Here is a 144,179-nt window from a genome sequence, read left to right as displayed (position 1 = left end):
AATCTGGCATTCACATATTTCTGACAGTTTTAGCATACGAGTCCAGGCCAGCGGCCTTCCGGTGGCGTCCAAGTCGACCCCTTCTTTGTTCGGTCTTCTGTGGATCCTTGTGATGAGTGTTCTGGTTCATCGGTGGAATCATTGGGATTACTCCTGGCATCTTGAAAGAATTGCTGTAGTCTTATCGTCTGATGAATTCCTCCATGTCAGTTGCTAGGCTCATCGGGTCCATCTTCGTGGTTGGGCAGGAACTGGGCCCCTCCAATAAGAACTTCGATCCCTTCTAGTTGAAGTGTTTGGTCCAATAAGTTAATGATCGATTTCCCCGTGGTGATAACAGTTTCAACCGTGATGCCAGGGGTCCTTGGCTACTGCTGGTTGTAATACCAAGTTTCTCCAGTTTCTTGTTGTGCATGTACGTAGTGTATTTCGCTGGTCAGCAATTCCATCAGCGACAGCTAAGCCCAATTGCCCATCTAAGCATGGACCCATTGTATTCTGAGGTGATCTTCTTCGCTTTCCACTGCATCACTAAGTTTGGTGTTACCTGCATCACAGTCAAAACCTCAGAATTGTGCCTTTGCATGTGCATTTTGCATCAGTCCGGGGAGTGGGGCTGGGTGGGGGCATGCGTGTGGGCGGCGGCCAGAGGACGAAGAACGTGTGAATAAAATTTGGACTGAGTTTAACACTGCATACCTGCTCGGATTAATGCCTGTCATAGAGTCATGGAGTCATACAGGACGGTTCGATCAGAGAGGTAAAGGCATTGTTTTTACGAGACAACTTACTAATTCAAAGTATCAGCGCACTTCTTTTGTTTGATTTAACTTGCATTATTTGTATATTTCGCTCTGTGCACTTCAAGTTCCTCTCTACTTCAATGTATTGAAAATGTTCTGGCCTCCAAATTTCGAGAAATCAGTCCCAAGAAAGACATATTTTGCATCCATCCAAAGAGAATTCTCCCTTTGGCCAGTCAGTTGAGAACTATTAACAAGTTCAGAAAATGACATGCTTCCCAACGTGACATTGATCCTTTGTATTACTTTCCACATAGGCCCGAAGGAATGCTTAAACACTTGCTAACTCATGCGAACATTCTGCCCCTTTTGTAGCCTGCACATTATCATGTTCATCATTCACACACGCAGTCAAATGATTCCATTAGTACTATTTCTATAATTGGTTGTAAGATCTGAAATGTCTTCCATAGATCTCCATGAGTTTCTTCCTTCACTGTTCGGATGATCCTTGTTAAGACTCTCTGTAAACAACTGTTTCTTGTGCTCTCCTCAATATCTCTTCTTGGGCCTTTATCTACAATATGGCTACAAATATTTCCTGAGGTAAGCGTTTCAATGATTCAGTTGAACACAATGATTACAGAGATGTGTGTTTAATGTTATCATCTCTCCAGTAGCTTCCCGTTCACTCTTTTTAATTCCAACTCCTACACGACAAAACAAAACATTTTGAACTCAGTTTATATTTGGTCCCAAAGATTTCAATATTGGTTTATGGGGAATATTGATCAGTGATTAATTGTATTCATTGAACATTGTCAAACAAGTATATCCAATTACTTACATTTTCTGTTATGCATTTTCCTTTGAATATCCGTTTTCAGATAATGCAGTAATGACTTCTAGAGTCAAGGTTGGGTCTGCTGATGGACAATGAAAGGTCCTCATTCCCTCCTTGAATGAGAGATACTTCAACAAGGCATATGTTAGAATGGTTGTTGTGACAAAGAATGTATGAAAAGGTTAATTCAGCGGACAATGGGATCTTGTTGGACCAGTGGGCTGAGGAGTAGCATATGGAAATGATTTTCGATAAAGTGAGGTGCTGCATTTTGAATAGCAAATCGGACCAGGACTTATACACTTAGTGGTAAATCCTTCGGGACTATTGCTGAACGTTAGAGTTCAGGTTCACAGTTCCTGGAAAGTAGTGTCTCAGGGAGGTAGGACAGTGATGAAGGCGTTTGGTGTGCTTTATTTTATTGGTCATAGCATTGGATACAGGAGTTGTGATGACATGCTGCAGCAGTACAAGGCATTAGTTAAGACATCTTTGGTATTTTGAAATCAATTCTGGTCACCTTCCTATTGGAAAGATGTTGTGCAACTTGAGAGGGTTCAGAAAAGATTTAAAAGATGTTTCCAAGTTTGGAAGATTTAAGCTATGTGGAGAGGCTGCGTGTGCTGGGACTCTTTTTCTTGGAGAATCAGAGGCCGAGGACTGACCTTATAGAGGTTTCGAAAGTCATGAGGGGCTTGGATCGGATAAATGGGCAAAGTATTAGCGCTTTGGTGGGGGACCCCAGAAATAAAGGGCATAGGTTCAGGGTGAGAAGAGAAAGATATTAAAGAGATATAAAGAGCAACGTTTTCATGCAGATTGTGGTGGATGTATGATATGAGCTGCCAGAGAAAGTGGTAGCGACTGGTAGAATTACAACATTTAAAAGGAATCTGCATGGTCTATGAATAGGAAGGGTTTAGAGAGATATCGGCCAAGTGCTTGCAAATGGGAATTGATTAGATTAGGATATCTGGTCCTGTCCTGAAACAGGTTGTTCCTTAGTTCCCTTTCAATTCTTTCCCCCTCACTGTAAAATTACGTCTTCTAGTTTTGTCCTCCCTTATCCCACGATAAAGACCTGAACCCTATTTGCAAAAGCTGACTTTTTGCCATCCTTATTTCCCTCTTAAATGTACTCCTACTGCCTTTATATTCTTCTAAAGATTTACGAAATCTCTGTTGCCTATACTTGCCATATGTTTCCTTATTTTCCTTCACGAAAACCTATTTTGTTCTAGTCATTTAGCATTCCTTGCACCTAACAGCCTCGCCTCAGCCCCGACATATTGTTTTTGTGTTGTCATTATCTCTTTTTTGAAGGCTTTGCATTTTCCTGCAATCCGTTTGCCTGTGAACATTTGCCCCCAATTAACTTTAGAATGTTTTACAACAAATCCTTACCGTGCAGAAACAGGCCACTTAGTCCAACAAGTGCACACGACCCTCTGAAGAGTACTCCACCCAGACCCATTGCCCCACCTATTACTCTGCATTTCTCTGACTAATGCACCTAACCTGCGTGTCCCTGAACACTGGGCAATTTAGCACAGCCAATTCACCTAACCTGCACATCTTTGGACTGTGGAAGGAAACCCACACAGACACGGAGAGAAAAAGCAAACTCCTAACAGGAAGTCAGCCGATGCTGGAATGTAACCTTGGTCATTGGCACTGTGAGGCAGCAGAGCTCAGTACTGAACCAACACGCCACTCCATTCTGGCTTAATGCTGTCAAAATTGCCCTGCCCCCGATTTAGAAATTCAAATTTTAGATTTGTTCTATCTTTTTCAATCATTATTTCAAAACTAATAAAATTATGATCGCTGGCCCCAAAATGGTACCCTCCTGACACCTGAGTCACCTGTCTGCCTTATTTCCCAAAAGGGGCTCACGTTTTAGGAGAAAGTGAGGAGGACTGAAGATGCTGGAGATCAGAGCTTAAATTTGTGTTGCTGGAAAAGCGCAGCTGGTCAGGCAGCATCAAAGGAGCAGGGTAATCGACGCTTCTGCCCGAAACGTCGATTCTCATGCTCCTTTGGTGCTGCCTGACCTGCTGCGCTTTTCCAGCAACATATTTTTGTGCTCGTGTTTTGCACCTTCTCTAGTAGATACATCCAAATACTGAATCAGTAAATGTTCTTGGACACATTGAACAACGTTCTCTCCATCTACAGCCTTAACAGTATGGCAGTCACAGTCTATGATTGGAAATTTCACGTCACCTAATGTCACCATCCCATTACTCTCACAGATAGCTGATAGCTCATTTCAAATTTATTTTTCAAATTTCTGATGACTTTTAGGGTGTCTATCATACAATTCAACTGAGATGATCATTCATTTCTCATTTCTCGGTTCGACCATAATAGATTCCCCCAGGAATACTCTCCCTAAATACAGCCATAATGCTATCCTTTATGAAAAACGCCACTCCCGCTCCTCTCCTGCCCCTCCCCCTTTCTATCATTCTTATTGCATTTGTTTAGTGGAATACTAAGCTGCCAGTGCTGTCCATTCCTGAGCCACATCTCTCTAATTGCTATGATTTCCCAATCCCATGTTCCTAACCATGCCCTGAGTTCTTCTACCTTCGCTGTTACGACTTTTGCATTAAAGTAAATGCAGTTCAATTCGTCAGTCCGACTGCACTCTCTGCTTCATTCTTTGCTTGCCTGTCTGTTGGACTAGCTTCTTTTTTTTCCAATTGTACCAGTCTCAGTTTGGTTTCTTTCTTATTTATCTCCCTGGCTCCCACTATCCCCCCACCTCAATATTACTATCTCCCGAGAAGCACCAGTCAATCTTTCTGTCAGTATATTCATACCCTTCCAACACATGTGTAATGTGTCCTTCTGTACAGGTAATCTCTACCCAAAATGAGATTCCAATGATCCAAACATGTGAAGCCTTCTTCCAGGCACCAGCTTCTCAGCCACGCATTCGTCTGCTTTGCCTTCCTATTCTGACCATCACTAGCTCATAGAACCGAGCGTAATGCAGATATTACTACACTTTTTGACCGTATTTTAAAATTCCTCCTGACTTTCTGTATTATCCCTTCAAAATCGCATTTTTTCCCTTCCAAAGTAATCAATTCTAATTTGTAGAATGAATTCTTGCGAGTCCCTTTTCTCTTTAAAACATTCTGCACAGTTCCAAGATATTCTTGATTCGGGCAACAAGGAGGCAACACACTATTCTGATTTCTCACTGCTGGCTGAAGAATTGTCTGTGCCTCTGACTACAGTGTCCCCTATCACAATCGATCCTTCGGATACTGACATGCCCATCTTTACATTAGAGCCATTCTCGGTACCAGAAACTTGGCTGTTCATGGTACATTCCCATGAGATTTCATCAACCCCTATGTTTTCCAAAACAACTTATTTGTTTGCGATGGGGACAGCCACAGGAGACTCCTGTACTACCTGCATCCCTCTCCCACCTTTCCTAGAGTTAATCCTTCGAGCTGACTGCATCTGCGACTTTTGTCCCTTAATTTAACTTCCATCCATCAAACCCGTAGGCCCTGTAACTACTTTCCTGCCACTAACTGCTGCTCCAACCGATCCGTGCGATCTAGTACGTTATGCAGCCAAATACAATTCATGCTGATGTAATAATTAATAACATGGAAACTTCTGACAGGAGAGGAGGTCACACTATTGATGTCCATCTTTGCTCCTGCACAATCAATAGACCGCTCTTACTGCTCTAAAACTATAGCTTCAGACCAAATTAGTACTTATGGTTCATATTTTTAAAATTTAATCGTAAGACAGATCTCAATGAAACATAAAATCAAGAAAAGAAAGCCACTCCAAACAGTATTGTTGATTTACAGCAAGACTACACACAAACTATGCAATTATCTGATCCTCTGCTGTGAGCTCTACTACACAGTTTCCTCCTAGGTCAGCTGTAAATCTTGCTGTTTGTTAATTATTCATAGATGCACTCCAATGTCCACGGATACTTGGACTCAAACAGCAAATGTAGCAGCTATTCAGATTCACAGCTGTATCAGGAAACATTGTAGTCTTCTGTCCCTGATTATATAGCAACTGCCTTTGCCTGTCTTCCTCCTTTATAAAAAGCTCTTGGCTTTGAGCTTTTATTTTCCCCAAAGTTCGAAAACGATGCAACAGTATATGAAACAGTAACTGCTGCTCCTGAAATTAGAGGAAACGAACTCCAACACATAAAATAACTGATAAAGGAGCGCCTCTTACAGCCCCATTTTTCCCGTCCTCTGTGTTGGATTACCCAGAATCTTAAGGATTACATGAGAGCAGGCATGAATGGATTGATCGGTAGAGCAGACACGAGGGGCTGAATGGACAAATCCTGCTACTAGTTGTTGTCAGCAGTGGTGACATTCAAAGCCCATCTCCCCAGAGAATTAGACCAGAGTGGGGATTTCTTCATCTGGAGACATTTCCATCTTCAATGTCTTTTGCTCAAAGCCCTGGAAGTCCCTCCCTCACCAACACGGTTGGGGGTCTACCCTCCACCAAATAAACTACAGTAGTTTGGAAAAGCAACTTCTCGAAGGGTTATAAACTCCAACTCATCCGTGTAGTCGACATACTTTGAATGAATTTTCAAAACACTGGAGCATCCCTGAAGACGTTTGTCAACGCCCTCCTGGCCCTTTCCAATGCATGTATTCGATACAGTGGCAATCTCCTCATAGAACGGAAATGCACATGTGGTCGACTGGCAGCTTCGCTGATTTGACAGAAAGGCGTATGCAGCTAACCAGCATACTCACTAATCCGGCTCATGTGTGCATGTAGGACATTGGCATTCTCGCTGATCCAGTAGAAGTGTGTATGCACGACACGTACAGGCTCAATGATCCATTAGATGTGCACGTGCGATTTACCAGCAGACATGAATCTAATAGCAGTGAGCATGTTGTCGACCATCACACCCTGATCTCACGGTAGTGCACATGTGGAGCAGATCATTTGTTCCTGCCTTTTCTGATCGTCAGTTGAGAAAAAATAAAAAAAAACACGAGAAAAAAAGAATAGAGAGGAGTGAGAAAAGTGATAGTGAGGGTTGGTGGTGGTTATCAAAACTTGACGATGACAACTTAAAGAGGGCAATTGTTTTACTGCCTGGTTTGTAGTCGAAACACCCTGATTGAATATAGACCTGACAGGCATGGATTGTATTTGTGTAACAGTTCAGAATGGAATATAGCTAAATGAAACAGATATTTTGTCATTAAAAATCTCCTTGGTTGTCATCCCGCTCATGGGGAGAAAAAATATAAATTTAATTAAAATTGCCTCCCTCAACGTTTGTGGGTCACGTATAGCACATGGATTCCAAGATTCAAGAAGACGTTTCACAAACACGTTCACAAGCCAGGACAGTGATGTCCATGTTCCATGAATTATTTAACAAAACAAAATGAACGTGATTGAATGTGAAGAGTGATAATGGTTATTCTCCATGTCAACAGATAGCCATTGTTATGTAGATCTGAGTGTATCTTTAAGAGAGTTAAAATCAGAAAAATAACGAAGAGCACTAAGTGTTCTCAAAAAGGGAACAAGTATATAACAGTGGGTTGAACAACTGGAGTAGTTTGCTCCCTGGAGAAAACAGCAAATTCGAATCCAGCCAATCAGCTTAAATTATATCATGATAAAAATATCATTTTGCAATCAAGTTTTAATTGAGCATATTGACAATCTTAAAATCCAATGACACATACTGATTATCTGGAGTAAAAGTGCGGGGGAGAATGCAACAGTTGGGAGGAGAACTGCCACGGCCCAGAACAGAAACAGACTGCTTCAAAATAGCTGTCTCTGAGAAATACCTTTTAGTTCAGTAACTTGTGACGCAGAAAATCCTAACAGGAGAAAAGCAAACAGGAAGATCCGAAGACGAGAATTTAGAGCTGCCTGGTTTTGTGATAAGAAGTGTTGTTTTGTAAATTTAATTGGGAGTTATTTCAGACTAGTATTATAGAAGGCAAGCTAAAAAGATAGTTTGAAAAAAGAAATTTTAAATAGTGGTTCGTTAATTATTTTGTGTTATACTTCAAGAAACATTTTAAAATGTTATATAGTTCTTAGCCACTCGATGTTTACAGATTAATGCACGCGATAAATCTTTTATCTGTGTTGATGGTTTTAAATTAAGCAGGAGAGCTTACCCCGTGTCGTAACAGTTCGGGAGCTCTGGTCGGTGATTTGAACTGATTTAAACAGATTTGAATAGATTTGGCAGTACGAAGCATCTCAGCAGGTATAAACAGATTTAGGTTAGTGCCCTAGATCATTAAATAAAACGCTGTTTTGACAATTTGTTTTACTTTGGAGAATTGAGGTTGATTAAATTGAAAGTGAGAGAAATGGCTCTTAAAATTGCAGAAGAGCTTCTGGGATTTGAAGATGATCCTCAAATTTCCCAAAAAAGTTTCGAAGGAATGAAAAACAAAACTTTTAGAATTAGCAAATAAGTTGGATTTGGGTTTAACCATGTACAACAGTAAAAATGAAATTGTAAACGGTTTACCGAAGCATTTAGATGTATCCGAAAAACAGACAAGTACAGAGAGCTAGAAAAATGTCAATTGCAATTGATGGAATTGGAGGTGAACATGAACAGAAAGAGCAGAAAGAGAGAGATGGTAGAGACATAGAAGGAAGGTAGAGAGAAAGAGAGACAGAAGAAACCGCAAAAGAAAAAGATAGGAGAAATAGTGAGAGAAAGAGAGAGAAGAGAGAGAGAAACAGAGAGAGAATTTGAATTTGAGAAGATGTGACTTGGTCAGTAAAGTCAAGTTAACAAGATGGAGATTAAAAGAGCAGGTGCTGATATTTCTAAGTATGTGAAACCCGCTACCACATTTTGATGAGAATGATGTTGAATGCTTTGTTTCACTCGAAATGTTGGCTTGGCAGATGCAGTGGTCCCAGGATTTATGGGTAATGCTCGTTCGGAATAAATTAGTAGACAGAGCTAGTGAGGTATATTTGGCATTGTCAGATGAGGTATCAAGAGACTATGAAGAGGTTAAACAGGATATGTTAAGTGCTTATGAATCGGTTCCAGAAGCATCTAGGCAGTGGTTCAGAAGCACAAAGAAGGAACCAGGTCAGATTAAGTTGAGTTTGAAAGAAGTAAACATTGTCAATTTGATTGATGGGTGCGTGCTTTGAAAATAGATAGGGTATTTGAGGCTCTCAGAGAGATTATTCTGTTGGAGGCGTTTAAAAATTCATTTCCAGAGATGGTTAGAATTTACATAGAGGAACGGAAAGTTCAGGAAGTGAGAAGGGCAGTAGAATTAGCAGACGAGTACATGTTTGTGCATACGATAAGCTTCTGGCCAGAATTCCGTCCTGTGAGGGATAGCAGTTACGAGAAGAGGAGATCCTACATTACTCAACCAAGAGTCAAGCACACTGGTAAGAAATTACGCAGAATAAAAAAAGATGTCGAAGAGGGTGGAAAGGAGGTGAAATACCTCAGATGTTTCCACAGTGGTAAAGTGGGAAAATTCAAAGACACCGTGGTGGTCGTTAAAGAAAGGCGCATTGGAAATAGAAACTTAGAAAGTGGCAAAAGTGAAGGTAGTAAAGGAGATACCAAGAAAACCTGAGGAGCTACAGGAGACTGCATAGCCTAGGCAGGGGGTATGAATGGAATTAGTACCTGATCGCTACCATGTATTCGCCTCTGTGGGTAAAGGTTACTCAGAAAGAACGGGGGAGAAGTACAAGAAGTTTTAATTTTGAGAGGTACAGGATCTAAGCCGTCTCTGATAGTAAGGGACGAACGATTATGCAGACTTTCTGATCTGTTTTACTGAGAGAATGGTAATTTATGTTATAGATGGATCAAAATTCAACATTCACTTTTGCAAGATTAGGATGGAGTGCCAAGTTAGGACTGGAAAAGTTGCAACAGGAGTTATTGACAGAATGCCAGTTCCAAGAATTCAAATCGTTCTTACGAGTGATTTGGCTGTATCTAAGATGGGGGTGACACCCTTGCTGTGGAGAAGACCGAGGAAGAGCAAGAAACTGACGAGTTAAAACAGAAATATCCTGGTATATTTCCACACAATGTGGTAACCAGATCCCACCATCATAAGTCACTACACGAATTGAAAAGTAAAGAGAAAGATGAAGGAGCTGAGGTTCAGTTCGCAGATACCCTGTTTGACATAATGGTGCAGGAAAAACCTGAACAGAGAGACGGTCAGACAGAAGTATTTAGTCCTGAAAGCCTAAGAGACTTGTAACAACAAGCCGATACATACTGCGAAAAGGACGTAGAGAATATTCCAGAGCGTTATTATCTGAAAGATATAATCCTAAAACGGAAATGGAGAGTCTGGTAGTATAGTGTACAGAAGAAATGGGCCTAAGTGCATCAGATTGTGCTGCCAGGAGCACACAAACAGGAAGTGTCATGGCTAGCACATGGACTATCTGTAGGAGGTTTCCTAGGGGTAGGAAAGACTCAGGCTAATGTACAACACATGTTTGGCCTAGAAGGCACAAGGATTTAGTTAACTTCTGCCGTATGTGGTATACATGCCAAATAGTCGGTAAGCCATAGGCAATACTAAGTCCAGCACATTTGTTGCCTATTCTCGCTTTGAAGAAACTTTCATGCGGGTTATAACTGATTGTGTAGGTCCTCTCCCGCGAACTAAAATTGGGAATCAGTACTTTATTAACCATAATGCATGTGCCGACCTGATTTCAGGTGGCAATTCCATTACCGAGTATCAAGGCAAAAACGGTGGTAGAGTAGTTAATAACTTTCTTCACAGGGTATGGCCTACCAGAGAGATGCAGTCCTGCTAAGAGTCAACTTTTACTGTTAGATTGTTGAAGGAGGTTATCGACAGCTCAAGTAGACAGCACTTTAGATCCAGTTCATATCATCTGAATCTCAGGGAAATTTAGAAAGGAGGCATCAGACTTTGAAAAATATTTTGATGGCATACTTTCAGGATTACCTGAATGATTGGGATAAAGGTATCCCATTCGCATTTTTAGCAATTAGAGATGCCCCAAACGAATCTACCCAGTTCAGTCTCTCTCAGTTAATATTTGGCCTTGTAGTGAGAGGCCTTTTGAAATTAATTAAAGAAAAATTGACAGGACAAAAGTGGTGATCTCGCAATTCGATTATGTATTGTACGTTAGGGACAGATTAAATCGAGTTGGTGAGTTAGCTAAACAGAACCTCTCGAGGGCTTAGTGCATAATGAAGCAGATAGCAGATCAAAACTCTGACACTGAGACGTTTTCCCAAGGGAATGACTTGTTAGTTCTGTTACCAATGATAGGAGCTCCCTGCAAAGCCAGGTTTAATTGTCCCTATAAAATTAAGATAAAGTTGAGTCAGGTGAACTAGTTGATAAAGATGCCATAAAGAAAAAAAGAACAGTATCGGGTATGTCATGTGAACATTTTGAAACTGTATTACACTAGAGAGAAAGAACTGGAGAAACATGTGTTATTTACTGCTGCGCAGAGTGAGGAATCAAATCCAGAGGATATGAGTTTTGAGGTGCGTCAAAACAGATTTAAAAATAAAGGAGTGGGATAGATTAGTAAGCTATCTGTCTCAGGAGCACAGAACAGAGTTTAAAAATTTGTTTCGACGGTACATGTACATATGTAAGATTCAGATGGGGAGGACCATTGCTGTTGTACATTAAATAGATGTAGGGGATACTGCTCCGATAAAACAACACCTGTATCGGCTTAAGGAAGACAGATCCAGATGGAAGTGGAGGCTCTGCTCGAGGGGGAAATCATTGAACCAAGCCAGAGTGAGTGGAGTTCGCCGATCATCTTAGTGCCCAAAATGGACGGGACTCAACGATTCTGCATGGATTATCAGAATGTCAACACCGTTGCAAAATCGGACTTTCAACAATTTCACAGATTGGAGGGCTGCATGGAGAATCTCAGACTAGCCAGTTACATCGCCAAGTCGGACTTAATGCATGGTTACTGTCAGGTACGTTGATCAGAGATCGTGAAAGATATTCCTGTGTGTGTGTAACGGCAAATGGGCTAAATCAATTTAAAGTAATGCCATTTGGAATGAAGAACGCACGTGCTACTTTTCAAAGACAGATGAAGAGAGTTGTGGATGGGTTAACAAACTTTTCAGTTAGATGGTGTAGTGATCTTCAGTACGTTCTGTAAAGATTACCTGGTACAGTTGCCAGAACTCTTTGAATGACTATGAGAAGCAAACAGCTGCTAAACTTAACTTAAACAGAAGTCGTGAAAGCTGAGGTGACTTTTTGGGATATTACATCGGTCATGGAAGATTGACTTTACGGAACGCAAAGATGAAGAATATTAGGAATTTCCACGACCAACCTGTAAGAATGAAGTTCGTCGATTCTTAGGACTCAAAGGATTCTAGTGGGTTTATTCAGCAGTATAGTGGTACTGTTAACCGATTTCTGAAGAAGAGAACAACATTTCGGTTGACAGAACCATGTCAGGAGGCATTCGATCATTTGAAATCCAAATTAAACACCAAACCAGTTTAACTACACTAAGTATTTCAAAACCTTAAAAAGTCACCATCCATGCTAGTGACATTGGAGTTGGAGCTGTACTCCTCCAGGAAAATGAGGTTGAAATCAAACTGCCAGCTGGTTACTTTTCGAAGAAGATCAAAATCGATAAGAGGAAATGCTCCAGAATCGAAAAGGAACTACTGAGTTTGGTAATGGCCTGACAACATTTTAATAAGTATGTCACGACCAATGTGTTGGAGACGATTGTGAACACTGACCGCAATCCGATTACATTCTTAAAACGTTTTAAACATAAGATTGTGGGACGATTTCTTTGGAATCTTATGTGCAGACTTTTAATATAAAAATAATGTATATTCTGGGTCAGAAGAACGTAATTGCAGACGCGTTTTTGCGGATTTAACTGATAAAGTTTAGATGAGATTTGTCTTTATTTCATGCCTTATGCTTTTATATGCACAGGTATATGGGAACAAGTTCAGGTGGAATTATATTGAAGTTATCTGCATGTTAGGGTAAAGTATTTAGAAAGTAGAGGAAAAATGAAGCCATCATTTTATTGTGATAGGTCTTTTATCTGAAGGGGAGAAGTATTAAGAAGATGTGAGTGCACCTGTAAGAGAGTTAAAAACAGCAGAACTACCGAACAACACTAAGTGTTCTCAATAAGGCAACAATGCTTATAACACTGGATTTACCAACTCGAGTAGTTTCCCAGCTGGAGACAAAACATATTTGAAACCGGCTAATACATTAAATTATATTTAAATTATGCCACGATAAAAATACTAATTTCCAATCAAGTTTGAATTGAGAATATTGAAATCACAAAAGCTAATGTTATATTCCAATAGTTTGCGGTTTAAGTATGGTGTAAAATCGAACAGTTGAGAGGAGAGCTGCCATGGCCCAGCAGTTAAACAGGCTGCTTGAAAATCACACTCTCTTACAAGTACCTTTTCGATCAGAAAACTTTCATGCAGAAATTCCTAACAAGAAAACAGAAAACACAGGAAGATCGAAGACAAGAACTGGGAATTTTATCAGACGAGTATTATAGAAGGGAAGCTAAAAGCTAGGTTAGAGAACGAAATTGTAAATGCGGTTAATTAATTATTTTCTGTTATACTTTAAGAAACAAAGTATTTTTTAAAACTTAAACAGTTCTCGTCCATTCGATTTTCGCAGATTACTGCACAGGAAAAAAGAATCAGTATTGCTGATTTTGAATTAAGCAGGAGGGTGTACCCCGTGTCTTTACGCCATGGAGGTACGAGTTGTGATGAACAGGCTACGTGGTAAGTTACTGTACCCTAGAATTTTCTCAGAAAATTATTTCCAGTGTTTTTGACAACAATTACCCTGTGAGCATATAAGTGCTTCGATGATTTCTTTTCAGATGGGCTCGAGTTTTTGTTGAAGACATTTGTTGAAGAATGCAGATCTGGTGAGGGAAAATATGCCATTACCAAGAAAGATTCGTTTGTCTCACTTGTCTGTTTTTAGAAAGTTTTCATTCATCACAGTGTTATTTGAGAAATCTTGCTCTGCAGAAATTGGATATTATGTTGACCACATGACAAAAGTAATTGCATATTGAAAAAGGGCAGACTTGGTTTTACATCTCCTCTGACAGTGAAACAATTAACACTGTAGCTCATACCTATCTCTGAAAACCGGTAATTCGATTAGCACAAATTTGCAAAGTTTGCTGTCTTAGAAGTTACGTCCAGACAATGCAACATTCACTCTGTACAGCCTTCCTGACAGCGCAGTACTCCCTCTCTACAGGCCCGTGATTATGCAAAATTTGCTCTGTAAAGCCTCCCTGATGATGCAGCCTTCCTCATTCATTCTATGCTGTATCCAGAGATGATGCACACTATCGACACTGCAACCCAACTAAAGGGATGGGGGCTGAATAGGTTCCTTGTTTGGAAGATTCATGGTTGCGTATCTAGCAAATCTTTGAATGCAGACAGTATAATGGTAATTTCCCAGCTTACCAGGTAACCACACGACGCTAGCTGTGCCAAGTAGTTGACTCAGACATTCACACACTATTGCATTCTGAGTTTTCTGTCAGGCAATTCATTCCAGTGTATTTGGCAACAGTGATACTGCTAGCATGCAAACGCTTTCTTCATTTTCTATTCAGAAAGGAAACAAGTCAGGAATTTCAAAGCTGTGGTGAGGGAGAAAATGCTTTATCAAGACAGAATTGCCATCCTCACACAGCTGTTTTCTGAAAACGATCCTTGATCTGAATGTTATTTGAAATATTTGTCTTTGCAGAAGTTAAACATGATGTTTCCCACATAACAAAAGTGACTGCACACTGAAGCAGAACCATAGTTTAACAACTCGCCTGGACTGACACTATCAGCACTGCAGCCTCTCTATCATGTCTCTGAAAATTTTGTAATGCTATCAATACAGATTTCGGGAATTTCTTATCCGACTGCTGACTCGCAAATGTGCAATACCTGCTCAGGAATTTCTGATGAAGGGTTGATGTCCAAAATATAAACTCGCCTGCTCCTCGGATGCTGCCTGACGTAATGTGCTTTGCCAGTGCCACAATCTTTCACCTTGTTCAGAATCTGTCTTAGTGTTAACTCAGCCTTGCTCTATCCTAAAAGCAGGAATTTATAAAATATCACACTTTTCTCTGTGACTTCAAATTTTGTATTATCAAAATAAAACAAGTGGATCTGCAATTCAACAATCCTCCTTGACCCATGGATATATGCGTCATCAAGTCATACAGAAGGATGCAGATGCTTCAGTCCAACTCGGCCATGCCTATCATAATCCAAAATTAAACTCGTCCCAAGTGCCAGCATGTGTTCAATATCACTCCAAACACATTTTATTCATATGCTGACGCAAATGTCTTCGAAACATTGCAACTTCATCTGCACCTACTACTTCCACTGACAGTTCATTCCACACATGAATCACTCTCTGTGTTAACATTTTGTTCCTCATGTCTTTTTAACTATTTACCCTCTCACCTAAAAATTATGCCACCATTCTTGAAATTCGCCACACTAAGGAAAAAAAAACTTTCCATTCAGCTTATCTGTACCTTTCATGATTTCTTTCACCTTTATAATGTTAACCCTCAAACTCTTATGCTCCAGTGAAAAATGTCTCAGCCTGAGGTAACTGTCGTATTCACGTCTCGAACCAATCTTTGTTTAAAACATCAGACCTTACCAAAGCCTCCGTGTGCATTTTTTTTCACATCAGGAATATGTTCTTACAAAGTTGAGGTGCATCGTCCTGAAGAGAAACATATAAACTGAGGAAGTACCAGAGGTTTTTTTTTCAGAATGCAGTAATCAGTTCAAAGGCAGTGACGTATAACATCAATAAAGTTCCATCAATTCATGGAAAAATAAATTTAGACGTTGTCTGGTGTCTGATTGCATGCATCGCATCTTCTGAACTATATATTTTCACGGTGTGAAAAATGCGCTGTAAACAGTAAGCTCGATGATCTATCACTACGGTTATATGGTGTGTCATCTCAGTTGCTCATGAGACTTACATTCCTTCTAGTTTTCAAAACACATTATGACCCCTTGATCCATCTTTGGTGACTGACTTCTGTATCTTTTATATCAGCTCTCAGTTTTAGTACTACTAAGCCATTACTTCCTCTCATGACCACGACTGCAGCAGCTCTAATGATCATCATCACGTTCATTATACTGCGACAATCTGTTATTATTATTTGTCACAGTCTTTCGTGAAGATCAATTCTGTGTGCAGTGTTGATCGATCCTGATGTCTACATTCACAGACAATTCTTAGTGAGTTTTGAAAAGATTTGTAGCTCAAGTTGAAATTTTGAATGTAGGTTTTCTCGCTGAGCTGAAAGATTCATTTCCAGATGTTTCATTACCTTATTAGGTAAGATCTTCAGTGGACTTTATGCAAACCAATGCTGAAATTTCATGCTTTCTATTTATATGTTTGGGTTTCTTTGGGTTGGTGATGTCTTTTCCTTTGGTGATGTTATTTCCTGTGGTGAAGTCACTTCCTGTTCCTTTTCTCAGGGGGTGGTAGTTCGGGTCTAACTCGATGTGTTTGTTGATAGAGTTCAGATTGGAATGCCATGTTTTTCGGAATTCTCGTGCATGTCTTTGTTTGGCTTGTCCTAGGCTGGATGTATTAACCGAATCGAAGTGGTTTCCTTCCTCATCCGTACGTGAGGATACGAGTGAGAGAGGGTCATGTCTTTTTGTGGCTAATTGGTGTTCATGTACCCTGGTAGCTAGTTTTCTGCCTGTTTGTCCAATGTATTGTTTGTTACAGTCCTTGAACGGCATTTTGTTCATTACGATAGTTTTCTCATTGTCTGTATAGGGTCTTTCATGCTGCTGTTTTTTGTGTGTTGGTGGGTTTGGGGGCTACGGTGATGCCAAGGGGTCTGAGTAGTCTGGCAATCATTTCCGAGATGTCTTTGATGTAGGCGAGAGTGGCTATGCTTTCTGGGCGTGTTTTGTCTGCTTGTTTGGGTTTGTTGCTGACAAATCGGTGGACTGTGTTCATTGTGTACCCTTAATTTCCGAACACACGGTATAGATAATTTTCCTCTGCTCTGTGGAGTTCCTTTGTGCTGCAGTGTGTGTTGGCTCGTTGAAATTATTTTCTGAAGTACAATTGTTTCTGGGTGCATCAGAACATGATTTCTACGAGCCAAGTCACAGTGCAGCACAAAGAACTAGGAAGAGCAGAGAAACATCGCCTACACAGTGTGTTCAAATGAATGGGTACCCAATGAATCCAGTCCGTCGATATCTCATCAACAAACTCAAACAAGTAGACAAAACACGCCCAGAAGCCCGAGCCACTCTCCCCCACATCAAAGACATCTCGGATATGACTGCCAGACTACTCAGACACATTTGGCACCATGGTAGCCCACAAACCCACTAACAAACTAAAATAGCACGTAATGAACTTGTAAGACCCTATACAGACAATGAGCAAAACTAATGTTATTTACAAAATACCGTTCAAGGACTGTAACAAACAATACATTAGACAAACAGGCAGAAAACTAGTCACCAGGAGACATGAACACGAACTCGCCACAAGAAGACATGGTCCTCTCTCACTAGTATCCTCACATACGGATGAGGAGTGACACCACTTCGACTGGGGCAATACATCCATTCTTGGACAAGCCAAACAAACACATGCACGAGAATTCCTAGAAGCATGGCATTCCAACCTGAACTCTATCAACGAACACATCGTGTTAGACCCCCAACTACCATCCCCTGAGAAAAGGAACAGGTAGTGATTTCACTACAGGAAAAAAAAACATCACCAAAGGAAATTACTTCACTATCCCAACGAAACCCAAGCTTATAAATAGAAATCTGGAAGTTTCAGTGTTGCATTGCATAAGTCCACTGAAGATGTTACCTAGTAAGGCAATGAAACGTCTGGAAATGAACCACCCAGCTCAGCGAGCAAATCTACATTAAATGCAGACAATTCTGCCTGCTTCATCATCCCTTTCTCCTTTGACTGATTTATGGCCACTTGTTTCCAGAAGCTGAAAACAAAATGGCAGCAGTGCTTCAAGCAGCAACCTGTATCCTGCTTCATTTAAAGAACATGTTGTCCTACTTTGTATCTGAGCCTTGTGATGGACGTTATTTATCTGGGCTTTAGGAATGCATTTGACAAGGATCTATCTGTAAGACTAGTTCGCATGGTTAGATCGTATGGAAATAATGCAGAGCTAGCGATTTGAATACGAACTTGGCTTGAAGGTAATGGACAGAGGATGGTGATGGAGGGCTGCTTTCTTTTGGACTGGAGGCTTGTGACCAACGGTGTGCTGCAAGGATTAGTGCTGCAAGGATTAGGATTAATGACCTGACTGTGAATACAGGATGCATGCTTAATAAGGTTGCAGATGACATGAAGATTGGTGATGTAGTGGACAATAACGAAGATTGCCTGAGAGTACAATGGGACTTGACCAGGTGGGTAAATGGTCCGAGGAGATGCAGATGAATTAACTTACATGAAAGTGAGTTGCAGCATATTTGTAAGGCAAATCAGGGCATGACTTATACATTTAACAGTGAGGTCCTGGGGACTGTTTTTGAACAAGGAGGCCTTGGAGTGCAGGTTCATAATTCCTGGAAAGAGGAATCACAGGAGACATGTGATGAAGAAGGCGTTTGGTACGCTTGAATTTATTGGCCAGTGTATTGAGTATCGGAATTGGGAGAGCACGTTGCGTGTGTATAGAACATGAATTCAGCGACTTTTAGGGTACAGCGTTCAATTCTGGCCTCCCTGCTGCAGTAAAGATGTCGTAAAACTTGAAATTATTCAGAAAAGATTTTAATGGATGCTGCCAGGTTTGAACGGTTTGCGCTAAAGGGAGAGGCTGGGTTTGTGTTCCCTTCAGTTTTGGAAACTAATGGGTGATCGTATAGAGGTTTATAAAATCTTGAGTAGCATAGACATGATCTGTTTAGAGTTTGGAAAAGGCAAACGTTTAAGTTGAGAGAGGAGAGATTTAGAAAAGAACTACGGAGCAAACGTTTTATGAAGAGGACTGTGCCCAGTGACTGGCAGTCATTCCAGCCAGTCAGATAACTCTACAAATGACTGTCAATAATGTCAGCCAGTCATGGACAGCAGATAATCATTACTTCATGTCTGATTGAAAACTGCCTTGCCCAATCATAGATCATAAGCCACGCTGGAATTTGTGTGGCAATTGTTAAAAACAAAAACAAAAGTGCAGATGCTGGAGTCCAGGGTAATCAAGCAGGCGGTTGGAAGAACTGGACAAGCCAGGTAATATCAGGAGGTGGAGAAGTCAACTTTTCGTGTATAACCATTCTCAGGACTCCCCCCCCACCCCCGTCTCTCTCTCACTCTCTTCCTCCATCCCTCCTTTCTCCCTCTCTCCCTTGCACTCACCGTTTGCATCCCCGTGCCCAGAGTACCCACCCCAATTCTTTCTATCTTTCCAGCTCTTTTGTTTTCCTTCCCCTCTTTTTACTCCATCTCTTATGAGGACTGAAGAAGGCTTACGCCCAAAATAATAAATTCTTCACCTCCCGATGCTGCCTGGCTGGCTCGGGTCTTCCAGACTTCTGCTGTCTATCTGGATGACAATGTGCAAGACTTTTCATTCGTAGAATTTATCGAATCCCAAATGAATGTAAACAACGATTTAGCACAACACGTCCACACAGAGATTCTGAAGTGCATTCCAGTCACACTCAGTACAACCCAACATCCCATCCCTGTATTCGTGCATCACTACCAGACCACACATCTATGAATATTAGGCAAGTTAGCATTGCCAATCCATCCTAACCTGCACATCGTCGTCGGAACCAGAAGAGAAGACTAGTAGGCAGTGATGTGGAAACCAGAGAATGTAAGGAACATGATCATGCAGTTAGAATTACCACGAGAAAGAGTAGGCATAGAGCAGATGAATGCATAGGAACTGATGATCTGAACTGCATCTCCTTTACTGCAAGCAGTATAGTGTTTAAGGCAGATGAACTTAATGCTTAGATTTGTGCCTGGGAATACGACGTCATTGAGCCCACTGAAACATCGTTGAAGGAAGGGTATGATTGGTAAGTAAATTGTCCAGGAAATAGATGCGTCAGACAGGTCAGACAGGGTAGTAAAATGTGGGGGGGGGGGGGGAGGAGTTGCATTGCTGGTTAGGTATGACATCACGGCAGTGCTAATGGAGGACACTATGGAGGGATTGAACAACGAGACATTTTGGGGAGAACTGAGGAATAAGAGGGATGAAGTCATGTTGTTGGAGCAGCACTACAGGCCTCCCAAGAGTAAGCATGAGGTAGAATAACAAATAGGTAAACAGATTCTGGAAAGATATTGAGGCAGAAGCGTGGTGGTGATTGGAGATTTCATTTTCCCAACATTGACTGGGTTACACTTTATGTCTGAGGTTTGGATAGGGAAGAATTTGTAAGGTGCATGCTGGAAAGACTTTTAGAGCAGTATGTCAATAGTCCAACGAGGGAAGGAGTCATATTGGAGATGGTGTTGTGGAATGAACCAGGCCAGGCGGTGGAACGTGCAGTGGGGAATTTCTTTGGAATTAGTTACTACAATTCTGGAAGTTTGAGAATACTCAGACAAAGATGAGACTGGTCCTAAGGCAAGAGTACTAAATGGGCCAAGGCCAATTATATCAAAATTTGGCAGGTGCTGGGAAATGTGGATTGTGGACATCTGTTTGAAGGGAAGTTCACATTTGATCTGTGGAAAGCTTTCAAAGATAAGTTGAAGATAGTGCAGGATAGGCACACATCTTTGAAAACAATGGATAGGAAAGGCAAGATTCGTGAACCGCGGATGACAGGAGAAATTGTGTGACTAGACAAGAGGAAAAGGGAAACGTACATAAGGTTCAGGCAGCTAAGGTAAGATCAAACATTGGAGGAATATCACAAGAGTGCGACCAAATTTAAATGACGAATCGAGCGGGCTAAAAACCGTCATGAAATAACTTTAGCAAGCAGAATTATGCTAGGTTGCTGAAGGACGCAAGAGTGTAAATAGCTTGGGTCCTGGCGGATACCTTTATATCATCCTTAAACACAGCTGAGGTGCTGGAGGACTGGAGAGTTGCTAATATTATCTCTTTATTCAAGAATGATAATAGTGATATTTCATTTAACCAATGCCTGGCATCATTCGTGCGTACTTTCCAGGAGAAGGTACTGAATGATGGGATCCATTTATATTTGGAAGAGAATGGTCTTATTAGTGATCGTCAACATGCTTTTTGTAGGGGATGTCGTGCCATAAAAAAACGTAATAGAGTTGTTTGAGAAAGTGGCCAAGTTGTTAGACGAAGGAAGTGATCTAGATATCATATACGTGGACTTTAATACGGCGTTTGATAAGGTTCCCCATGATAATCTAATGTAAAAAGTGAAGTCTTATGGTGGTCAAGGTGTTCTAGCTAGGTGGATAGCGAACTTTGTGAGCAACAGGGGACAGAGAGTGGTAGCTGAATGGAGTTTTTCGAAATGGAGAAAGGTGACCAGTGGTATTCCACAGGGATCAGTGCTGAGGCCATTGTGTTTGTGATAGGCGTTAGTGATCGGAAAGAGGGCACTATTGGTCTGATCAGCAAGTTGGCAGATGACACGACGATTCGTGGAGTAGCAGAATCATAAGGGACAGTCAACGAATACAGGAGAATATAGAAAGACTGAAGAGTTGGGCGGAGAATTGACAGATGTAATTCAATCCAGGCATTAGTGAGTTGACTTTGGAAGGTCTAATTCTAGAGCGAACCTCGCTGTAAACGGAAGAGCCCTGGGAAAAGTTGATGAGCAGAGAGATCTGGGAGTTCAGGTCCATTACCCACTGAAGGTGGCTGTACAGGTGGATGGAGGGGTCAAGAAGGTAGTTGGTTTGCTTGCATTCATCAGAGGAAGTATTGAGTATAAGAGCTGGCAGATCATGTTAAAACTGCATACGACATTGGTTCAGCCACATTTAGAATACTGTCAACAGTTTTGACCGCCACATTATCTACACGGTGTGGATGCTTTGGAGAGGGTGCAGAGAAGGCTGACGGGGATGTTGCATGGTATGGAAGGTGCTGGCTAGGAAGAGAGGTTGAGTAGTATGGAACACTTGCCATTAGTCAAAAAGGACATTGAGGGGGGAGGCCTGATTGAGGTCTACAAAATCATGCTGGGTATAGAGACACGTTTTTTTCCGAGGATGAGGGACTCAACAACGAGAGGTCACACGTTCAAGGTGAGAGGAGAAAAGCTTAAGGGGAATACACTCGGGAACGTACTTTACAGAGAGGGTGGTACGTGCCTGGAACGCATTGCCTGCAGAGGTAGTGACGGAAGATTCATGTAATGTGCATCTAGAGAGATGCATAAGTGGGTGCAGTGCAGATGGATGCAGATCCTTAGGAATTGGGCGATTGGTTTGGACAGTGAATTTGGATCCGCACCGGCTTGAAGGGCCAACAGGCCTGTTAAATTTGCTTACTCTTTGGACAGTATGAGGAAATCCACACAGACAGGGAGAGAATGGACAAATTCCACACAAACAGTCGCACGAGACTGAAATTAAACCTGGGTCCCTGATGCTGTGAAGTAGGTGTGTTAATCACTGAACTACGATGTCTGACCTTCTGTGCAGCACTGGAGTGAGCACACTGTTATTAGTCCTTACTTCAGTCATCATTGTGAACCTGTGGAGCTGGTGGACCAATAATATGTAGTTGTTCTTTATTCATATGCTTCGTGATCGATTTCTGTGTGTCTGTGTGGGAAGGTGCGAGTTTGAAATAGTTTGTGTGTGAAATAATGTGTGAAAGTGTCCGTCGGAGATAGCGAGTGCTCACAAATGTAAGTCAGTGGATGTGTGAATGTGAAAAGTTTCATTTATAAATGTGAGTGTGAGAATGTGAATGAACGTGACTGTGAAACAAGGACAGTGAAGTTGAGAGTGTGGAAGCGTGTGCGTCCTGTTATCTGCATGAATAATTATGAGTGAGTATATGTGAAAAACTGTTTGCATCAACGTGACGTCAAGAGTGATGTCAGTGATGTTTCCATTGTTGGAAATCCTTTCTTGTTTACTGAGACCCCTTCCCTTAGAAACGGCGGAATGTTCTCCTCACTTGGTCCTTCCTGTGACTCCAGATCCTGGGAACTTAGTCATGGGAAATAAATGCTGACCTCGGCAGCAATTCACACAATAAATGTGTGCAAAGAATCACATTTCAATCAGAGAATAAGATGTTCTTGTTTAAAGATGACAGTGCATAGACGCGTATGGATCCCAGCTATGCCTGCCTCTTCATCGGATATGTGGAACAGTCCATCTTCAGCAGCTACACTGGCACCACCCCCCCCCCCCCCCACCTTTTCCTCCACTACATCGATGACTGTATTGGCGCTGCCTCGTGCTCTCCATTTGTATCTCGGGCGACCGACTCAACGCGGACACTTATTATTAACCGACCGACTCCCACAGCTACCTAGATTATACCTCCTCCCATCCTGCCCCCTGTAAAATCGCCATCCCATCTGCCCAATTCCTTCACCTTTGCTGTATCTGCTCCCAGCAGGACCAATTCCAATACTGAACAACCCAGATGGCCTCCTTCTTCAAAGACCGCAATTACCCCTCAGACGTGGTTGATGATGCTCTCCACCACATCTCCTCCACTTCCCGCTCCTCCACCCTTGTGCCCCGTCCCTCCAACCCCCACAGGACAGAGTCCCACTGGTCCTCACCTACCACCCCACCAAACTCCAGATACATTGTATCATCCTTCGTCATTTCCGCCGCCTCCACCTAGGATATATTTCCCTCCACTCCCCTACCAGCATTCTGGAAAGACCACTCCTTCCACGACTCCCTCATCAGATCCACACACCCCCACCAACCCAACCTCCATTCCCAGCACCTTCCCCTCCAAATGCAAGAAATGCAAAACTTGCAGCCACACCTCTGCTCTCACGTCCCTCCAAGGCCCCAACGGATCCTTCCATATCTGTCACAAATTCACCTGTATCTCCACACACATCATTTACTGCATATGCTGCACCCGCTGTGGCCTCCTCTACATTGAGGAGGCAGGCCGCCTACTTATGGAACGTTTCAGAGAACACCTCTGGGACACTCTCACCAACCAACACAACCATTCTGTGGCTGAACACGTTATTTCCCCCTCCCACTCCAAAGACATGCAGGTCCTTGGCCTCCTCCATCGCCAGACCATGACAACACAGCGACTGGAGGAAGTGCGCCTCATCTTCCGCCTAGGAACCCTCCAACAATAAGGGATGAATGCAGATTTCTCCAGCTTCCTCATTTACCCACCGCCCACCTTATCTCATTCCCAACACTGAAGAAAGGGTTGTGCCCGAAACGTTGATTCTCCTACTCCTTGGATGCTGCCTGACCTGCTGCACTTTTCCAGAAACACATTTTTCAGCTGATAGAATCCCTACAGTGTTCAAACTGGCACCTCGGGCCAAATGTCCACACCGACCCTCCTAAGAGTAACCTACCCATACCCATTACCCTCCCTTACTCTATTATCCTATATTTACCCTTGACTAATGCACCTAACCTGCACATCCATGAAGACTATGGATCATTTCATATAGTCAATTCACCGAACCAATACATGTTTAGGCTATGGCAGAAAACCGGAACACCTAAACAAAATCGACACAGACACAGGGAGAATATGCAAACTCCTCCCAGAGAGTCACACGTTGCTAGAATCTAACCAGGACCTCTAGCGCTGTGAGGCAGCAGCGTTGACAACTGAGCCACTCTGCCACCCCGTGCGTGCAGAAGGTCAGCCCTAGGACATTATTTTACATTTGAAATAAATTGTCTACGTGCAACATCAGTTGAAATAATTTGTCATCTCACGATCGCACTCATGGTGTTTCAGTGTTCAGGATTATTCCTGACATTTTCCAGATTGTTTTTGTTATTTTATTGTGATACAGCGCTCCAATAATTGCGAGTAAATTGATCCTTGTAATTAATTTGTTCATTTAAAGAAATTTGAAAAAACATCAACAAAAACCGAGAAATGTTGTAACCTCAATCTCCCCAAGGAGCTCCCACATAGTATAAGGCAGCATCGCTAAAATGCTTTAGTTCAGAGTTTCAGACAAGGAGTTTGTCAGCTGCCTGAAAGGACAGGTCACCTCTCGCAGAAAAATGCATCGACCAATTGATCACGTGGAGAAAGTGTTCTACACGACCCTTGCTTTTATTAGCATCCCTGGTATGGTATTATGGCAATTGGACTTCTTTTAATCTGCTGCCAATCTGTTCTCTGATTTTATCTGTTGAAAAATCTCATCTCGAGCTTACTGACTGGTCGGCCTAATCCAGACAACGGAACAGTGACAGCAATTCCCTTAGAAGTATTATCGGTACAAGTCCTCACTGACAGAGACTCCAAACTTCACTGTTGCTGCAGTATTTTCTGATCTCAGTGTTCGGTCATCTGTTCTGGTTCCATACCGTTCGATGTTGTGAGGAGAGATCATCCAAGTTAGTTCTGAAGAAGGACCACAGGACCCGAATCTTTAACTCTGCTTTCTTTCTCACAGATGCTAGACATCTGCTGAGCAATTTCCATTTTTGTTATCCAAACGAGGCCTATTTCCGCTGGAATTTAAAATGTTATAGGGTGATCCATTCGATGTCCTACAAGATAGCAACCGCAAAGGCAGGAAAGGATAAATGGTTTCCATTGCTTGGGGCTTCCATAATGAGGGGATATAGTCTGAGAATTAGGGCCAGAACATTTAGATGATTTGATAGAAGCACTTTGACACACAACGTGTGGAAAAGGTTTGGTTTTATATTCTACAAACGGGAGTGGATGCTGGGCCATTTGTGATCTTTAATTCTGAGACAGATTATCTTCGGTTAAGCTAAGGAATTGAGCGATATGCACCCCATGTTGAAGCGGTGAGATCGTTTTATTGACAATCCAATCACCAGCCCACTTATTAAGTGGGAACGTGATTTACAATGGGAATGTGTACCTGCTAGAGTTGGAGCTGAGAACTGTAAGAATCTACTACAGGCAATTAATCTGTTGTTTTACATCTAAACAACATTGCATATTTCCTACTGCTCTCCAAGTCCTGGCTGTAACGTCAGTCCCTGTGCAAACTTCTAATCTCTGGGATGATTGAGCTAGGGAATAATCTGTTTTTGAAAGTCTTAAAATTCAAACTCACTCAAACCCGAACCACTTCCACTGATACAGTATGTTACGATGTGTTGGTAAAATATTATTGTTCTGTAGAACACGCAGGAAGGATTTCTGATCAGTCATTCAAGGTGAATTTTCCCATTTATGTTCCACAGTTAATTTACTGGCTATCGTTATCCTTTCTCGTGGAAAGTGTGGTGTTTCCCCTTGCACAACTCGCTACCTGGTGGTTATGGCAGCTGCCGATCTGATGGTCATTTTTACTGATGTTGTACTGAGAAGCTTTCGCTTTTATTATTACCCATTGTGTTTCCTGGACATCACACCAGTGTGTAGCCTCAACATGGTCCTGTTTCGTGCAACCAGGGACTGCTCAGTTTGGTTCACTGTGGCATTCTCCTTTGATCGGTTTGTAACCATTTGTTGTCAGAAGCTGAGAACAACATATTGCACTGTGAAAACCGCAACTGTCGTTCTCGTAACAATCAGCACCCTTTTCTGTTTGAAAAACATCCCCTTCTATTTTCAATATGAGCCTTGGAAGATAATCAACAACATGCCATTCTACTGCAAAACGAAGTCAAGCTACTATACTGAGGCTTGGTGGGTAGCATTAGATTGGCTTGATACGGTATTGACCCCTTTACTGCCATTCGCTTTAATTCTGTTGCTCAATGCTGTGACAGTCAGACACATTTTAGTAACCAGTCGTGTCCGAAAGAGGCTGAAGAGTGAGAACAAAGGAGATAATTGCAGAGACCGAGAGATGGAGTGCAGAAGGAAATCAGTGATTTTGCTCTTCACCATATCTGGGAGCTACATTCTCCTTTGCTTAATTGTTGTTTTAGATTTCTGAGATTATGTCATGCAAGGAATCCAACCTGATGATTATTCGCCTTTTCTGTACCACTTCAGTATTGTTGGTTTCATGCTGCAGAGGTTAAATTGTTGCACAAACACATTTATTTTCGCAGCAACATTGTCCAGGTTCAGAGCGAAGATTAGTAACACAATAAAATATCTGGTCAAAGGAATTGCTTACATTATGAATAAATAAAACTCCTCCCTTAATGTCACAGGATGATACTATTGAAAGGAGTTTCTTTTTTATTCGCTCATAAGACGTCGGCATCACTTGTTTGGTCAGCATTTATTACCCGCCCCTAGTTGCCCCTAGGGAAGATGCCTTCTTTAACCATTGCAGTCGATGTGTGCAGGAAGACCAACAATAGTTTTAGGGATGGAATTTCAGGATTTTGATCAAACAACACTGAAGTAATGATGATATATTTTCAAATCAGGATGTTGAATTAATTGGAGGGGAATTTGCAGGGTGTGGTGGTCCCATGTATCTGATCGCCCTGTCCTTTCAGATGGAAATGTTCATGGGTTAGAAAGATGTTGAATAAGGATGGTTGCTGATTTCTGCAGTACATCTTGGAGATGGTACACATTGCTGCGACTGAGCGTCTGTGGTGGAGGAAGTGGATGTTTGTGGATGTGGTGCCAGTCAAGTGGGCTTCTTTTTCCGGGACGGTTTTGAGCTTCTTGAGCGTTAGTGGGATGAACACTCTTGCAGGCAAGTGGGAAATATTCAATCACATTCCTGACAGAGAGCCGTCACCACAGTTAAATGAGAGAGTTGAGTGGGAGCCTGCAAATTCCCCATCATAGCTCAATCCAAAGGAATTGACAAGAGAAGTAGAATTTGCTGCTGAGTAATTACTCTCAGCTGGATCCTCTGTAAGTCTCAATAAACATCAAATACTACAGTGAATTCTGATGAAATTAAATAGAATGTGGGCGGCAATGTGGCACAGTGGTTAGCACTGCTGCCTCACTGCGCCAGAGACCCGGGTTCATTTCTCACCTCAGACGAATCTCTGTGTTGAATTTGCACATTCTCCCAATGGCTGCGTGGGTTTCCTCCGGGTGCTCCGGTTTCTTCCCACAATCCAAAAATGTGCAGATTATGTGAATTGACCATGCTAAATTGTCTGTTGTGTGAGGTGAAGGGGTAAATACAGCGTGATGGGTTGCACTTCGGTGGGTCGGTGTGGACTTGTTGGGCTGAATGGCTTGTTTCCACACTGTAAGTAATCTAATCTAATCAATATTTGATCAGACAATATTTGACGATTAAATGTATGGTCTCTCTCATCAGCAATGATTCACCAGACCAATACTAATGTCCAAAACAGTCATTAATGAGCTGTTTCGATGAAAGAAATTGGAGCAGGTGATTTACTGATATTATTCGAACCAACAAACATTTATTTCTGTCGCGACATTGTCTACTTTCAGAGCAATGTTCAGCAGCGTAGTTCAGAACCATGTTCCATGCATTCCTTATTTTATGAATAAAAGAACGTATGTGTGCTAAAAAAAAAGCTGGGGCCACTATTTTTCAGCACGAAGCTTGCCCTTTGCAATGAGATATTGCTCCAATGCAGTCTCAAATCCAAATATCTTGTCATGGGGTGAAAAGTTACAATAGTGCAATATCACACCCATTCACTGAACGTGATGCAATACCACCCTCTGCTGCACTACCCACGCCGCTACAGAGAGGGTCGTGGTCTGGCTGCATTTAGTTAAAAAATTGGAAGCACACTGTCATTCGGAGCGACGCTCTGAAAGCGAGTGTGCTTCCAAATAAACCTGTTGGACTATAACCTGGTTTTGTGTATTTTTTAACTTTGTACACTCCAGTCCAACACTGGCATTTCTAAATCATGGATGCATTTTTGCAGAGACAAGGAGAGAAACGGAGTTCACGTTTCCAATCCGCTCTGATTGCGGCAAATATATGAGCAGTATTTCTCTCATACACCTTTGGGCTTTCTGCAGAATTCTCCGTGCTAGACATCCTTTCCTCCACCATCACCAAGGGTCCCTGTTTCCATCAGCAGTGATGGGCTCTGCAAGCGTCAGTGACATAAGCAGCAAAGTCAGTGCATGGTCCAACATATGTTGATTAGCGTCCAGCCACAGTGAGAGGTGTAGGAGCGCCGCAGCACGTTACGTGAACAAAAAGATAGTTTAATAGTTAATCATTGTATAGGTACAGTGGGTATTATCTCCACCTTCAATGTGCTAAAGGGTCAGGCCACGAACTCTGCCCGTTGTGAATTGGGCGGTGTGGTGCAAGCTTGTTACAGTCCTCCACCGAGATGTTTGTAGACATTGCTGCACACATCCGTGGCTGTTGTTGGCAGGGGTGGGAATTAAGCCTGTGAATTCTGGCTTGGGATACCTGTTCCATTGATTTTTTGGATCGCTTGGAACAGAAGAGACATGCTGCCAACTCACGCTCCGAGGGTGCAGGCAACAACTATAGCTCAGGCTCAGAAGTCTGCAATATGGATTTCAGGTTCTGCCTCATTGCTTCAGTTCAAACCTGAGTGTAGTCTATCTCTCAGCCATTGACAGACTCTACCGGATCCAGATTTCCAAATGGGAAGTGCAATGCTTTGCAGACCTCTTGCGAAGCTGCTCAAAGCACTGTCCCAAGCCCAGACTATCCTTCATGGATTCAGTAAAGATCTGAATTGGACCTTGTGCCACTGACAACTGTTCTGCAGGAACCGTATTAAACATTGTTCAGGTCACAGCAAGAGTATTGTCTACACACTGAAATCCATAAGATGGGAGGGATGTCATAGCATTGAAGATAGGTTCAAAGGCGATTGGTCTGCATGTTGCCTGAGCGGAAGAGATTCAGTTATGAAGAGAGATCGGGCAGATTAGAGTTGTTTTCCTCAGAATAAAGAAGATTTAGAGAGAACAGGATTGCCATTTGTTAATAATGAGAGGGACAAAAGGAATAGACACGAATACACTATTCTTGTTAATGAAGGTATCACTCTGCAGAGGACATGGATTTACAGAAAGTGGTAGAGGATTTAGACTGAATGATGATTTTTATTTTGTTCATCATCATGTCGCTGTCAAACCCAGGATTGAACCCAAGTCCAAAAATGACATTTGGGTCTCTAAAATAACACTCCACCCATATTACCACTTAGCCATCACCTCCGCAGTGATCCGACCCCACTCTAACCCGATTTTCAAACACTTGGCCCTTAGCCTTGCATGCCTGGGCTCGCAGATGCACACTGAGAAGATAGAACAGCACAGCACAAGAACAGGCCATTTGACATACCATACCTGTGCCAACAAAACTACCAGGAGAAAGTGAGGACAGCAGATGCTGAAGTTCAGAGCTTAAAAATGTGTTGCTGGAAAAGTGCAGCAGGTTCAGGCAGCATCATAGGAGCAAGAGAATCGACGTTTCGGGCATAAGCCCTTCTTCAGGAATGGGGAGGGTGTGCCAAGCAGGCTAAGATTAAAGGTAGGGAGGAGGTACTTGGGGGAGGGGCGTTGGGAATACGATAGGTGGAAGCAAGTTAAGATGAAGGAGATAGGCCGGAGAGGGGGTGGGTGCGAGAGGTCGGGAAGAAGATTGCAGGTCAAGAAGGCGGTGCTACGTCTGAGGGTTGGGACTGAGAAAAGGTGGGGGGAAGGAAAATGAGAAAGCTGGAGAATTCTGCATTCATCCCTTGTGGTTGGAGAGTTCCTAGGCGGAAGCTGAGGCGCTCTTTCTCCTGGGGTCGTGTTGCTATGGTCTGGCGATGGAGGAGGTCAACGACCTGCATGTGCTTGGCTGAGTGGGAGGGGGAGTTAAAGTGTTCAGCCACGGGGCGCTTGGGTTGGTTGGTGCGGGTGTCCCAGAAGTGTTTTCTGTGTCCTGCGCCGATCTCCGCCCCCACGCCTTACCCTGCCCCCACTCCCAGCTCCAGTCCTACACCAGGTCCTAGCTCACAGCTCTGGCGTATTTTCACCATCCCTCCAGACCTCCCTCTTTCTGAGGATGAAAGATCAGTTCTCAGCAGAGGCCTCACCTTCATCCCCCTACGCTCCCGGATTAACAAATTCAACACGCGGTGAAACATTGAGCATTTCTTCTGCCGCCTTTGCCTCCGCACCTACTACTTCAACCAGGACTCCCGCCCACCCTCTGACGACCTCTTCTCCCAGCTCCAACACAACCCATACACCTGGACACCTGGCGTTATGACATTGACCACCTCAAACTGTCCACCCCCTCACCAACTCCAACTTCTCACCGTCGCAACGTGCAGCACTCCACTCCCTCCGCACCAACCCCATCATCACCAATAAACTGGCAGACAAGGGAGGCGCGGTGGTAGCTTGGCGCACCAATCTTTATAATGCTGACGCCAAACGCCAGCCCTCGACACCGCCTCCAACAGCCCGGTTGACCACGACATCACGTCCCACCAGCAAACCAGCATCTCCCAGATCATCCATAAACTCATCACCTCAGGGGATCTCCCATCCACCATCTCCAACCTCATAGTCCCACAGCCCCACACCACCCGTTGCTACCTCCTGCCCAAAATCAACAAACCTGACTGGCCTGGCCGACCCATTTTCTCAGCCTGCACCTGCCCCACCGAACTCATTTCTGCATACCTTGACACGGTCCTGTGCCCCTTTGTCCAAAAACTCCTCACCTACGTTTGGGACAGCACCCACGCCCTCCACGTGCTCCATGATTTTCGCTTCCCTGGTCCCCAAAGCCTTATCTTCACCATGTACATCCAGTCCCTATGCACCTCCATCCCCCATCACGAAGGACTCAATGCCCTCCTCTTCTTCCTATCCCGCCCAACCAACCAGTACCCTTCCACTGACACCCTCCTTCGACTGACTGAACTTCTCCTCACTCTGAGCAACTTCTCTTTCCAATCCTTCCACTTCCTCCAAACCAAAGGAGTAGCCATGGGCAGCCGCATGGGCCCCAGCTATGCCTGCCTCTTCGTAGGATATGTTGAACAGTCCATCTTCCGCAGCTACACTGGCACTACCCCCCACCTTTTCCTCCACTACATCGATGACTGTGCTCCCACGAGGCGGTTGAACAGTTCATCCACATTACTAACACCTTACACCCCGACCTCAAATTCATGTGGACCGTCGCAGACTCCTCCCTCCCCTTCCTAGACCTCTCCATTTATATCTCAGACGAACGACTCAACACGGACATTTACTATAAACCGACTGACTCCCATAGCTACCTAAATTACACCTCCACCCACCCTGCCCCCGGTAAAAACGCCATCCCATATTCCCAATTCGTTCGCCTTGGCAGCATCTGCTCCCAGGAGGACCAATTCCAATACTGAACAACCCAGATGGCCATCTTCTTCAAAGACTGCAATTTCCCCTCAGACGTCAATGACGATGCTCTCCACCGCATCTCCTCCTCTTCCTGCTCCTCTGCCATTGAACCCCGCCCCTCCAATCGCCACCAGGACAGAACCCCACTGGTCCTCACCTATCAACCCACCAACCTCCAGATACATCGTATCATCCTCCGTCATTTCCGCGACCTCCAATCAGACCGCACCACCAAGGATATATTTCCTTCCCCACCACTATCAGGGTTCCAGATAGACCACTCCCTCCATGACTCCCTCGTCAGATCCACACCCCACACCAACACAACCTCCACTCCCAGCACCTTCCCCTGCAACCGCACGAAATTCAAAACTTGCGCCCATACCTCCCCTCTCACTTCCCTCCAAGGCCCCAAGGGATCCTTCCATATCCGACAGAATTTCACCTGCACCTCCACACACTTACTGCATCCGCTGCACCCGATGTAGCTCCTGTACATTGGGGAGACAGGCCGTCGACTGGCGGAACGATTCAGAGAACAACTCTGGAACACCTGCCCCAACCAACTCAATCGCCCCGTGGCTGAAAACTTTTACTTCCCCTCCCAATCTGCCAAGGACATGCAGGTCTTTGGCCTCCTCCATCGCCAGATCATAGCAACACCTCATCTTCAACCTCAGAACCCTCCCACCAGAAAGGATGAATGCAGATTTCTCCAAATTTCTCATTTCCCCTCCCCCCACCTTTTCTCAGTCCCAACCCTCAGACTCAGCACGGACTTCTTGACCTGCAATCTTCTTCCTGACCTCTCCACCCCCACTCTCTCTCTGGCCTATCACCCTCACCTTAACTTCCTTCCACCGATCGTATTCCTACGCCCCTCCCCCAAGTCCCTCCTCCCTACCTTTTATCTTAGTTTGCTTGGCACACCCTCCTCATTCCTGAAGAAGGGCTTATGCCCAAAACGTCGATTCTCCTGCTCCTTTGATTCTGCCTGACCTGCTTCTCTTTTCCAGCAACACATTTTAAACCAAAAATAATACCATTTTAACCATTCTATTTTAATCCCATCTGCCATCTCATTGTCTATATCCCTCTATTGATTGCCCATTCATGTGTGCGGTGATGGGAACGAGGATATTGTTGACTACGTAACTGGGATTATTTAGCTGTGTTTATCAGGAACCTCTGGCTGAACAATGTTTACAAGAGATTTATAATCTCTCAGTTCAGTGGACTAACTCCAAGATGTAATGTGTACACTTAAGTAAAGTGTGCGTTGCTGATGGGATACTGGATTCTGCGCAGTTATTTCAATGTAGCAGTATAAATGCTTCTAAAACAGTGCGAACATATCTGTTTTGACTGCTTCCTCTTACACCGTCTTCTAAGCACTAACCACCCTCTTTGTAAAAAATACATTCCTCGAATGTCATCTGAAAACCTTTCCCCTCACCTTATAACTACGCCTCCTAGTATTTGACATTAGTGCACTGGGATAAAGGTTCCAACTGGACTCACCATCTATGCCTCTCATGATGTTCTATACTTGTATCTGGTTGCCCCTCTGCCTCCTGCCATCTCATGAAAATAATCCAAACTCTCCTTATAGCTAATACAGTTCAATCCAGGCAACATTCTGGTAAACCACTGTTGCACCCTTTCTGAAGCATGCACAACCTTCTCTTAGTATGGTGAACATTACCGCACATAGTACACCTAATGTGTCCTCACCAAGCTTTATACAGCTGCAACATGACGTGCTGACTCTTTGTCCTGATCAATGAAGGTGAACATGCCAAAAGCTCTATTTACCACGATATCCACTTGCTTTGAGACTTACAAGCTGAAGTGGACTGGGAGCCGAAGATTTCTCTGTACACTTCCCTCTAAATACCTCTTCACTGTGATGAGAGTTTCTGCATCCACCACCCTTGTAGGCAATGTTTTCCACAGTCCCAGCGACTGGATGATGAACAAAACAAAAATCCTAATTCAGTCTAAATCCTCTACCACTTTCTGTTAATCCATGTACTCTGCGCAGATACCTCCATCAAGAGGAATAGTGTATTCATGTCTACTCTGTTTGTCCCTCTCATTATTGACAAATCGCAATAATGTTCTCTCTCAATCTTCTCTGTTCAGAGGAAAACAATTCCAATCTGCCCAATCTCTCTTCCTAACTGAATCTCTTCCGCTCAGGCAACATGCAGGACAATCTCCTTTGTCCCCACCTTCAATGCTATGACATCCCTCCCATCGTATGGATTTAAGCGTGTAAACAATACACTTGCGGTGACCTGAACAACGTTTAATACGGTTCCTGCAGAACAGTTCTCAGTGGCACCACGTCCAATTCAGATCTTTACTGAATCCATGAATGATAGTCTGGGATGGAACAGTGCTCTGAGAAGCTTAGCAAGACGTCTGCAAAGCATTGCACTTTCCATTTGGAAATCTGGATGCGGTAGAGTCTGTCAATGGCTAAGAGATGGACTACACTCAGGACTTCTCCTATGACCCTGAGGTCAATTGCCCATCTTGCTTATCCCAGGTAGGAGGGACTATGTTATGAAGAGAGGTTGTTTTGGTTGGCTCGGCATTCATTGGAGTTCAGAAAAATGTGTGGCAAATTTATTGAAATATATCAGATTCTAAGGGGACATGACAGGCAAGATATGGAAAGATTGTTTCCCTTGTAGAAGTGTCTAGGACAAAAGGACATTATCACAAAATAAGGAGTCAACTGTTTAAGTCAGCTATGAGCAGGATTTTTTTTCTGTTAGCAGATAGTGAATCTGTGCACTTGGGAGGGACTTGCACACGGAACACAGAAAGCTAACACAGGGGAAGAGGTAATTGGAAAGATTAATGGAATATCAGCCATTATTTCAAAAGAGTTGGACTATAAGAGTAAGCACAATTTGGTCAGACTGAACAAGCTTCTGGCGAGACAACAACTGGAGGGCTGTGAGCAGTTATGATCCCCGTATGTATGGAAAGACAAGATTTTATTGGTAGAAGTTCAGAAAAGGTTCACTCCGATGACTCCTGGTACAGAAGGATTGCCTTGTGAACAATGGCTAATGTGGTTGGGACCCTACTCACTGGATGTTAGAGAATGAGACATGATCTCACATGAAATCATTCCCGAGGGGCTGGTCCAAAGTAAATACTGAAAGAATATTTCCCTTTATCGGGGAGACATGAACCAGAGAGTGAGAATTAAGAAACGCCAACTTAAGAGAAAGATGATTTGGAATTTCTGAGGTAGTGATGCTGTAAAAGACATAAATACAGTTTGAATCCAAAGATGTCTGCATTAATGATGATGAAGTAATGGTGGAGAACAGCAGAATGGTTGTGAGGACTGATTTGTTCACGATAACAGGAGAGAATAGATGGCTTTGGAGTCATAGAGTGGTAGAGACATTTAAAGCATGTAGAGAGGACTATTAGCCTATCAGCCCTGAGAATTTTGTATAATATTGCAGAAGGGAATGACGATAAAGAATATTGTGAGACCACAAGTGGTTGCAGTATTAGGGTGTGAATTGGTTCGAAGAAAATCAGAGGTTGAAATGTTTGTGAGTCTGGAATTAGTCGCAGGAATAGTGAGGGATTGCAGCTGGAGAAGGTTGGTGCGAGAGTGAGATCTGTGAGTAAGAAGGTGCTTACAGTAATAGTGATGCAGAAGGGCAGAGGTAGGGACAGATGCTGAAACAGTGCAGTTTAATAAAAATAATAAACAGCGTGAGACTGGGGGACGTTACAAAGATATGGAGGATTATTGCGTTGCAAGCATGGTGAAAATTTGTATTTGTCTGGACAGTATCACAGGGGAATTGAGTCATTGCAAGTTGTAAGTTATGACACAGTCAGTAATGGGTGTTGTGTTAGGGAAGGATTACTGAAACTGAAAACATTTCCAGGCTGGAGATATTTACAGAGGTAGTGATCTTACAGGGAAATGTTGGGTGAACGTTTTGACTGATTTGAAAAATAACAACACTTTGACATATAAATGTTGCTGAAGAAAAGCAATAAAGTCTGGGTCTGAAATTTCCAGTAATAATGTTAAAAGGTGGTGTGATGGAAAACTTAAATAGCATATGAGCTGTTGCAGCAATTAAAATTAAGTGGAAAGAATGGGCAATGATGCTGAGCCCTGGTTCGAATTTGCTTAACACCTCAGATTTAAAACTGCGATTCGAAATTTCTGAATTTTTGAGAACGAATGGAGTGTACGATCAGTTGTCACACTGGCTCCTGTGCCAAATGTAGACTGAGTGCCTTCAACCAGCTTTCACCAGCATTCCTCCCTAGTCCCTTCTGGTGGATATTTGAAGAAACATATCCCTGCTTACCCACTGCCAGACTCCTTGGACGAAGATCCTGAATTATAGTAATCACCACATCATATTAACAGATGCAATCTGACCAGATGACACCACGTCACCCCATCTCTATACAGCCCACAAACCCCCCACCCCACCCCATTCAAATCACCTGAGCACTTTTTCTCTTGTCAGAAATTAAATACCTCCATTATCAGCTTCTGGTGTGAGAATTAGAAATATATGAATACTTGGAACCATTGTTATTGACACAGGGAATAGTCCGCCATCTGCATTGCTTCACATTTTGAAAAATGTTTTTTTTTTCTCCAGGATGAAAGGAACTGGAAATCGAATGAACAGAACTGGAAACGACACTTTGGATAACACTTGTCTTTCTGTGGTTAAGACGGAAGCTGAGACATGCTCCTGCCACTTTCTTTGCAGTCGTTTTGGGTACATATTACGTCATCCCTTTGCCCCACTAAACTTTGGTCTGTGCATTGCCTAGGCGAAAGTGAGGACGGCAGAAGCTGAGGATCGAATCGAGAGTGTGATGCTGGAAAAAAAAACACCACGTCAGGCAGCATCAGAGGAGCAGGAGAATCGACTTTTCAAGCATACTCCCTTCATCAGGAATTCATCTGTGCATTAGCTGCAGTTCATTTGCACTGGTGCCCCAAAGGTCAAACAAAACAAAAACAAGGAATTGCTGCAAAGAGTTAATAGGTTTGACAGCATCTGTGAAGAGAAGTCAGAGTTAATATCTTGGATACAGTGACCAACCTTCAGAACAGAAATAACACTTTTTCTCCTTGAATTGTCAAACCTGTGTACTTATTTTCATCTTCCTTTGGTTCTCTTGATGTCTGACAGAATTTCTCTCTGACAGACTTGCAGCTCTCGAATGGTTGCCTTTGGCCCCAAATGGACATTTCTTGTACCTTGCGCACTGAATGTTAAGATTTGTCAGACTTATGCAGTGATTAGTTCAATAATTCTGCAAACTGTAAAGTCCATCGCTCTTTTGAACTGATGTCGGAACTTGGACAGAGTTGCCATATAAATAAATGTGCTTGTGCAGCAACGTACATTGTGCAGCATGTATCCAACTTGTTCAAAGGTTTCATATTCATCATCTTTTAAGGACGTATAAAACATAGAGCAGCCAGAGAAGCATGAAGTTTCCGGATATCGTGAAGACTAAAATCCCTGCCGTAATTCCATTGTTCATCTCTGGGTCATTCTGTTTCTCAACATTATTCTGACCCCTCAGTCCCTTATGGACTTGACTTGTAAATAAAATGAGTGTGACTATCAGAACATTAAGGAACACAGTGAAAAAGAATTGCACAATTGGGGTTAGACCCACAGGAAATGAGTGGAATATAATCCAACGAGTGTCATTAAAGTAGCTATTGCTTATTCTTGCAGGAAAATGGTATGTTCATGATTATCATTATCAAAATCTAAAACTCCAGGGAAGGGTGAACTTGAATTATATGTCGCCTGCGATTCTTTCAAGAACAGTCGACACAACGAGATAATATTTTGTGAGAATTGGACAACACTACAAGACAGGAAACCTTTCTTTCAATTCATTCATGGGGTTTGGCATCGCTGGCCAGATCAGCATTTATTTCTACCCAGGGGATAATTAAGGTTCAGTTATATTGTTGTGGGTCTGCAATCACGTATAGGTCATCTCCTACCTTCCCTAAAGATAGGTAACTCTCCACAGTGAGTCATATCACTAACGTGTCAGCAGGAAAATAAGTCCCTATGGCACCAAAATATCAAAAGCGAGCAGAGATAAATCAACTACAATGTCAAAGAAAAGTTGTAAAGGAAGAGGTATGTTTTTTTTAATGTTTGGTTTGAGGGCAGATGTATATCAATTACAAAGGGATGATGTTCTCAGACAGTGATATTACATTTTGTTGAAAGGTTGTTTCCATGTCGGGTGCAAATGCTTCATATACGAGAACAGTGAAAGATGAGGTCGTTAGGACCATGTTAAATCTTGTTAAACAGCGAATCTCAGTCACCTGAAAATATGGTGGAGGATGAGGGGCAGATCCTGTTGCTTGGATGCGCGGAAAACAAGGTAACGCACATAAAATGTCAGACTGCACTAACTGCAAGCCCCGTGCTTTAATTATCAACACGTAGCATTCAAGAAGGACAGTGAATGTGCATTGAATACTACACTTTGGATTCTTGCAAATTTTGGCAAAGTAGCAATATGTTGTTGATTGCACAGTTTAAAATGTAAAAGCCTATGATACATATACAAAGGTGGAATGTCCTAACAATTGGAGTTGAGAAACTTACAGTCGGGATCGTTGTGGGTTGTCAATGGTTCTTCCAGAAATACTAGTCAGAAAGATGATAGGCCATATATGAGTTGGAGAAGTCATGAAACCAAAGAGGTTATAGCACAGAGATAAAAAAAATGGGCATTATTCTATAGATTCTGCGCTGATCAAAAACAATTACCTAATTATTCGCACCTACTTTTCCAGCATTAGTGCCAAAGCATTACAAATGCACATCGAAAGACTTCAATGTTATGAGGACTGTTTATAGGCGCTGAGTTCCAAACTGTAGTTGGAAAAATAAAGCATCACATCCCCTCTAAACCCCATGCATCTTTGAATCTATGACAATGGTCATTGTCCCATCCACAAAAATTATTTCCTTACTACGCTCTCTATACCTCTTATAATTTTAAACATGTGAATAATGTGTCCCATCAATCTCCCCTCTTCATAATTAAAACTCTCCATCCTTGGAATCAGCGTGGCGATCGCTGCACACTCTCCAAGCAAATCACAACACTCCAAAACTGTCGATTCTAGAACTGTACACAGTACCCTAGCTGTGGATAAGCCAACAATTCCAGCATACCTTCCCTAATCTTTAAGTCTGTGTTCTGGCTTGGAAGAACAAATGTTCTTTCTGCATTCTTAAGCATTTTCATAGACCTATCCTGCTCCTTACGGCATTCATGTGCACGTAGGTCTCTCTGATTCTCAGTACTTCCCAGATTTCTACCATCTGTCATGCATTCTCTTGTCTTGTGTGTCCTGCCCAAGTGCATCAACTCACACTTAACCAGTTAAATTACATTTACCACTATTCAACCCATCTAACCAAGTCGTCCATACCATCCTGTACTGTAAGACTGTCCTCTTATCTATTTACCACTTCACCTTTTTTTATCATCTGTTAACTCAACCTGTACATCTCCTGATATGCAGGGTTTAGAGTGATTGCATATACCACTCTTTGTTTTTGCGCAACACGTTGGCACTGTAATTCCCCTGTTTCCATTTTGAATGTGTCACACTGCCCTGACGAGGATTTAAGTAATATTTTCTGATCTCTGTCTAAATCACACCTGATCTTGTCAAAAATCGACTTTGTTGCCCAGAATAGAGCTTTGAATTAAGGCCAATCATTATCTTTTTCAATATCAATCTTGAGTTACGATCAATATCTGCAAAATGCTCCCAAATGATACCTCAGCCACTTGCCCAGCTTCATTGCCTGAAAATTAATCCATGATCGCCATCGAAGCATGTGAAGGCAAAGAAAGTTTCTGGGATTGGCCAGGTGAAGCTATGCAACGTGTTAAATGAGAATGAAGTAGCCTGCAGCTTATCTAGCAGACAGCAATGGAAGGAAAAGGCGTTAAATGAGCTGTAAATGTTCTCCACTCAGATGTGAAGCAGGAACACCCGGAAAAGTCCAGATTGAAGGAGAACAGTTCCAATCGGAATGGTGAGTGAATGCAAACAAATACATATCATCAGCCAGTACCTTTGGAGGGAAGCTGTGGGAAATGGTCGAGGGGCATTTCACAGAAAATGACTTGCTGTCACTAAGAACGGGTCATGGGTTTAAGGAGTGTTATGGTTTATTTTATGTCTCTGAGATGATTGGATGGTCACTATCAGAAAGGAAAATCAACCTCACTGTGCAGATCTGGACTCATGCCGAAACGAACCATTTGCATTGTGGGATGGGGAAGCCAAACAAGTGAGATCATGAAAATTCTGATGTTAAGAAAGTAGAGGGAATTGGCGATTATTTCTCAGTTCTGATTGAAACCTGCATTCGATATCCAATATTGCACATACACATGTTTCTCCTCATATGGACACACTCGATCAGCATACGTCAGACACTAGTGCAGATTACAACTTTAAATCAAGACAAGCTGCCAGAGAAACTGATGGGGAGGGGAAATCTTAACATTTAAACCGCATCTGGAAGTGTACATAAATACGAAATATTTAGAGAGATATGGGCCAACTGCTAGCAAATGGAACTAGCTCACATTTTGGATGGCTGGTTGGCTGGGAAGAGTTAGACTGAGGGCCTGTGTCGATGCTGTATGACTCTACAAGACGAAAATGGTTCTTCAAATCTTCATCATTCCATTATTTTGAAAAGCCAATAGGTTCACCTCAATAGTTACCCAGGCCAACAGCGTCATTCTTAACATTCGGCTGTCATACCAAGCACAAACCTGAACACCATACTGTAATGTGGATTAATGAGCGCAAAACTCATTTTGTGTACTTTTCTCTAAATTAGGAAGAAGTTAATGTGTTTTTTTTCAAGGCAACTGTGCAAATATAGATACTTAGAAGCATGTGAGAGCACTGTGCTTTGGAGACGCACTGTAGCGTGTGTCCAAAATCTATTATAGTTTTATAGTTACTGACATTTCCGATTATTCATTCCCTGATTGTAGCCTTGGTCTGAGGCCGATTTAACAGTCCATGATATTTGACTGATGCTATCACATTACAGAGTAGTAAATCTGTTGAATCAGTTCAGGTAATGCAACAATGCCATATGAAATTGTTTGAAATCATGTGGAACATGGATAGAGTAAACAGACAAGGTATTTTCCCTGGTGTGGGGAAGTCTAGTACGAGAGGGCATAGATTTAGGGTGAGAGAGGAAAGAATTAAAAGAGAGCAATGTTTTCATGCAGTGAGTGGTGCATGTGTGGAATGAGTTGCCAGCGGAAGTGGTGGAGGCTGGAGCAATTAAAATATTTTGAGTTAAATATTCATAGAGATGTACAGCATGGAAACAATTCCATCAGTTCAAATCGTTCATGCCGAACAGATGTCCTGAACTAATCTCGCCTTATTTTCCAGCATTTGGCCCATATCTCTCTAAAACCGTCCCATTCATATAAGCAACCAGATGTCTCTAAGATATTGTCATTGTATTACCTGGTCAGCATGGATGGGTTGGACCAAAGGGTATGTTTCCATGCTGTAATCTCAATGACTCTATGACTTCTTATGGCATCATATTCCATACAGATACCATGCTCTGCGTGTGGAAGCTGCTCCTGAGTGGCAATTTGAAAATATTTTATGAACCCGTTCAAGTTTCACAACATCTTTCAGAACAGAGAGAGACCAGAATTGAACACGATATTCCAAGAGTGCCCTAATCAATGTCTATTTGAGCCGCAAAATGACCTCTCAACTCCTATACGCAATGCTCTGACCAAATTAAAACATATCTGGATGGGTGTATGGATAGGAAGTGTTTAGAGGGATATGAACCCAGTGTTGGCAAATAGGACTGGATTACTATAGACATATGTTTGGCATAGACGAGTTGGACAGAAGTGTCTGTGTCTGTTGTTCCTACTGCTATAATTCTGTGTATAATTTTACTGTATGACATTGCGAGTCCGAATTGGATATAAGACTGAACACAATATTAGAATTCAAAGCTCTTAATTAACAAAGAAAAACAGGGAGATCTCATCCACAAATTGTCGTTAACTAGAGAGACTTACCAGGAACACCAACAATGGCTCGGATCATGAAAAGAAACCTGGCTGTTTGAACTGGCAGGTGCATTTTCAGTGTAGAGTAGTTATTCTTCCTTGTTGCAGATAATATGCAAGCATTAAATTTTATGTTCTGCAGGATCACAATGAGAGATTAATGTGACAACAATGTGCAAGTTGCTTAACCTTCCTTAAAAGGTTGAACTAATTGATGACGACAACTTTATCTTTACCAGCCGATGGAAGATGTTTACAACTGAAATTGAATTGTATATCGATCAGTGTGCTCTCATTGAGAAAAGGATAAAATTGAAAGCTGTGTTAACTGTTGTTGGACGCGTTCCTGCAGGTATTTGTCTATTCTCTGTCGATTTTATTTTGAAATCAAACTGTTCAAAGATGTAATAACACACGCCTGGAATAGTTATAACTTTAATCCACGGCCAAGGTCACTAAGCTGGGAACGCTATCACTGCGCGAGTTCATCCATTGCATCTCATGGAGCCCTGCAACAGTACAGATTTCATGCCGAGTTTCTGTAATTGCAGGGACTTATGGACCATATCTCATTAGAAAAACTCGTACTTATCAGCACTCTATGAGCAAACAGGCAGTCTGCTGTTGTACTAATGCTTCCCTACCTTGCATTGCTTTCTGGTGCATGTGTGTTTGTTGTTTTGTTTGCTGCATCAACATTGCTTTCTACTTCCTCAGATCACTAATTAGATTAGACCAGATGCTCTACCGTGTAGAAGCAGGCCCTTCGGCCCAGCAAGTCCACACTGACACTCGGGAGCGTAACCCATTCCGACCCACTCCCTACATTTACCCATGGCTAATGCACCGAACACTATGAGCGATTTAGCATGGCCAATTCACCTGGTCTGCACGTCTCTTGGATTATGGGAGAAAAGTGGACCACCCGTGCAGACATAGAGAGAATGTGGAAACTCCACATAGACAGTCACTTGAGGCAGAATTTGAACCTGGATCCCTGGTGCTGTGTGGCAATAGTGCTAAACACGAAACCACCGTGGCACCCAAGACTTAATTCTGAACATGCATTATATTTAGTGTTTGATATCTGTCCAGCAATCTGATTTTGTTGGAATCTCCTTAACATTATATAATTGATGTCAGTAATTACCAATTATTATAGTTATTTCTACCATTAACGAGCTGTCTTTAGCATGCTCTACCACAGGCATTTATTACCTATGCCTCGAAGAATTCCCATCTTCTGAGTTTAATTCCAGTAAAATGTCCATCCCATTCATTGTAGGGATCCTCTGTGGGCGTTTCCCGGAAAAAAAAACAAGTGTTCTGTTTTGGATACTGCCTGTGAGGAGGGGGGTGGTCGGGGGGGGGACGTGGGGATGGTGGTGGGGGTGGAAGTATGAGAGGCATGCAGTGGGAAGCATGTCTGTGGCACAAAGTCTGTCCATGTTGCACAGAAGGGAAGGATGGAAAGGAGAAGAGTCTTAGTCATTGAGGACTGTAGGCCAGATAGAAGGAATGACGAGACTCACTTTTGGTGTGTTGCCTCCCAGATGCCAGAGTCCATGATGACTGGGTTCATATATTTGGTGTCCTGAAGGGCGAGAGTGACCATCCCCAAGTCGTGGTCCACGTATGAATGAACGACACAGGTAGAAAAAGGGATAGAATGAAAGGCAGGATTTCAGGGAGCAATGGTGGAAGTTGACAGCCATAAGAAACAGAGTTGTTATCTTTGGATTGTTACTCGTGCCACGTGATATCGAGGGAAGGAATGGAGAGAGATATTAGCTGAACGCGTGGCTTCAGGGATGGTGCATGAGGGAGGGTTTCTGGTACATGGATAATTGGGGCTCATTTTGGGGAAGTTGAGACCTCTATAAACAGGACGGTCTCCATTTGAACCAGAAGAGTATTAATATCCTGGGTGGGATATTTGCTAGCTCTTCGGGTAGGTTTTAACTAGCTCAGCAGGGTGTTGGGAACCTGAGGTGTAGTTCCAGTACAAAGTAGGATGAGAGTAGGGAGGACTTGGACAGGATTTCTCTGTCGCAGTAATGTGCTGGCAGACACATTACTGGTTTGACGTGTGTCTACTTCAACGCCAGAAATATCTTAAGTGAGCTTGCAGAGTGGTTAAGTACCTAGAAGTTTGATGTTGTGGCCATTTTGAACACTTGGATGGAGCAGGGTCAGGAATGGATATTTCAGGGTGCAGGGTTTAGATATTTCATTCCGAACACGGAAGGTGGTAAAAGGTGCTCGGTGTGGTCTTGTTATTCAAGGACAACATAATGGTGACTGAAAGAACTTTTGATGAGGACTGATCTTCTGAGTTACTTTGGACTGATGGTAGATCCAGGGGAGGAGATGGCACACTGCTGTGAGTTTGTTTTATTCGTAATCGCAGACTTCCAGTGATGTGGAGGAGAAAATCGGTGAAACAATTTTAGGTAGGAGCGGAAGAAGCAGGGTGTCCATTATGGGGACATTAGCTTCCCCAACATTGGCTGGAAATGATATAACTCTAGTATGTCGGATGGATCAGTCTTTGTCCAGTGTGTGTAGGAGGGTTTTCTGACACAGCATGTCGATGGGCCGACAAGATGAGATGCAACACTGCATCTGGTACTTGGTAATGAACCAGGTCTGATGTTTGATTTAACGGTAGGTAAGCACGTTAGTGTGCATAACAATAATTTTGTTACGTTTGCTTTAGCGATATAAAGGGATAGCTGCGTGCCACAGGGCAAGAGTCATTTGAGGGGTAAGGGCAATTATAATGCGATTAGACAAGACTTAGGATGCATATAATGGGGTAGCAAAATGCAGGTGATGGGGACAATCGAAATGTAGAGCTTGTTTAAAGAACAGGTATTGGTTGTCCTTGATAGTTATGTCCCTGCCAGACAGGGAGGAAGTAATAAGGTAAGCGAACCGTGGTTTATTACAGACATTGCATCTCTTGTTCAGCAGAAGAAAGAGGCTTATGTGACCATGAGACGAAATGGTTCAGATGAGGTGTTGGAAATTTGCAGATTAGCTAGAAACGATTTAAAGATTAAAGTCAGAAGTAGTATGTTCTGTGGAGATCAGAGAGTTGCTAAAGAATATTGCTCATCTCTTTTCACTCAGGGAAAGGAGAATATTGTAGAAGAGAAGAATGAGATGCACGATATTAGAGTAGATAGAAACGAGGTTGGGAAAGAAGAGGTGTTATCGATTCTAGATGTAGTGAAAGTAGACAAGTCGTTTGGGCCTGATGGGATTTATTCGAGAATTCTCAGGGAAGCAGGAGAAGGTTCTGGAGACTTTGCCTTTAATCTTTAAGTCGTCATTGTGCACAGGTTTAGTACCGCAGGAGTGGAGGATTGCACATGTTGTCCCTTTGTTCAAAAAGGGCAGTGGAGAGGCCCAAGGTAATTATAAACCAGTGACCCTTACGTCTGTTCTGGGAAAGGTTTTGGAAAGTATTATAAGAGATAGAATTTATAATCATCTAGCAAGCAACAATTTAATTGCCAATAGTCAACATAGTTTCGTCAATGGCAGGTCATGTCTCACAAACCACATGGAGTTGTTTGAGAAGGTGACCAAGCTGTGGGTAGGCAGTTGGTGGAGTGTGCATGGACGTCAGCAAAGCCTTTGATAAAGTTCCACATGCTGAAAATGTGTTGCAGGAATGGCGGAGCAGGTCAGGCAGCATCTAAGGAACAGGAGAACCGACGTTTCGGGCATAAGCCCTTCATCAGGAATAGGCATCTGCAGCATCTCCAGCATCTGCAGTCCTCACATTCTCCTTAAAGTTCCACATGGTAGGCTGCTGGAGAAAATGCAGAGACATGGAATTGAAGGAGAATTAGCAGTTGGCTTCGAAGCTGTCTTTCTGCAAGAAGGGAGCGAGAGGTGGCTGATGGAAAGTCTACAGCCTGGAGTCGGTTCCTGTTGGTGTGCCACAACAGTCGGTTTGGGAACCACTGCTGCTTGTCACTTTTATAAAGTACTTGGATGTAGTAATAGGTGGATGGGTTAGTAAGTTTGCAGATTACATGAAAGTCGGTGGAGTAGTAGAAAGTGTGGAAAACTTGCAGGTTGCAAGGGGACTTTGATAAACTGCAGAATTGGGCTGACACTTGGCAAATGGAGTTCAGTGCAGATAAAAGTGTGGTGATTCACTTTGGAAAGAATAACAAGAATGCAGAATATTGGGTCAATGCAAAGATTCTTGGCTGTGTGGGATTGCAGAGGGATCTTGGAATCCATGTGCATAGATCCCCTGAAAGTTGCCACCCGGGTTGATAGTGCTCTTAAGATGGTACATGATGTGTTAGGTTTGTTTTGTTCATAGAGGGATTGAGATCCAGAGCTATAATGTCATGATTCAACTATACAAAATGCTAGTCCGGCCGCATTTGGAATTTTGTTTACAGTTCTGGTCACCCCATTTCACGAAGGATGGGGAAACATTGGAATTGGTCGAGGAACAGTCTTATGAGGAAAGGCTGAAAGACTTGGGTCGGTTCTAAGTGCAAAGAAGAATGTTGCAAGGGGATTTGATAGTGACATACAAGATGATCAGAGGATTAGATATGGTAGAGTGTGATAGTCTTTTTCTAGAATGATGACGTCAGCTTGTAAAAGGGAGTATAGCTACAAATTTATGGGGTGATTTCAGACACATGTCTGAGGCAGGTTCTTTACTCAGAGATTGGTAAGGACATGGAATGTCCTGCCTGCCAATGTCGTTAACTCAGCCACAGTAGGAAGATTCAAACAATCCTTGGATAAACCCATGGATTATAATAGGATAGTGTGGCTAGATGGGTTTAGAGTAGTTCATACTCCACTGAGATCAATCTGAGCACGGTGACCTGCTGGAGGGTCCACTCATATATTTTCAGGGGAGGGAGAGTCGGGATGAAACAAAAATATATCCAGATTCTCGCACAAACACTGAAACACACCCAAACACACAAATACAGTCACGTTGAGACGTAGGAACATACTGATAAACCTAAACAGGAACATATCCCATCCTCGACCCCAACACCCAAACACATACAGAAACAGAGTCAAACGGAAATGTGGGAAATCAACTACACACGGAACTATAAGCAGATCGTGATGGACATAGAAACACACCCTCAGCCTAACACACACACACAAACACACAAACACGGAGGGATACAATCAGATTGCAGTGTGTGACCACACCGACACAGTGACACATTAACACACCAACACTTCACAAACACATGCACACATAGAAATACCGTAAGACTGAGCGATATAGGAACACACCTGTGTTCAGAGAGAGTGCATACACATACACACGCAAACGTAAGGTCATACTGAGATATAGGAACAGACTAATACAGAGATCCAGAACTTGCCTACACACGATAAAAAGTTTCTTAAATAAAGAAAAACATTTACAGACAGACACTTAATCACACCCACATCCCTAAACATATATATAAATGAAATCATACTGACAGATATTGCACATCAACATGCAAGTAAAGGCAGAAACATTTCTTTACACACTCAAGAACACACTTAAACACAGTTACTCAACCACACAGACAATTAAATATGATGATCGAGTGGCACTCGGAAACAGACAGACAAACATTCACAGAGAGGAACAGACAGATCCTGCTGCGGGCACAGAAATACCTTGACACATAGAGAGACAGCCAAGTACAGTCTGAACAACGCACTCACCTGCTTAATTAGGAACACAGCCCGCACTCCCACAATAATGCACCAAAAGGCAGACACGCACACATATAGAGCCACAGACCCATTGTGACATGCTGGCAGTAACATCCCCCCCGCCTCCCGCGCCCGACCCCCCATCCCAACACATACACTCAGAAGCCAGAAGGCCAACCACACCGTAATAGGAATGTAACATTCTTAAACAGAGAGAGTTATGTACACAGGCACAAATAAAATATATACGCATGTGCAAATCACACACAGACACAGCTCCACATTGGTACAGTAACAAACAGTGACTCAGATATACTCACCATCACAGATACACTCCCACGCAGACCCAATAACATACACAAACGCATAACCATCACAATATGTCGTCACTAAAATACTACCCAACACAGACACACAGAAGGAAACCAACACGCGAAGGCAGAAAAGGACTCACAATGTTTCACACGGACATATTCAAAGACAAAAACGGAGGACAGACTCAGAGAGACATCCCCACACAGGCATTAAACGTGCATGCACACAGAGACACTGAGACCGAAAGTGAAGCACACAAACACAAACACAAACTCCCTTGGTAGGGATAGAGTGATAGACAGTCAAAGTGCAGGGCATAAAGGGACAATGCATTTACAGAGCTGCAATTAATTGTATATCAAGTATTGTTGGCTGCGTCTGTGAATTTTGTATTTTCCAAAATCACCTCTTCGCCTAAAATCAGTGAATGAAGACATGTAAAACTGGTTTGAGTCAATTCACTTGACCAAGTATTAAACTGCAATAACACATGTCTGAGGTGGTCAATGTGAGAAGACAGACCATGAGGCTGAGACAGTGAGACAGACAGAGAGAGAGAGGTAGAAGGAGACACAGACAGGGAGTGACTGGCAGCAAGAAAGTAAGAGATGGGGAAGAGAGATGCAGACATAGTGAAGGAGAGTGAGAGAGTGAGAGAGAGGAAGAGAGGGACAGAGACAAGGACATGCAAAAAAGAGGCAGAGACAGACTGAAGGCAATATCCCTGTGATGGAAGTATGCAGGAGGAGGACTCAAGAAACACTGTCAAAACTGAATGCATGTGCATGGAACATTAACCAATTCAAAGCAGGGGATCACCAGCACGCAGAGACTTTCTCTTGTTATAATAAAGTGTTTCATGCGGACTAACATAGAGTGACTGACAATCACCATGGTGCAGGAGGAACTGTTTTTATCTCTCTCCATCCTCCACACCAGGGGAAACGCAGAGACCATTCCTGCCGGTCTTTAACACTCATCCACAGGACATGTCATGAAGATTCAATGTTCCAGCTGAATCCATCACTCACAGCTGGTCCATCATTTGGAATCACTCCTCCAGCCTCTTTCCATCCTACCCTGCGCCTGATATTTACCCCTTGCTCACTTAACTGCTGTCCGTTTGTCACGTCTTTTGATATTTCTTGAGGTGGAGGTGGAGGGCTTCTTGCTAAGCTTGGGAGGTGGCTGTAATCGTCAGGGACAGATTGAAATGTGGATTACATTTAAGAATTCGATGAGCCACGATTTGCTGGAATATCAGGCGGACCAGATTCGAAGGGAAGAATGGCCTACTGCTCCTCATTGTCTCTATGTTTCCAAATGTGCTAAACCCATCAATCAGTCAGCCAAAGTAGCGTTTTCCTGAGCGTGATGAATGGTGAACCATCCCGTTTACCCTCTTCACAATCCACCACAGGGTGTTAAACTCAATCCATGTGATTGTGCTGATGGAATTCCAGAATATGCACGGTTCAGACGCGACAGGGAGGGAAGGAACTGAGGGGGTGGAATTGAATTGCTGATCAGGGAAGATATTACGGCTGTGCTAAAAGAGGACACTATGGCGGTCTTTGGTAGTGAGGCATTAAGGGTGGAGCTGAGAAATAAGCAGGATGCAGTTACATTGTTGAGGCTGTATGACAAACCTCACAACAGTGAGCGTGTGGTAGAAGAAAAAATAGGTAAACAGACTATGAATAAATAATGGAGGCAATAGGGTAGTGGTGACGGGAGATTTTAATTTTATAAACATTAGCTGGGATACACTCAACATCAGAGGTCTGGATGGAGTAGAATTTGCACGAAGCATCCAGGAGCGTTTTCTAGAGCAGTATGTCAATAGTACGACGAGGGAATGGGCCGAATTGGACATAGTACTGGGGAACGAACCAGGACAAGTGGTAGAAGTTCCGCTCGGGGATTACCTTGGGAACAGTGACCACAATTCTTTAAGTTTTAGAATACACGTAGATAAAGAAGAGAGTGGTCCTAAGTGAAGAGTAATAACCTGTGCCAAGGCTAATTTTATCAATATTAGACAGGTGCAGGGAAATTTGGATTGGACACAGCTATTTAAATGGAGGTGCACATTTGAGATGTGGGAGGATTTTAAAGATAGGTTGACGGTAGTGCAGGGTAGGCATGTCCCTTTGAAGACAATGGATAGGAAGGGCAAGATTCGTGAACCGTGGTGACAGAAGAAATTGTACGACTAGCCAAGAGGAAAAGGCAAGCATACATAAGGTCTAGGCAGCGAAGACCAGAACCGGCCCTGGAGGAATATTGGAAGAGTAGGACAAGTCTTAAACAAACAACCAACCGAGCTAAAAGGCGTCAGGTAATACCTTTAGCGATCAGAATTAAGGAAAATGCAAAAGCATTTTATTCTTATATAAGAAGCAAGCGGGGAACTTGAGAAAGGTATGGTCCACTAAAAGATAATGAAGGAAGGCTGTGTTGCGAACCTGAGAGAATGGGTGAGATTCTGAATGAATACTTTGCATAAGTGTTCACTGAGGAAAGGAACATTATGAATCTTGAGATTATATATAGAAGTTTGATTAGTCTGGATCACGTTGGCAGAAGTAGGGAAAATGTATTGGGTGTACTAGAGGTTGTTAAATGGACAAAGCCCAGGACCGGATGGGATCTATCCCAGGTTCCTGAGCGAGGCGAGAGAGGAAATAGCTGGGGCCCTGACATTAATCTTTGTGGCATCCTTAAATACAGGTGAGGTGCCAGACGACAGGAGGGTTGTTCATGTTGTCCCCCTGTTACAAAAGGGTAATAAGGATATTCCAGATAACTAAAGAGTTGCTGGAGAAGGTACTGAGAGTGGTGGTGGGGAAGTTGCTGGAGAAGGTACTGAGAGATAGGATCTATTTAAATTTAGAAAAGAATTAGGTTATGAGTGACAGGCAACATTGTTTTCTGCGGGGGAGATCGTGCCTTACCAATTTAGTGGAGTTATTTGAGGAAGTGACCAAGTTGTTTGATGAAGGAAGGGCTGTTGATATCATATACATGGACTATAAGGCGTTTGATAAGGTTGTAGACTAATGTAGAAAATGAAGTCACATGGTGTGTCGGGTATTCTAGTCAGCTGGATAAAGAACTGGTTGAGCAAAATGAGACAGAGAGTTGTAGTTGAAGGGAGTGTCTCAAAATGGAGAAAGGTCACCAGTGGTGTTCCACAGGGGTCATAATTGGGGCCATTTTTGTTTGTAATATGCATAAGTGATCTAGAAGAGTGGACTGTTGGCATGATCTGTAAGTTTGAAGATGACACATAGATTGGTGAACTAACAGAAAGCATAAGGGACAGTCAGAAAAAAAACAGGAAGATATAGATAGACTAGAGAGTTGGGCGGAAAAGTGGCAGATGGCTTTCAATCCAGACAAAGGTGAGGTGATGCATTTAGGCAAGTCTAATTCTAGAACGAATTATACAATGAATAGAAGTGCTTTGTGAAAAGTTGATGGGCAGAGACATCTGGGAGGGCAGGTCCATTGTACCTTCAAGGTTGCTGCACAGGTGGATAGAGTGGTCAAGAAGGCATGTTGTATACTTGCCTTCATTGGTCGGGGCATTGAATATATGAGCTGGCAAGTCATGTTAAAATTGTACAATACATTGGTTCGGCCGCATTTAAAATATTTTGTACAGTTCTGGTCGCCACATTACCAAAAGGATGTGGACGCTTTGAGAGGGTGCAGAGAAGGTTTACGAGGATGTTGCCTGGCATGGAAGGTGCTAGATATGAAAAGAGGTTGAGTAGATTACTTTTATTTTCACTGGAATAAGGAGATTGAGGGGGGACGTGATTGAGATGTACAAACTCATGGAGGGTATAGACAGGGTGGATAGATGCAAGCATTTTCCCTGTGTGAAGGATTCAATAACGAGAGGTCATGCTTTCAAGTGGAGAGATGGAAAATTTAAAGGGGGTGCATGCGGCAAGCACTTCATACAGAGTGTGGCGGGCGTTTGGAACGCGTTGCCAGCAGAAGTGGTGGAGGCAGGCACTGTAGATTCATTTATGACGCTTGTGGACAGATGCATGAGTAGGTGGGAAGCAGAGGGATACAAATACTTGGGAATTGACCGACAGGTTTAGACAGTACATTTGGTTCAGCTCAGGCTTGAAGGGCCGAAAGGCCTGTTCCTGGGCTATAAATTTTGTTTGTTCTCTTTGTTCTTGAATTATGGCTGAACACTACAATTACTTCGCTCGGAACACTGCAACTGCCTGGGGCCCCTCTCAGTTCTTTTGCTGATTCGTTAAGTGAAGAATTTATGTAAAAAGTTGTTGCAACGCATTCGTGAACTTAGCTCTGAACTTAGGTAGTGTCACTGCATAAAATAATGTGTTCGTGCTGCAGCTTAAATCCTTCAGCATTTCTGCACAGTACGTAAAATATATTAGAGACCTGTAGTTCCAACGAAATTTTCCTTTAATGCGAAAGTATAAGACGTTCGATCCGTGCACAGCCCACAGAAGTATGAAGCTAATGGATATGGTGAAGAGGGAAATCACCGACTTCCTCTGATTCTCCATATTTGTGCCTTTGTGACTGCCCCCCTTCCTCTGACTCCTGAAGCTCTTGTGTACTCCAGTGGACGCTAAAATGTACCTGATCATCAGAGTATTCATCAACAGAATCAACACGAATGGGATGAAAGGGGTTAAAATCATGTCAAGCCACCTAAATCCCAGCCACCTGGGATCAGTAAAAAAACTTGACTTTTCTCGGCAGTACCATTGAACATTGTTAATTATCCTCATAGGTCCAAAACGAAAATAGAAAGGAATGTTTTTTGAACAGAGCAGAATGCCAATTGCAGCCATAACCACAGCCAAGGCTTTCTCTGTCCAAAATTTTCTCTTCATTTTCAGCCAGCAAATGGCCACAAAACGATCAAAGGAGAAAAGGAGAGTAAACCAGACGGAACAGTCTGTTGCTGTACGAGCCATGACAAAGATTGGACGGCACACAGAGGTGAGATCCAGGAAACACGTTGGCATGCCAAAATATTTGAGTTTCCACAGTATGATGTCAGTGAGAATAAACAATAGATCCGACGTTGCCATAGCCACCAGGCAGCGTGCTGTACAGTTAGAGAGGCCAAACCTTCCCCTTGCGAGAACCAAAATCACCAGGAAATTAACTGAAAGAGACAGAAAATAAAATGCAAATTGAAAAATTATGATAAAACCTCTCCAGGTCAGCAGAGATAGCAATAGAGGATCATAGCACTTAACTGGAGCAGCTGGGAGGGTTCAGATGTTGTGTTTGATCATGACAGCTGCAATGGCATGACCAATTTCGAAGTTGCTCACTCCTGTGCTTGACTAAGTTTGGGCAGGCAATTGTCATTTGGTGGTGCTGGCGGAGGGGGGGGGGGGCTGGAGAATATATTTAAGGTGAAAGCAAAGAAATTTAGGTGGAATCTGAAGACGAGTCTTTCACCCAGAGAGTGGAGGGTGTCTGCTCAGTTAGTGCCTGGCAGGTTACCTGGATGAACGAGTGAAGTGTCATGATATTCGACTCTTTGTATAGTGCTGGAAGCTGGGACGAGGTGTAGATTTTGTATCCCTTTGACAGCACAAACTGGATGGACCGAAAGCCCTCTTCTCTATAGTCTGGTTCTGTGATTCTCAGAATTAATTCTGGGAGGTAGTTTGAGAAGAGAAGCGATTTATTAAAATAAATGAAATTGGTTTGAATGCAGAAAACATGAAACAGAATCAGAAATAACTGGAAAAAACCAACAGTTATGGCAGCATCTGTGGAGAGATAAATAGGGTGAATGGATTCACTCTTCATCAGAACATCTTCATCTGTACATGGGTCACTGAACCCAAAACATCATCTCAGATTTCCCCGCACGCAAAAGCCTATCATTGCAACAAAAGGGCAGGGAGTCATTTCAAAAAAGGAAGTGAGTTTTAAAATGTTGTTATTCATCTACTTTGGAACATTTGTTCAACTGTTCTTAGCGTACTTGTCATGGTTAGACACATGGAGAAGTATAGCATGGAAACGGGCACTTGAGTCCTAATCGTCTTTGTTGAACAGATATCCTAAATTATCCAGTCTCATTTGCCCTCATATCCCTCTCAACCCTTTCTAATTATCTACCCATCCAGATACCTATTAAATTTTGTAAATGCATCAAAAGCCATCACTTCTTCTGGTAAATCATTCTATAGATGCATCATGCTCAAGTGAAATAATTGCCCCGTCAGTTATTATTAAATGTATACCTTCTCACCGTAAACCTACCCCTCTAGTTGTTGACTCCCCCAACCCAGGAAAAAGGCCCTTTCTACTTATCCTATCCATGCCCGTCGTGATTTCATAAATCTCCATAAGGTCACCGATTAACCTCGGACACGCCAGGGAAAACAGCTCAGGTTATTCAGCCTCTCCTTATGCTTCAAAAACTCCAACCCTCGTTACATCTTTTCTAAATCAATCCAAGGTTGACATCATCCTTGGAAGGAGACTAGAAGCGCACACAATAGTCCAAACATGGCCTAACCAATGTCCATTTCAGCAACAACATGATCTCCAAATTTCTATACACAATGCACTGACCAATAAAGGAAAGAATACCGAACATCGTCTTCACCAACCTACCTAACTGACAAATCATTTTCAAGGAACTATGAATGTGCAATCCATGGTCTCTTTCTTCAGCAACAATGCCCAGGACCTTATATTGAACTGTGTATGTCCTTCTCTGATTTGACTTTCAAAATGCAGCATCTTACTTTCATCTAAATTAAACTCAATCTGCCATTCCTCGGATCATTGTCCCACCTGATCAATATTCCGTTGTACACTGAGGTTACCTTCTTTGCTGTCAACTCCAATTTTAATTTTGGAAAATCTGTAAATTTACGAACTGGACCATAATGGCCAATCCAAATCATTTACATAAATGACGTAAAGCTGTGGATTCAGCACCGATCCCAGTTAGACACCACTGGTCCAGTCTAAAAAACGACGCTACACCACTACACTCTGTCTTCTACCTAGAAACCAGTTCTGTATCTAAATGGTTTGGTCTCCCTGAGTTCAATGCTATTTAACCTTGTGAATTCATCTGCCATAAGGAACCTGGTCAAACCCCTTCCTGAAGTCCATATACATCACGTCCACTGTCCTCATCTATCATTTTTGATACTTCTTAAAAAAACTCAATCACGTTGCTGAGGCAAGAGTCCGCACGCACACAGCCATGTTAACAATCTCTAATTAGTCCTTTTCAGGCATCTCACCTCTTCCTTTCAATGATTCAATAATTTCAGCAAGATCCCGAGCAACCATATCCCTAGCTTCCCCCAGACGTCTAGGGGACAGATTATCACGTCCTGTGGATTTATCCAACATTATGATTTTCAGATATCCAGCACCTCTTCTTATCTAATGTGAAAAGTTTAAAAGATTTCACCATCCATTTCCCAATATTCTGTATCTAACATGTCTTACTCCACAGTAAACAAAGATGCAAAATACGAGATTACTATATCTCCCATCTCTTGCACTACCACACATAGGCTGCCTTTAAGATGCTTGAGGAGTCCTATTTTCTCCTTAGTTCCAATGTTGTCTTTAATGTATTTATGTAATCCATTATGTTCATCTTAACCATTTGTTTGCCAAAGCTATCTCATGTCCCCTTTTTGAACTCCTGATTTCCCTCTACAATATAGTCCAGCTGCCTGTATAATCTTCTAGATATTGTCTCGATCTCTGCTGTCTACACGTGACATATGCATCCTTGTTTTTCTTACCGAAACCTCCATTTCCCTTGTCATCCAGCATTCCGACAGATACTAGCCTTGACTTTCACTCGAACGGAACATGTTTTCTCTGGACTCTCGGTTTCTCATCTCTGAAGGTTTCCCAGTATCCAACCGTCCTTTAACAACGAACATTTCCTCTCAGTCAACTTTGAACGTTCTTGCCAGTTACCGTCATTATTGACCTATTTTTAATTTAATAGAATTATAGTCGCTGGCCAGAAAGTACTCCCCCACTGACTCATCAGTCACCTGCCCTTCCTTATTTCCTTAGTGGAGGTCAATGTTTGAGCTTTCACTAGTGCATACATCCAAATATGTTGGTAGAGTTTCAGTTGGAATGCCATGCTTCTAGGAATGCTCTGGCTTTTCCGAGGATGGATATGTTGTCCCAGTCAAAGTGGTATCCTTCCATGTCTGTATATAAAGATACTAGTGAGAGTGGGTCATGTCGTATTGTAGCCAGTTGATGTTCATGTAGCTTGATGGATAGTTTTATGCCTGTTTGTCCAATGTAGCGTGTGTTACATTTCTTGCATGGCATTTTGTAATGAAAATGAAATTTGTAATTTCCAAAACACCATGCAAGAACTGTAGCAAACACTACATTGGACAAACAGACAGAAACGTCTCAAAATGAACCATCCAGCTGTGCAAGCAAATCTACATCCGAGGGTTTCTTCCTTAATTGCAAATTCTACAACTCTCCAACAAATGTTGGATCTCGCATTAATACCATGCTGGGTTGCAAGCATAAAAAAATAACATTCGTGCACAAAGCCATTCAGCCGATCACCAAACTTCACATGCAATATTTAAAACAAATTTCTGCAATTACCCAAATAACTCGGATTTAACTGTAAAGATTAGATGCACAGAAAATGACACTGCTTATTCACTTGAAAAGCAAACCCGAGATCCAAGATGGCGCCGACCCAGGAGGTCTGAGTTTGCAATGGTCTGCCTAAGACGAGGTCAAAGTGGGGTGGCAACCTTCACCTCACTTTTCAAACCACTCAAGATAGCTTTTGCCCAGCACTCATAGTCATTTTAAATCAAACGTTAACAGTTTCGTGCTTATTTCAAAATGACTAAGGGCAAAATCTCCCGCAGCTTGCAATAGGCAGGGACCCATCCCCCGTTCCCTCCCGCAGCAGCAGTGATGTCCGCGGCGGCCTCGGGGCACTTCTCTGTGGAAGTGAGCCTGAAATCCGAAATCGTCAAACTCCAGGAGAAGTTCGATACCTCCATCGAGGAATCCCAGTCCAGGTGGGAGTCGATCATTCTGCAGAAGTCTTTCTTATTTGGAAATTTTCGAAATGTTAAGCCAGATAAAGTCTAGACGGTATATATTGATCAAAGCCCTAATATACGGAGAGGAATAGGGGAGTTTGAATCTTTATTGTCACCCGACACACACTTCTAAATTTGTAACGGAAGCGTTCTCTAAGTTAATGGCTTTCGGGGACTGCCATACAGTTTTGGGGGACATTTTAATTGTTTTATTGGGCAAGAGACGGCTGGGATACCTCGGAGCACTGCGGGCATATTTTTGAGACCTAGGCAACTGACAGATCTGTTAGAGGTGAAGGATCTAGGACTAGTAAAAGTGTGGAGGTGTCTTCATTCCCAGTGTCGAGACTTTACTTTCTATTCTAACCCACACAAGGTCCATACCAGAATTGATAAGTTTTTTGCCCCCTCGACCGTTTTGAATTCCACAATGTCTTGTACAATAGGTCATATAACTATTTCTGATCATGCCACAGTTTACGTCTAAGTCAAGACAAGGGATGATGGCAAAGGCTTCCCACAATGGCGTATGGATCCTTTCTTCTTGAAGGATAGCAAATTTATAAAGTATTTTTCGCAAGAATTCAAAACCTTCTGGGATATAAACTCAGGTACGGCAAGTAACCATTTGATGATGTGGGAGACCACGAAGGCATACGCGTGAGGCTTTGTCATCTCATATTCTGTGACACAGAAAAGACAAAAAGGAGACCACAGCACATGCTCGAGGGTCTCCTGAAAGCAGCTGAAATTGTGTATGTTGGTAGGCCCTCCATTACTAAGCTACAGAGGATCGCACTTACTCAAACAGCAAAAAGGGACATATTATTCGTCAAGCAGAGATTATTTGAATGTGGTGACAAGCTTGGCAGGTATCCAGCGTACCTTGCCAGGAAGTAGAAAAGGCTCCTGAAGCCATTATTTCCATCAGCAAAAGTGCTGGTACCCTGATTTGTGATCGTAAAAAGATCAATACAGCCTTTAGAAAGTTTTATTTTGAATTGCATAAGTCGCAGGACTGTGAAGATAGAAATAGGAAAATAGAGTCTTTCTTTAAAAAATCTGGTCCTTCCAGGCCTACCCTTGAAGCATGTGTCAATCTTGAATACCCCTTGACAACCCAGAAAGTATCGGACGCAGTTAGGCAACTCCCGAGGGGCGAAGTGCCTGGGCTAGATGGATTCCAGGTTGAGTGCCGTGGGCGGCACGGTGGCACAGTGGTTAGCACTGCTGCCTCAAAGCGCCAGAGACCCGGGTTCAATTCCCACCTCAGGCGACTGACTGTGTGGAGTTTGCACATTCTCTCCGTGTCTGCGTGGGTTTCCTCCGTGTGCCCCGGTTTCCTCCCACTGTCCAAAGATGTGCAGGTCAGGTGAATTGGCCATGCTAAATTGCCCGTAGTGTTAGGTAAGGTCAAGGTGGAGATGGAGATGTAGCGGTATGGGTGGGTTACACTTCGGCGGGGCGGTGTGGACTTGTTGGGCCGAAGGGCCTGTTTCCACACTGTAAGTAATCTAATCTCATTCATAAATAATTTATAGGCGAACTGGCCGCGCCACTCATAAATATGTGTAATTACACACACAGTCAGGGCTGCCTACCGCCTTCATTGAGAGAAGCAAATATTTCTCTCATTCATTAGAAGGGAAAGGCCTCAGAGATTGCTCTTCATAGAAACGCATATCCTTAATAAATGTGGATTTTAAAATTCTTTCAATAATGTTATCTTTAAGATTGCAGAGTATTTTACCATTCATTATAAAAGAGGACCGGACGTGGTTTATAAAGGGTCGCAGGTCAACTAATAACATTAGAAGGATGTTAAACATGACACACCCCTCCAACATGGAACAATACCGGGCTTAAATATCTCCCTGGATTCAGAGAAGGTATTTCATTGGGTAGAAAAGCCTTATCATTTTCATACACTGGAACGTTTCGTTGTTGGAGAGGTCTTTACTAAATAGTTTTCAGTATTATGTTATGATCCCAAAGCAACAGCGATCACCAACGGTTTAAGTTTGGATAGCTGTAGCATTGGCAGAGGCTGTCGCTCGGGATGTTCACTCGCACCATGACAATTTACGCTAGTGATTGAACAATTAGTGGAAGCGAAACAAGCTGACCTTAATATAACGACACCAATGGTTGGATCGGGCAAGCATAAAATTACTCTCTATGTGGATGATGTAAATCTATTCAGTGAGTTCTCAGGGTACAAAATCGAGTTTATGGAATTGGAGATCATGCCATTGGGAGGCCTGGCCAGTATATCCCATTTACCGGAGAGATTTGTTTTACTTTTTCAGTGGTCACTAGAAGGTTTTCTATTCTTAGGTAATTTTATTACTCCATTATTTGGTCAGCTATTAAAGCCAATTACATACACTTATGAGAGAAAGTAAGGGAGGACATTCAACGCTGGGGCGATCTCCCAATATCATGGCTTGGCAGAGTATCCTTATTTAAGACGCATATTCGATATGATGATGCCGAGAGACGCGTTGTGTAAGCTTTAGAGTTGGTTCGGCTCCTTTATCTGGCGTCATAGACGGTACCTTATAAAATTAGAAAAGCTGCAGCTAACACAGGCAAGGGGAGTACTGGACTTTCCAGATTTCAGGAGATACCAATTGAGCTCCTTATTATCTTATGTAGCACATTGGGTCTCTTGTGACACACAATCAATCTGGTCAGTTATTGAGACCTCCCAAGCACGATGTCCCCTCATCAATCTAGTGTTTATGGACAAGTTGAGAGTTATTACGGACTCAATTGTGCTAAATACTAAATACAATAAAAGCCTGAAGGATAATGCGACAAGATGAAGGTAACCTGCAAAAACAAAGTCCCCATATACCCCCATAATGGGAAGATCGGGATTTCAGCCAGGGCTGACGGATGCTACACTTAAAACTTGGGAGTCCAGAAGTATTTCCTGTTTGGGAGATCTGTGCGATGGGGAAATTATTTTGCTCTTCAAGCACATGCTCTAGAAGTTTGGACTGCCTAACTTGGACCTCTTTCGGTATTTTCAAATACGAGGCTTAATACAAAAGAAGACCACACTGATAGTCAATCCTTATAAATTGGATAGGGAAAGAAGAGTGCATTGACCAATGGGGCCGCCCTCGGTCGGTACGGTTTATTATTAACTCTACAATGAGGTCTCAAAGGAAATCGAAAGGTTATATAAAAACGGGAATAAAGAATGAGGATAGGAAGTCTCTTTAGAAATGTGGGAGGACGTCTGTGAGAATGCTAGAAAGATCTCTATCTGTAACAGAGCTCAAGTTACTCAATTAAACATACTTCACGTGCTCATATGGCACCTGAACGACCTACAAAGTTCAAGGCAGGAGCATCCCCATTGTATCCTAAATGTAAAATGAAAGTTTGCTTTCTCACGCATTTTCTATGGGCATGCCATAAGATCCGTGGGTATTGGGATACAGTAGCGAATGACTTGACAGAGATTTTTGTATGCAGATTGGATTGGATCCAACGTACCTACTTTTGGGCTCTCCAAATTTTTCCTCCCTGGATGTATACAGGAGGAAATGATTTACTATCCTTTCTTTTTGTGCAAGGAAAAATGTTTTAGTGAATTAGATATCAGAAGCCCCCCCACCCCCCGATCATTCAAACGGGCACAGGTTAATCATGGAATATATCCCCTTGACGTCCTCAAGAATAAAGTGAATCAAAGAACGGAACTATTTTTGAAAACATGTAAGCCCTTTTTGAGCTCCATCGCATCAGACATTTCGGCCATACTGTCCAGGGCTTTTGTTTCGCGTGGTAATGATTCTGGCTGGTTTAGAGGGGGCCCGGGAGGAAGACTCCCGTATAAATACGGGTTCTATTATGGCTTGACGTAATCTATTTGAGCATGTATCTATTTATTTAATTACTTTGTTGCTTACTGATTGTAATGCATGACATTCTATTTAAAGTTCCGCTTCTTTGTAGAATCGATTAGTAGTTAGTTTTTATTTATTTATTTAATTTTATATTGGTGATGTTATCAAACTTAAAAGTGGAATACTATAGTTTGTATTATTTTTGTAATTTTGCAAAACATATTAAACATTTTCTTTTCCAATAAAAAATACGTATAAAAAAGGAACCAACCTCAAGCTAAATAATATTGCACTCTCTGCATAAAATACCACGACTTATATTTTGCCAAAGTGATTACTTGCCTGAATTCCATTCAAATAACCCATAGTCTCCAATTGAAGTGGACATTTCTGGGAGTTTCTCAGAAGAGATGAATAATTTCCCAGGCAATTCCAGAGAAATCGGCAATGATGGGAATTCCGCAGCGTCCCAGTAATCTGAGCATAAATTACTGACCGTCTGCCACTTTGGTCACAGCATGCACATCTGTCGTTGCCAGTGTCAGTGTGAACCCGCAGCCAGTCATCAGACAGATTGACATAAATTCAATTGTGTACAGTACTTACCGGGGATTGTTACAATCGGAAGGGTCATGTAAAATAATGTCCGCACATAATGAAATGAATATGTCATTTTCTGCCCGAACCTCTGTGCGCAGGCAAACACTCTGCACTCAATGCCGAGGTGATACAACGTGAAAGCCTTTCATTTATACCTGCTGACATCACCTAGGGGACTGTGACATTACAATGTGGTTCAATTCATTTGTTTGGTGATTTGAGCAAGCAGGTGTCAGTGGTGAGTTAACTCCCATTGGCCAGAGATTATCCAATCCTGTTTAGTGTAACAACTTTCCTGAGATAGAAAATGATGTAAGTTATTGCTAATTACGTTGTTACAATGAACTGGACAGGGAGTGAAAAGAAGATCTGAAGTCACATGAAAGCTTGCGAAATCAAATAAATCTCTTGAACAATAACCTGATCTCGTGTGACTTCTGACTTTGTTCACCCCAGTTTAATACCGGTCCGTCCACATAATAGCGAAAAGAAGCCAATCAAACCAAAGATGTCCGGCATGCACTCCAGAGAATACCAGAACAATGAAGCAGGAACCGTTAGAATAAAAAGAACAGCCCCAACTCCAGATTGTTGAACTGTAAATGACGATTTTCGACTAGTGAATGGGCAAATAAATGTCAGAACTGCAAGGTTACTCGTGATATGAGAGGGAAGGACTGTTTTTGGAAAGTGAATTATTCATCTCTTTCTTTAATGACAATGAACCAAGTATTATTAGTGTCAAACAGGGTCCAATAAGTAAGCAAGTATATCAGATCATATGTAAACAAAGATTAAAGGCAATATTGTCAATGGCGAAAGAGAAAGGACCAACATATTGATTAATCATTTTGCGTTACCATTTTCCAGGAAAATAAAATCAACAAGTGAAATTTCACTAATATTATTTTGGGAAGAAAATTGCCATCCTCACCTCGTTTGGCCGATATGGGACTTTAGAGCGACAGCAATATGGTTGCCTCTTGACTGCTGTCGGGGTTGGGCAAAAAATGTTATTCTAGCCAGTGATTTCATCAAATTTCACGTCACAGATTTATGCTGCAGTTATAGAAAACACTGGTTAGATCTCACTTGGAGAACTGTAAGCAGATCCAGGTAACACACCCTAAGAAGGATATATTGGCCTTGGAGGGAGTACAGTGTCGATTTTCAAGTATGATGACTGTCGTTTTGTTGTGAGGTGAGACTGTAAAAACTAGGCCTTGTTTCTGTAGAACCTCAAAGAGAGGGTATAAACTTTTCCCAATGTTTGGGGATTCGAACACAAAGGGATATAATCTGTAAAGTATGGCTAGTGTGTTCAGCAGAGATGTTTGGAAACACTTGCACTCAAAAAGTATGGTGGATGTTTGGAAATCTCTTCCACAAGTGTATTATGCTGGATCAGATGTTAATTTTATATCTGAAATCGATTTTACTTTGTTAAGCGGCATTATTAATCGAAAAATACAGCGCAGTCCAAGCCCTTTGGCCCTCGATGTTGCGCCAATCCAAGCCCACCCAACCTCCACGAGACCACTATCCTCCATATGCCTATCCAATGCCCGTTTAAATTCCCATAAGGTGGGAGAGTCCACCACTGCTACTGGCAGGGCATTCCATGAACTCACGACTCGCTGAGTAAAGAATCTACCCCAACATATGTCCTATACCTACCACCCCTTCATTTAAAGCTATGCCCCCTCCTAATATCTGACTCCATACGTGGATAAAGGTTCTCATGGTCAACCCTATCTAAACCCCTAGTAAACCTGTACGTGTCTATCAAGTCACCCCTAAACCTTCTTTTCTCCAATGAAAACAGCCCCAAGTGCCTCAGACTTTCCTTATCCGATCTTCCTGCCATACCAGGCCACATCCTGGTAAACCTCCTCTGCACCTGTTCCAGTGCCTTAACATCCTTCCTATAGTATGGCGACCAAAACTGCACACAGATGCGGCCGTACCAGAGTCTTCTTCAATTGCAACATGGCCTCAGGACTCTGGAACTCAGTTCCTCTACCAATAAAAGCCAGTACGCCATATGCCTTCTTCACAGAACTATTTACCCGGGTGGCAACTTTCAGAGATCTGTGTACATGGATACCAAGATCCCTCTGCTCATCCACACTACCAAGTATCCGACCATTAGCCCAGTACCCCCTCTTTGTGTTACTCATACCAAAGTGGTAAGGGGTAAGGCACAATTGCAGACATACAGTGTGAGGGTACAGATCAAGTATTGAATGGTGTAACAACCTCATGAGATTTGAATGTTCTGTTGCTGTAATCCTATGATTATCAATCTCCTCCCACCGACGAGAATAGTATCCTTGCAGTGTGGAAACTGGCAGTTCATTCCCAGTAAGTCCATTCAGAAATGTAAACCACCCAGACCCATTCACTAACCAATATCTACCCATGACAAATGCACCTAAAATATATATCCCTGAACACCGTGGCACTTCAGCATGGCCATTTCACCTAACCTGCACATCTTTTCGAGTGTGGGAGCAAACTGGATCATCCGGAGAAAACCCATGCAGACACGATGAGAATGTGCTTAAGTCCACAACGGCAGTCGCCCGAGGCTGCAATCAAACCCAGCTCCCTGGCATTGTGAGGCAGCAGTGCTAACCACTGAGTAAATTTAGCATCCGAAAGAAGCCACGGCATTGACATCCTGAAGTGTTCACGAGAGGGCAGAACTCAGTCTTAACCCAATACAAGCCATTCGATTTTGAAGAGTTCAAATCTGGACTGATTGTCCTAACTGTGGTTTAATGGTGAGCTATACAGGTTTAATAACGTTTCTCTTTCCTTTGAATTCAACTCGACTTTGTACCATTTTCTGTTCAAACTTGCACAATTTTCCAGTCATTGTCCAGGGTAGAAGTGTAACCCTCCACGTTTTGATGTTATTATGTCCTTTCCAGAATTGCATGACTTAATTTATGTTATCTCTGTTTAACAAAAACAACGAAGTTTTCTTACTTCCACCTTTACTTGTCATTTCCCTGCCCGCTTCACTGGTTAATGGTATAACATTCACATGATAATATCCAGCTAATTGACGATGCACAACTGCAATATTCAGAACACTGAAAGCAGATTTCATTTGAAATAGGAAGAAAAGATAGGCAGAGACTTGAAATTTTCACTGACATCTTTTAAATTCAATTTAGTTTTCAATGACTGAATGACCCTGTTGTTGGCATAAACATACCCAACAGCATTGGACAAGTTAGAGGCCATTCAGCTCCTTCTTCAGCCTGTTGACAGGAACACGAGGAGACCATTCAATCTCTATGCCTATCTGGTCCATGGGAGCAGGAGGAGGGTATTCAGCTCCTTCTCCAGGCTTTTATACTGGAACAGGAGTCCATTCAGCCCCTTCTCCAGAATGTTACACTGGAAAAGGAAGAGGTCATTCAGCCGCTGTCTGGCCTGTTATACTGAAACAGGATGTCATTCAGCCCCTTTTCCAAACTGTCCCACAGACAAATGAGGTCATTTTGCTTCTCTCCGGCCTATCATCCTGGAAAAGGAGGAAATTGAACTCGGATTTGTCTGCATAGATGCTCTCAGACTTGCTGAACTCTTCCAGGGATTTCTGTTTTATTTCTGATTTAGGCAGTTATTTCCGTTTTTATTCAGCCCCTCCTCCACTGTGTTACAGGAGGCAGGTTTGCGGAGGTGTTGGTGATAGTCTAGTGACATTTTCGCTGGTGTGCAATTCTAGCCAATTGCATTTATTTTGGGAATCTGGCTTCAAATCCCATCGCAGCAGCTGGTGAAATTTGAATTCAATGAATGCCTGAATTTCAGAGTCTAATGATAAACCCAAGTCGGTTCACTCATGCTTTTTAGAGATGGAAAGTGCATCCTTACCTGGTCAATATTACACGTGACTCTCGAACTATAGTAATGAGGTGGACACTTAACAGCCCTCAGGCATTAAGGCATCGGCAATAAAGGCTGGCGCTGGCCAGTCACGCCCAGATCCAGTGCCTGAATTTTAAAGAATGCACCTTTCTTGAGAATGATACAGAGGAAGTGGAGAAGGCATTTTCTCTCATTCTGAGACAGTAAGGAAGAATAGCAGAATGCCATTCATTTCGACTCGTGAGCACACGAATACCAGAAGTGCATTACGTCAATCCACTTTATTTGACATGACAAAAAAAAGACTGGAGGGAAAGGGACGTTATGAGGTGTAGGGATGTACGAGGTATAATGCAAACTGGAATGGGAATGAGGGAGCAGTCGTTGAGGTGGAGGGAGGTGGTCCCTGGAGACAATGCAACATGGAGACAACTGATTGTGGCAATGGACGCAGTGAGAGGCAAGGCTCAATGTGGATTGCTTGAAATTTGAAAGGAGGTGAGTATCCATGACCACCTTCCCATCAAATTGATTAAAGCTGTATATTGTCTCTGTTACTGTGTTTAATTATCGCTCTTGTCTTGTTTGTATTCCACTGTATTTGCCTGTAGTTTAGCATTTATATTTCCCGAGATGCAAAACTCTCCCTGTTAATCTGCACTTACTTGTTCTCTTTTCACTTGTATGTAACCCACACTCTTCCCAGTGTTTAATTCTCACCTGATTACTGTATCTTTTAACTTCTCTCTCTGCATTTAAGACTCTCCCTGTTACACTGTATTTAAGCTTTTATCTGTATTCAGTTCTGTCTATTCCTTGCCTTGTATGTGATCCTCTTCCTGTTAGACTGCAATTAATCCTAACCTATTGTTCTTTACTTATCCATGTCTTTGTCTGTAGTCAATGTTCCATAACTCCCAGTGTTTTAACATCCCTCTCTCGTCCTGCATTCAATCCTATCCCTGTTACTTGTTATTTAATCATGTCCTCATTACTTTATACTTAATTCTCTCACAACTACGCTCCATTGAACCAACTCAATTTAACCCCCACCCATCACAATCTTCAAGCATTTCTGTATTCAGTTTTCTCCCTGTTGCTCTCTAATTTGCGCTTTCACTTCTACTTTCGATTTAATCATCTCCACTCTGCCTTGAACCCTCTCCTTTTCCCATTACTTAATCCTCTCCGTGCACTTCTGTGTTCAATCTCATCTCAATACTCTTGATTTACTTTTCTTTTTCTATTACTCAGCGTTAACTCCCCTTCCTTTCCCCTGTACTTTACTCTCTCCCTGCCACCCCCCTGTATTCCACACTGTCCCTATTATTATCTACTTACTCCTCTCCTGAGTACTGTGTTAAATTCTCTTCTTTCCCACAACAACTGGTAACTCATCACTAACTCACCCGACAGTTACGCGTTCATAGTAAATCACACTGATCAAGCTGGTTCTTGGAGTGACCTAAATTGCTGACACTCTGGCAGCCAGGACTTCTGTTAAGTTAACTGTCCCAATCAGGCAACACATATTCAATGAGATCCATCTCATTACAATTGCGGCAGCTCTCCCTGTGTTCGCCCTCTCCCTGTGCCCCTGTAATCAACAAATTTCCTCTTACTCCCTATATACATATCCCCAATTACTTTATATTAAATTGTGTTTCTGTCTTCAACCATCTCCCGGTTGCATTGCTTCCAATTTCTCTCTATTGTACTCCTTTTCACTTTCTTTTTTCCATTATATTGAAATCTCTTCGCATTATTATTCATTTACACATCTCCCTGCTTTATGATTTTACTTCCTCTCCCTTTCCCTGCAGTTAACCCTACCTCACTCAATTGTAATCAATCTTCTTCCTCTAAAACTCCATTTGCACCTCCACTATTACTTTGCATTAACTCCAACCCTCCTTATCCTCTAATTAGCCCTCTCCCCCTTACTGTCTATTTAACCCTCTCCTTATTAATGTTTATTTAATCCTATCCCCATTACTGTCTGTTGAAGTCTCTGCCTATTACCACCTTTAGCACTCTCTCTCACTCACTGTCTTCCCTGATGCTCTTCAGTATTTCCCCCCCTTCCAGAATATATGTTCCATCCCACAATAACCAGGGACTCGGATGCTGAAATGTCAAAATCTGGAAATGTTTGAGCGGGAGTCATTGTTGTCAACGGGGCCTGTCCTCAAGGGGAAATGGGACTTGGTGTGAGAACTGATGAAGGACGGAAATTGGAGAGCAAGAATACACATGTGAACTTCTGTTGTGAAGTTGATGTTAGTATAACAACACAGATAAACTGCCCTGCTTCATTAAAACCAGCAGCAAAGAAACGATTTATCCGGAACATTAATCTGTGAAAATCCGAGAGGCCAAGTGCTATTTAAAATAAGAATAAGAACTTTATTTCTTAAGGTATAACAGAGAATAGTTAACTAACAATTCCTTAAAACTCCTACCTTTTCAATTATGTTCGAATGCCCTTCTATAACATTATTCCGATAAAATTCCAGAATAAGATTTACCAAACGTCAAATTTCAAAACCAGCCAGCTGTCAAATCTTCTCTTGGTATCTTTGTCTGCAGATGTTCTTCTTAGGGTGTTCTATTTCACAGGTTACGGATTGATAAAGGTAACTGTAAGAGAGCTAATTTTTTCTGCAGTCTACAGATGTTGCAAACTTGGCAGTGGACTCCGCAAACCTTCACTTTTTCCTGGTTTTAAACCCAAAAGCTTCTGATCATTTCTTTTGATGTTTGTGTTGTCAATATACTATTTTAAAACTTTTGTGGAAATTGGTACTTCCGGGAATTATCTAAACTGATTGGACTAATTCAAATTTGGATTTGTCTCCAGGCATCCAGCTAATCTAGCTGCTGGACCCAAAGTTTACATTGTGTCTTGGTGCTGTCGTGTAATTTGACGAACTGTCAACTTCCTTAAAGGTACAGGATACTTCTGCAGCTTCATAACATCTCCACTTCTTAAGAAAAAATGAACCATCACAATAAAAAGGTGGCCTCATCTTTTTTCTAATGTTTACACACATTACTCGAATAGAGAAATATAATACAATTTAACCTTAACGTCTTCCCATATACTGATGTGTGTGTGCGCATGCCTGTGTGTTTGTTTGTGTGTGTGTGGTGTGTGTGTCGGCGTGGGGAGGGGGGGGGCGGATGCACAACTTTAAAAATATACAAAATTTCTTCTAAACTTTATCAGTTAAATCAGCGATAATGACTCTGCGATTGCATTCTTATGACCAGCAACATGTCCGACCTGTATTTTAAAAATCTGTAACATAAGACTCCAATGAAATAGTCTCATATTCTTGTCTTGAAAGGCTTCTAAGAATGTTAGAGAATTGTGATTCATGTACGGCACATTTCTTGTGACATACACATTAAAATTTTGTAAGGTCAGGACCAAACCCAATACTGCTTTTTCGATCTTCTTCGATAAGTAACCCGAACTGGCTGTTCAATCCCATCCTCATTTTCGTGTAGGAGTACAGCTCCAACTCGTATGTCACTATCATCGATCGTGACTTTAAAACGTTTTGAAACATTTGGTTTATCTCAGACTCGTTTTGGTGGTGAATATTGATTTGAAGTGCTCGAATGTTCCCTCACATTGTTCTATCCTCCGAAACATTGTGTTCGTCATCTGCCACTTGTTTAAAGGTGTCACTGCCCTGTGAAATTTGGAACAATCTTCCGATTGAACCCACTAAACAGCTCTTTCATCAACTTTGGTCTTGGAAATTCCTTGATGTCCGTCACCTTTCGTGGCAAAACTTTCCATTACTGATATTATACCCCAATAGGTCCCCTCTGCTTTCGAAAATTCAGAATTATTTCGGTTTATCACCAGTTTTGCTCCTCGTAGTCATTCAAAGAGCTCTCCCAACTGTATCATGTGAACTTTCCAGGACATACTAAAGATCACTACATCATCCCAATGTACTGCACAGCTTGTTAACTCAGCCACAATTCTGTTCACGAATCATTGGAACGTGGCAGGCGCATTCTTCATTCCAAACGGCATTATCTTCAACTGATGTCGCCCACTTGAGGTTACAAATACAAAAACTTTTTTTGCCGTCTCTGATAAATGCAACTGTCAGTTACATCGTATTAAGTCCAACTTGGTGATGTAACTGGCTTGTCAGGATTTATCGATACAGTCCTCCAATCTAGGAATTGGATATGAGTCCGATTTTGTCGCGGCGTGGAACGTCTGAAAATCCAAACAGAATCGTTGAGTCCCGTCAGTTTGGGAACTGAGGCAATTGGTGAACCCCACCTCAATCTGGCTTGGTTCATTGATGTGTGTGCATCGAGCATGGCCTCCAACTTCATTTAGACCTGTCTGGCTTTAACAGGATTAACCCAACACTGTTTTTTTTTAAATCAGTGAACGATTGCCTTCGTCTACTTCATGCACTATGGCAATACTCCTTCCCATCTGATTCTTACATATGTTCTTATACTGCAGTAACAGATAGAGTCATAGAGTCATGGAGAAATACATCATGGAAACAGACCACTCAATCCAACCCGTCCATGCCGAACAGATATACCAACCCAATCTAGTCCCACCTGTACCACCCTTCCCAAATGCCTTCCTATTCATATACCCAATCAAATGCCTCTTACATGTTGCAGTTGTACCACCCTCCAGCACTTCCTCTGGCAGCTCCTTCCATCCACGTCCCAACCGCTGCGAGAAAAAGTTGCCCCTTGGGTCTCTTTTGTGTCTTTCCCATCTCACCCTAAATTTATGCTCTCAAGTTCTGGACACCCCGACTCCAGAGAAAAGACTTTGCCTATTTGCCCTTTCCATACCCCTCACAATTTTGTTAACATCTATAACTCCCCCCCTCAGCCTCCGACGCTCAGGGGAAAACTGTCCCAGTCTGTTCAGCCTCTCCAAACAGCTCAAATCCTCCAACCTTGCATTCATGTAAATCTTTTCTGAACCCTTTCAAGTTTTGCACGATCTTTCCGATAGCAAGAAAATCAGAATTACACGCAATATTCCAACATTGCCCGAACCAATGTCCTGCACAGCCGCAACATGAGCTCCTGACTCCTGTACTCAGTACTCTGACTAATAAAGGAAAACATACCAAATGCTTTCCTCGCTATACTATCGACCTGCGACTCCACTTTCAAGAAGCTATAAACCTGCACTCCAAGGTCTCTTTGTTCAGCAGCATTCCCCAGGAACTTACCGTTAAGTGCATAAGCCCTGCTGAGATTTGTTTTCCCAAAATGCAGCAACTCACATTTATCTTAATTAAACTTCATCTGCCACCTCTCAGCCCATTGGCCCATCTGATTAAGATCCTGTTCTAATCTGAGGTAACCTTCTTTGCTGCTCACTGCATCTCTAATTTTGCTGTCATCTGCAAACTTACTAACTGTACCTCTTATGCTCGCATCCAAATCATTTCTGTAACTGACAACAAGTAGTGGACAGAGCACCGATCCTTGTGGAACTCCACTGGTTACAGGCCTCCAGTCTGAAAAACAACCTTCTACCACCACTCTCTGTCTTCTACCTTTCAGCCAAATCTGTATCCAAATGGCTAGTTGTCCCTGCATTCCATGAATATTACCTTGCGAATCAGTGTCCCATGGGGAGCATTGTCGAACGCCTTACTGAAGTCCATATGGATCACATCTACTGCTCTGGCCTCATGAATCTTCTTTGTTACTTCAAAAAACTCAATCAAGTTTGTGAGATAAGATTTCCCACGCACAAAGCCATGTTGACTATCCCTAATCAGTCCTTGCCTTTCCAAATACATGTACATCGAGTCCCTCAGGATTCTGTCCAACAACTTGACCACCACGCAGGGAAGCCTCACTGTTCTGTCGTTCCTTGTCTTGTCTTACCGCTCTTCTTAAACAGTGGCACCAAGTTAAGCAACCTCCAGTCTTCTGGTACCTCACCAGTAACTTTAAATGATACAAATATGTCAGCAAGAGGCCCAGCAATCACTTCGCTCGCTTCGCTAGCTTGTCACAGCATTCTCGGTTACACTTGATCAGGTCTTGGGGATTTACCCACCTTTACCCATTTCAAGACATCCAGCACTTCCTCCTCTGTAATCTGGATATTTTGCAAAATATCGCCATGTATTTTCCTACAGTCTATATCTTCCATATCCTTTTCCACAGTAAATACTGATTCAACATGCTCATTTCGTATCTCCCCCATTTTCTGAGGCTCCACCAAAAGGCCGCCTTGCTGATCTTTGAGAAGGACTTATTCTCTCCTTAGTTACAATTGTTTTCTGTGTGCATTTGTAAAACACCTTTGGATTCTCCTTAATTCTATTTGCTAAAGCTATCTCATGTTCCCTTTTGCCCGCATGACTTCCCTCTAATTTATACTCCTACTTCCTTTATGCGCTTCTAAGTATTCACTCAATCTGTCCGGTTTTTACCTTAAATATACTTCCTTCTTTTTCTTAACCAAACCCTCCATTTAATTAGTTATCCAGCATTCCCGAGACCTACCAGCCTTTCCTTTTCCCCGACGGGAATATGCGTTTCCTGGAATCTCATTTTGAAGGCTTCCCATTTTCCAGCCGTCCCCTTTACCTGCAAACATCTGCCTCCAATCAGCTTTCGAAAGTTCTTGCCTAATACTATCAAAATTGGCCTTTTTCCAATTTCGAACTTCAACTTTGTGAGCTAGTCTATCCTTTTCCATCACTGTTTTGAAACTAATAGAATGCTGGTCGCTGGCCCCAAAGTGCTCCCCCACTGAAACCTCAGTCACCTGCCCAGCCTTATTTCCAAAGAGTAGATCGATTTTGCACCTTCTCTCGTAAGTATATCCACATACTGAATCAGATAATCTTGTACGCACTTATTAAATTCTTCTGCAACGAAACTTTTAACACTATGGCAGTCCCAGGCTATGTTTGGAAAGGTAAGACCCCTACTATATCCACCCCATTATTCTTACAGAGAGCTGAGATCTCCTTACAAGTTTGTTTCTCAATTTCCCTCTGACTATTAGGAGGTCTATAATACAATCCCAATGAGGTCATCCTCACTTTCTTATTTTTCAGTTTCACCCAAATAACTTCCCTGAATATATGTCCAGGAACATCCTCTCTCGGCACAGCTGTAAAGCTATCCCTTATCAAAAATACCTCTCCCCCTCCTCACTTGCCTACCTGTTCTATCCTTCAACTGTGCTGTATGCTCCTCAGACAGATAGCTTCCTCATCTATCCTACTCTTCAAGGACTTCGTCATTTTGTAATTTATTTTGAGGCACATCAAAATCCACAACAGTTCGATTTGATTCCTCACTCTGCAGGGCAGTAACTAACAATTGTTTCTCCTGTTCTTTCCTTCTAGTGTAATACGGTTTCACATGTTCACATGACATTCCGATACTGTTCTTTCTTTTCTATTTGGCATCTTGAATTGTTCACCTGACTCAACATTTTCTCAATTTTCTGAAGACCACCCAACCTGACTTTGAATGGATCTCCTACCATTGGCAACAGTATTAACACGTTATCACTTCGGGAAAACATCCGAGTCTCAGAGCTTTTATCTGCCACCTTCTTCATTCTACATTGTGCCCTCTTTAGGTGCTGGTTACCTAACTCACCTCCTCGATTTAGTCTCTCCCTCACTTCTGATACCTAAGCTAAGTGTGGGATCTCCAAATTTTGGCCCTGTCAATTTTTATTGAATTAATTTCAAAGGACCTCTCACTTCATGCCCGAATATTAACTTTGAAGGGACCGAACTGAGTAGATTCATTTGGGGCATTTGTAATGGCAAACGTAACGGATGGGATGCCTTTATCCAAATCAATTGATCAATCCTGACAGCAAGCTCTTAGCATGGCCTTCAAGGTCTGATGCCACCATTCGTTAAAGCTCGATGATACACACTCGATCGGCTCAGTGGTTAGCATTGTTACTTCACCGCGCCAGGGACCAGGGATCAATTCCTGCCTCAGGTGACTGTCTTTGTAGAATTTGCACATTCTCCCCGCGTCTGCGTGGGTTTCTTCCCACAGTCCAAACATATGCAGTTTAGGTGAATTGACCATGCTAAATTGCCAGAAGTGTGAGGTACATTAGTCTTCAAAGTTTGGGAGAAGATTTGTAGCTCTGGTGCTAGTTGTTGTGGTTCTGTTCGCCGAGCTGGCAATTTGTCTTGCAAACGTTTCGTCCCCTGTCTAGGTGACATCCTTAGTGCTTGGGAGCCTCCTGTGAAGCGCTTCTGTGCTGTTTCCTCTGGCATTTATAGTGGCCTTTCTCTGCCACTTCCGGTTGTCAGTTCGAGCTGTCCGCTGTAGTGGCCGGTATATTGGGTCCAGGTCGATGTGTTTGTTGATAGAGTCTGTGGATGAGTGCCATGCCTCTAGGAATTCCCTGGCTGTTCTCTGTTTGGCTTGCCCTATAATGGTAGTGTTGGCCCAGTCGAATTCAAGTTGCTTGTCGTCTGTGTGTGTGGCTACTAAGGACAGCTGGTCGTGTCGTTTCGTGTCTAGTTGGTGTTCATGTATACGGATCGTTAACTGTCTTCCTGTTTGTCCGATGTAGTGTTTTGTGCAGTCCTTGCATGGGATTTTGTACACTACATTAGTTTTGCTCATGTTGGGTATCGGGTCCTTTGTTCTGGTGTGTTGTTGTCTGAGCGTGGCTGTTGGTTTGTGTGCTGTTATGAGTCCTCGTGGTCGCAGGCGTCTGGCTGTCAGTTCAGAAATGCTCCTGATGTATGGTAGTGCGGCTAGTCCTTTGGGTTGCGGCATGTCCTGGTTCTGTTGTCTCTCCCTTGGGCATCTGTTGATGAAATTGCGAGGGTATCCGTTTTTGGCGAATACTTTGTATAGGTGTTCGTCTTCCTCTTTTTGTAGTTCTGGTGTGCTGAAGTGTGTTGTAGCCCTTTTGAATAGTGTCCTGATGCCACTTCGTTTGTGTGTGTTGGGGTAGTTGCTTTCATAGTTTATGACTTGGTCTGTGTGTGTGGCTTTCCTGTAAACCTTTGTGGTGCATTCTCCGTTCGGTGTTCTCTCTGCCATCACGTCTAGGAATGGGAGTTGGTTGTCCTTTTCTTCCTCTCCAGTGAATCGGATTCCTGTGAGTGTGGCGTTGATGATCTGGTGTGTGTTCTCTATTTCTGTGTTCTCAATTATTACAAGATGTCATCCACGTATCTGACCCAGAGTTTGGGTTGAATTTGTGGTAAGACTGTTTGTTCTAACCTTTGCATTATTGCTTCTGCTATGAGTCCAGAGATCGGTGAGCCCATGGGTGATCCGTTGATTTGTTCGTATATTTGGTTATTGAATGTAAAGTGTGTTGTGAGGCACAAGTCCAGTAGTTTAAGTATGCTGTATTTTTTGATAGGTTCAACGTCCTGTTGTCTGTTATGTCTGTCCAGCAGGTTGGCTATTGTTTCTTTGGCTAGTGTTTGTCAATGGAGGTGAACATTAGTCTGTCGTAAGTGTCGGGGGTCGGGTCCGGCTAATTTGCTCTTCAGTGGATTGGTGTGGACTTGGAGGGCTAAAGGGCCTGTTTCCGCAGTGTAGGTAATCAAATCTAAAATACTGTATACCTAAGCTATCCACAACCCCCTGAAAAAGCCGAGCAGGAAAATTTGACCCTTGGTCCGACTGCATCTCTCTGGGTATCCAATATCGTGTGAAGATAGCTCCTATCATGTCTATCACGTTTTTTTTTGCCGTGATACCCCAAAATGGAATTGCCTCCAGAAATCTGGTAGACACAGCCATTTTGGTTAGCAAATAATGCTTCTCACTTTTAGTTCTCGGGCGGGGACATGCACAGTTAAGTATAAACCATGTGCAAAGTTACCTCACAGCAAAGATCTTCAAATGCAGAAATCGGCAACACAGGTGCTGGTTTTATTACCGCCTGTGGCTTGCTTCCCATTTTGCATGTATGACATCTGTGGCAAAAGTGACCACATGATTGTGCATTCCAGGCCAATTCTTTTTTTAAGCTTAGCATGAGACTATTTTACCCCGAAGTGACTTCCTACAGGTAGTTCATGTGCTACCCATAACACCTGTCTGTATGCTACCAGCAACATAATCTGATGCACTCCGGTCCATTTTTACTCTGCACTAACCGGCTGTGGTCTCCATTTCCGTCTTTGGTTGCTATCGTTCAAATGATAACCATCTGGAATATTCATTACCTTCTTTTCGGAGTACACATCCACATATAGAACTTTTCTCATTCTTGTCTTGCTGTTGCAAGACTCTGAACCATTCACGACTAAATACTTCTGCCTGACCCTCTTCCTGATCAGGGCTTTCTTGTACCAGTATATCAAACAGGGTATTCACTTATTGAAACTCAACTCCTTCATCTTTCTCTTTACTCTTTGCTTTGTGAAATGACTTAGGATAGTGGGATCTGGTTGCTATACAGACTGGGAAAATACCAGGATATTTTTATTTTAAACTCTCATTTTTTTGTACTACCTTGGGCTTCTCCACAATGAGGCGTATCGCTCCCAGCTTGGATCCTGCCAAATAATTCCCAAGAACAAATTGAATTCCTGGAACTGACACTCTGTCAATCACTCTCACTGCAATTTCTCCAGTCTTGAGTTGGCACTCCAACATAGGGGAATGGTAGATTTCTTTCGATCTATCCCACAAATTACTACACTCTCGGGTAACAGATCAGAAATAGTTCATACTTGCTCATCTGTGATTAGCAGCGACTGGTTAGATCCTGTATCACTCAAGATTATGGCTAATTGCCCTTCTCCTCTTCTTCTTTCTAAATAAACTTTACGAACAGAGTGCAATTCTTTGTCCAGATCAAGTACTAATTCATACCCAGCCCCTGCCTCGGTTGTGCACTCTCCTGCAGCTCCTCGGCTCTTCTTGGGGTCTCACAACGCCTTTCTTGAACGACCAGCACCGTGACTTTACCAGGTGTCCCACTTTACCACTTTGGAAACACCTGAGGCTTTTCACTTCCTTTCCACACTCTTGGCTTCTTTTTTTTCATCCTGTCTTAAATGCTTACCATTTCTCTCTATTCTTGGTTTCCTAGGGTAGGATCTCCCGTTATCCCAACTTGTATCCCTCATAGGACGAAGTTCTGTCCAGAAGCTTGTCTTATGAACCAACCTGTTTTCACTTGCTAATTCTGCTGCCCTTCTCAGTTCATAAACTTCCTGTTGTTCCACAAGAATTCTTATCATCCCTGGAAATGATTTTTCAACCTCCTCTAGCACAATAATTACACTTAGATCCTCATAGGTCTTATCTATCTTTCAGGCTTGCACCCATCTATTAAAATGATTATGCTTAATTCTTTCAAACTCAAGATATGTCCGACCTGGTTCCTTCTTGGTGTTTCATAATCGCTGTGTTTTTGCTTCTGGTACCAATTCATCAGTAAATAAAATATCCTATTTAAAATATCGTTTTCTCTTTAACCCTCATCGAACAGCACGGCAAATAACTCACGAGCTCTGCTTACCTGTTTAGTCTGAACTTGCATTACCCATAAATCCACGGACCACTGCATCTTCCACGCTATTTTTTTCAAATGACATTAAAAAATTCTTCAACTCCTTCCTCACCAAAATGTGGCCGGGTTTCATCATATTGTCGTATATCCCTGCCTTCTCTTTTAATCTCCCTCCTGTTAACTTGACGTAGCTGACTGTGTCGCAACTTCTCAAGTCCAAATTATCTCTCTTATTGCTCAGCTAGGAACCTTATCTCTCTTTCTTCTATCCCTTTGTTTTGTTTCTCTTTGCTTAGCTAAGAGCCTTCTCTCTCTCTCTTTCTTTATTTATCTCCCAACTCCATTTTCCTCAATTGTACTTAATGTTTGTCTACATCTACTGTCCCTGTCTATTTCTCTGGCACACCTAAGTTTTTGAGGAATTCCCTTCCAATTTTAACTTTGCTTTTGACCTTGTTTATACCAAATCCACCTTTTTTGCTAATTTAAAATCATGGTCTTGTTCTTTCCTTCTCAACTTCCATGGCAAATTTGAGAAGAATCTTCAAATTCCACAAACTGCTTCAGGTATTTTCAGAGCCATTTTTCTCACTTTTAATTTAATCAACCACACGTCACCAAAATTAATAAAATTGTCGCACCTATGTTTTATTTAAAGATCAAGGACACTAACCTGCAAGTGTTACTGGACTTTTTTGTACCCCACGTCTATTCTAGTCTGTCTAAACGAGTTCAAATAACATATCTAAGACCCAAACTGTTCAAATCGCGAACAAAAACACCCTGAATTTTTCAACTCCCCACGATGAGCCAACAAATTGTTTTGACACGGGGTAAACCTCGTATTGATTAAAAGGGACATCACAGAAAATATTTACTCCGTGCGATAATCCGAAAATTCAACAAGTCAAGAACAACTTAAAGTTAAAAATTAACAACATTATTTCTTTAAGAAAAACATAGAATTATAACTAATAAACATATGCCCCTCCTTCCTCTAACGTACATTTTACTTTATCTTCTACAATACTAGTGCAACAAAACCCTCAGTTAGATTTATCAAAAGTCAAATTTCTAAACCAGCCAGCTGTCGAATCGTCTCTTAGTATCTTCCTATGTACATTTTCTTCTTCTTATGGAGTTCTGTTTCACAGATCACTGATCTGCAAAGGCACCGTTAAGATGGCTAAATTTCCAGGTAGTCTGCAAATGTTGGAGGCTTGGCAGTTCTCTCCCCAACTGTTAACGTTTTCCCGCAGTTTTTTATCCCAAACCATCGAAACATTTCTTCGTTTTTTAATGTTGTCAAATTTCTAAATTCAACCATGATTGAAGATTGGTATTTTGTGCTAAAATTGAAAATGATTGGACTAATTTGACTTTTTTTCTCTCCAGAAGACGCGCTGTTTTAGCGGCTAGAGAAAACGGTTGCATTGCATTTTTTTTTTAGAAGACTTGTTGCTGTCAGATAATCCTGCTCGCTATTAATTTTCTTAAAAGTACAGTACACTTCTACACCTTTATCACATTAGTGAGAGCCACAAGGACCATTAACCGAGACACAGCCACATATTATCTCTATTGATGATTGAGATTATGGGATCATGTGTTACTTTTGCTGATTACACAATGTTAGGAGCGACAGTAAAACAAAAACAGGACATGGGAACGCTGCGAAGGGGAAGGACTGATTCGATGAGAGAATGAGCACAAAGACGTCTGTGTAATGTAATGTAGAGAAATATGAGGCATTCAGCATATATGCACTCCAATGTCCAGCGATACTTGGTTTCAAACAGCAAAGGTAGCAGCTCTTCAGATTCACTGCTGTATCAGGAAGCATTGTACTTTTCTGTCTCTGAGGATATGATAACTGCCTTTGTCTGTCCTCCTCCTTTGTATAACGTTCTTGCTTTGATCTTTTTATCCGCCAAAGTTTGAAAATAATGCAACAGTATAGGAAACAATAACTGCTGCTCCTGGAATACTAAGAAATCAACTCCAATGCATAAAATAAATGAAAAAGTAACACTTCTTACAGCCCCACTTTTCCCGTCCTCTGTGTTGGATTACCCTGAATCTTGAGGATGAGATGAGACCAGGCATGAACGTATTCAATGGTAGAGCATACACGAGGTGCTGAATGGACAAATCCTGCTACTCGTTGTTGTCAACAGTGGTGACATTCAAAGCCCATGTCCCCAGGACATTAGACCAGAGTTCGGGATTTCTTCATATGGAGCCATTGCGTTCTTCAATGTCTTTTGCTTTAAGCCCTGGAAGTCCATCCCTCACCAACACAGTTGGCGGCCTACCCTCCAACAAATAAAGCAACTTCTCGAAGGGTTATAAATTCCAAGCCATCCATGAAATCGGCAAACTTTGAATGAATTTTCAAAACGTTGGAGCAGCCGTGAAGACCTTTGTCAACGCCCTCCTTAGCCTTTCTAATGCAGCTGACCAGCATATTCACTAATCCGGCTCATGTGTACATGCAGTGTATTGGCACTCTCCCTGATCGAGTAGAAGTGTGCATGTGAGACACATGCAGGCCCAATGATCCATCAGATGTGCACGTGCGATTTACCAGCAGACATGAATCTAACAGCAGGTGATCGACCATCACACCCTGATCTCGTGGTAGTGCACATGTGGAGTAGATAATTTGTTCCCACCTTTTCTGATCGTCAGTTGAGGAAATTGTTTATTAAAAAAGAGAAAGAAAGAAGAGAGGGGAGTGAGAAAAGTGATAGTGTGGGTTGTTGGAGGTAATCAAAACTTGACGATGACAAATTAAAGAGGACAATTGTTTTACTGCCTGGGTTGTAATCGAAACACCTTGATCTCCATACAGACCTGACAGGCACTTATTGTATTTGTGTAAGAGTTCAGAACGGAATATAGCTAAACGAAACAGATGTTTTGTCATTATGACTATCCTTGGCTGTCATCCCGCTCATGGGCAGAATAATTAAAGATTTCATTAGAATTGCCTCCCTCAACGCATTGTGGGTCACGTATAGCACATGGATTCCAAAGGTTCAATAAGACTTTCCACTACCATGTTCACAAGCCAGGACAGTGATGTCCATGTTCCATGAATGAATTAACAAAACAAAATGAACGTTATTGAATGTGAAGAGCGATAATGGTTATTCTCCATGTCAACAGATAGCCATTGTTATGAAGATATGGGTGTACTTTGAAGAGACTTAAAAGCAGCAGAACTACCGAACAGCACTAAGTTTTCTCAATAAGGGAACAATTATGTAACAGTGGTCTGAACAACTGGAGTAGTTTGCTGCCTGGTGACAACAGCAAATTCGAATCTGGCCAATCAGCTTAAATTATACCATGATAAAAATACCATTTTGCAATCAAGTTTTAATTGAGCATGCTGACAATGTTAAAATCCAATGACACATTCCGATTATCTGGGGTACAAGGGCGGGGGAGAATGGAACAGTTGAGAGGAGAACTGTCACGGCCCAGCAGATAAACAGACTGCTTGAAAATAGCTGTTTCTGAGAAGTACCTTTTCGATCAGTAACTTGCGACACAGAAAATCCTTACAGGAGAAAAGCAAACAGGCAAGTCTGAAGACAAGAACTAACATGTGCCTGGTTTTGTAATTAGAAGTGTTGGATTGTAAATTTAGTTGGGAGTTTTATCAGACTAGTATTTATAAGGGAAGCTAAAGAGATAGGTTCGAGAAATAATTTTTAAGTAATGATTAGTTAATTATTTTATGTTATACTTCAAGAAACAATTTTTTTAACGTTAGATGGTTCTTGGCCACACGATGTTTACAGATTAATGCACGCAATAATTCTTTTTTCTGTGTTGATGGCTTTAAATTAAGCAGGATTTAGCAGTAATTAAGCAGTAATTGTCCCATTCAAAAAGAAATATTTCATTACTACGCTGTCTATGCCTCTTATAATTTTAAACATGTGAATAATGTGTCCCATCAATCTCCCTTCTTCATAATAAAAACTCTCCATCCTTGGAATCAGCGTGGCGATCGCTGCACACTCTCCAAGCAAATCACAACACTCCTAAACTGTCGATTCTAGAACTGTACACAGTACCCTCGCTGTGGACGAGCCAACATTTCGAGTATACCTTCCCTAATCTTTAAGCCTCTGTTCTGGCTTGGAAGAACAAATGTTCTTTCTGTATTCTTAAACATTTTCATCGACATATCCTGCTACTTACGGCATTCATGTGCACCTCGGTCCCTCTGATTCCCAGCACAGCCCAGATTTCTACCATCTGTCATGCATTCTCTTGTCTTGTGTGTCCTGACCAAGTGCATCAACTCGCACTTATCCAGTTAAATTCCATTGACCACGAATCAACCCATCTAACCAAGTCGTCCATACCATCCTGTATTGTAAGGCGGTCCTCTTCACTATTTACCACTTCACTTTTTTTATCACCTGTTAACTAAACCTGTACATCTTCTGATATGCAGGGTTTAGAGTAATTTCTTATACCACCATTTGTTTTTGCGCAACATGTTGGCACTGTATTCCCCCTGTTTTTTTTTTGAATGTGTCACACTGCCCGGAGGAGGATTTAAGTAAAAGTCTCTGATCTCTCACTAAATCATACCGGATCTTGTTAAAAATCGACCTTGCCGCCCAGAATATAGCTTTGAATTAAGGCCAATCCTTATCTTTTTCAATATTAATCTTGAGTTACGATCAATGTCTGCAAAATATTCCCAAATGATACCTCAGTCGCTTGCCCAGATTCATTGCCTAAAAATTAATCCATGATTGCAATTGGAGCATGTGAAGGCAAAGAAATTTTCTGGAATTGGCCAGGTGAAGCTATGCAATGTGGTAAACGAGAATGAAGTACCCTGCAGCTTATCTAACAGACAGCAATGGAAGGAAATGGCGTTTAAAAACTATAAATGTTCTCCACTCAGATGTCAAGCAGGAACACCCGGAAAAGTCCAGATTGAAGGAGAACAGTTCCAATCTGAATGGTGAGTGAATGCAAACAAATACATATCATCAGCCAGTACCTTTGGAGGGAAGCTGTGGGAAATGGTCGAGGGGCATTTCACAGAAAATGACTTGCTGTCATTAAGAACTGGTCATGGGTTTAAGGAGCGTTCTGGTTTATTTTATGTCTCTGAGATGATTGGATGGTCACTATCAGAAAGGAAAATCGACCTTACTGTGCAGATCTGGACTCATGCCGAAATGAGCCAATTGCATTGTGGGATGGGGAAGCCAAACAAGTGAGATCATGAAAATTATGATGTTAAGAAAGTAGAGGGAATTGGCGATTATTTCTCAGTTCTGATTGAAACCTGCATTTGAAATCCAATAATGCACAAACACATGTTTCTCCTCATAGGGACACACTCCATCAGCAAACGGCAGACACTACTGCAGATTACAACTTTAAATCATGACGAGCTGCCAGAGAAACTGATGGGGATGGGATATTATAACATTTAAAACGCATCTGGAAGTGTACATAAATACGAAATATTTAGAGAGATATGGGCCAAATGCTGACAAATGTAACTAGGTCTGATTTTGGATGTCTGGTTGGCAGGGAAGAGATAGACTGAAGGGCCTGTGTCTACGCTGTATGACTCTACAAGACGAAAATGGTTCTTCAAATCTTCACCATTCCCATATTTTGAAAAGACAATAGGCTCACCTCAATAGTTACCCAGGCCAAAAGCGTCATTCTTAACATTCAGGTGTCATACCAAGCACAAACCTGAACACCATACTGTAATGTAGATTAATGAGTGCGAAACCCATTTTGTGTACTTTTCTGTAAATTAGGAAGAAGTTAATGTTATTTTTTCAATGCAACGGTGCAATTTTAGATACTTAGAAGCATGTGAGAGCACTTTGTTTTGGAGATGCACTGTAGCGTGTGTCCAAAATCTATTATAGTTTTATAGTTACTGACATTTCCTATTATTCATTCCCTCAAAGTAGCCTTGGTCTGAGGCTGATTTGACAGTCCATGGTATTTGACTGATATAATCACATTACAAAGTAGTAAATCTGTTGAATCAGTTCAGGTAATGCCGCAATGCCGTATGAAATTCTTTGAAATCTTCGGGAGCATGGATAGAGTAAATAGACAAGGTGTTTTCCCTGGCGTGGGGGAGTGAGGTACTAGAGGGCATAGCATTAGGGTAAGAAATAAAAGAGACCTGACGAGCAATGTTTTCATGCAGTGGGTGATGCATGTGTGGAATGAGCGGCCTGCAGAAGTGGTGGAGGCTGGAGCAATTAAAATATTTAGAGTTAAATGTTCATCGAGATGTACAGCATGGAAACAAATCCTTCAGTTCAAATAGACCATGCCGAACAGATGTCCTAAACTAATCTCTCCTTCTTTTCCAGCATTTGGCCCATATCTCTCTAAACCCTTCCCAGAAATATAAGCCACTAAATGGCTCGAAGATATTGTCATTGCATTACCTGGTCGGCATGGATGGGTTGGACCAAAGGGTATGTTTCCATGCTGTACATCTCAATGACTCTATGACTTCTTGTGGCATCATATTACATACAGATACCATGCTCTGAGTGTGGAAGCTGATCCAGAGGGGGAACTTAAAATATTTTATGAACCCGTTCAAGTTTCACAACATCTTTCGGATCAGAGGGAGACCAGAATTGCACACGATACTCCAAGAGTGGCCTAACCAATGTCCTGTCGAGCCATAAAATGACCTCTCAACTCCTCTCCTCAATGCTCTGACCACATTAAAACGGATATGGGTGGGTGTATGGATAGGAAGTGTTTGGAGGGATATGGACCCAGTGTTGGCAAATAGGACTGGATTACTTTAGACATATAGTTGGCATAGACGAGTAGGACCGAAATGTCAGTTTCTGTTGTGCCTACTGCTATAATTCTGTATCTAAGTTAACTGTATGACATTGCGATTCCGAAATGGATAGAAGACTGAACACAATATTAGAATTCAAAGCTCTTAATTAACAAAGAAAAACAGGGGAGAGCTCATCCACAAATTGCCGTTAGTGTATAGAGACTTACCAGCAACACCAACGATGGCAATGATCATGTAAAGAAACCCGGCTGTTTGAACTGACAGGTGCATTTTCAGTGTAGTTTGGTTTTTCTTGCTTGTTGCAGATATTATGCAAGCGTTAAATTTTATGTTCTGTCGGATCACCATGAGAGATTAATGTTGCAACAATGTGCAAGTTGTTTAACCTTCCTTAAAAGTTTGAACTAATTAATTACGACAACTTTATCTTTACCAGTCGATAGAAGATGTTTACCACTGAAATTGAATTGTATCTCGATCAGTCTGCTCTATTTGAGAAAAGAATAAAATTGAAAGCTGTGTTAACTGTTTTCGGACGCGTTCCTGCAGGTATCTCTGTATTCACTGTCGATTTTTTTTTGGAAATCAAACTGTTGAAAGATGTAATAACACACGCCTGGAATAGTTATAACTTGAATCCACGGCCAAGGTCACTAAGCTGGGAACGCGATCACTACGCGAGTTCATCCATTGCATCTCATGGAGTACTGCAACAGTACAGATTTCAAACCGAGTTTCTGTAATTGCAGGGACTTATGGACCATATCTCATTTGAAAAACTCGTACTTATCAGCACTCTATAGCAACAGCCAGTCTGCTGTTGTGCTAATGCTTCCCAAAGATAAGTACCCTGCATTGCTTTCTGGTGCATGTGTGTTTGTTGTTTTGTTTGCTGCATCAACATTGTTTTCTACTTCCTTAAATAACTCCTTAGATGAAATCATATTCCCTACCGTGTAGAAGCAGGCCCTTCTGCCCAGCAAGTCCACACTGACATTCTGGAGTGTAACCCATTCCGACCCATTTCCTATATTTACCCCTGACTAATGCACCTTACACAATGAGCGATTTAGCATGGCCAATTCATCTGGTCTGCACGTCTCTTAGATTATGGGAGGAAAGTGGACCACCCGTGCAGACATAGAGAGAATGTGGAAACTCCAAATACACAGTTACCTGAGGCAGGAATTGAACCTGGATCCCTGGTGCTGTGTGGCAATAGTGCTAAACACGAAACCACCGTGCCACCCAAGACTTAATTCTGAACATGCATTATAATTAGTATTTGATATTTATCCAGTAATCTGATGTTGATGGAATCTCCTTAACATTATATAATTGATGTCAGTAATGGCCAATTATTATAGATATTTCCAACATTAACGAGCCGTCTTGAGCATGCTCTACCACAGGCATTTATTACCTATGCCTCGAAGAATTCTCATCTTCTGAGTTTAATTCCAGTAAAATGTCCATCCCATTCATTGTAGGTAACCTCTGTGGACGTTTCCCGAAAAAAACAGTGTACTGTTTTGGATACTGCCTGTGGGGGTTTGGGGGGTGGGGGTTGGTGTGGAAGTGCCAGAAGCATGCAGTGGGGTGCAGGTCAATGGCACAGAGTCTGTCCATGTTGCACGGTATGGAATGATGGAAGGTAAAAGGTATGACGAGACTCAATGTTTGGAGTTTTGCCTTCCTGGTGAGTCCATGATGTCTCGGTTCATATATTTGGGGTCCTGAAGGGCGAGAGTGACCAGCCCCAAGTCGTGGTCCACGTAAGAACGAACGACATAGCTAGAAAAAGGGCTAGGAATGAAAGGCAGGATTTCAGGGAGCAAGGGTGGAAGTTGTCAGCGAGAACAAACAGAGTTGTTATCTTTGGATTATTACCCGTGCCACGTGATATCGAGGGAAGGAATGGGGAGAGATATTAGCTGAACACGTGGCTTCAGGGATGTTGCAGGAGAGAGGGGTTCTGGTACATGGATAATTGGGTCTCATTTTGGGGAAGTTGAGACTCTATAAACAGGACGGTCTCCATTTGAACCAGAAGAGAATTAATACCCTGGGTGGGATATTTGCTAGCTCTTCGGGTAGGTTTTAACTCGCTCAGCAGGGTGATGGGAACCTGAGGTGTAGTTCCAGTGCACAGGAGTATGAGAGTAGTGATGACTTGGACAGGATTTCTCTGTCGCAGCAATGTGCTGGCAGACACATTACTGGTTTGAAGTGTGTCTTCTTCAACGCCAGAAAAATCTTAAGTGAGCTTGCAGAGTGGTTAAGTAATTAGAACTTTGATGTTGTGGCCATTTTGAACACTTGGATGGAGCAGGGTCAGGAATGGATATTACAGGTTGCAGGGTTGAGATATTTCATTCAGAACACAGAAGGCGGTAAAAGGTGCTAGGTGTGGTCTTGTTATTCAAGGACAACATAATGGTGACTGAAAGAACTTTTGATGAGGACTCGTCTACTGAGGGACTATGGACTGATGGTAGGTCCAGGGGAGGAGTGGGCACACTGCTGTGAGTTTATTTTATTGGTAACCGCAGACTTCCAGGGATGTAGAGGAGAAAATCGGTTAAACAATCTTAGGTAGGAGCGAAAGAAGCAGGGTGTCCATTATGGGGACATTAGCTTCCCCAACATTGGCTGGAAATGATATGACTCTAGTATGTCGGATGGATCAGTCTTTGTCCAGTGTGTGTCGGTGGGTTTTCTGACACAGTATGTCGATGGGCCGACAAGAGGAGATGCAACACTGCATCTGGTGCTTGGTAATGACCCGGGTCTGGTGTTTGATTTAACGGTAGGAAAGCACTTTCGTGTGCATAACCATAATTTGGTTACGATTGCTTTTGCGATATAAGGAGATAGCTGCGTGCCACAGGGCAAGAGTCATTTAAGGGGTAAGGACAATTATAATGCGATTAGGCAAGAGTTAGGATGCATAGAATGGGGTAGCAAAATGCAGGCGATGGGGACAATCGAAATGAAGAGCTTGTTTAAAGAACAGGTATTGCTTGTCCTTGATAGGTATGTCCCTGCCAGACAGGGAGGAAGTAATAAGGTAAGCGAACCGTGGTTTATTAAAGACATTGCATCTGTTGTTCAGCAGAAGAAAGAGGCTTATGTGACCATGAGACGAGATGGTTCAGATGAGGTGATGGAAATTTGCAGATTCGCTCGAAACGATTTAAAGGTTAAAGTTAGAAGTAGGATGTTCTTGGAGATCAGAGAGGTGCTAAGGAATATTGCTCATCTCTTTTCACTCAGGGAAAGGAGAATATTGTAGATGAGAAGAATGAGATACAAGATATTAGAGTAGATAGAATCGAGGTTGGGAAAGAAGAGGTGTTATCGAATCTAGATGTAGTGAAAGTAGACAAGTCACTTGGGCCTGATGGGATTTATCTGAGAATTCTCAGGGAAGCCAGAGAGAAGGTTCTGGATCCTTTGGCTTTGATCGTTGAGTCGTCATGGTGCACAGGTTTAGTACCGCAGGAGTGGAGGATTGCACATGTGTGCCTTTGTTCAAAAAGGGCAGTGGAGACGCCCCAGGTAATTATAAACCAGTGAGCCATACGTCTGTTCTGGGAAATGTTTTGGAAAGGATTATAAGAGATAGAATTTATAATCATCTAGCAAGCAACAATTTGATTGCAAATAGTCAACATAGTTTCGTCAAGGGCAGGTCTTGTCTCACAAACCACATGGAGTGGTTTGAGAAGGTGACCAAGCTGAGGGTCGGCAGTTGGCGGAATGTGCATGGACGTCAGCAAAGCCTTTGGTAAAGTTCCACATGCTAAAAATGTGTTGCTGGAAAAGCACAGCAGGTCAGGCAGCATCGAAGGAACAGGAGAACCGACGTTTTGGGCATAAGCCCTTCATCAGGAATTGGCATCTGCAGCATCTCCAGCGTCTGCAGTCCTCACTTTCTCCTTTAAGTTCCACATGGTAGGCTGCTGGAGAAAATGCATAGACATGGAATTGAAGGTGAATTAGCGGTTTGGCTTAGATGTTGGCTTTCTGCAAGAAGGGAGCGAGTGGTGGCTGATGGAAAGTCTACAGCCTGGAGTCGGTTACTGTTGGTGTGCCACAACAGTCGGTTTGGGAACCACTGCTGCTTGTCACATTTTTAAAGTACTTGGATGCAGTAATAGGTGGATGGGTTAGTAAGTTTGCAGATGACATTAAAGTCGGTGGAGTAGTAGAAAGTGTGGAAAACTTTTGCAGGTTGCAAGGGTTCTTTAATAAACTGCAGAATTGGGCTGACAGATTAGCTTACTTACAGTGTGGAAACAGGCCCTTCGGCCCAAAGTCCACACCGCCCTGCCAAAGCGCAACGCACCCATACATCTACATCTACATCTACATCTTCACCTTACCTAACACTAAGGGCAATTTAGCATGGCCAATTCACCTGGCCTGCACATCTTTGGACTGTGGGAGGAAACCGGAGCACTCGGAGAAAACCAACGCAGACACGGGGAGAACGTGTAAATTCCACACAGTTCGTCGCCTGAGGCGGGAATTGAACCCGGGTCTCTGGCGCTGTGAGGCAACAGTGCTTACCACTGTGCCACCGTGCCGCCGAACGACAGGTGACAAATGGAGTTCAATGCAGGTAAAAGTGTGGTGATTCACTTTGGGAAGAATAACAGGAATGCAGAATATTGGGTCAATGCAAAGATTCTTGGCTGTGTGGAATTGCAGAGGGATCTTGGAATCCATGTGCATAGATCCCCTGAAAGTTGCCTCCCGGATTGATAGTGCTGTTAAGATAGTATATGATGTGTTAGGCTTGTTTTCTTCATAGAGGGATTGAGATCTGGAGCTATAATGTCATGATTCAACGAGACAAAATGCTAGTCCGGGCGCATTTGGAATTTTGTTTACAGTTCTGGTCACCCCATTTCAGGAAGAATGGGGAAACATTGGAATTGGTCGAGGAACAGTCTTATGAGGAAAGGCTGAAAGACTTGCGTCTGTTCTCAGTGCAAAGAAGAAGGGTGCAAGGGGATTTGATAGTGACATACAAGATGATCAGAGGATAAGATAGGGTAGGGAGTGATAGTCTTTTCCCAGAATGATGACGTCAGCTTGTAAGAGGGAGTATAGCTACAAATTTATGGGGAGATTTAAGACAGATGTCTGAGGCAGGTTCTTTACTCAGAGACTGGTAAGGACATGGGATGACCTGCCTGCCAATGTCGTTATCTCAGCCACATTAGGAAGATTCAAACAATCCTTGGATAAGCCCATGGATTATAATAGGATAGTGTGGACAGATGAGTTTAGAGTAGTTCACAGGTCGGCGCACCATTGAGGGCTGAAGGGCCTGTTCTGCGCTGTATTGTTCTATGATCTATGTTGCATTTCTCTCAGGTTCGCCTCATTGTCACTCCCCTGTCTTTGCATTGATTGTGTTTTTCTCACAGCTGAAACAATAGTATTAGGATAGAATACAGTTACAAGACAGTCTCGGATAGTTCATTTTGGATCCTCACAATGAATTCTTTGTTCCTTTATAAATCATCTAATTCTACAAGTTATTATTTTTGACAACAACTTAAGTGGCCGTTGTCGGTCCTTCGGGTGACCATCCTCCAAAGTGGACTTTGGGACAGGCAGCAGAAAAAAGTGGACTTGCAGAGGCTGATAGCCAAATTCAGTACCCATAGGTAGGGGCTTAAACTGGAACTTGGGTTCATGCCACATTACAGGTGATCACCATTGCACTACACGCACACACAGATATTTCTACACACACATACTCTCACATACACACGGACACAGGTACACACAGACGCGCACACAGACACCCAAAAACACCCTTATTGATACACACACTCCCACACTCACAAATGCACCAGCTCACAGACGTGACACACACTACACACTCACACACACACACACACTTTCTCAAACTCACAACCCCCACCCCAGACAGACGCACACACACAGACAAGCAAAGACCAACACGCACACATCTATTTTGTGGGGTGAATTTGTCCTTGCAGGGTTACATTGTACTTTGCTCAAAAACTGCTTGCATTCATGTAGAACTCGGAGCACAAAAACTGCATGAATTTATGTAAAACACTGTTCTCTCACTTTTTAAATTAGAATCAATCTAAACATCTTGGCATAGACAGAGAACACAGGGGGACCAACACCTTCAACATATTGTCTAGCTTTCACCATTGTTAACAGTTAGCCCGAGAATGCAAATTTAAAAGAAAGGTTTTGTGATTTACACATGAAAGAAGTGAAACTATCGCTGTTTTCTAACAGATGAAAGGTTGAACAGACAATCAATTTTTCAATGTATGATTTCAGACACATCACACTGTCAATTTTTGCTATACATTCTGTGCTATGATCGAGCCCACCACTATCACCTGATGAAGGAGCATCACTCCGAATGATTGCGTGCTTCCAATAAACCTGTTGGACTATAACCTGGTGTTGTGTGATTTTAAATTTTAATCTGTATTTGATCTTCTCTATTTCCCTGAAGTTAACCATCTCACATCCTTTGTATTTAATCCTCTCCCTATTACTCTCTCTTTAATCCTGTCCCTCACACTTTACATTAAATCTTCTCACGATTGCTCTCCATTGCACCTACTCTATTTTAAACTGCACACTTGGCAATTATTAACCTTCAGAATGTATTCAGTTTTTTACCGATTCCTCTCTGATTATCCCTCTCGCTATTGTTCTTCAGCTAATCCCCGCCACTCTGCTCATAACCTTCTCCTTTCCCCGTATTTAGCCTTCTCCCTGTTGTCCTTTATTCAACCCTCTCCTCATTAATCCCTTCATTACTCTATTTCGTTATATTTCTACTATTCTGTACTAACTCCTCTCTTTTCTCCTTAACTGAATGCTCATGTTACTCTTCTGTATTCAATGCTATCCTTATTTCGCTGCATTATATCCTCTCGATTTCCAAACAGGCTGGTGACCCATCGTCAAGTCACTCTGCATTTGTACTTGCATAGTAAATGGCACTGTCTCAGCTCGCATAAAGCTGTTTCCTCGAATAGACAGAACCTGTGACACTGCAGTTTCTTTAAAAAATAGATTTAACGGGGGATCTCTTATTTATGCACCTTTCTACTGCGGAGACTCTGATCTATCTCGTCGTCACATTTTTCTCTTTTTTCATTTTTCCTCCTATTTCCCCAACACTACCACCTAACAGTAGTACTTATGTTTTCCCCAGCAAACATTTTACGTCTGTGCATGTGCGAGACACAGTGAAAGACAGATAGTGTACAAATCTTTATTCAGTTCCCAGCACCAGGAAGAAAGAAAAAACCAGGGTGTCCGGAATTGCAGCTTATATCTGTCAGCCTGGCGTTCCTGATTTAAACATGTTAACCGCCCCAATTTATCGAAGTCATATTCAATGAGATACTTCTGTCCGACCACATCACAATGCCTGCAGGTTCCCCTGTATTAACCATCTCTCTGTGTCCCTATAATCAGGATCTGCCTGTTATTCCATATATATTTCTCCCCCATATCCAGTGGTAGGGAAATCTTTGCCACTAAAGACCATGTAAGGAGTGAAGTATGATGATCAAGTTGCTGAACAGAATCGATTCCATCCCAGTATGCTTTCAAATTATCCAAAGTGTTTCAAGGTAGGTAAGTCGATGCTTGCCTTGAAGTTATTGCGAAAAAATGTTGCATGGTATGCTGGCGAGAAAGACTCTCTTTCTAATATTTGAATTAGTAATTAGCATTGTTTTCTAGGAACAAAAAGTATGAGTCACTACTGCAACATAGAGTATTCTTTGGCTACTCATCAATAATGTGTTCGGTGCAATTTGCCTTAATGGAATTGGTGAATGTTGGAGGATACTGTGGATTGGTAACAAATAAACTTGGCAGCCATTTTCAAATGAATCTTGGTAGAACTTTTGATGTTTTGGAGACATTATTTAGAACACTATAAATTATTAGACTCGGCCCAAGGATGTTTTTGTACAGAACACAATGAACTAAAAACCTTTATTTGTGATAACAGGCGTCACTGGAACTTAATTTGTAATATGCCTTTGGGTTGTGCTACATAAGGGGGAAATAGGTATTGTTATACATCATTGAGGATAGAAGCAATGAATTTTAATGTGGATTAACTTCACATTTGACATTTCACAATAATGTCGACCAAAAAAACTAATTAGATAAATGACCATGTTAGCAGATTCTGTGTTGTTGACAGCGACGTTTGATTAGGACATGGAGAAAACATCCTTCACTGTCCTTTGAGTAGAACCATGGGATATTTATGTCACGTGAGAAAGGCCTGAGTGGAACATCTTGCATGGAACATGACATTTCTGATAATACTGCAGCCCTGCCAAATTGCTTTGCATTGTCAAACGACATTCTGCTCAAGGTGCTAAAGAGTTTTGAATGTGTAAGTGTTGAATTGTTAGTGATATAATGTTTTTCTTTTAAAGACTTACAATAATCCACAAGTAAGGTTTATGTTATCTTGGCTAATCAGACTGGTATAGCAATTAAAGAAACATGCAACATGTTATCTATATTACCAAAAGGGAGAATAGGTCTGTGGAGGAATTGCTTCATCCACTTCCGCCTCCGCACGCAGGAGGAAAATGTTCATGCTGGTCGTGGAGTCAATTCCATTTCTAGAGACTTGAGCAAAGAAGGCTGACAAGTCTGTGCCGCACTGCAGTAGAGCTGCATTGTCAGAGATCAGTGTTTAAGGGGTTAAATCAAGGTGTAATCTATCACTTCAGAAAGCCAAAAAAGATTCTAATTGAAGAGAATGTCATTAACAAACAAACCAAACAGATTCTAAGATCATTATCTGAGCACTATTTACTGGATGTTGCTGTTTGCAAATACGTTGCTGTATTTCCTTTCATTTCAAAGATGACAATGCTTCGAACATATTTCAGTGATTCTTGAAGTTGTCATTAAAAAAAACAACTTTCTTTTGCTTTTCGCCTTTCTTTATCTTTCACATCACACCCCCCAGAAGTGGTTTTGTGTCAATGGGTGACAAGCATTGCCAAGAAATGTTGGGTGGCATAATGGCTAACCCTGTTGCCTCATGTGCCAGTAGAGCCGGGTTCGAAAAGTCGCCTTGGACAGACTGTCTGTGCAGACTTTGTATGTTTTCCCTAGCATCTATAAAGCGGGTTTTCCAGGAAAGAATCAGCTGGTCAAACCACACAGTTTTTAGCAAAATAGAATTTATTTACAAGATTATTGAATGAAAACATAGAACAGAAAATAGATGACCGAATAACCTAGCCTATCCGAAAACCCAACAGACAATCCGTGCTTAATAATGTTGTTGCAGACCCTGCAACAATCCCCATAAATACCTCTTGACACAAATCAAACAGGTTCTTACCAGATAGCGGTCAGAGAGAGTATCAGCTCATACCTGCTTCTGTGGGTTCACCTGCCTCTCTACACTTCACTGCCTAAGAAACAAACAAAACAATTCGTGAGATGGGAGAACTGGCCATTCCTCTTTCATTGCGCAAGTGTTTTGTAAAATTTGAAAGCCTTCTACCTGAGCCAGAATTAGTTCCCGATTATAAAATTGGCACTAAAATCTTCAACCTTCAGTTTTTTAGAGCCTGTTTCGTTTACGGTCTCTCTGAAAAAAAAAACAGGACTGCATAACCTTGTTCAAGGTGCAGATTCGTCACATCTCCACACTTATAAAAAAAGGAATCATGAATATCTAAAGATGGCTTCCTTTCAAAACCCCTTAAAAATTGTTAAAGCTCTAAAACACTGATATACATCACACTTACAAAAAGAAACATGCACAACAACATACCGTTTCACTCTGTGGGACTCCTGCCACCGAATGTCTCCATTTCTCTTTCGAGTCCAGACAATGCATCGGCAATCACGTTTTCGCATCCTGCCACATTTTCATTTTTCAAATTGAATGTCTGTAACAAGAAACTCATTCTTAACAGTCTGGCATTTTTGTCTTTATATTTCTCCACAAACTTCAATGGGTTATGATCAGTATAGATGATTGTCTCTGATATGTTGTAATTCCAACAGCAAACTCAAAGTCTCCTTCTCAACTGTCACATATTTTTGCTGATGTTTGTTCAACTCTCTGGACACATACCCAATAGGTTTTTCTCTCCTCTCGTCATCTTGCAAGGATACTTCTCCGACACACACAGCTTGCATCAACAGCCATTTTGAATCGTTTTGCGTCATGAAGTGTCACCAAAACTGGGGTAATAGTTAACGCTTTCAGGTTGTGAAATTCATTCTGACAGGTTGTGAAATCCATTTAATCCCATGAACGATTGTACTGTTCTTTTCATCGCTGGTATGGGAATCTGTTCAATTACCTGGTCCTTAGCATCCCGTGGATCTATTTGTTCAAGAACGTGGTCCAGAAAGGTGACTTGGGCTTTGGCAAGTTCATGCACTGTGTGGTTTATCATCAAACATGCCTTCTAAAGTCTTTCAAACAAATCTGATAACTGTTGTAAATGTTTCTTCCATGTGTAACGAAAGATTATCAGGTCTTAATTATAAACGAAACAGCCGGGTAATCCGCCAACCTTATTAGTTAGTCTCCGAAACGTGGCTGGTGCATTTTTCATTCCAAGTGGCATGAGTTTAAACAGAAAAAAGTCCAGTCCTCGTTACGAAACCTGAAATTGCCTTTGATCTTTCTGTCAAAAATACCTGCCAGTATCATCTGAGCAGGTCCAACTTAAAAATGTAGGTTGCTTGACCCTCCTTCTCAACATAGTCATTGCAACTCATATCGATTATGTTGTCTCAGAGCAAGCAATCAGTGTCGGGTTTAAACTCTGCCAACTTTAGAGGGTTATACTTATAAGGGTGTTGCTTTATTGGAACAGAATCTCCTCTATCTACATCATGCATAATTAGATTAGTGCTTCCCGGCTTTTCTACACTTAACTCCCCATATGATAGTAATAACTCTTCCGGGTCATTTCGATTTTCTTCTGAAAGTTAATTCAAATATTTGTCTCAATTTATGACAACGTCCTCAATGTCAAATTTAATTTGAGGAATTCCAAATTCAGAATCCTCTGAACTTGGTTCCTCCCGCTGTGTTGTAATCAATACCACACTCTCCCCATACTGTCCTTCTCTGTCAAAATACCTTCTGAGAATATTTACATGGCACACTCTGCGAGATTTATTTCTGCCTGGAGGCCCTATTAAGGAATTCACCTGACTCAATTTACTTGCAACTTGGTAAGGTCCACTAAACCTTGCTTTTAAAGATTCAACTATCAGTTGAAGTAACTCCAATATCTTGTTGCCGATAATAAAACTGTGAACTTATGATTTCTAAACTGCTCCGTGTTTCACTGCACATTGCAATAGTTTAAAATGCTATTTAGCCAATTGCCCAGTTCTACTTAATTTTGCCTTAAAACTTGACACACGGTCCAAATATGCAGTTTCTGAATTCTGACTTACTAATTTCTCCTTCATCACTTTTAACTGTTCTTTCATTTTTAGGCCCAAAATCTAATTCAAATATACTGAATTTGGTTGATTCATTTATTGTATCTCTAATCTCAAAAAGCACAAACCGAATTCTCTTATTCCAATCATCTGGATAGTCTTGACTATATGCGCTCACCATGGTCTTTAATGTCTGATGCCACCTTTCTACCGCAAGCAGCAATTATGGATGGTAGGCAATAGATTTGATTTATTTTATACCAATGCTTTCTCTAACTTTCTTGAATTATTTTTAGATGAAGTTTGATCCTTAATCCAATTACAGCTCTGTCAGTAATCTGTATGTTGTGAAAAAAAATGAGTATTTCCTCCATAACCCTTTTAGCTGTGATGTTATGTAATGAGATAGCCTTTGGAAATCGTGCGAGCACAGACATTATAGTTGACATATACTGATTTCACATTTTGTTTGAGATAGGATATCTAAACAACCAATTAAGACTCTTATAATAGGTTCACCAAATGCAGGAAGAGGTTTTCAAGGTGCAGGTTGCATTACCACCTTTGGTTTTCGAATTACCTTACCGGTATGACATTCTGGCATAATTCAAGTGCATACTTGTGCAATCCAGGCAGCTAAACCGTTTCTGTCATTTTCTTTGGGTGTTATTACTCCTAAATTAAACCTTATGGAGTTAATGCACTACATGCACTTCTACGATCCACTGGCATTACGACTTAATGAACTTGCGCCCATTTCTCATCTGCCTGAAAGTATGATGTTAAAAATCACACAACACCAGGTTATAGTCCAACAGGTTGAATTATTTGCACACTAGCTTTTGGAGCAATGCTCCTTCATCACGCCTATCGCCTGATGAAGGAGCGTCGCTCCGAAATCTAGTGTGCTTCCAATTCAACCTGTTGGACTATAAACTGGAGTTGTGTGATTTTTAACTTTGTACACCCCAGTCCAACAGCGGAATCTCCAAATCATGAAGGCATGATGTTCTCCATCTCCTCATTAAGACATAATTTTAAGGTAATCTCACCCCGGGCTACATATATATTATTCATCGACGGTAATATTTTCATACTTTCTGTTTGGTTTCTTATCATTCTGATGTAATTCAGTTAATTTCTCTGAAATAAAGATGTCAGCTTTGTCATCTATGTGCTCCTCTGTTGTGTCAACCAGTTGACCAACCAAGATCTCTGCTAATTCCACTGCAATTTTTACATCTGTACTCTTTAATCTCTCCTGTTTCAACTGGTGACTTTGTGACCTCGTTATCACACATTCAGGAAAGTTCTTATTTTATGTGTACTCCAAAGCTTAGTTGCCTGAATTTCCACTGGCTTTTTAACTCCAGCATCAGCACTCCTACTTGTGAACCGCTATTGCTTTAGTCAGGTCAAATTGTACTGCTGAAGCTAAGGGTTTGTCCCATACGTCTCCCACAACCTCTCCACTCTTTACTCTAACTACACTTTGCATAACTGATCGTTTTTTGTCTCACCGTGAATTCCTAATACTCGCATATTTTCTGTAATAGCCCTTCAGAGGCACATTTCCTCATCTTTCAGCAGCAAAGATTGGAGGATTCTCTAACGCTTAAAATTCTAACCTCTTTACGAAACATCTCGGACTGTATCTTTGGGGTCCTGAAGGAAGAGTGTGTCCAGCCTCAACTCGTAGTCTATGTAGGTACCAACGACATAGGTAGAAAGAGGGATATGGAAATAAGGTAGCATTCCAGCGAACTTGGCGGGGGCGGGGGGGGAAAGCTGAGGGCGAGAACAAACATTGTTCATATCTCTGGTGTGTTCCCCCTGCCATGAGAAAACGATGCAAGGAATAGGGAAAGATAAGAAGCAGACACCTTTTTGGGTGTTTACTATCGGCCCCCCAACAGCAGCAGAGATGTGGAGAAAAGATTGGGAAACAGATTTTGGAAAGGCGCAGAAGCCACAGGGTAGTAGTCATGGGCGATTTAAACTTCCCAAATATTGATTGGAAGCTCTTTAGATCAATTAGATTGGACGGGGCGGTGTTTGTGCAGTGTGTCCAGGAAGCCTTTCTAACTCAGTATGTCGATTGACTGACCAGAGGGGAGGCCATATTGTATTTCGTTCTTGGTAATGAACCGGGACAAGTGATGGGCTTGTTAGTGGGTGAGCATTTTGGTGATGGTGACCACAAGTCTGTGACTTTCACCTTGGTTATGGAGAGAGATAGGTGCGTGCAATAGGGGAGGTTTTAAATTTGGGGGAAGGGTAAATACGATGCTGCAAGACAGGATCGAAGGAGCATAAGTTGGCAGCATAGCCTGTCAGGGTAGGATGTCGTTGAAATATGGATCATTTTCAAGAAACAGATACGACGTGTCCTTGATATCTATGTACCTATCAGGCAGGAAAGAGATGGTCGTGTGAGGGAACCTTGGTTGACGAGGGAGGTTGAATGTCTAGCAAAGATGAAGAAGGAGGCTGATGCAAGGTTGAGGAAACAACATTCAGACAGAGCTTTGGAGAGATAGCTGAAGAAAGGGATCAGGAGAGCTAAGAGAGGGCATGAAAAATCTTTGGCGGGTAGGTCCAAGGATAACCCCAAGGCCTTTTATGCACAGGTGAAATACATGAGAATGATGAGAACGAGGGTAGGTCCGGTCAAGGACAGTAGTGGAAGACTGTGTATTGAGTCGAAAGAGACAGGAGAGGGCTTGAATTAGTACTTTTCTTCAGTATTAACAAATGAGAGGGACCGTATTGTTGAAGAAGAGAGTATGAAACGGACTGGTAAGCCAGAGGAGATACTTGTCAGGAAGGAAGATGTGTTGGGCATTTTGAAAAACTTCACGATAGACAAGTCCCCCTGGCCTGACGGGATATATCCTAGGATTATGTGGGAAGCAAGAGAGGAAACCGCAGAGCCGTTGGCAATGATCTTTTCGTCTTCACTGTCAACAAGGGTGGTGCCAGGGGACTGGAGAGTGGCGAATATTGTGCCCCTGTTCAAAAAAGGGAATAGGGATAACCCCGGGAATTACAGGCCAGTTAGTCTTACTTCGGTGGTAGGCAAAGTAATGGAAAGAGTACTGAGGGATAGGATTTATGAGTATCTGGAAAGACACTGCTTGATTAGGGACAGCCAGCATGGGATTGTGAGGGGTAGATCTTGCCTTACAAGTCTTATTGAATTCTTTGAGGAGGTGACCAAGCATGTGGATGAGGTTAGAGCAGTGGATGTAGTGTACATGGATTTTAGTAAGGCGTTTGATAAGTTTCCCCATGGTCGGCTTATGCTGTAAGTCAGGAGGCATGGGATAGTGGGAAAGTTGGCCAGTTGGATAGAGGACTGGCTAACCGGTCCAAGTAGGAGAGTGGTGGTAGATGGGAAATATTCAGCCTGGAGCCCAGTTACAAGTGGAGTTCAGCAGGGATCAGTTCTGGGTCCTCTGCTGTTTGTAATGATTATGAATGACTTGGAAGAGGGTGTCGAAGGGTGGGTCAGTAAATTTGTAGACGATACGAAGATTGGTGGAGTTGTCGATAGTGAGGAGGGCTGTTGTCGGCTGCAAAGGGACTTAGATATGATGCAGAGCTTGGCTGAGGAGAGGCAGATCGAGTTCAACCCTGTCGAGTGTGAGGTTGTCCATTTTGGAAGGAAAAATAAGAATGTGGAATACACTGTTAACGGTAGGGTTCTTAGTAAGGTGGAGGAGCAGAGGGATCTTGGAGTCTATGTTCATAGGTCTTTGAAAGATGCTACTCAGGTGGATAGAGCTTGTAAGAAGGCCTATGGTGTGTTCGCATTCATTAGCAGAGGGATTGAATTCAAGAGTCGTGAGGTGATGTTGCAGCTATACAGGATCTTAGTCAGGCCGCATTTGGAGTACTGTGTGCAGTTCTGATTGCCTCATTTTAGGACAGATGTGGAAGCATTGGAGAGGGTGCATAGGAGGCTTACCAGGATGTTGCATGGAATAGAGAATAGGTAGTACGAAGATAGGTTGAGAGTGCTAGGCCTTTTCTCATTGGAACAGCGATGGATAAGGTGTGACTTGATAAAGGTTTATAAAATAATCAGGTGAATATATGGAGTAGACAGTCAGAGACTTTTTCTCCGGGTACAACAGAGTGTTACAAGGGTACATAAATTTAAAGTCAAAGATGGAATGTATGGGGTAGGTTCTTTACCCAGAGAGTGGTGGGGGCATGAAATGTCCTGCCTGTGGGAGTGGCAGAGTTTGAATAATTGGTTACCTTAAAGCTGCAATTGGATAGGTACATGGATAGGTTCTTAAGCTCAGACAAATGTTTGGCACAACATCGTGGGCCGAAGGGCCTGTTCTGTGCTGTATTGTTCGATGTTTTATTTCAGTTGAACACGTGGCTGCAAGAATGGTGCAGAAGGGAGGGTTTTTGCTTCTCGCATAATTGGGGCTCATTCTGGGGAAAGTGGGACCACTACAAACAGGGCGGTCTTCACTTGTGCCAGTGGGGTACTCATATCTTGGGTTGGAAATTTTCCGGTGCTATTCTTTTGGGTTTACACTACCTTAGCAGGGGGATGGGAACATGAGGTTCAGTTGAAGTGCAAAGGGGGATGAGAGTAGGAAGGACACGGACAGGATTTCTGGTTCAAAGGAATGTGCTGGCAGACACCAAGCTGGTATGAATTGTGTCTATTTCAACGCTAGAAGTATCCGGAATAAGTGAGGTGAGCTTGCAGCATGCAAAATTACCTGGGACCTCGATGTTGCAGCCAATTCTGAGACATGAATCGAGCAGGGTGAGGAATGGATGTTGCAGGTTCAAGTGAAGAGATATTTCATTAAGAACATGGAAGATGGAAAAAGAGGGGGAGGAATGAACGTGTTAATCAAGGATAATATAACAGCGGCTGAAAGAACTTTTGACGAGGACTCATCTACTGTGGTATTTTGGGCTGAGATTAGAAACAGGTGAGGAGGGGTCACACTGCTTGGAGTTTGTCATAGGCCTTCCCTGCGTTACAGGGAGGTGGAAGAGAGGATTGGCAAAAGTGTTCTGGACAGGAGTGAAAGGAACAGTGTGGTCATTATGAGGGCCTTTAACTTCCCCAATATTGGCTGGAAAAGCTATAACTCTCGTACATCGGATGGATCGGTTTTTGTCCAATGTGTACAGGAGGGTTTCCTGACACAGTATGTCGAAGGGCTGTCAAGAGGCGATGCCACACTGGGTCTGGTGCTTGGTAATAAACTAGGCAAGGAGTTTGATTTAGTCGCAGCTGAGTAACTTGGAGAGGGTGACCTTAGCTAAGTTACGTTTAGTTTAGTAATGGAAAGGGATAGGTACAGAACACAGGTCAAGAGTTACCGATGGGGCAAGGGCAATTATAATGCGATTTGGCAAGAATTCGGATGCACAGAATGGGGTAGCAAAATGCGGGAGATGCAGACAATGGAAATGTGGAGCTGGTTTAAGCAACAGATATTGTGTGTCCTTGAGAGGTATGTCTCTGTCAGGCAGAGAAGTAGCGATAGCATACGGGAACTATGGATTACTACAGAAATTGCATTTCTTGTCAAGTAGACGATGGAGACTTATTTCTTGATGAGGCAAGATGGTTCAGATGAGGCGATGGAGATATACAGATCAGCTAGGAAGGATTTAAAGAGAGATAGTTAAGAAGAACAAAGAGAGTACTTGAGCAGTCTTTAGAAAATGGAATAAAGAAGAACCTTAAAGTTTCCTGTAGGAATGCGAGGAATAAGAGCATTACGACTGCAGGTACAGGGCCAGTCAATGGAAGGAATGGGAATTTGAAGGTGGACCCTGTGAAGGTGCTAAACGAACATTTCTTATCGGTTTTCACCCAGGAAAAGGAGAATATTGTAGAGGAGAATAATGAGGTACGAGATATCAGACGAGAAAGGATTGAGGCTAGTTAGGAACAGGTGTTATCAATTCGAGAAGGAGTGAAAGTAGATAAGACCCCTGGGCCGCGTGGTATTTATCCGAGGATTCTCTGAGAAGCTAGAGAGGCGATGTTGAAGACTTTGGCTTTGAGCTTTTTGTTGTCATTGTCCACCGATTTAGTACCGCAGAACTGGAGGTTTGCAAATGTTGTTCCATTGTTCAAGAAGTGCAGTAGAGATGACCCAGGTAATTATAAACAAGCGAGCCTTACCTCTGCTCTGGAAAGGCTTTGGAAAGGATTCTAGAGCTGACATTTATAATCAACTCGTAAGTAACAAATTGATTTCAGACAGTCAACTTGGTTGCGTCAAGGACAGAGCGTTTCTCACAAACCTCATTGAGATTTTTGAGAATGTTACCAAGCATGTGGATGGAGGTAGGGCAGTTAACGTAGTATACATTGACTTAAATGAAGCCTTTGATAAGGTTCCACGTGGTAGGCTGTTCGTTAAAATGCAGAGGAATGGTATTGAGGGTAATTTAGCGGTTTGGATTAGAAACTGGCTCTCTGAAAGAAAGCAGCGAGTGGTGGTTCTTGGAAAATATTCCGCGTGCAGTCCAGTTACTTGTGGTGTTGCACAAGGATCTGTTTTGGGACCACTACTGTTTGTCATTTTTATTAATGACTTAGACGTATACATAGATGGATGGATTAGTATATTTGCAGATGGCGCTAAAGTCGGTGAAGTAGTGGACAGTTTAGAAGAATATTACAGATTGCAGGGGACTTATATAAGCTGCAGCGTTGGGCTGAGAGGTGGCAAATGGAGTTCAATGCAACTAAATGTGAGGTGATGTACTTTGGGAGGAATAACAGGAAGGCAGAGTACTGGGTAAATGGAAAGATTCTTGATAGTGTGGATGTGCAGAGGGATCTTGAGTTCATGTAAATAGATCCCTGAAAGTTGCCACCCAGGTGGGTAGTGCTGTGAAAAAGGCATACAGTTTGTTATGTATCATTCGGAGAGCAATTGAGTTCCGGAGCCGCAATATATCTGGAGGCTTCTGTCACAAGCTCATAAGCGTGGAAGTTGGCTTTATACACTGCATCACATGCCCCAGACAGACGGAAAACACTTGCACTTCCTTCTCATCAAATTTAAGCAAAGCGTAAATATGTTTAACCGGGTTTTCACCAGTCCTTTACTTAACATGGATTTGGTTATCCTCACTCGCTTCCTGACTAAGCTTACCTTCAAACTTCATCTCCATGCTTTAAGTCTAATTTCCTATCTACTTGTCAATTTCAAAAGTTTAAACTCCAGCTCTTTCTTCTTTTCTTCTCTCTCTATCTTTCTCTCTCTTGCTGTGTCTTCTTTCTCTCTCTTGCTGTGTCTTCTTTCTCTCTTTCTCGCTCCCTGTCTTTTTGCTCTGCTATATAGATTTGTTATTTTGGAATTTTCTCTGTTTTTAATAGAAATTCTACGAGTTTCATTGCTTTTGTCCTTTCTTTTGCATTTGCCGTTGACTTGAACAGCTCATTTCCAGTTGAATTGTAGCAATCTCTCACGATTCTGATTGCGTTGCCAGCAAATTTCTAATCCTGAGCTATTAATGTAATTACCTCCCCTTTCTTCATGGAAGGAGATAGGTATAACTTCAAATGACTACCAATTGCATCAGCTTTTCATTGTTCACCTTTTCTAAATCCATTACAGTCAACTGCTTCCACCTCCATAAAACTAATCATGACTGATTGAGCCATTGTTTTCCAACACACCGTTTAAACTAGACGGAATCAACACCTAGAGGTAGCAACTTCCACTCGCTGCCTTCGAGTCCAGCAACCCCAAACCAAAGTCATAAATATACAACAAAGCTCGGAGTAACTCCCTGTTTGTTATGGACCAGGACAGGCACTCCCCAAAATATTTCAAGAATGCAGCCAAGTGTTTTCTAGTTTACTAGTTGTTTTGAAATTGTATAAAGTGGATAATCCAGGAGTGATATGGCTGGTTAAATCCATTAGGTTATAAACAAATTAGAACGTATTTAGAGATTACCGAATGAAACACAGAAGAGAGCAGATGACAGAATAACTTAATCTTGACGAAAACTCAACAGATTATTCCCAGTTTAAAGATGCTGTTCCAAATTCCTGCAATAATCCCCATAAACACCCCTTGGCACAAAACCTAAAAACAAATATAGGGTCTTACTGAAGAGATGTCTGAGTTGGATTCAGAATGGAACACCTTCTTCCATGTAGACGTTACTTTTCCAACAGCCAAACAAATATGACTGCTTGCTAATACGAAACTCAACCAAACTAGACCAGTGGAAAAGCTGAGCTGGGAGAGCTGGCTCCTCTATTTCTATTGAATAAGATTTTTTTTGTAAAATTGAAAGCCTTTTTTCTGAGGCAGTGTTTGTTACCCATCATGAAATTGGCCTGAAAACACAGAGACAGGCGGGTACGGTTGCATTTTCAATCACTCCAAAATAAAAATAAACATTGTCAACAAAAGTTTGTTAGACGAGCGTCATCATCACACAGACAATGTCCTGGCCTCCACAGCCCTTTGCATTAAACAGTTTCATAGAATAACCACCGTTTGGATGAAACATTTTATTATCACCTCAGTTCCAAAGACAGTCCATTCTCTCAGACTCTGTACCCTCAGTTCTTAGTCACTCCTTCATTGGAAACAGCTTTCAAGCATAAGTTAAAATATGAGGAACCTTCATGAAATGTAGTATAAGGCTAAGAATGACAGTCTTCAGGATTTCAAAATGTGTTGCTGGAAAAGCTCAGCAGGTCAGGCAGGATCAATGGAGAAGGAGAATCTGGACTCTGTTCAATCCTCAGTGGAAAACCTGAATGAGTGCACTATGGCTGTCAAGGACTTCATTACCAAACGCATGCAGGACTGCGTAAGAAAGAACTCAATCCAAGTGTTCCCTAACTGTAGACCTTGGGTGAACCAGGGAATCAACTCCAAATTGAGGACCAGATTGAGACCATTCAAATCTGAAGATTTGGACCTCTGCAGGGAATGCAGGTATAACCTCTGCAAATCCATCACTGATGCTAAGAAGCATAACCAGACCACATGAGAGTGTCTTTACCACAAAATTGGTCCCACCGTATATGGCAAGAACTGAACACCATTAGAGAATGCAAAATGAAGCAGAGCAAGCTAACGGACAGAGACGCTTCTCTACCTTACATGTTCAATACCATCCATGCTCGGTTTGATCAGAATACCAGTGGAGCAGTGACTCTGCCCCAATATCCCTTGATACACCTGTTCACTCGGTTACCACTGCAAACGTGAGAGCAGTTTTTGTTAGAGTCAATCTTTCGAAAGCGATGGGCTCGGATGGAGACCCTGGCCAAGCACTTAGATCCTGTGTGGAACAACTGGCAGAAGTATTCATCGAATTCCTCCAACAAGCTGCCTCCAACAAGCTGAAGTACACATCTGGTATATGAATACCACAACCATCCCTGTACTGAAGAAAACACATTTAATGTGCCAACTTTCATTTCCACATATTTTTGTGAAATCTGCAAATTTCGCACATTCACTTTCTTCGACCAATTCGTTCATATACACATGAATTTATGTTTTATATACATAATAAACGTTATGTATTTTTATATTTGGAGCTATTTATGCCTATACAAAGTGTTGTTGTATTGGAGATGACTGTGTTTATATGTAACACTATTGTGCATTCGAATTGAGTGTTGTTAACTTAAATATTAGAATTCCTACATGTTGAAAATAAACCCTTCAGCCCAACAAGTGCAGACCGACTCCTGCAAAGCAGCACATATAGACCTCTAACTTAATAACGTACATCATGGGCGGAAATCCAACAGAAATGGGGAGAAAGCGCAAACTCTGGGCAGACATTCGCCCGAGGTTAGGATAGAACTCAGATCCCTGGCGCTGTGAGCCACTGTGCCACCCCTTCTGAATTGGAGATGTTCGAATGTGTGTGTGTATATATATATATATATATATATATATATATATAAAATTGTGCACTTTTTCTTCCATCAGTAATACTGTGTCTGACAGTGTGGGTCTGCTATTGAGCTCCGCCAGCACTTTGGGATGGATCTACAGTGCCAGCGTCGACCAGAGAGGCTACAACACAAAGCAGCAGCGGTCACGTGTTAGCGGTAGTGGGGAATGATTTGGCAAGGACGCCGCATCTCTCGTTATTGCAGAGCTTAAGCACATATTATGGTGTGCAGGGGTGTTGGTGCGCATACTTAAACAGCACTGGGAAAACAAAGGGTTACATAAACATAGACAGAGAGTTAATGATTATAATCGGAAGTGAATTCAACAGAGAATAATGGGGAGAAGATTAAATAGACAAAAGGAGAAGATTTAGTGGTGAGTTATTAGGAGAGAGCTGAATTAAAATAAAGGGGGAGGTTAAAGACAGAAAAGGGTGAGGATTTAATATAGTCTCAGAGTCAAAAAGTAATAGAGATTTTTATAACAGAAACAGGCCTAACTTTTCCATGCCGACAAGATATCCTAACCTAATATAATCCCATTTGCACACTGCCCATATGCCTCCAAACTCTTCTTATTCATACACTCACACAGATGCCTTTTAAATGTTGCAATTGTACCAGCCTCCACCACTTTCTCTGGCAGCTCATTCCATGTATGCACAATACTCCGTGTGCAAATGTTGCCCTTTAGGACCCTTTTAAATTTTTACTCTCTCGCCTGAACCTCTGCCCTATCGTTTTTGAATCCTCCACCCAACGGAAATGACTTTGTCTCCTTATCCTATCTATGCCCCTCATGAATTTATAAACCTCTGTATGGTCACCCCTCAGCCTCCGACGCTCCAGTGGAAACAGTGCCAGCCTATTCAGCCTCTCACTCTAGCTCAGATCCTTCAACTCTAACAACATCCTTGTAAATCTTTTCTGAGCCCTTTCAACTTTCACAAAATCCTTCTGATAGGAAGGAGACCAGACTTGCCTGCAATATGCCAAAAGTGGCCTAACCGACATCCTGTGCAACTGCAACATGAACTACCAACTCCTACACACAATACGCTGACCAATAAAGAAAAGCATCCCATATGCTGTCTTCGCTATCTTATCTACTCACGACTGTACTTTCAAGGAATTATAAACCTGCAATTCAAGGTTTTGCTTTCTCAGCAGCACTCCCTCGGAACTCACCATTAATTGATCTTACTAAAACTGAACAAAAATCAAAAGTTAACCGTTCCCTCTCCGTCGACTTCACCCTATGTTCTGCCAGTCGATGCCAACGAACATATTCCCAGAATCCTGGCAATGTACTTCTTTTCGCCACCACTAGCGCCATTGCTTCCATATCTATTGCCTCCGAGCTCGACACATTCCCGCTGCGCAGTCTCACATCTCCTCAGATGCTGGGCATTTCCTGACGGTCTCCCAGCTCAAGTTCCAATGCCACCATAAAGATGGAGCAGAGATGGAAAGACACAGTGATTCATCCACCCGCGGGAGGCGGCCCCACTGTAACCAAAACAAAATAAAGTTACTGAACTGGAAAGATAATGAAGAAGCAGTGTGGATGCAGTAGCACCCACTGTATGTGCCATGAGTGAACGAGACGTACACTCATGAGCCAAACATCGCCAACCCCACTGTTGCCATCTTTGAAGATCGAGCTTTGTACATGACTTCCATGTTGAGCCTGCAAAATCTCAGATAATGAGGGAGCCGTCGTTCGCAGTAATGACTCATGAATCTCTGACAGACTGCTTCACATAACATCATATCTCCCAGGAACAAATTGATAATGTTAAACAAATGATTTCCTGTGACACCATAATGTTGGAATATTCAATTTTTAAATTTGCAAGTTTACATAACCAGAAAGAAATACTTGCATTTACATAGTATTCAGGGAACACCAGCGTTCATACAGTGCTTTACAAGGCTTACTTTTCTTCCCAATATAGTCACTGTTGCAATAAAGGAAATGTAGTAACAAATTTGCGCACACCTAACATCCTCAGGCGACAGTGTTAGAAGAATCAGGTCATCTTCTTTTTATAATGTTGAGTGGGCATAATAAGTAGCTGGACAGAAAGGGTAACTCCTCTGTTCCTCTTCAAATTGCACTTTTAGAAGGGGGTTTTCTTTTAATACCTAATCCAAAAGAGCTAAAGCTACTGCAATAAAAAAAGACTCTGCAGTGTTTTTTTTTGTCAGTGACTAAAGCGAACCACTACTGCTGGAGAGACTGTTCATCAATTTGAACCAGCTGCCAGCATTGGAGAACGGTTGGAGGGCTGACACCACATTCCCCTGCACCTCGGATGCTGCATGAACTGTTGTAATTTTCTAGAACAACACTCCCGACTCTCATCTCCAGGATTTGCAGCACTCATTATCTCCACACAGACGAAACAGTCTGTGGCTGCATTTTTTCAGGACAAAGATAGCACTGCACTCATGGCTGATGTCCAGAAAACACCTTGAGAAGTAAAAGTGTTTGAGTTGCTTCAGTATGCCATCAGTGTCAACGAACAGTTGATCCGACATTAAACATAGCCAGAGGCAGCGTGTTGTAATGTTAGAAAGGTCACATTTTCACTATGCGGGAAACAAAATCACCAGCAAATTAACTGAAAGGAACAGAAGGTAAAATTAAAATCAATAATTACTGATCAACTGTTGTCCATTTCTGCCGACAGAGCAACGAAGATCTGAGCACTTAACTCGATCAGTTGGGATGGGTCAGATGTCAACTGTTTAAAAAAAAAATCACCTCCAATGTTAACTCATTTTGAATCATCTCATTCTTGGGTTTAAATAAGTGTGCACAGAGAATTGACAGGTGACATGGTGGAAGTAGTTTTTGGGAGAAAGGCAAGAGGTTGAGAGTGGATGAGAGAAAAGGGTTTTCACTCAGAAAGCGGTGAGTTCTGATACTTGACTGCTTGGTAGGGTAGTTGAGGCGGAAAACCTCACAACCTTTAAAAACTACGTGGATGAACAATTGCAGTGCTATAACATTTTTTCTGAAAGAGAACTGAGACTCAAAGTGTTGATATTCATCTACTATGGATGATTTGGTTCGACTGCTGTTAACAGACTGGGGGTGGATCTGGGCACTTTCTTACAAAATTATGAGTTGTTACACTTGAGAAGATGTAATTGTTTGACAAAGAATGTGAGCAGAACAGAGAGACTTAGGTTTCTTTAGCAAAGTCACAAAACACTGTCTAACTGCTCTCTATACTGATTAAATGAAGATCTGTTATATCAGTGAGCCCCTCATAGCTTGTTTTGAAAAGTGAATAATTTTTTTGTTTAATTTAGGAAATGCTGCAATTTGGCGTGTATTTTGAGACAGCAAAGAATGCAAATTTCAAACTGGGAAATATGACTTGTTTATGGCATTCTCTACTGTCTGACACAAATAGTTTTGAATGTGCGTGTTGATATTTTATAAATAAAGTACATCATGCAAAACAATACAGATGATTCACTACTGCAATTATTGAATACGGCTACACAATTCATTTACAATAAAATATATAATGATAAATATCTGTTGTCGCTATATCTCTCTTGTAATTTGATCATTTCAGGGGCAATTAACAATTAAACAGATAATCTGAAGACCCAGTCAGTTCATGGACAGAATTCGAGTTCACAACATTTGTTTAAAATGGCAACACTTTATTTTATAATGACAATAACTAAACAGGGTAAGCAATGTTAACCTAGTGATATCGCTAATGAATTCGTATGTTCTAAACTTAGTTACAATTATTCCTCCTCACGAAGAATTATTGCATGCATTTCAAAATTTACATGGCGCAATGCATTTTTTTCAAGAAGCAACTGGACGGTTTCCACAGGCCTCTGCAATGTACTCTAACATGCCCAGTTTTCCAGTGATCCCTTAGAACTGCGGGAAATGTACAGCAGAGAAACAAGCCATTCAGCCCATCCATCGAATTCACTTTAACACCCGTCAGTCTTTCTGCAATCCCGTAGAACCGCATGGAAGTTATGGCACTGAACGAGGTCAGACAGGTCTGCATCGACAAAATAAACTAACCACCTGTTCTGATCCCACTTTTAAGCACCTTTTTCACAGCCTCCAAAGTTACTTCACATCAGGTGCAGATCCAGATACCCTGTAAAAGAGTTGAGCCCCCAAGCAAACTGGGCAATCAATTCCAGAAACACCTTCACATGTTGGATGAAAGGGTTCAGCCCAATATCCCCTGTAAGCCCTCCATAAACCAGTCTGCCTCTGGGTTTGATGATTAGTAGTCCTCCGTTCCTGGTGACAGGTTTCCATCCAAGACTCTCATTATTTTGGACATCTCAACACTTCACCTCTCATTCTACTATGTTTTACGGAGCAATGATCCAAGACCTATCCATCTCCCCACAATGCGGTGGCAATTTCCACTTGTGCAGTACATTCTTGGGAATCTGCTCTGTACTCTCCACTCAGCAATTGCGTCCTCATTTTTATATGGTGAACAGATCTGTGAAGTCCAATGCTACAGGCCTGGTAGGAGGTAATGGAATTTGTTTTGTGCTGGCTCCAATGCATAGTAAGGCAGTCATATTTTGGGGAAATGTAATGTGGAATTATATATCAGTGTGGATGACGGATCAGGATCTGCGACATTGAGCGGATCTGAAAGGGTACCGTTCAGGCATGGTCTGATCGAAGTAATGGGGTTAGTTAATCAGTTACACAGAGGTTAGAATGCATGTTGTGATAGCTGCTGATGTAATTACAGAACAATTCAGACCTGAGTCAGAATCCAGTCTGATGGATGACGACATTATTTGTTTTGTAATACCACCACTTTCTGTTCCTGAACTGTAAACGCACAATGTCACAAATATTGTTTCATTGAAAAAACAGACGATAATTACAAAAGAAATGGCATGATAGAATAAACCAAAAAAATGTACGTATAACACCGATTCAGAATCAGTGAACATGCATGAAATGTATAATCTCATTAATCTCAAAAATATGCGTAAATGAAAAGAAAGAGAATTACTTTTGTATATTTTGCAAAGCACCACTCCTCGTGCCGTTCCAACGAAAGCACCCCATGAATAATACTCCCACTAGAATCCCTGCAGCTAACACTTGGTTAAGTGACTTGTAAATTGCACTTTTAAAATGGATCTGCAGTCAACGTCTTCCTGGATCTACCACACAGTTTCGTGGCAAAGTACTCAGCTTTAAGTAATCTCCTCAGACTCTTTGTTTTTATCCCAACACTTCTGGTCTGCGATCAACGCGAACATTTTACATCACGGTAAGCTAATTGAACAAATCTTTCATTCTCATCTCATCAGAATTTTTCTGTACATCCACCCAGTTGCAGTACCTTAAAAGAACTGGACTAAAAAACAAAAAATGATAAGAGAGAATGAGAAGCTTTCTGAGTTAAGGGGTTTTTTCTTAATCTCAGATTGCAGAACTCTCGAACAAATCTTGGAATGTTCATTGATATCATTCGGCTTTGCAAACCATCAAAAATAAACAGAAGTTCATTCGTGCACACAATCACTCAACCTATGATCAGTCTTCAAAATCAGATTTTAAAAGAAATTGTTTCCACAAATACCTACAAGTTAAATATTAACTTCAGATGGACAGAGAAGGGCATTGCTTATTCCCACAAAAACCAGAACCAAACTCACCCTAAATATTATTGCACTCGCTACATAAATATCCCATCGCTTTTTTTCCCCCAAATTGAATACGTTCCTTAATTCTATCAAAAGTTTCCATAGTCTCTAATTAAAAATGAGATTAATGGAAGTTTTCCAGGATCAATGAATGATCCAGACGGAAGTTGATTTTCCCAGGCAATTCCATTGGAATCTGTTATAATCATCGATGATGGGAATTCTGATGGATCCCTGGAGAAAACGTCACCAATTGCCTGCCCTTGTGTGGGGGTGGCTGCAACATGATCAAGTACAAGTGAGAGCGGCAGAGTCAAACATTCGATTATCCTCAGACAGATTCACACAAATTCAATGATGCATAGCACTTACCGGGAATTGTTACCATCAGGTGCATCATGTGAATCAGTTTCAATGGGAACTATATTCCCTGCGTGCATCACTTTTTGCAGCCAATCTCTCTGTAGTAAGTGCTGAGGTGATAGAAACGCACAGACTTACATTTTTTCCCAGCTGGCTGCAGCTGGGGGAATGTCCCATTGCAACATGACTCAATTATCTTTTTGAAGATTTTGAACAAAGAGGTGACGGCAGTGTGTAAACCCCTAGTTGTGACAGAATACTTTTGCAGCTGAAGTTCACTGGATAATACAAATCTCCTTCGATCAATACAATCATTGGATAATGCATATAGAGCAAATCCATTGAATCCCGAATGCAATCGGCCCAGCGGTCCACACGAAGCCTCTGAAGACCATCCCGACGAGACCCACTCTCTGGTTCTGTGAGGCAGCAAAGCTGACCGTTGAGCTACTGTGCCGCCTTGTGTGCAAGCATTGATACCCAAAAGCGATCCATCCCACTATTTCAGTGTCTTCCTTCACTTGACCCTGATCATTTGGAAATGAAATTCTGCTTGTCAATGTCTGTCTGAGAACTGCTCTCCTCAAAACATGGATGTAGCTTCCTTGTTTAACAGCGGCCCTTCCAGGATGTGGTGGTACTTGGTTACTTGAGACAACACCACGTCGGTATTAACAAGTTCAGCATCACAACGGAATGCCTCATCTTGCAAAAAAAATACAGCTTCCCTGATCCCTGAGGTACACCACTAAGTCACTGATTTCAAGCCAGAATAGCACTCATGTATCCTCACCCTTCACTTCCCATTAGTCAATCAATCCTCTATTCATGCTCATATTCTACCCGTAATGCCATGCATCATTATCTGGTCAAAGGCTTTTGGAAGTCTAGGTACGCCACATCCATTGTGTCCCCGTTGTCCACTTTAAGTGAAATCTCCTCGCAGAATTTCAATGTATTGGCAAAGCATGACGTGCCCTTCATGAATGCATGCTGTTTCTTCCAAACGGGACAATTTCTTTCGAGATGCCCTACATTTCCTTGGCAATAGACTCACGTACCTTTCCCACTGTACAGGTGAAGTCACTTAGTCTGTAATTCTCAATCTTTTGTCTACATCCCTTTGTAAACAGTGCCATCACATTTGTTGTTTTCCAATCTGCTGCCACTGCCCCACATTTCAGCGAATTTTGGAAAGTTAACAACAGTGCACCTGCTATTTCTCCCGCCCTATGTTTTTAGGTCCACACATACCATCATCTCTTCGTCACTTACTGACATGCTGTAAGTGACCGCCACTGTGAAGATCAATTTCAAAATCCTGTTCAATGCCTTAGCCATTTCACCATATCCCATAACGAAATGCGCCTTGTCATCCTCAAAAGAACCAAAATTTACTATAGTCACTCTTTCTCGTTTTATACGTTTATAGAAACTTCTGCGATCTTCTTTGAAATTCTATACTGGCTTTTTTTCTCATACTCGATTTTACCATTCTTTATAGCTTTTTTTCTTTTGTTCTGTTGACGTTCAACGTTTGCCAATCTTCCAGTTTCATGCGTTTTTGTCCACTTTGTATGACATCTCTTTCATTTTGATAGCCTGCCTTATGGCCTGACACACCCATGGCAGATTACCCCTCTCCTTACAGTCCTTCTTCATCACTGGATTGTACTGTTGCTGAGCACTTTGAAAAAAAAATAATTGGAAGTCCTCTGCTGCACGTCAAATGTCCCACCATAAATCTTTGTATCCAGTTTTTTTTTAAGCAAACCACCCTCATTATATTGTAGCCTCACTTGTTCAACCACAAGAGCCTAGTATTAAATTTAGTCTTCGCACTCTCCAGCTGTATTCTAAATTAAAACATTATGTGATCACTCGTCCCAAGAGGATCCCTAACTATGAGGTCATTAATTTTTCCTGTCTCATTACACAGGACCACATATAAGATCGCGTGCTCCCACGTCGGTTCCATTACATACTGTACAAGAAAACTATCACGGATAGACTCAACAAACTCCCCCTCAAGGCTATCCTGACCGAGGAGGTTCGTCTAATCTCCATTCCGATTAAAATCCCCTGTGATAATAGCCGCACCATTTATATAGACATTCCTTATTTCTTTGTTTATTGCCCGACACAGTGTGATGTTCTTATTTGTTTGCATACTGGCTATGCCTATCAGTGATTTTTTCTTAGAATTTCTAATTTTCATGCAAATGGATTCAACTGCAGTCTGCGCAGAACCTATATTATCTCTCAGGAGTACCGTGATGGTATCCTTGAATATCAGAACAACATCACCGCCCTTACATTCTTGTCCATCATTCTGAATAATCTGGCAAACCTGGATATTCACCTCGCAGTCATGACCATTCCGTAACCATGTTTCTGTAATGGCTACCAATCATATTCATTCACAATGAGTGTTGTCATTAAATCATCCAACATGTTACGACTGCTACAAGCATTCAAGAAAAGTGCCTTTATCCGACCAATCTTACTCTCATGATTGGCAATATCTTTAATATTTCCTGATTTATTCTTCCTTATCGTTTTTTTCGTAGTCTGCCTTGAACTAAAATCGTCATGTATTCATGCTAACCTGCTGCTTACAGTTTTGTTTATCTTCGCACTTCCTGTCGGTTTCCCTTTTCCTTGCCCCCGACTCACAATTTTAAAGAACTAGTGACTATCCTATTTATCTTTGTCGCTCTAACACTGGTTCCAGATGGGTTCAGGTGGAGACTATCCAATAAGAACAGATCCCTCCTGTTGCAAAACTGATGCCAGCGTCCCTTGAATTGGAACCACTCTTTCCCACACCATTCCCTTCGCCACATATTTACTTTCCCAAATTTCTTATCCCTAAATCAATTTCCAGATGGCTCGGGACGTAATCCAGAGATTATGAGCCCCAATGACCTCTTCCTTAATATCAATCCTAGCGTTTTATACACCCCTAACAGTTCCTCTATCCTAGCTTTACCTATGTTGTTAGTCCTAACGTGGACCACAACAACTAGGTCCTCTCCATCCTGCTCCAAAATCCTTTCAAGCCGGTCAGAGATGTTCTGCATCTTGACACCTGGAAAGCAACAACCTATCCACAACTCCTGATCCAGCTTGTGTACTATTCTATCGGTACCCCTAATTATAGAATTCCCTACAACTAACACGTATCTTTTTGCTCCTCTTTCTTGAATGGCCTTCTGCACTATGGTGGCATGGTCAGTTGGCTCATCCTCGCTGCAGCACTTTTCTTCATCCACACAGGGAGCACATTTCTCATACCTTGGATAAGGGCAAAGGTTGAGGCTGCTGCACTACTGAACTCAGGATCTCCCTACCTGGCTCACTTGCAATTACACCCTGTTGTTCCTGATCACGAACTGAATTTTAATTACTCAATTTACCAGGTATGACTTCCTCCTGAAACAAAGCGTCAAGGTCACTCTCCCCTTTCTGGATGTACCACAGTGTTTGAAGCTCAGACTCCAGATCATCAACTCTGATCCGGAGTTCTTCCAGCAACCAACACCTGTTGCATCTGCGATTGCTATCGTTCACAAAGGGATTAGCCAGCTCCCAGATCATGCAGCTACAGCACATCACCTACCCAGACACCAATACATAGTGAATTAATTAAGACAAATTTCGGCAGTATTCAAACTGGAAGACGACACTGTTGTGGAGGAGAATACTGTGATATAGGCTACTGGATTAGATGGGACTGAGGTTTGCAAAGAGGAGGTGATAGCAATTCTATAAGTTAAATAAATTCTAGTAATGATCTGCTATGACCGTATTCATTTAACCAATTAATAGATTAATAAAAATGAAAGTAATTTTTAATCCATCACACGGTACACCAGAACCATAAATAGAAATAGGAAAAAAAATCTTATCACTACAACACATCTTTTGGTTAGATGAGGAGGGCGGGTGGGAAACAGTACACGTGATACCCGGTAGGCCGCTGGATCTCGGTGTCACCTGTCCCTCTGCTCCTGTGAAATGAAGGCTGCTGACACTCGAGATAAGTTTTTAAGAGTATACATTTTACCTTAGCGGCACCCCCTCGTCTTCTAGTGGATCATCAATCATTTACATAATTGACAAACAGCTGTGACCCCAGAACAGATACTTCTAGTCCACCACTAGTAACGGAAAATTTGATATCAACCACCATCCTCTGCCTTCTTTCAGCTCGCCAATTGCTGGTCCACCCAATAAATCGACCTCAATCCTATACCTCGTATTTTGTGCAATAGCCTACTGTGAGGAACCTTATGAAATCCATACACATCACATCAACCTCTTTATTCTCATTCACCTGTTTGGTCACCTTCTCAAAGAGCTCAAAAAGTTTTGTGAGGCAGGACATGCCCTTCACAAAACCGCGTTGACTATCCCCAATCAACACATCCCGTTCTCATTAACTATAAATCCTATCCCTCATAATCAGTTTACCCATAACCAAAGAAAGTCTCATTGGTCTATAATTGCCATTGTTGACTATGCTGCTCTTCTTGAGCAAGGGGACTATGTTAATAACCTCGAGTCTACAGCCACTATTGCTGCAGACATTGATGGCATAAAGAACAAAGCCAAAGGTTCTGCAATCGCACCACTGGCTTCCCAGAGAATCCTAGAATAAATCCCAACTGGCCAAGGGGACATGCATATTCTCACACGGTACAGAATTGCTAACACCTGCTCTTTGATAACTTCACTCCTAACTAATCCAGTAGCCTACATCACAGAATTCTGCTTAACAACAGTCTTGTTTTCCAATGTAAATACTGAGGAAAAATATTCATTTAATGCTTCTCCTAACTCCTCAGAATTCAAGCAGAACATCTCACTACTCTCCTTGTTTGGTCGAGATGATACTCTTTTTTTTAATATTTCTAATTCATGGATTCCCGACAATGCGAAAGCAGGCCAGTTGGCCCAACAAATCCACATGACCTGCTGAAGAGTACCCCAATCAGACCGAATCCCATACACTACATTTATCTGACTAATGCACCTAACCCACATACCCCTGAACACTATGGGTAACTTTGTAAGGCCAATTCACCTTAGCTGCATATCTTTGGGCTGTGGGAGGAAACCGGAGCACCCGGAGGAAACCCACGCATACACGGGGAGAACGTGCAAACTCCACACAGCCCATCGCCCGCGGTTGTTATCGAACCCTGGTCACTGCACTGTGAGGCAGCCGTGGTAACTACTGAGCCACCGTGCCATCCTGATCTAGCTATAGAATGTTTTAGTCTTTTCCTTGATCCTACCTTCTAATGACTTTTCATGCACCACCCTTACCCCACCGCTTCTTCTTAGATCTTTCTTTAGGTCTTTTCTGCAAACTTGTAAGTTTTCCAGGACACTGGCGCTATCTATACCGCCTCATCATTTTGTACACCTTTGTCTGGTTCCCCTGAGCATCTCTGATCAAATAAAAACAGTCTCAGCCTCTCTAGTCTCAATTCACAGGTGAAAAACTCGAGCCCTGGTCAACCTCCCTTGTCCCCTTCCTTGTGAATGTTTTTAATGATGGCAGTGGTTGCAGGGCATGCAGTGCTCTTGAACCCGTTTACTTCCAATCACTCGGCCAATCACAATCTTCTTTCTTCTTTTCTCGTTTGTCTTCATCTTTATCTTTTCTTCCTTTTGGTGGTGATGGTGGAGGAAGATAATATCAGTGGTGCCTGTGGTTGCAGCGTTGTGGGCCTCGTATGGGGATCCTGACAATGGCAGCGAGTCGGCCCAAGTTCAAAAACTGATTATTTTGATTGATTACATTGAATTGATGTTAATCAGACAGTAGAACAGAGCTATTAAGCCAGAAAGTTTGCAGCATTCACTGTCAAATTGAATGAAGCTAGACCCATATGCAAACTTTTCACCCTGAATGAATATTGATTGGGTTGTTGATGAGACACTGCCACACAGTCTCCAGTGGAACAACAAAGCTGACTGTTTTTGAGACGCTAGGCTCCTAGAGCTGAATCAATGATAAAAGGTGCATTATACTATCAAAACTGTCTTGTGTAACACCCTTGCCGAAATAGATACTCAATTTAAGATATGCTAATTACTTTGTTTCATTAAACTACTGCTCAGCCAGCACATTCAGAAATGACCTCAATAACGAGCTAAAACAAGCTACCCAAATCAGAAGTGTCCCACACACTCCAGAGAACATTGGGACCAAGAAGCAGCAACCTTAGGTGTAGGAAGAACAGACTCAACTCCAGTTCAATGAACTGCAATGAAGTAATATACACTTTTTAAATATCAACTACTCCCAAAGCAGATTTTAAACTGGCAAAGACATTTCAGATCTTTACGTTTACTTGGGATATTAGAGAGAAATGCCAGTTTTGTAAAGTTATGTATGTATCTTTGCATTTACCTGTTCAAAGATAATGAACCACGTATTGTTGTCATGTACATGTCATTAGTGAAAAACAGGACCCACTAAGTAAACGAGTAAATCAGTGCATACCAAAATGAAGCATGCGTTGATATTGTCAATGGCTATGGGGAAACGGCCAAAACGTGATTAATTATTTTATACAAAGCATTGGCAGAAGAAAATAATAACATTTTCATTAATGTCCCTTCGGATAGAAACTGCCATTTTCACGTGGTCTAACTGATGTGTGCTTGATTCTGAACTGCCCTCTGAAATGAGCAATAAATGCTGGCCTAGCCAGTGACCCAGTCATCACATGTAAGGCCATAGAGTTATTCTTCAGCTGTACCAAATCCTGGTTAGATTCCACTTAGAATACTATGAGTAGATCGAGACACGACAACTCAGGAAGGATGTATTGCCTTCAGGAAGGATATATATTTGGAAAAATGATGCCTGGACTTTAGGTTTTACTTATGCAGAGAAATCACACAAATTACGTCTGGTTTATGTAGCAATGAGAAGCCAGGACAGGCAAAGGTAAGTTATTTCCACTGTTTGGGGATTATAGAACAAATGGGCATACTGTGAGAATTCGAACCAGAGTATTCAGGGGAGATTTTAGGAAGCACGTACACAAGAAAGGGTGGTGAATGTTGGGAAATCTCTTCCACAAGCAGCAGTGGATTCTGGACGAGGTGTTAACTTTAGAAGTGAGATAGATTTTCTTTTGATAAGCGATGGTATTAAAGTGATAAGGCTGAAAGACAGGAATATGGAGTTCGTTTACATATCAGCCACTGAATAGAAGAACAGGCTTAAGAGGCTGAAAGGACTGTTCTTATGCTTTGTCTGACTATTAATCTCCTCCCAAAGCCATAGCAAGACATTGACATACTTCAATCTGCCCGATCACAATTTTGTACCCTCCCTCCATTATTATTTGACTTTCTCCCTATTTCTCTCTAAGTAGCCCTGTCACTATTACTCTCAATTTGATCCTTTCAATTCTAAACTTAATCCTATCAATTTTGACTGAATTTAACACTTTCCCTACGCAACTGTATTAGTCTTCTTTCTATAACTCTCCATTTTCACCTCTCCCTATTACGTTTTATTGAACTCCTCTCTCTTCTCCTGTATTTACCATTCTTTTTGTTCCCTTGTATTTAATTTTCTCGCTGTTACTTTGCATTTAACCCTCACCTTTGTCTGTTTAATCCTCTACACATTAGTCTGTATTCAATTCTCTACATATTATAATCTCTAACACTCTCTCTATCTGTATTTAACACTCTCTCAACTACCGTTCCCGAATATGTAATGAGAGTGAGTTTTGAGAAGGTTTGTTGCTCAGGTTGAAGTTCGGTATGTAAATTTGCTCACTGAGCTGGAAGGTTCATTTTCAGAGGCTTCGGCACCATACCAAGTAACATCATTATTGAGTGTCCGGTGAAGCACAGGTGTTATGGCCGGTTTTTCAGTTTTGTGTTTAGGATTGCTTGGTTTGGTGACGTCATTTCATGTGGTGGTTTAGCAATGGCGTCAGGGTAGCCCACAAACCCATGAACAGACTAAAACAGTAGCTGATGGACTTGAAATACCCTACACAAACATGAGGCATAAGCAACGTCATTTATAAATACCTTGGAAGAACTGTCACAAACACTACATTGGACAACGAGGCAGAAAACTAGCCACAGGATACATGAACATCAACTATCCACAAAACGACATGACCCACTCTCACAAGTATCTTCTCGTACAGATGAGGAAGAACAGCGCTTCGACTTGGACAACACATCAATCCTGGGACAAACCAAACTAGAGACACGTGCGCGAATTCCAAGAAGTGTGGCATTCCAGCAGGAACTCTATCCACAAACACATTGACTTTGATCCCATTTAACACCCTCTGAGAAAAAGAACAGGACATGACATTACCACAGCAAATTACATCACCGTGGGAAATGATGTCGCCAACCGAAGGACACCGAGGCACATAAATAAAAAAGTGGGCCATATCACCAATGCTTCACTGAATACTCACAGATGATGTTACTTGGTATGAATTCGAAATGTCTGAAAATGCACATTATAGCCCTGCTGGCAAACTGACATTGATATAATGAGAGATCACGTGTCCCTGCCTATTTCTTCTGCATAAATGCTGACACATGACCAATGCTGCTCTGTGCAGCTGCCTCTCCAGCAAGCGTTCGAACTGCTGATCCATTCCAAAGCACAGGAGGAGCTCAGCAGTCACATCCAATGGTCAGACACAGTATTGTTGATGAGTAGGAGATAGGCACAACTTTAACATAAACTAGTGTTTACATATTAACAAGAACTGCTCCACGATACAACAATATTTATTTACAAAAATGAGCAGTTCCATGTGAGAACATACACATAAACCCCAATTTGCAACATACGACAATATTTAAATGAACAAAAACACATCACAATACAATATTTCATATATTAACTTGTACCACTCCAATACATGACGATACTTATATTAATCCATAACAGTTGAAAGACACAACAATACTTTTGAAAAAGCATGAACAGCTGCAAAACAAAACAGGATTTTAATAAGAGCATGAACAGTTACCATACGTAACAATACTTTTAATTAAAAACAAACAGTTCCCATACAAAGCAATATTTGTTAAGAAACGCAGATAGATCCAATGCAGCATAATATGCCTATCTAAAATCGGTGAGCCACAGTGCAAAGTAATATTTATGCATAGACAACCAGCTCTATACAAAAATGCATAATATATTCTATATATACTGTATAAAACATTCTATAGTGCGCATGTGAATGGCCGAGGAAGGAAGCGAATGTATTGTAGCCAGATTTGCAGTTGGGGCAAAAACAGGTGGGAAGGAAAGTTGAGAGAGGGATGCAGGCAATTTCGAGAAAGATTTTGATCGGTAAAGTAAGTAAGCAAAATGTCAATTTAACTTGGGGAAAATATGAAGTTGCTCATTTTGGAAGGTAGGATAAAAAGACCAGAGAATTATTTTATAAGTAAACACTGCAGAAAGCTGGAACAGAAGTAGACTTGTCGTAATTGTGAACAGAATACAAAAATCGTAATACACAGGTGCAGCAGGCTGGTAAAGAAGATAGAAGCCCACTGAATTCGTGGCAATGTAGGAGCATGGACAGAGGATTAGCTGACTGGCAGAAGACAGAGATTAGCAATAAAGTGATCTTTTTCACGTTAGCAAATAGTCTCCAGTGGAGTTCCGCAGATGTTAGATTGGGACCACATGTATTCACGTTTACCATCAATGATCGGATGATGGAGGTTATGTTTGCAAAGTCTGCACGTGATGCAAAGGTAAGTCAAACAACAGGGAATGTTGAGGAAGCACAGCGGCTGAAAAAAGGACTCCGACAGACTGGGGCAGTGGACAAACAACTGCCAAACGGAATGCGAGTGAGAGTTTATGAACTTGGTCAGAATATTACGTTACAGCCTATATTCTTATGAGGGAAAGACTTTGAAAACCTGAAGTACATGAGCGACTCAGGAGTGCTTTTACATGATTCTCTTTAAGTTAATATTTAGGTTCAGCTATCAGTTAGGAACGTTGGAAAGGGGGAAATATCGAACACCCTCTGCTTTTTAACCTTAAGCATAAATCCAAAAAATTTTGGTGGGAGTGGCAGTTTCCTCTGAATAATTAAACCCAATATACCCAGAGAAGTACGCCTTGCCTCTCGTAATCTGTTAAAAGTGTGTTTAAATGAAACAATTCCCTCATACTCAATTTATAAGTAACAAGTAACAATTTATGTATTTAATATAACAATGAACAAATTAACAGAATTACAAACAAATCGAACAATATCCCATAACTACTAACTATTCTCCAAGTGAGCAAAGTACCACTGGTATGCTGTTCCAATAAACATAGGTCTCATCTATATAAACATAAGCAGTAAGAGGACAATAAATTATGAATTAGTCTCTCAATGTTCACGCAGGTCTATTGGAATGCTTTGTCGTTTCCGCTGTCTCTCAGTCTATCTTTTGATCCCAAGTCACAAACGCCTTCTTCAGCTGTTCCTGTTGTCAGGGATGATTTGTCTGTTTTTATTTGGTCTGGAATATTAGCTAAAAGTGCCATTGTACCTTTTATAGATCGATAATGCGTTCTGTGAGAGGAAAAAGATGTTACCTCTTCAGCTGGCACTTTGCTCACTCCAATTTTCAAATGCCCTCATCTTTTATACCGTTGATGATCTATTAATTTCTTTACAAGTGGAATGGTTAGATATAGTCAAAAACATCAGATTTAATTTTAATTGAGTTTTTTTTTTATCTCGGGCTTGGTGTAAATTAATTGGTTAATATTCAAGGTATTTGCATTTACATCAAAACGAACCTTAGGTTTATATTCACACAGCCAACTGGTGCATGTTTGAATTACAGAACTGTATGTAATCTGCAGCTGCTGACAGCCACATTTTTTTTAAGCTGAGAGAAAGTACTTTACCTCTTAAAGGGACCACGCACTATATCCTTTTATCACTTTTACAACCCAATTCTACCTTCCTGCATTCCGCTTCACCAGTAATCTTCAAATGTCATATTACGTAGAAAACACAATTTTCGAATTCATGGAAAGATAGCTCGAATACAAGAGCAGAGACATACTGCTGAGGGTGTATAAGGTTCTGGTCATACTGTATTTGGAATATTAGATTACTTACAGTGTGGAAACAGGCCCTTCGACCCAATAAGTCCACACCAACCCGTCGAAGCGCAACCCACCCAGAACCATTCCCCTACACCTAACACTGCGGGCAATTTAGCATGTCCAATTCACCTAACCTCCCACCAAAGTAAATGTGGGAGGAAACCGAAGCAAACCCAAGCAGACACGGGGAGAATGTGAAAACTCCACAGTCACCTGAGGCAGGAATTGTACCCGGGTGCTGTGAGGCAGCGTTGCCAACCACTGTGCCACCGTGCCGCCCAACTGTGAACAGTTTTCTGTCTCATGTCAAAGGAAGTGTGTGCTGGCTTTGGAGGTGGTCTGGATGAAATTTATAAGAATGCCACATTCACCTGCTTCCCATATGCAACTCTGTCACTCTTATTTGTTGTTTCTGTGTGAGTGTATGTATTCCCATCATGTGTTGACGAGAACTGCATGCATAAACCAAGCTGTATCCTCACCACAGTCATGGAAAGCTCCAATATAGCTTCCTATAACCTGCAACAAGACTGATATAGGCATTCTTCCCGTTTGCCTTCTTAACTAAACAAGTAAATTATCATGCTGCATTCATGAATCTGGAGGTGCACCCAAGATCCCACCGTTACTCGGAGGTTCCTCGTGCCCTACATTTCATTGAGTATTCGGTAGGCGTGTTGGTTAGTTTAATTTAGGTCTTTGATCTGAAATAACAGTTCAACTTGCAGGGTTTCAGGGGTGGAGATACTGATATTTAGATGTTTTCCAGGTTCTCAGGAAATGCTCCACTGAAAGCAATCTCTGCACCGTGACCTGTTGTCGAGTTTTATCGGCAATGTTCAGGATAGAAAGTGTAATTGTGAGACAGAGACATAACCACACCCTGAAGGACACAGAAATACAACTATACACAGAAATAAAGTCAGACTGAAACGAAAAAGCATATTAATGAACAGGAACACTCCAAATGTGCATGCACGCACACACATCCAAACCCCTCTCCCACACAAATACACACACACATACTCTCTCTGTCTCTCTCACACACACAATTCGCCCATACATAAAACATACACACATACACACTCACAAACACACGCATACGTGCCCAGAAACACACTTGCAATCACGCACAGTGAAACCCCTCCCCACACAAACACCCAAAGCCACACACATAACTACACATGCACACTGAAAGCCGTCATCTACCGCCACCCCCCACAATTGCGTGCGAGCACACATGCACATACAAAGAGACAAACTGAGATACGGGAAAACCAGGTCACAGAAACACATACACACACACGCAAAAATACAGTTAGACTGAAACATAGGAATATACCGAGAAATAGGAAGCCATCAATCCCATGAATACACACACATTCACACACCCACAGCCAAAGCACCCCGAAACAAACACATTTCCAAACTGCCTCCACTACTTCCAAACATGTGCGTGCGTACACACACACACAGACATAAAAACACAGATATGGGAACGCACCAACACACCAGTACCCAGGCCCACACAGACCCACTGAGGAATGCAATAATGCTGCAGAATGCGAACACACCTACACGCAGACACATCAACACACATACATATCCACACTCACATACTCACAGAATTACAGTTACATTGAGATATAAATACAGTTGGACAACAGACGGGGAACACATACACGTACACGCATACAAAATGCAAGCATCCTGCAATATGGGAACACATTTACACACAGACACTGAATCACACTCACTCACTGACCCTCACTCGCATATAGCAATGAAATAATGCTTAGGGACATTGCACACCAACCCTCAAGACCTGAGAGAATTATTCCTGTACGCATATATGAGCACACAATCACAGAACTATACACAGTTAGACACAGATATAGAGCAACGCTCAAACAAACGCAGAGACACACGCACATAGAGACACAGAGAAATCCTGCCAGATGCTGAGAAAAATGTTGACATACAGACCATCAGCCAAACACAGTCTTGTCAACGAATTCACTTAAACAGGAGCACAGCCGGACAGAGACACACCCTGCATTCACGCAATAATCCACCTACACTCCAAATCAGACACATATACAGTCACAAAATCCATCTGACAAGCTAAAACACTCAAGCAAAAGTACGATATACAATGGACAGATAGAAATGCAACAGACACCATACGTGAAATACACATGGATACATAGGAACATATCCAAAGACAAAAACTGAGCAACATACAAAGACTGACATCCCCAAAAAGGCAGGGAAACATACCCACAACCAGACATTCACACAGGCACTCACACACTGAAAGAGAAATTTGCGCACACACACACACACTTGACCCAATGAACGTGAACATAGACTAAACCAAGAGAACGAGTGTCTGATACAGTCAATGAGAGAAAAAGAGACAGAGAGTGTGAAAGAGAGAGAGATATGGACAGATAATGAGATAATCAGAGAAAGATATAAAGAGACACATATAGAGGAGAACGAGAGAACGACAGACAGACACTCGAAATGAGAGGGGTAGAAAGGGCCAAAGAGAGAGAGAGGCAAAGTGAGACACAGAGAGAGACTGACGGCAGGAAATTCAGATATAGGGAGAGAGTTACAGGGACAGAGATAGAGAAGAAGGAATGGACAGAGACAAAAGCAATCAGAAAGAGATGGAAATATCCTTGTGACGGGAGCAGCCAGGAGGTGGCCTCCAGAAACTGCCTCAAAAATAAATAAAAGTTCACGAAATAAAAAAAAACTCAGCCAAGAGGATCACCAGCACCCAGGGCCTTTCTCTTATTGGAATAAAATGTTTATTGTGAGATGGACAGAAAAATGTGACAATCATCATGGTGCAGGAGGGTCTCTTTCTGTACCCCCCCCACCCCGACCCTCTTGCAGGGGAATGCAGAGACCACTTCTGCTGGTGTTTAATACCCATCCACAGGGCATTCGATCAAGACCCAATGTTCCAGCTGAACCCATCACTCACAGCCAGTCTGTCATTTTAATCACTCCTGCAGCCTCTTTCCATTTTGCACTTCTGCTGACAGTCACCTCTTGCTCGCTGACCCGCTGTCCCTTTGCCATGTCCTTCAGTGTGGTCGAAAGGAGATGAATAGATTACTGTTAAGATTGTGGAATGGGGATGGGTTGTTGACGGTGCACATGGGAATGCGGGTTTGACTTCATAGTTGGATGATCGGAGATCTTCTCGAGAGGCTGGAGGACGAGACTCAAAGCGATGAATGGCCTACTGTTGAAGTTCATAGTCTCTCTGATTCCATGTATGTCAATCCGTCAGTCAATCAGGGGTAGCAGCGTGTTCCTGAAAGTGGTGAATTGTGATGTCATTTTTGGAGGGATCTATGTTTGTATCTTTACTTCCTCGAGATTATCTCCACTTTCACCTGGTTGATCTGCTCCCATATTAAACTCTTCATCCTTTTCACCTCTCATCAGCAGTTTGAAGATTGCTGTGTTCAGAGTACAGAAATTCCTTTCATGTGTTGACTAGAACTGTATACAGTACATCAGCTGAATCCTCACCTAAGTCCTACAAAACTCCAACAAGATCTCAGTGCCCTGATAATCTGCAACACGACTGTCAAAAAATGTTGTTCCCCATGTGCCATCTTACCTATTCTATTAACCTGTCCTCCCACCTTCCGGGATCAGTAGGCAAGCATCAAAAGATCCCACAATTAGACAATAGACAATAGACAATAGACAATAGACAATAGATGCAGGAGTAGGCCATTCTGACCTTCGAGCCTGCACCGCCATTCAATATGATCATGGCTGATCATTCCTAATCAGTATCCTGTTCTAGCCTTATCTCCATACCCCTTGACTCCACTATCTTTAAGAGCTCTATCCAATTCTTTCTTAAATGAATCCAGAGACTGGGCCTCCACTGCCCTCTGGGGCAGAGCATTCCACACAGCCACCACTCTCTGGGTGAAGTAGTTTCTCCTCATCTCTGTCCTAAATGGTCTACCCCGTATTTTTAAGTTGTGTCCTCTGGTTCGGCATTCCCCCATCAACGGAAATATGTTCCCTCCTGCCAGAGTATCCAGTCCTTTCATAATCCTATACGTTTCAATCAGATCCCCTCTCAGTCTTCTAAACTCAAGGGTATACAAGCCCAGTCGCTTCAGTCTTTCCATGTAAGGCAATCCTGCCATTCCAGGAATTGACCTCGTGAACCTACGCTGCACTCCCTCAATAGCCAGAATGTCTTTCCTCAAGTTTGGAGACCAGAACTGTACACAGTACTCCAGGTGTGGTCTCACCAGCGCCCTGTACAGCTGCAGAACCACCTCTTTGCTTCTATACTCAATCCCTCTTGTTATGAAGGCCAGCATGCTATTAGCCTTCTTCACGACCTGCTGTACCTGCATGCTTGCCTTCATTGACTGGTGGACAAGAACACCCAGATCTCTCTGAACAGCCCCTTTACCTAATTTGATACCATTGAGGTAGTAATCTGCCTTCCTGTTCTTGCCACCAAAGTGGATAACCAGACATTTATCCACATTAAACTGCATCTGCCATGCATCTGTCCACTCACCTAACTTGTCCAGGTCACCCTGTAATCCCCTAACATCCTCATCACATTTCACCCTACCACCCAGCTTTGTGTCATCAGCAAATTTGCTAATGTTATTGCTGATAACATCTTCTATATCATTTACATATATTGTAAAAAGCTGCGGTCCCAGCACGGATCCCTGCGGTACCCCACTGGTCACTGCCTGCCATTTCGAAATGGAGCCGTTAATCACTACCCTTTGTTTCCTATTAGCCAACCAATTCTCTATCCAATCTAGTACTTTGCCCCCAATCCCGTGCGCCCTAATTTTAATCACTAACCTCTTGTGTGGGACTTTATCAAAAGCTTTCTGAAAGTCCAGGTGCACTACATCCACTGGATCTCCCTCGTCCATCTTCCGAGTTACATCCTCAAAAAATTCAAGAAGATTAGTCAAGCATGATTTCCCCTTCATAAATCCATGCTGACTCTGACCTATCCTGTTACTATTATCCAGATGTGCCGTAATTTCATCCTTTATAATAGACTCCAGCATCTTTCCCACCACTGAGGTCAGACTAACTGGTCTATAATTTCCTGCTTTCTCCCGCCCACCCTTCTTAAAAAGTGGCACAACATTAGCCGCCCTCCAATCCTCAGGAACCGACCCCGATTCTATTGAACTCTGGAAAATAATTACCAGCGCATCCACGATTTCCCGAGACACCTCCTTCAGTACCCTGGGATGCAGGCCATCAGGTCCCGGAGACTTATCAACCTTCAGACCTAACAGTCTCTCCAACACCAAATCCTGGCAAATAGAAATTCCCTTAAGTTCAGGTCCTTCAGCCACTGTTACCTCAGGGAGATTGCTTGTGTCTTCCCCAGTGAACACAGATCTGAAGTACCCATTTAATTCCTCTGCCATTTCTTCATTCCCAGTAATATATTCCCCTGCTTCTGTCTTCAAGGGCACAATTTTTGTCCTAACCATTTTTTTGCCTTGGACATACCTAAAAAAGCTTTTACTATCCTCCTTTATATTCTTGGCCAGTTTACCTTCGTACCTCATTTTTTCTCTGCGTATTTCCTTCTTACTAATCCTCTGTTGTTCTTTAAAAGCTTCCCAGTCCTCCGTTTTCCCGCTTATCTTCGCTAAGTTATACTTTTTCTCTTTTAACCTTATATGTTTCTTTACTTCCCTCGTCAGCCACCGCCTCCCATGTCTCCTCCTGGGATCTTTCTTCCTTTTTGGAATGAACTGATCCTGCATCTTCTGCATTATACACAGAAATATCCGCCATTATTCCTCCACGGTCTTCCCTGTTAAGGTATTGAACCATTGAACTTTGGCCAGTTGCTCCCTCATAGCTCCATATTTCCCTTTATTCAACTGAAATATTGTCACTTCAGATTGTACCCACTCCCTCTCAAATTGCAGATTGAAGCTTATTGTATTATGGTCACTACTTCCCAATGGCTCCTTCACTTCGAGGTCACTGACCAATTCTGGTTCGTTACACAATACCAGATCCAGAATCGCCTTATCCCTGGTCGGCTCCAGCACCAGCTCTTCTAAAAATCTATCTCTGAGGCACTCCACAAAGTCTCTTTCTTGAGGCCCGATACCATCCTGATTCTCCCAGTCTACCTGCATGTTAAAATCCCCCATAACAACTGTAGTAACATCTTTGCGACAAGCCAATTTCAGCTCCTGATTCAACTTACCTCCAACATCCAGACTACTGTTTGGGGGCCTGTAGATGACTCCCATGAGGGTCTTTTTACCCTTAGTGTTTCGAAGCTCTATCCACACTGACTCTACATCCACTGACTCTAGGTCCGCCCGCGCAAGGGACTGAATATCCTCCCTTACCAACAAGGCCACCCCACCCCCTCTGCCCGTCAGTCTATCCTTACGATAGCACGTGTAGCCTTGAATATTCATTTCCCAGGCCCTGTCCCCATGAAGCCACGTCTCAGTTATCCCCACAATATCGTATCTGCCAATTTCCAAAAGAGCCTCAAGCTCATCCACCTTGTGTCAAATGCTTCGTGCATTCATATATAGAATTTTTAATTTGTTACTGCTCTCACCCTTCCCCTCAACCCTTATTTCACTCAACTTTACAGCATAATGCCTTTTCCAGTTTTCTGCCTCCTTGATACAGTTGTCTTTCTTGACTTCTCTTGTTCTAACTACCCCTTCAATTTCCTTTTTAAACATCCAGCTTGTCCCCTCCCCCCGCTACTTAGTTTAAATGTAGCGGTGTTGCAGCAGAAAACCTGCCTGCCTGAATGCCGATCCCTGTTCTATTAAGGTGCAAGCCGTCTCTCTTGTAGAATTTATGGTTACCATAAAATATACCCCAGTGATCCAAGAACTTGAAACCTTGCTTCCTGCACCAGTTCCCCAACCACACGTTCAAGTCCATTATCTCCCGGTTTCTGGCCACACTAGCCCGAGGAACTGGAAGCAAACTGGAGATAACCACCTTGGACGTCCTGCTTTTTAGCCTTCTTCCTATTTCTGCGAAGTCTCGCTGTAGTATGTTCCTCCTCTTCTTCCCGACATCATTTGTGCCGACGTGTACCACCACCTCGGGCTCTTCACCCTCGTCCTTGAGGATGTCCTGCACTCTGTCCGCGATGTCTTTCACTCTAGCACCAGGAAAGCAACACACCATCCTTAAATCCCGTCTGCTGCCACAAAATCCCCGGTCAGTTCCTCTCACGATGGAGTCCCCTATTACCACGGCTCTATGCGATGTCCAACTCTTCCGCTCTGCTTCTGCGGCAACTTTTGATTGACAAACATGGCCGCCTTGCGAACTGGTAGTGTCATCAGACTCGACTGTTTCCAAAAGCTTCAACTTGTTCCTGACAGGTACTTCTCCCGGCGTCTCTTGCACCTGTCTCCTCTCTGCCTTCCTCATCGTCTGCACTCTTCTGCTCTCTTCTGGCATGATTGGTGTAATAATATCACTGAAGGTCTTGTCCAGAAAGATCTCGTTCTCTCGGATGAGCCTAAGGTCTTCGAGTTCTTTCGTCAGTGCTGCAATATGCTCAGTCAATTGCTGAATGTGCGCACACTTTCCACACATATACGAGCCAGACACACCAGAGTCGTTGACTTGCCACATCAAACACGTAGCGCACTGAACCAGCTGAGCAGTCATGTCTTCACCCTCTTCAAATGTGGTGTAACCTCTTTACTCAACCTCCTTATCAATATTCCTGAGCTGAAGCCTCACTCTTCGATCTAAACTTCCTTAGACCCTCTTCCTATGGCAACTCTGTGGACTCTTAATTAAGGTTAGAGGAGGCGGGAGGGAGGGAGACCCTACATTGTAGGACCTAGGGTTTAGAACACACCCACTCTAATAACAATCACTTACCTACCCGACCAGCTTTGCGCTCCGTCTGAACTTCCGCCCAGCTCCCGCCGCTCTCTGCTGCGAAAATTCCGTTGAACTTCCGAGTACCTTGGTTCTCATTCAATATTACCTTGCATTGTTTTGTTAATTAGATTATCGATATTTAAACAGAAGTATCAGTTATGAGTTCGAACTACTGATGTTTGGAATTTTCCTACGTTCACACATATACTCCACTGACAGCAATCTGTGCACCGTGACCTGCTGGATGGTCCACTCGTATATTGTCAGGAGAGGGAGAGTCATTATGAAACACAAATATAACCAGATTCTCGCACTAACACTGAAACACGCCCAAACACACAAATACAGTCAAGTGGAGACGTAGGAACATACTGATAAGCCTAAACAGGAACATATCCCATCCTCGACCCTAACACCCAAACACATACAGAAACAAAGTCAAACGGAAATGTGGGAAATCAACTACACACAGAACTGTAACCAGATCGTGATGGGCATAGAAACGCATTCTCAGCCTGACACAGACACAAACACACAAACACAGAGGGATGCAATCAGATTGCAGTGTGTGACCACACCGACACAGTGACACATTAACACACCGACACTTCACAAACACATGCAAATAGAAACACAAACACATAGAAATAGCGTAATACTGAGAGATATAAGAACACGCCTGTATACAGAGAGAGTGCATACACATACACACGCAAACATAAGGTCATAATGAGATATAGGAACAGACTAACACAGAGATTCAAAACACTTGCCTACACACGTAAAAAATCATCTTAAATAAAGAAAAACATTTACAGACAGACACTTAACCACACCCACATCCTTAAACATATATAGAAATGATATCATACTGAGAGATATTGCACATCAACATGCAAGTAATGACAGAAACATTTCTTTATACACTCAAGAACACACTTAAACACAGTTACTAAACCACACAGACAGTTAAATATGATGATCGAGTGGCACTCTGAAACAGACAGACACACATTCACAGAGAGACACAAGGAGATCCTGCTGGGGACATAGAAATACCTTGACACATGGAGAGACAGCCAAATACAGTCTGAACAACGCACTCACCTGCTTAATTAGGAACACAGCCTGCACTCCCACAATAATGTACCAAAGGGCAGAGGCGCACACATATAGAGCCACAGAACCATTGTGACATTCTGACAGTAACATCCCCCCCGCCCGCCCCCTCCCACTCATACACTCAGATGCCAGAAGACCAACCACACCGTATTAGGAATGTAACATTCTTAGACAGAGAGAGATATGTACACAGGCACAAATAAAACCTATGCACATGTGCAAATCACACACAGACACAGCTCCACATTGGTACAGAAACAAACAGTGACACAGATATACTCACCATCCTCATACACTCCCACGCAGACCCAATAACATACACAAACGCATAAACATCACAATATGTCGTCACTAAAATACTACCCAACACACACACACAGAAGGAAACCAACACACGAAGGCAAAAAAGGACTCACAATGTTTCACACGGACATATTCAAAGAGAAAACCGGAGGACAGACTCAGAGTGACATCCCCACACAGGCAGTAAACGTGCATGCACACAGAGACACTGAGACCGAAAGTGAAGCACAAAAACACAAACTCCCTTGGTAGGTATAGAGCGATAGACAGTTAAAGTGCAGGGGATAAAGGGACAGAGCATTTACAGAGCTGTAATTAATAGCATGTCAAGTATTGTTGTCTGCGTCTGTGTATTTTGTATTTTCCAAAATCACCTCTTCGCCTAAAGTCAGTGAATAAAGACATGTAAAAATGGTATGAGTCAATTCACTTGACAAAGTATTAAACTGCAATAACACATGTCTGAGGTGGTCAATGTGAGAAAACAGACCATGAGGTTGAGAGTGTGAGACAGACAGAGAGACAGAGGTAGAAGGAGACAAAGACAGGCAGTGACTCGCAGAAAGAAACTAAGAGATGGAAAGAGAGATGCAGACATAGTGAAGGAGAGTGAGAGAGAGAGGAAGAGAGGGACAGACAACGACATGCAAAAAGGAAGCAGAAACAGGCAGAAGGTAATATCCCTGTGATGGAATTATACAGGAAGAGGACTCAAGAAACACTGTCAAAACTAAATGCATGTGCATGGAACATGAACCAATTCAAAGGAGGGGATCACGAGCACCCAGAGACTTTCTCTTGTTAAAATAAAGTGTTTAATGCGAACTAACACAGAGAGACTGACAATCACCATGGTGCAGGATGAACTGTTTTTATCTCTCTCCATCCTCCACACCTGGGGAAATGCAGAGACCATTCCTGCCGGTCTTTAACGCCATTCCTCAGGACAATTCATGAAGATTCAATGTTCCAGCTCTCCCTCACTCACAGCCGGTCCATCATTTGGTATCACTCCTCCAACCCCTTTCCATCCTACCCTGTCCCTGATATTTACCCCTTGCTCACTTAACTGCTGTCCCTTTGTCACGTCTTTTGATATTTCTTATGGTGGAGGTTGAGGCCTTCTTGCTAAGCTTGGGAGGTGGTTGTAATCGTCAGGGACAGATTGGAATGTGGATTACATTTAAGAATTCGATGAGCCGTGATTTGCTGGAATGTCAGGCGGACCAGATTCGAAGGGATGAATGGCGTACTGCTCCTCATTGTCTCTATGTTACCAAATGTGCCACCCATCAATCAGTCAGCAAATGTAGCGTTTTCCTGAGCGTCATGAATGGTGAACCATCCCGTTTGCCCTCATCCCAATCCACCGCAGGGTGTTAAACTCAATCCATGTGATTTTGCTGATGGAATTCCAGGATATCGACGCTTCAGACACGACAGGGAGGGAAGTAAAAGAGGGGGTGGAGTTGCATTGCTGATCAGGGAAGATATCACGGCTGTGCTAAAAGAGGACACGATGGCGGTCTTGGTTAGTGAGGCTTTATGAGTGGAGCTGAGAAATAAGAAGGATGCAGTTACATTATTGGGGCTGTATTACAAACCTTCCAACAGTGAGCGTGTGGTAGAAGAACAAATAGTTAAACAGACTATGAATAAATGTGGAGTCAATAGGATAGAGGTTACGGGAGATTTAAATTTTCTCAACATTAACTGGGATACACTCAGCATCAGAGGTCTGGATGGAGTAGAATGTGCACGAAGCGTCTAGAAGCGTTTTCGAGAGCAGTATGTCAATAGTCCGACGAGGGAAGGGGCCGTATTGGACATGGTACTGGGGAACTAACCAGGACAAGTGATAGAAGTTCCGCTGTGGGATTACTTTGGGAACAGTGACCACAATTCTTTAAGTTTTAGAATACCCGTAGATAAAGAAGAGAGTGGTCCGAAGAGAAGAGTAATAAACTGTGCCAAGGCTAATTTTATCAAATTCAGACAGGAGCAGGGAAATGTGGATTGGAAACAGCTATTTAAATGGAAGTCCACATTTGAGATGTGGGAGGATTTTAAAGATAGGTTGATGGTAGTGCAGGGTAGGCAATCCCCTTGAAGACAAAGGATAGGAAGGGCAAGATTCGTGAACCGTGGATGACAGGAGAAATTGTACGACTACCCAAGAGGAAAAGGTAAGCATACATAAGGTCTAGGCAGCTAAGACCAGAACCGGCCCTGGAGGAATATTGGAAGAGTAGGACAAGTCTTAAACAAACAACCAACCGAGTTAAAAGGCGTCATGAGATAGCTTTAGCGATCAGAATTTTGGAAAATGCAAAAGCATTTTATTCTTATATAAGAAGCAAGCGAGGAACTAGAGAAAGGATTGGTCCACTAAAAGATAAGGAAGGAAGGCTGTGTATCAAACCTGAGAGAATGGGTGAGATTCTGAATGAATACTTTGCATAAGTGTTCACTGAGGAAAGGAACATGATGAATCTTGAGATTATATATAGAAGTTTGATTAGTCTGGATCACGTTGGCATAAGTAGGGAAGATGTACTGGGTGTACTAGAGGTTGTTAAATGGACAAAGCCCAGGACCGGATAGGATCTATCCCAGGTTGCTGAAGGAGGCGAGAGAGGAAATCGCTGGGGCCCTGACATTAATCTTTGTGGCATCATTAAATACAGGTGAGCTGCCGGGCGACTGGAGGGTTGTTCATTTTGTCCCCCTGTTACAAAAGGGTAATAACGATATTCCAGGTAACTAAAGAGAAGTGAGCCTGACGTCGGTGGTGGGGAAGTTGCTGTAGAAGGTACTGAGAGTTTGGATCTATTTAAATTTAGAAAAGAATTAGGTTATGAGTGATAGGCAACATTGTTTTCTGCGGGGGAGATCGTGCCTTACCAATTTAGTGGAGTTCTTTGAGGAGGTGACCAAGTTGTTCGATGAAGGAAGGGCTGTTGATATCATCTACATGGACTATAAGGCGTTTGATAAGCTTCCCCATTGTAGAATAATGGAAAAATGAAGTCACATGGTCTGTCGGGTATTCTAGTCAGCTGGATAAAGAACCGGTTGAGCAAAAGGAGACAGAGAGTGGTAGTTGAAGGGAGTTTCTCAAAATGGTGAATGGTGACCAGTGGTGTTCCACAGGGGTCAGTATTGGGGCCATTGTTGTTTGTAATATACATAACTGATCGAGAAGAGGGTACTGTTGGCATGATCAGTAAGTTTGAAGGTGACACGTAGATTGGTGAAGTAACAGAAAGCATAAGGGACAGTCAGAAAATACAGTAAGATATACATACACTAGAGAGTTTGGCGGAAAATTGACAGATGGCTTTCAATCCAGACAAATGTGAGGTGATGCATTTAGGCAAGTCTAATTCTAGAACGAATTATACAATGAATAGAAGTGCTTTGTGAAAAGTTGAGGGCCAGAGATATCTGGGAGGGCAGGTCCATTGTAACCTGAATGTTGCTGCATAGGTTGATAGAGTGGTCAAGAAGACATGTTGGAAACTTGCCTTCATTGGTCGAGTCATTGAATATATGAGCTGGCAAGACATGTTAAAATTGTCCAATAGATTGGTTCGGCCGCATTTAAAATATTTTGTACAGTTCTGGTCACCACATTACCAAAAGGATGTGGACGCTTTGGAGAGGGTGAAGAGAAGGTTTACGAGTATGTTGCCTGGCATGGAAGGTGCTAGCTATGAAGAGAGGTTGAGTAGATTACTTTTATTTTCACTAGAATAAGGAGATTGAGGGGGGACGTGATTGAGATTTACAAACTCATGGAGGGTATAGACAGGGTGGATAGATGCAAGCATTTTCCCGGTGTGAAGGATTCAATAGCGAGAGATCATGTTTTCAAGGGTAGAGATGGAAAATTTAAAGGGGGTGCATGCGGCAAGCACTTCATACAGAGTTTGGTGGGCGTTTGGAACGCGTTGCCAGCAGAGGTGGTGGAGGCAGGTACGGTAGATTCATTTATGAATCGTGTGGACAGATGCATGAGTTAGGTGGGGAGCAGAGGAATGCAAATACTTAGGAATTGACCGACAGGTTTAGACAGTACATTTGGTTCAGCTCAGGCTTGAAGGGCGGAAAGGCCTGTTGGTGGGCGATAAATTTTGTTTGTTCTCTTTGTTCATGAATTCTGGCCGAATATTACAATTACTGCACTCGGAACACTGCAACTGCCTGGGGCCCTTCTCAGTTCTTTTGCTGATTCGTTAAGTGAAGAATTTATGTAAAAAGTTGTTGCAACGCATTCGTGAACTTAGCTCTGAACTTAGGTAGTGTCACTGCATAAAATAATGTGTTCGTGCTGCAGCTTAAATCCTTCAGCATTTCTGCACAGTACGTAAAATATATTAGAGACCTGTAGTTCCAACGAAATGTTCCTTTAATGCGAAAGTATAAGACGTTCGATCCGTGCACAGCCCACAGAAGTATGAAGCTAATGGATATGGTGAAGAGGGAAATCACCGACTTCCTCCGATTCTCCATCTCTGTGCCTTTGTGGCTGTCTCCCTTCCTCTGACTCCTCAAGCTCTTGTGTACTCCAATGGACGCAAAAATGTACCTGATCGTCAGAGTGTTCATCAACAGAATCAACACGAATGGGATGAAAGGGGTTAAAATCATATCAAGCCACCTAAATCCCAGCCACCTGGGATCAGTAAAAAAACTTGACTTTTCTCGGCAATACCACAGAACATTGTTAATTATCCTCGTAGGTCCAAAACCAAAATAGAAAGGAATGTTTTTTGAACAGAGTAGAATGCCAAGTGCAGCCATAACCACAGCCAAGGCTCTCTCTGTCCAAAATTTTCTCTTCATTTTCAGGCAGCAAATGGCCACAAAACGATCAAAGGAGAAAAGGAGAGTAAACCAGACAGAACAGTCTGTTGCTGTACGAGCCATGACATAGATAGGACGGCACACAGAGGTGAGATCCAGGAAACACGTTGGCATGTCAAAATATTTGAGTTTCCACAGTATGATGTCAGTGAGAATAAACAATAGATCCGACGTTGCCATTGCCACCAGGCAGCGCGCTGTGCAGTTAGAGAGGCCACACTTTCCCCTTGCGAGAACCAAAATCACCAGGAAATTAACTGAAAGAGACAGGAAGTAAAATGCAAATTGGAAATTAATGATAAAACTTCTCCAGGTCAGCACAGATAACAATAGAGGATCATAGCACTTAACCGGAGCAGCTGGGAGGGTTCAGATGTTGAGTTTGAACATGACAGCTCCAATGGCATGACCAATTTCGAAGTTGCTCTTTCCTGTGCTTGACTAAGGTTGGGCAGGCAATTGTCAGTTGGTGGGTGGGGGGGGGGATATATTAAAGATGAAAGCAAGGAAATTTAGTTGGAAACTGAAGACGAGGCTTTCACCCAGAGTGTGGAGGATGTCTGCTAATTCAGTGCCTGGCAGGTTACCTGGATGAACGAGTGAAGTGTGATAATATTCGAGACTATTTGTATCGTGCTGGAAGCTGGGACGAGGTGTAGATTTTGTATCGCTTTGACAGCACAAACTGGGTGGGCCGAAGGCCCTCTTCTGTATAGTCATGTTCTGTGATTCTCAGATTTAATTCTGGGAGGCAGTTTGAGAAGAGAAGCAATTTATTGAAATAAATGAAATGGGTTTGAATGCTGAAAACATGAAACAGAATCAGAAATAACTGGAAAAACCCAACAGTTATGGCAGCATCTGTGGAGAGATAAACAGGGTGAATGGATTCACTCTTCATCAGAACATCTTCATCTGTACGTGGGTCACTGAACCCAACACATCATCTCAGATTTCCCCCGCATGCAAAAGCCTATCATTGCAACCAAAAGGCAGGGAGGCATTTCAAAAAAGGAAGTGAGTTTTAAAATGTTGTTATTCATCTTTTTTGGAACATTTGTTCAACTTTTCTTAGCATACTGGTCATGGTTAGACACATGGAGAAGTATAGCATGGAAACGGGCACTTGAGTCCTAATCGCCTTTGTTATCCTAAATTATCGAGTCTCATTTGCCTTCATTTCCCTCTCAACCCTTTCTAATTATCTACCCATCCAGATACCATTTAAATTTTGTAATTGCACCAGTAGCCATCACTTCTTCTGGTAAATCATTCTATAGATGCACCATGCTCTATGTGAAATAATTGCTGCTTCAGTTATTATTAAATGTATACCTTCTCACCGTAAACGTACCCCACTAGTTGTGGACTCCCCCAACCCAGGGAAAAGGCCCTTTCTACTTATCCTATCCATGCCCCTCGCAATTTTATAAACCTCCATAAGGTCACCCATTAATCTCGGACACTCCAGGGATTCCAGCTCAGGTTATTCAGCCTCTCCTTATGCTTCAAAAACTCCAAACCTCGTTCCATCTTTTCTAAATCAATCCAAGGTTGACATCATCCTTGGAAGGAGACTAGAAGCGCACACAATAGTCCAAACATGGCCTCACCAATGTCCATTTCAGCAACAACATGGTCTCCAAATTTCTATAAACAATGCACTGACCAATAAAGGAAAGAATACCAAACATCGTAGTCACCAACCTACCTAACTGACAAATCATTTTCAAGGAACTATGAATCTGCAATCCAAGGTCTCTTTCTTCAGCAACCATGCCCAGGACCTTATATTTAACTGTGTATGTCCTTCTCTGATTTGACTTTCAAAATGCAGCATCTTACTTCCATCGAAATTAAACTCAATCTGCCATTCCTCGGATCATTGGCCCATCTGATCAATATTCCGTTGTACTTTGAGGTTACCTTCTTTGCTGTCAACTCCAATTTTAATTTTGGTGTCATCTGCAAACTTACTAACTGGATCATAAATGGCCAATCCAAATCATTTATATAAATGACGTAAAGCTGTGGATTCAGCACCGATCCCAGTTACACACCACTGGTCCAGTCTAAAAAACGACCCTACACCACTACCTACAAACCAGTTCTGTATCTAAATGGTTTGCTCTCCCTGAGTTCAATGCCATTTACCCTTGTGAATTCATCTGCCATAAGGAACCTGGTCAAACGCCTTCCTGAAGTCCATATACATCACGTCCACTGTCCTCATCGATCATCTTTGTTACTTCTTCAAAAAACTCAATCACGTTGCTGAGACAAGATTTCGCACGCACAAAGCCATGTTAACAATCTCTAATTAGTCCTTTTCAGGCATCTCACCTCTTCCTTTCAATGATACAATAATTTCATCAAGATCCCGAGCAACATTTCCCGAGCTTCCCCCAGACTTCTAGGGGACAGATTATCACGTCCTGTGGATTTATCCAACCTTATGATTTTAAGATATCCAGCACCTCTTCTTATGTAATGTGAAAAGTTTAAAACATTTCACCATCCATTTCCCTATATTCTGTTTCCAACATGTCTTACTCCACAGTCAACAAAGATGCAAAATACGAGATTAATATTTATACCATCTCTTGCACTACCACACATAGACTGCCTTTAAGATGCTTGAGGAGTCCTATTTTCTCATTTGTTACAATGTTGTCCTTAATGTATTTATGTAATCCATTATGTTCATCTTATACTTTTTTTGCCAAAGCTATCTCATGTCCCCTTTTTGAACTCCTGATTTCCCTCTTCAATATAGTCCAGCTGCCTGTATAATCTTCGAGATATTGTCTCGATCTCTGCTGTCTACACTTGACATATGCGTCCTTGTTTTTCTTCCCGAAAACTCCATTTCCCTTGTCATCCAGCATTCCGACAGATACTAGCCTTGACTTTCACTTGAGCATATTTTCTCTGGACTCTCGGTTTCTCATCTTTGAAGGCTTTCCAGTATCCAACCGTCCTTTAACACCGAACATTTCCCCTCAGTCAACTTTGAACATTCTTGCCAGTTACCGTCAAAATTAACCTATTTTTAAATTAATAGAATTATGGTCGATGTCCAGAAAGTACTACCCCACTGACTCCTCAGTCAACTGCCCTTCCTTATTTCCTTCGTGTAGGTCAAGGTTTGAGCTTTCACTAGTGCATACATCCATATATGTTGGTAGAGTTTCATTTGGAATGCCATGCTTCTCGGAATGCTCTGGCTATTCCGAGGATGGATGTGTTGTCCCAGTCAAAGTGGTATCCTTCCATGTCTGTATATAAGGATACTAGTGAGAGTGGGTCTTGTCGTTTTGTGGCTAGTTGATGTTCATGTAGCTTGATGGAAAGTTTTATGCCTGTTTGTCCAATGTAGCGTGTGTTACAGTTCTTGCATGGCATTTTCTAATGAAAATGCCATTTGTAATTTCCAAACCACCATGCAAGAACTGTAACAAACACTACATTGGACAAACAGACAGAAACGTCTGAAAATGAACCATCCAGCTGTGCGAGCAAATCTGCATCCAAGGGTTTCTTCCTTAATTGCAAATTCCTGAACTCTCCAACAAATGTTGGATGTCGCATTAATACCATGCTGGGTTGCAAGCATAAAAAAAGAACATTCGTGCACAAAGCTATTCAGCCGATCACCAATCTTTACATGCAATATTTAAAACAAATTTCCGCAATTACCCAAATAACTCCGAGTTAACTGTAAAGTTTAGATGCACAGAAAAGCACACTTCGTATTAACGTAAAAAGCAAAACCGAGGTCCAAGATGGCTGCGACCCAGTAGGTCTGAGTTTGCAATGGTCGGCCCAAGACGAGGTCAAAGTTGGGTGGCCACCTTCACCTCACTTTTCAAACCACTCAAAATAGCTTTTGCCCAGCACTCTTAGTCATTTTAAATCAAACGTTAGCAGTTTGGTGCTTATTTCAAAATGACTAAGGGCAAAAACTCCTGCAGCTTGCAATAGGCAGGGAACCATCCCCCGTTCCCTTCCGCAGCAGCAGTGACGTCCGCGGCGGCCTCGGGGCACTTCTCTGTGGAAGTGAGCCTGAACTCAGAAATCGTCAAACTCCAGGAGAAGATCGATACCTCCATCGAGGAATCCCAGTCCAGGTGGGAGTCGATCATGCTGCAGAAGCCTTTCTTATTTGGAAATTTTCGAAATGTTAAGCCAGATAAAAGATGAGTCTGGACGGTATATATTGATCAAAGCCCTAAAATACGGAGAGGAATAGGGGAGTTTGAATCTTTATTGTCACCCGACACACACTTCTAAATTTGTAACGGAAGCGTTCTCTAAGTTAGTGGCTTTCGGGGACCGCCATACAGTTTTGGGGGACATTTTAATTGTTTTATTGGGCAAGAGACGGCTGGGATACCGAGGAGCACTGCGGGCATATTTTTGAGACCTAGGCAACTGACAGATCTGTTAGAGGTGAAGAATCTAGGACTAGTAAAAGTGTGGAGGTGTCTTCATTCCCAGGGTCGAGACTTTACTTTCTATTCTAACCCACACAAGGTCCAGACCAGAATTGAAAAGTTTTTTGCCCCCTTGACCCTTTTGAATTCCACAATGGCTTGTACAATAGGTAATATAACTATTTCTGATCATGCCACAGTATACCTCTAAGTCAAGACAAGGGATGATGGCAAAGGCTTCCCACAATGGCGTATTGATCCTTTCTTATTGAAGGATAGCAAATTTATAAAGTATTTTTCGCAAGAATTCAAAACCTTCTGGGATATAAACTCAGGTACGGCTAGTAACCATTTGATGATGTGGGAGACCAAAAGGCATACGCGTGAGGCCTTGTCATCTCATATTCTGTGACACCGAAAAGACAAAAGGGAGAGTAACAGCACCTGCTGGAGGGTCTCCTGAAAGCAGCTGAAATTGCGTATGTTGATAGGCCCTCCATTACAAAGCTACAGAGGATCGCACTTACTCAAACAGCAAAGAGGGAAATCTTATTCGTCAATAAGAGATTATTTGAATGTGGTGACAAGCTTGGCAGGTATCCAGCGTACCTTGCCAGGAAGTAGAAAAGGCTCCTGAAGCCATTATTTCCATTAGCAAAAGTGCTGGTACCCTGATTTGTGATCGTAAAAAAGATCAATACAGCCTTTAGAAAGCTTTATTTTGAATTGCATAAGTCGCAGGACTGTGAAGATAGAAATAGGAAGATAGAGTATTTCTTTAAAAAATCTGGTACTTCCAGGCCTACCCTCGAAGCATGTGTCAATCTTGAATGCCCCTTGACAACCCAGAAAGTATCGGACGCAGTTAGGCAGCTCCCGAGGGGCAAAGTGCCTGGGCTAGATGGATTCCAGGTTGAGTGCCATGGGCGGCACGGTGGCACAGTGTTTAGCACTGCTGCCTCACAGTGCCAGAGACCCGGGTTCAATTCCCGCCTCAGGCGATTGACTGTGTGGAGTTTGCACATTCTCACCGTGTCTGCGTGGGTTTCCTCCGGGTGCTCCGGTTTCCTCCCACAGTCCAAAGATGTGCAGGCCAGGTGAATTGGCCATGCTAAATTGCCCGTAGTGTTAGGCAAGGGGTAGGGGTCGAGGTCGAGGTCGAGGTAGAGGTCGCTTCGGCGGGGCGGTGTGGACTTGTTGGGCCTGTTTCCACACTGTAAGTAATCTAATCCACTTCATAAAGAATTTATAGGAGAACCGGCCGCGCCACTCATAAATATGTGTAATTACACACACAGTCAGGCCTGCCTACCGCCTTCGTTGAGAGAAGCAGATATTTCTCTCATTCATAAGAAGGGAAAGGCCTCAGAAGATTGCTCTTTGTAGAGACGCATATCCTTATTAAATGTGGATTTTGAAATTCTTTCAAAAATGTTATCTTTAAGACTGCAGAGAATTTTATCATTCATTATAAAAGAGGACCGGATGTGGTTTATAAAGGGTCGCAGGTCAACTAATAGCATTAGAAGGATCTTAAATATGACACAACCCTCCAACATGGAACAATACCGGGTTTAATTGTCTCCCTAGATTCAGAGAAGGTATTTGATTGGGTAGAAAAGCCTTATCATTTTCATACACTGGAACGGTGCATTGTTGGAAAGGTCTTTACGAAATAGTTTTCAGTATTATGTGATGATCCCAAAGCAACAGCGATCACCAACGGTTTAAGTTTGGATAGCTTTAACATTGGCAGAGGCTGTCGCTAGGGATGTTATCTCGCACCATTACTATTTACGCGAGTGATTGAACACTTCGTGGAAGCTATACAAGCTGACCTTAATATAACGACACCAATGGTTGGATCGGGCAAGCACAAGATTACTCTCTATGTGGATGATGTAAATCTATTCAGTAAGTTCTCAGGGTACAAAATCGAATTTATGGAATTGGAGATCATGCCATTGGAAGGCCTGGCCAGTATATTCCATTTACCGGAGAGATTTGTTTTACTTTTTCAGTGGTCACTAAAAGGTTTTCTATTCTTCGGTAATTTTATCACTCCATTATTTGGTCAGCTATTAAAGCCAATTACGTACACTTATTAGTGAAAGTAAGGCAGGACCTTCAACGCTGGGGTGATCTCCCAATATCATGGCTAGGCAGAGTAGCCTTATTTAAGACGAATATTCTATATGATGCTGCCGAGAGACGCGTTGTGTAAACTTTAGAGTTGGTTCGGCTCCTTTATCTGGCGTCATAGACGGTACCTTATAAAATTAGAAAAGCTGCAGCTAACACAGGCAAGGGGAGTACTGGACTTTCCAGATTTCAGGAGATACCAATTGTGCTCCTTATTATCTTATGTATCTTGGGTCTCTTGTGACACACAATCAATCTGGTCAGATATTGAGACCTCCCAAGCACACTGTCCCCTCATCAATCTAATGTGTATGGACAAGTTGAGAGTTATTACGAACTCAATTGTACTAAATACTAAATACAATAAAAGCCTGAAGGATAATGCGACAAGATGAAGGTAACCTGCAAAAAAAAAAGTCCCCATATACCCCCATAACGGGAAGATCGGGATTTCAGCCAGGGCTGACGGATGCTACACTTAAAACTTGGGAGTCCAGAAGTATTTTCTGTTTGGGAGATCTGTTCGATGGGGAAATTATTATGCTCTTTGAGCACATGCTCTAGAAGTTTGGACTGCCTA

The sequence above is a fragment of the Chiloscyllium punctatum genome, chromosome 47, assembly GCF_047496795.1.
Source record: "Chiloscyllium punctatum isolate Juve2018m chromosome 47, sChiPun1.3, whole genome shotgun sequence".
Taxonomy (NCBI): Eukaryota; Metazoa; Chordata; class Chondrichthyes; order Orectolobiformes; family Hemiscylliidae; genus Chiloscyllium; species Chiloscyllium punctatum.
This window is presented reverse-complemented; position numbering follows the sequence as displayed.